The sequence below is a fragment of the Bufo bufo genome, chromosome 9, assembly GCF_905171765.1.
Source record: "Bufo bufo chromosome 9, aBufBuf1.1, whole genome shotgun sequence".
Classification (NCBI taxonomy): domain Eukaryota; kingdom Metazoa; phylum Chordata; class Amphibia; order Anura; family Bufonidae; genus Bufo; species Bufo bufo.
This window is the reverse complement of record NC_053397.1, coordinates 72,383,669-72,527,847: the sequence shown is the minus strand read 5'-3', so window position 1 is coordinate 72,527,847 and position 144,179 is coordinate 72,383,669. Positions and strand designations below refer to the sequence as shown.

The following is a 144,179-nucleotide window of genomic DNA, read 5'->3' as shown; positions in this document are numbered from 1 at the left end:
TAAACGCTCTTTTGCTTCATTACCTGGACTCCATTTGCCTCTATACTGCACCCGCAACCCTGTCTACCGGAGTAATTCCCCACAATATATATATATATATAGTATCTGGATTTATTGTTCATGTTGGATTTTAAAGAATACAATTAAAGGTTACTATTTCAGTGATTTACATTAGATTCACCCACAAACCTATGTCCTTTACCCCCCATCTAAGAGAGGGATGAACTGCTAGTTTCTGACGAAAGGTTTCGTCATAATAAAACCCCAAGCCAGGCCTCCAAAATTATGATAGGCCTCAATGATGATATCCAGATGTTGGAATAAGCCAGAATAGAATTCTGGATGCTTCTCACCCAGTACAGCTGAAAATATACAAAAAGCTTCAAACCAGTTATGAAGCGATCTTGGCATGACATGTTTTCTTTCATCATCAACTTTATCATCCTTTTTATCAGCCCTAGCCACATGCTCTTTAGCTGATGGAGATAGCGACATAATGTCCACATACTCCATACGCCAAATCCTCTCCTTAAAGGGGTATTCCCATCTTCCTCATCCTATTTTATTAAATTATATACCCCCCAGTGAACTGTTTCCAAAATATATTCATTTAAAAAAACCTACTCTTCTCTGTAAAATCTTCTTTTTCAAATTCATTGTTGATCTGCGCTGCCCATGTATACGGCCACCGCTCGCCGGCCGCATCCATGGGCCGCGCTTGTGCAGATCTTTCCCTGGTGATCCAGTTGCCGGCCTCCATTCTATCTGGCAGAACGCACGTCGCTGGCCGACCGCGCATGTGATGATCCATTTTCCTTTGAGCCGTGTCTAAAATAGAGCCGCACATGCACGACTCCAACACAGCACAAAGGAAGATAGTTTAGCGCATGCGCGGCCGCCCGAACAGTTCGTAGGAGGAAGAGATGTCCGGACAGAGTTGGAGAGCCAGCAGAGGACCGGGACTCAACTTCAGAATGGGTGAGTATTTTGTTTACATGCACCACCAATTCCACCAACGATTGGGGGCTGATGGAGGCACTTGGGGGGGCTGATGGAGGCACTTGGGGGGCTGCGGGAGGCACAATGGGGGCTGATGGAAGCACAATGGGGGCTGATGGAGGCACAATGGGGCTGATGGAGGCATATGTGGGGGATGATGGATGTAGCAGAGCTGAATATGCTGCTGTTCAGCCATAGTTCTAATGGGGAAGGGAATAGACAGATGTAGCAGAGCTGTATATGTGGCGGGTCAGCATCAATGCTGGTGGAAGAGAGAAACTGATGTAGCAGGGCTGAATATGCTGCTGTTCAGAGACAGTTCTAATGGGAAAGGGAATAGACAGATGTAGCAGAGCTGTATATGTGGCGGGTCAGCATCAATGCTGGTAGAAGAGAGAAACTGATGTAGCAGAGCTGAATATGTGGCTGTTCTGACACAGTGCTGGTTGAAGAGATAAACAGACAGATGTTGCAGAGCTGTATATGAAGCTTTTCAAACACAGTGCTAGTGGGGGAGTAGAATAAAGATGTAGCAGGGCTGTATAGGAAGCCATTCAGCCAAAGTGATGTTAGGGGACTAGAGAAGACACATGTAGCTGAGCTGTATATGCATCTATAAAGATACATAGTGTAAGGTTTATACACAACTAGAGTACAGCTGTAATGGAAACAAATCTGCATCAGTGCTAGTGGGTGGGGGTTGGTCAAGCTTTTGAGCTAATGTATAATATGGAATTATAGTTTTTGATGCACAGAATGGGTTTGTAAAAGATAAGACTGAGATTTTGTGTGCAAAATTGTGCAGAACAGCCACGTGTTCCTGTACACCAGTGCTTCTCAATTATTTTCTGTCATGCCCCCCCCTAGGAAGAAGAAAACATTTTGCGCCCCCCGCGCGACTGTAAATAGTATCATTTGTCTATAAAATTGTAATAAGTAGATCAGGATAGAGCATCATCCAGGGTACTGCCTTCTAGTTCGTATACTTTTTCCTCCTCCATCCCCTGGTTACTATTTCTTTTCCCCTTTTCAGTTTTATTATCAGATTTTGTGTTTGTCCTACCTCCTCTCCTTGACCCCTGCTCTTTATGTTCTTTCTGTGCTTCAGCTCTTGCTTTCCCACCTGGTGATGCTGCGGATGTATCTTTGCGACTCTGCCTTGATGACATGCCGGCGTCCTGCTCTTTCTCCTCTGTGAGTGGCACTAGGAACCGGCGTATTGATTCCTGTATGTCTCCACGGGTCCTCTGCATGTGTCACGTGCGTTGGCAAACCTGAACTATCCACATCAGCATTAAGAGATTTGGAGCTTGAGCTCCATACATCTGCAGCTGCATTAACCTTTTGACTGCCCGCTGCATTAACTCCTTGTCTGCCAGCCCAATCTACCACTAGCTTAATAAAATAAGACAAAATAGCAGACTCAGACAAAGGGACAACACTGACTGTCTTGCCACTCTTTAGCTCCTCCTGGACGCGTCCAGAGGTTGAAGCCAGAGGCTGACTTGAGCTTATATGGGAGCCCGGAGGTAGCTCAACCACAGAACGTGGGAGCCCCTCAACAGGCAACCCCAATAAATCCATGTTGTTAAGCAGGCTGGCTCTGTCCTGCGCCGTGGCTATGGGGCAGGCAGCTTCCTGACTCCATTGCTGAGGCCTCCTACTGCTACTGGTGACGTCCTTCCTTTGGCTGGGGCCGCTCTGTACCCTGCTCTCTATGGTCTTGGAGGACCGCTGCCTCTGCTGGTGATTGTGGCTAGTAAAGGTCACTCTCTCAGGCCAGGCCCGGCAGCTGTTCCATCCGTCTATACTGCCACTGTATATAATTTAATTGTGTAATACTGTTGAGGGGACCCTGACAAAATCTTTTAGTCCTCCTCCTCCTGGATGGGCCCCTTCTGGGTCAGGGCCCTAAAGCAGCCGCTTCCCCTACTTCCCCTATAGCTACGCCCCTGCTGGGAGGAAAATACCTGTTTTCCCAGACCAAACCTCTCACTGTGTCACATATCCTGAGGGGGTGAACACACGCCAGACAGTGTACCCGGGACAGGGCATCCGCGTTTCCCTGTAACCGGCCTGCCCAGTGCTCCACCAAAAACTTAAAGTTTTGTAGAGAGAGAAACCATCGGGTAACCTGGGCATTTCTGTCCTTGGCCTGGCTCATCCACTTGAGAGGGGAGTGGTCAGTCACCAGGCGGAATTTTCTCCCCAATAAATAATAGCGGAGAGATTCTAGTGCCCACTTGATAGCCAGGCACTCTCTCTCCACTATACTATACCGGGTCTCAACTGGGGTGAGCTTACGGCTGAGGAAGACAATGGGATGCTCCTCCCTATTGACTTCCTGAGACAGTACAGGCCTACTTCGGAGGCATCGGTCTGTACTATAAACTCCCTTTTGAAGTCAGGCATTACCAAAACCGGGGACCTGCACAGGGCCGACTTCAAAGCGGAGAAAGCCTCTTCCGCCCGATTATCCTAGCGAACCGTCATTGACTTGTGTCCCTTCAAGATTCTTGTCAAGGGCATGGCTAGAATAGCAAAGTGGGGAACAAACCTCATGTAATAGCCCACCATTCCCAGGAATTACTTTATTTGTCTAGTAGTGACAGGTCGGGGCCAATTCCGTATCGCCTCTATGTTGTTCACTTCTGGTTTGATGACTCCGCGCCCAATGACATACCCCAGGTACTTAGTCTCTTCTAACCCTATTGCACTTTTTTGGGGTTAGCGGTTAGGCCAGCTTTCCGAAGGGAGTCCACTACAGCATGCACTTTGGGTAGGTGACTTTCCCAGTTGGTACTGTGGATGATGATATTGTCCAGGTAAGCTGAAGCGTATCGACAATGTGGACAAAGCACAATGTCCATTAGTCGCTGAAAAGTGACGGGGCGCCATGCAGAACAAAGGGTAAGACCTTATATTAATACAGCCCCTCAGGCGTGATGAAGGCAGTTTTCTCTTTGGCAGCCTCCGTTAAGGGAACCAGCCAGTACCATTTCGTGAGGTCCAAAACAGAAAAATTCCGAGCTTGTCCTAACCTCTCGATGAGCACATCCACCCGGGGCATGGGATACGCATCGAATTTGGAAACCTCGTTAAGTGTTCGAAAGTCATTACAAAACTGTAACGTCCCATCCGGCTTGGGTATCATTACTATAGGACTGGCCCACTCACTTTTTGACTCCTCAATTGACGTCTAGCTGCAACATTAGCTGCACTTCCTCCGATATGGCTTGTCGCCGTGCCTCGGGCACCCAATATGGTTTTAATCGGACCTTTGCCTGAGGCTCAGTGACAATGTCATGCTGGATTATGGAAGTGCGTCCAGGGAGGTCCGAGAACACCGTGTTCCGACTAATGAACTCCGTGGCCTCCTGAGTCTGTTTAGAGGAGAGGCTGTCAGCAATTTTTGCTGTGGCAGCCGCCTCTCTTGCATCAGACAGAGGGTCCGGTACCTCTTCTCCTAGAAAACCCGGCCGCAGGCTGTCTTCTGTACAGGTTTACCTATCTTCCCACGATCGGCACCAGAACAAAAACCCGATCACCCGGGTTAAAGATCCGTACCCGAACCTGCCAATTATAGACCCGACTCTGGGCTTGCTGAGCTGCCTCCATATGCTCCCTAACAAGAGGCAACACTGTCTCTATCCGATCTTGCATCTGGGTAACATCCTCAATGACACTTTTATGTGGAGTGGGTTGTTGTTCCCACGCCACTTTGGCCACGTCCAAGAGACCGCGAGGGTGTCTGCCATATAGCAGTTCGAATGGCGAGAACCCAGTAGAGGCTTGGGGTACCTCTCGCACTGCAAACATGAGATAGGGCAGAAGGAGGTCCCAGTCCTTCCCATCTTTAGACACTACCTTTTTCAACATATTTTTTAATGTTTGGCTAAACCGTTCTACCAGACCGTCAGTTTGCGGACGGTAAACGGACGTCCGTAGTTGTTTTATGTGCAGCAACTTACAGAGTTCCCTCATCACCTTGGACATAAAAGGGGTTCCTTGGTCAGTCAGAACCCCTTTAGGTAGTCCTACTCGGGAAAACATCTCCATTAACTCCTTTCTTAACTTTCTCCCCCCCCCCCCCCAAGAAAGTTAAGAAAACATGCACACACTTTTTTCAATGTTTTCAATAACATTTATAAATAAAAATAAAACCCCTTAATAAAATAAACCTCTGCACACCCCCTTAACGAAATAAACCCATTAACCCCCCTTAATAAAACCCATTAACCACCCCTTAATAGACCCCTTAACCCTTCCTTAATAAAATAAAAACCTGCACCCCCTTAAACCCCAGTATAATAAACATTGGTGGCGCAGTGCGCCCCCCAACATAATAAACATTGGTGGCACAGTGCGCCCCCCCTCCCTAGTATAATAAACATATAAACATTGGTGGTGCAGTGCGCCCCCCCCAACACCCTAGTATAATAAACATTGGTGGCGCAGTGTGCCCCCCCAACATAATAAACATTGGTGGGCAGTGCGCCCCCCCTCCCTAGCATAATAAACATATAAACATTGGTGGTGCAGTGCGCCCCCCACCCAACACCCTAGTATAATAAACATTGGTGGCGCAGTGTGCCCCCCCAACATAATAAACATTGGTGGGCAGTGCGCCCCCCCTCCCTAGCATAATAAACATATAAACATTGGTGGTGCAGTGCGCCCCCCCCCCAACACCCCAGTATAATAAACATTGGTGGCACAGTGCGCCCCCCCCCCCCTCCAACATAATAAACATTGGTAGGCAGTGCCAATGAGGGTTAAAAAAATAAATAAAAATTAACTCACCACCTCCAATTGATCGCGTAGCTGCAGGTCTCATGTACTTTCTTCAGGACCTGTGGTGATGTCACTGAGCTCATCACATGATACATCACATGATCCATCACCATGGTAATGGACCTTGTGATAGAGGCTGGAGCTCAGTGACGTCACCACAGGTCCTGAAGAAATTACAAGTAGACCGGCAGTAGCTACGCGATCAATTGGAGGAGGTGAGTTAATTTTTTATTTTTTAACCCTCATTGGCACTGCCCACTGCCCACCAATGTTTATTATACTGGGGGGGGGGGCGCACTCAATGTTTATTATACTGGGGGGGCCGCACTCAATGTTTATTATACTGGGGGGGGGGGCGCACTCAATGTTAATGAAGATAACTGACCTGTTAATACAAATGCAGGAGGCGGGTGCCGGAATCAAATAGCCGGCACCCGCCTCCTGCATTTGTATTAACAGGTCAGTTATCTTCATTGGTGGCGCAGTGGCCACAGCCCCTCCCCCGGCCCTGCCCCTCTTCTTATTGGCCGGGGCGGCAGCAGCACAGGGGGAGGGAGAGACCATCTGGAGCCCTGCCCCTATCACAGCGCCACGCCTGGCCCACTCGCCACATTATTATTTTTTTATTATTATTATTTTTTTTTTTATCCTCAGTCGCGGCTGGCACCCCCCTTGTGAGTGGCACCCAGGGCGGGTCGCCCCCCCCCCCCCGCCCCCCCCTTGGTACGCCACTGCCTCCGGGTACCGAGTGGCGTAGTCTAGAATGACTAAGATGTGTTGATGCTCTCTGGCGGACTTCGGGACTGGGCCTATGAGGTCCATAGCTATTCGGTCAAACAGTACTTCGATAATCGGGAGAGGTACTAGGGGACTACGGAAATTTAGCTGGGGGCTAGTTATCTGGCAGGTTGGGCAAGACTTACAAAACTTTTCCACTTCTTTGATTATGCTGGGCCAGTAAAACCGCTGTACAAGGAGTGCAGAATTATTAGGCAAGTTGTATTTTTGAGGATTAATTTTATTATTGAACAACAACCATGTTCTCAATGAACCCAAAAAACTCATTAATATCAAAGCTGAATATTTTTGGAAGTAGTTTTTAGTTTGTTTTTAGTTTTAGCTATTTTAGGGGGATATCTGTGTGTGCAGGTGACTATTACTGTGCATAATTATTAGGCAACTTAACAAAAAACAAATATATACCCATTTCAATTATTTATTTTTACCAGTGAAACCAATATAACATCTCAACATTCACAAATATACATTTCTGACATTCAAAAACAAAACAAAAACAAATCAGTGACCAATATAGCCACCTTTCTTTGCAAGGACACTCAAAAGCCTGCCATCCATGGATTCTGTCAGTGTTTTGATCTGTTCACCATCAACATTGCGTGCAGCAGCAACCACAGCCTCCCAGACACTGTTCAGAGAGGTGTACTGTTTTCCCTCCTTGTAAATCTCACATTTGATGATGGACCACAGGTTCTCAATGGGGTTCAGATCAGGTGAACAAGGAGGCCATGTCATTAGATTTTCTTCTTTTATACCCTTTCTTGCCAGCCACGCTGTGGAGTACTTGGACGCGTGTGATGGAGCATTGTCCTGCATGAAAATCATGTTTTTCTTGAAGGATGCAGACTTCTTCCTGTACCACTGCTTGAAGAAGGTGTCTTCCAGAAACTGGCAGTAGGACTGGGAGTTGAGCTTGACTCCATCCTCAACCCGAAAAGGCCCCTCAAGCTCATCTTTGATGATACCAGCCCAAACCAGTACTCCACCTCCACCTTGCTGGCGTCTGAGTCGGACTGGAGCTCTCTGCCCTTTACCAATCCAGCCACGGGCCCATCCATCTGGCCCATCAAGACTCACTCTCATTTCATCAGTCCATAAAACCTTAGAAAAATCAGTCTTGAGATATTTCTTGGCCCAGTCTTGAGGTTTCAGCTTGTGTGTCTTGTTCAGTGGTGGTCGTCTTTCAGCCTTTCTTACCTTGGCCATGTCTCTGAGTATTGCACACCTTGTGCTTTTGGGCACTCCAGTGATGTTGCAGCTCTGAAATATGGCCAAACTGGTGGCAAGTGGCATCTTGGCAGCTGCACGCTTGACTTTTCTCAGTTCATGGGCAGTTATTTTGCGCCTTGGTTTTTCCACACGCTTCTTGCGACCCTGTTGACTATTTTGAATGAAACGCTTGATTGTTCGATGATCACGCTTCAGAAGCTTTGCAATTTTAAGAGTGCTGCATCCCTCTGCAAGATATCTCACTATTTTTGACTTTTCTGAGCCTGTCAAGTCCTTCTTTTGACCCATTTTGCCAAAGGAAAGGAAGTTGCCTAATAATTATGCACACCTAATATAGGGTGTTGATGTCATTAGACCACACCCCTTCTCATTACAGAGATGCACATCACCTAATATGCTTAATTGGTAGTAGGATTTCGAGCCTATACAGCTTGGAGTAAGACAACATGCATAAAGAGGATGATGTGGTCAAAATACTCATTTGCCTAATAATTCTGCAATCCCTGTAGAATAGGATCCTGTGTTTTCTGCAGCTCCAGGTGACCTCCGAAAACGTGTTGGTGGGCTAGATCTAACACAAGCTTGCAATAAGCCTTAGGGACCACCAACAATAGGCTCACCTCGTAGTTAGTTTACCCGATACAACATATCTTGATGAACCACAAAACGGGAAAACACTGACTCTGCCCCAGGTTGTTGTGGTTCACATCTACTATTAAAACATTTTCCCAGACGTGGGATAGGGTTGGGTCCCGATGTTGGGCGGTACCAAAATTATCCCCGGAGACAGTGAGGTTTGCCAATTCAGGACCCGGCAGCAAGTCCTCCACGTCTCCCACCATCACACTTAGCGGGGTTGTCTGCCCCTCTTCCACCGAAGTGGCGGTCACCCCTACCGCTGGTCCTTTGGTTTTTAGTTTCCCAGGGTTCTGGTCTCCCCCCTGAGCCGAGCCAGTCTGCTAGGGTTACCCCTGTCTCATGGGTATCAGTCACTCTCATAGCAGGCCACAGTGCCGGGAAGTCTCTCTCTATTATTAGTTTATAATGTAGAATTGTGGCGACAGCCACCTCGTAGGTCCATCTACCAGCCACCGTGGTTAGAGACACCAGAGCGGTGGGGTAGTCTTTTCAGTCTCCGCGGATGCACAACACCCTGATTTCCGGCCAGTATACTCTGTGAACTGCACCAGGGTCCAGCAGAACCTCGACTGGAGTGTCTCCCACTTCCACCTGGCACAAGTGATCTAGAGACTCTGGAGTACCTGTTGCACACAGCCTCCTGGGATATAGCGACTGACGGTAGCTATAGTTAGTGTCCATGGGCTCAACCCGATGGGGACAGTCAGCCCTTACATAGCCAGGCTCCTGAAACCATCAGCAGACTATCGGAGGCAGGTCCGCCGTGGGTACATCCCGGGCAGGTTTTATCCCACTCCGAACAGAACCCTCCTTTAGATTCCTGGTAGCTTCATAGCGTTCCACCAGGTCTACCATCTCAAGGGCATTGCCAGGAGACACCTGACCGATCCAGTGCTGGAGAGGGTATGGCAAAGCCCTCCAAAACATATCAGCTAATAGTCTATCCAGCATGGCCGGGGGACTCGGCACATCAGGCTGTAGCCACTTTTGCAAGAGGTGGAGTAAGTCATAATACTGGTTCCTCGCAGGCTCAGACGACTTAAACCCCCACTGATGTAGCCGCTAGGCCCAGACCAACACATTCACCCCCAGTCTTGCCAAAATCTCACCCTTTACTTTTTGCTAGTCGGCCGCTTGTTCATCCGGCAAGTCGAAATACACCCGCTGGGAATCGGATGCCAAGAATGGAGCGACGACCTCAGCCCACTGGTCATGGGGTAGCTTTTCCCTGATGGTCACTTTCTCGTACATCGCCAGGTAGGGTTTGATGTCATGTGCGGGGTTCATCTTAGGAATCGTGGCACAGAATGCTTTCCGGGCATTGTGGATGTTCAGGGTTGCTCCTGCTGTCTGCAAAGCCATCACGTGTTGTAGAAGCAACTGGTTAGTCTCCTGCTGCTGCTTATAAGCCTCGCATTGCTGCAGGTTTGTCTCTCGCTGCTGCAGATTAGCCTCCATGAGGGCCTTCACAGCAGCCTACATTTTGTCGTGGGACGCTGGTGGTAATAAAGCTGGTTTAATGTAAGACATACAACCGTGCCTGAAAAATGCCGAAACCAAAAATATCGGCGTTCACGCCAGCCTCACTGCTCGTGCCCGCATCCTCCACCAATTGTGGGGACTCGCTGTGGTAGACAGGATTAGTGGACGCAGTATAGAGGCAACAAAAAGTTATTTGAATCAAACAGTTCAGTGTTTTATTCACACTTTAGGCAAGTGACAAAACAAGCAGTCATATTCAAACAAAAAGTGACCTTGCGATGTTGGTGGTAATTCACACCATGTGGCAATTCTGCCTCAGAGTCCTTTCTGATAGCATTACCAACCTGTTTTCACTCCAAACAGGTAGCAAGCCTTCATACAGACACAAGGCTCCCAGATCCCAACACAGAGACATGGCCTCTGAGCCCAGCTGCCTATTTAAGGACAGCCAGGTGCTGCCAAAACCCGGACCGGCATTTAAAATCCGGTCCGGTATTTGACCTCACCAGGCTGTAAATCAGCCCAGCAGCATATGCTGGGAAAAAAATTCTTTTTTTCCCAGACCAAACCTCTCACTGTGTCACAATATCTAAATAAGGCAGGTTGGAGTATGCCATAATTCTTTACTGACATTTATGATTTGTCCCCTAGCTACCACTAAACAAATCTGATATTGTTTCTTGGGCTTTTACACCAAGGAACTGGTTTGGTGAGTGATAATGATGATCATGGTTCCTGGATATTCCATCACTAGTGTTGAGTGCGAATATTCGAATCGCGAATTTTAATCGCGAATATCGCCACTTTGAGAATTCGAGAATATTTAGAATATAGTGCTATATATTCATATTCGCGAATAGTGTTGAATCACAATTGTCTGACATGTCCTCCTCCATATCTTGGATACACAAACGCAACCATAGTATTGAAATTGTATACATGTATATCTATATCCCTAATACCATAAAACAACTGTACATATCTATATTATCATAACAACCCCTCATCACTATTACCATTTTTCCCTGTTTATATACATCTATATACATTATGATTGAAATATTTGGTATACAGTAATGTGGTTGTCATAGGACTTGTACATATCCACTCTCCACGCCTGTATTTTCTGCCTGACGTTCCTCCTGGGGCAAACACAAACACAGGAATTTACTGAGGTGTGCTAGACATGTATAACCAGACTGGTTGTATCTAGGTAGAGTGAAAAGTTGATTATTAATACCAGCACATTGATACGAGTTTGTATTAACAGTTTACTTCTATGAAGAAAATGAATAAGCAATTATACTCCATTGTGAGTTTGGTAACAACCGGATACATATATGTATTGTATAAGTGGTGTTTTGATATTTAATTGCTATATTTTATTGCATATTTAGTAAACGTTATGTTTTAATGCACATTCCCGCTTCACTTTTTGAAGGCTTTTTCATTGTTCTGTATTTGGGAGCTAACAACCAGTGCTCCCTTCAGTGATTTTTATAGCATTCTTGTACTTGTACATTACCATCACATTTGATGGAGTACGCGGTGAGCTATTACTTATGTGTTTCTATATATATATATATATATATATATATATACACACACAAAAGAAAAAACCACCAGCAACACCATCCAGAAAAAAAGGGAGAAGGGAACGGGTGCAGAGCCCAAGTGTGGCAATAGGTGCTTACCCACAAATACAATTGGATTGTGGATCAAAAAACGTGATCTACATACTTGAATGTCAGTGTGGATTACAGTATGTGGGACGCACCACACAAACATTGCGTAATAGGCTGAACAAGCACCGCTCAAATCTTAAAAATAAATTTATGCAGCATAGCGTGTCAAGACATGTTACTGATAAACATCAGGGTCTTTTTTCGAGTATTTCTGTTTTGCCCATAGAACAGATTCATATAGACAGCCGGAATATTATGCGAACAATCAAAAGACGTGAAATGTTCTGGATCTACAGACTGAACAGTTTGAATCCTCAGGGCTTGAATGAGGCTTTCGAAATTAATTTATAATTTCCAGGTACATTGTAGTATGGCTACCTCAACTAACACATGTACGCCACCAAAGCAGAGTAAAAATGTTCTTTATAATACTGTTCACCGTCCATACCAGACCAAGATAATTGTTAATCTGTAGTTTGGAGAGATTCTCTGGCTTTTCAGTCCCCGCCCCATATAATCAGATGGTATCATTATTGGGCTCTACCAGTAGATTTGGTCACTATTGTACTGCCCGGCACCTCTTTGGGGAGGGCGTGTTTGTGTATCTGTGCGCCTGTACAATTCCATACATACGCACGTGTGTCCATGATTCTTTCCTTAGTTAAGAGACGGTACGGTGGTGATTGTTTCATCAAGACCTTTTTATTATCATCCAACACCCATCATTATTCTTTCTGGATGTGCTCCGATGTTTGCACCACCAGAAAGAAAAAAAAAATAGTAAAAATAGTAAAGAATTATGGCATACTCCAACCTGCCTTATTTAGATATTGTGACACAGTGAGAGGTTTGGTCTGGGAAAAAAGGTGATTTACAGCCTGGTGAGGTCAAATACCGGACCGTATTTTAAATGCCGGTCCGGGTTTTGGCAGCACAAATTTTTTTTATGTAACTTTTTACGTGGTATTTTATATTCATATTCATGTATTTATTAGCGGGACATATATGCATTTTATTGTTATATTACTATTTGTTTACATTTTATTTTGTTTTATAGTATGTATTTAATTGTAATAGCTTATCCCCTGTGATTTTAATTAGATGATTCATAAATGCCACTCTTTTCCATACATTTAGGAGCTTCACTATAATCATGACTTAATTTGGTTTTCCCATCTTCGGCTGTATGGCCCTTATACTTTGTTTGTGTTTCCGTAACAGCAGATCGCTTCAATACTACAGAAGCATTTCTGTTACTTAGCAGCGATCTTCACGTGACACGGCCCCGATCATCTGATGCCGGCCGGAACATGTGACATGACCTTAGACAGCAGACTGCTCCCGCACTACTAGAGCGTCTCTGTCACCTAGTAACGGTCCTCACGTGGTCCGGCCCAGCTCATGTGATGCGGGTCCGGAACCTGTAGTAGAATTACATCATCAATATGCGATATACCGGGCGCTCCAGTTGCGCTCTCTGATGTGCTGCTAATTGTTCTTTATTCAAGTGTCGGCCCCTTTTTTGTCATGTGACTACGGCACTTGCTGCTAACCAACAGCGAGCATTGTTTATTTTTTATCTATTACGGTGAGAGAAAAACAAGCTTATGGACATGATCAGTTGACTATGAGGATTGTTTTAAAATGTATAATACACCTGTTATAAATTCATGTAGGGAACACCTCCTTTGACCTGTGATCCACAACCCCCTCCCTGGTGGGTGGTGCTTACAGGTATAAATATGTGTGTCTTTCTGTTACTAAAACATGTGCAGCTCCTTTGTACCTGATGAAGGGGAGTGATTCCCCGAAACGCGTTGTATCGCTGCAATAAAAGATTTTACATGTGATCCTGGCACCTGTTTGACGGATTTTTGTGCCGGGGGACTTTTTGCTTTCTTTATGCCATTTGCCTTCCTGGGGACTTCAGGCGTCTCCTTCAAGAAGATTTCTTGTGATCCCGTGGTTGCATACCGCCATTCTCAGGCGTCTGTAATGACCGGCGTCACGCAAAGGGAGGGAAATGGGAAGGCCCTGTCCAAGGGAGAAGGAAAGGTGGTGACCCCTGACTCATCTTGAGGCTGGCACCTGACTGCCCTGACGTCCCTAGATGGGTTCCTCACCTGTACGCCGATCACATGCCTAAACCCTGGCTTTCCCTAAGATGAGCCCTATGTAGTGAACGGGGCGGTGGGATCACTAGTCCGCACCACTGACACTAAAAGGAAAACACCAAGGAGAGGACAGACAAAACAGACAAACATATAATCCCAGGTGGGCGACAACAGCAGACCACCAAGGCCCAACAGGGATCCGGAGGGTAACGTTCTGGAACAACAACCAGGGAACACAGCTACACAGCTCCAGTGGGTCAGTATAGAAGTCAAGGCAGGAAGCTCTATATCTTGCAACCAGAGAAGTGGGAGAGGGGAATATAAGGAGGTTGGGAGTGCTGGACAAGAGACAGCTGAGGAGAAGGAGCTACGGATCCCTGAGCGAGCCAAAAAGGGTTGCAAGGCAAACCCAGAAAGCTACCATAAAGAAACAGCACTATTTTTATACATAGAGCGTGCAGCCACCCGCTGCGACTTCCTGACCCCGGGTATAACGGAGTCAGGCGTGGCTCTCGACACCCTTGTGACAGTACCCCCCTCTCTACGAGGGGCCTCCGGACACTCAAGACTAGGTCTCTCAGGATGAGAGGCATGAAAAGCCCAAACTAACCTGTCGGCGTTTACCTCAGGAACCCACATTCTTTCCTCGGGACTGTAACCCCTCCAATGCACCAGATATTGAAGAGAGTGGCGGACCCGACGAGAATCAACAATTTTGGATATTTGAAACTCTAGATTACCATCCACAACAACAGGAGGGGGTGGCAGCGGTGACGGTTCTAGAGGTGGAACATACTTCTTGAGTAACGACTTATGGAAGACGTTATGGATTTTAAAAGTCTGAGGTAGCTCCAGGCGAAAAGCCACGGGGTTAATGATGGCTACTATTTTGTAAGGGCCAATGAACCTAGGACCCAGTTTCCAAGAGGGAACCTTTAATTTAATATTCCTAGTAGACAACCACACATAGTCATTCACTCCTAGGTCCGGACCTGGCGACCGTCTTTTATCAGCTATGCATTTATATTTACCTCCCATATTTTTCAAATTAGCTTGCACTTTCTGCCATACAGATGAAAGAGATGACGAAAACCGTTCCTCTTCAGGAACCCCAGAAGACCCCCCCTCTTTGAAAGTACAGAATTGGGGATGAAAACCAAATGCACCAAGAAATGGTGACTTACCAGTGGATTCCTGACGGCGATTATTTATGGCAAACTCGGCTAACAGTAAATATGATGACCACACCTCCTGGTTCTCAGACACAAAACACCTTAGATATGTCTCAAGGTTTTGGTTAGTACGCTCAGTCTGTCCATTCGACTGAGGATGGAAAGCCGAGGAAAAGGACAAGTGTACCCCCAAACGGGAACAAAAAGCTTTCCAAAATTTAGAAATAAACTGGGTTCCCCGATCCGAAACAACATCGGAAGGGACCCCGTGAAGCTTCACGATTTCACTGATGAATACCTGAGCAAGAGTCTTAGCATTAGGTAGTGCAGGTAACGCAATGAAGTGTACCATTTTTCTAAACCTGTCCACTACTACCAAGATAACTGTTTTACCTGCAAACAAGGGTAAGTCAGTGATAAAATCCATTGACAGATGTGTCCATGGCCTATTGGGAATGACAAGTGGCAATAAAGACCCTGCAGGACGTGTATGAGAGACTTCCGCGCGCGCACAAGTAGAACAAGAAGACACAAAATCCATTACATCCTGACGCAACCTTGGCCACCAAAAACGACGAGACAATAGCTCCAAGGTTGCTTTACTAGCCGGGTGCCCAGCAAGTGCCGAATTATGATGTTCCTTTAATAATTTTAGACGCAGGTTTAACGGTACAAACAATTTCTCTGAGGGGCAAGAGACCGGGTGTCCCCCTGGGCCTCTAACACCTTCCCCTCCAGAACAGAGTGTACCGCAGAGACAACCACTCCTCTTTGTAGAATGGGTACCGGATCACTCACATTACCCCCTCCAGGGAAACAACGAGATAATGCATCTGCCTTGGTATTTTTTGCCCCAGGACGATAGGTAATAACAAAGTTAAACCTGGTAAAAAATAGCGACCACCTAGCTTGTCTAGGGGTGAGACGCTTAGCTGATTCGAGGTACAGAAGGTTTTTGTGGTCCGTAATCACAGTGACGGGGTGGATTGCCCTCTCTAAAAAGTGACGCCATTCATCAAACGCTAGTTTAATAGCTAATAGTTCCCTATTGCCAATATCATAGTTCTTCTCTGCTGCAGATAGTTGTTTAGAAAAGAAAGCACAAGGACACCATTTGCCAGGAGACGGACCCTAAGACAGCACAGCCCCCACTCCCACCTCTGACGCATCTACTTCAACAATAAAAGGCTGGGAGACATCAGGTTGGATTAGTACAGGTGCCGAGGTAAACCTCTCTTTTAGAGAGGAAAAATCTATTTTAGCGGCGTCAGACCATTTAGAAAAATCAGTCCCCTTCCTAGTCATGCCAGTAAGGGGTTTTACAATCACCGAATAATTTTTAATGAACTTTCTATAGAAATTTGCGAAGCCCAAGAACCGTTGCAGTGCTTTGAGGTTCTCAGGAAGATCCCAATCTGAAATTGCCTGGACCTTCCTAGGATCCATATGGAAACCTGAAGCAGATAATAAATAACCTAGGAACTGTATTTCCTGAACGGCGAAGACACACTTTTCAATTTTAGCATATAATTTATTCGTCCGTAGGACCTGCAGTACCTGTCTGACATGCACCTCATGTGTTTTCAGATCAGACGAATAAATTAAAATATCATCTAGGTATATCACCACAAACCTGCCGATAAGATGACTAAAAATGTCATTAAAGGGTTTCTACCACTTCGCTGTCACCTATTTAGCTTTCAGACACTAGCGATCCGCTAGTGTCTGCTCTACCAAACCATCCTAATATAACAGCGCGTCCCTCCAGCCCGCCCATCTCCTCCGGAATGCGATCCTCCCTGTGAGCCAGTGGACGAATTTCGCGCATGCGCCGTGCGCGTATGTATTCTGCGCATGCGCAGTGAATGTCTGACCGCTTTCTGCACAGACGTCTCCACTGCACCTGTTCCTCGGAGCACTATGACGTCATCGGCGCAGGCGCAGTGGAGATGTCTGAGCAGGGAAGGGGTCAGACATTCACTGCGCATGCGCCGAATACAGACGAGCACGGGGAGGATCGCATTCCGGAGGAGATGGGCGGGCTGGAGGGACGCGCTGGGCGGCGGCAGTTTGTGAAGGTAGATCGAGCCTCTAGGTGCTAATGACTCCCCCATAGCACCTAGAGGCTCATTAGCATATCTATATAAGTTTGTTTTTTATCGAAACGGCAGGACAATAAGCTGTTATATTAGGATGGTTTGGTAGAGCAGACACTAGCGGATCGCTAGTGTCTGAAAGCTAAATAGGTGAAAACGAAGTGGTAGAAACCCTTTAACGAAATGTTGGAAGACAGCAGGAGCATTGGTCAGACCGAAAGGCATGACTAGATTTTCATAATGCCCCTCAGGGGTGTTAAAAGCTGTCTTCCACTCATCCCCTTCCTTGATACGAATCAGATTGTAGGTCCCCCTAAGATCAAGTTTGGAGAACCACCTAGCACCCGCAATCTGATTAAACAGGTCAGGAATGAGAGGAAGAGGGTATGGGTCTCGGATGGTTATCCGGTTTAATTCGCGAAAATCTAGGCAAGGACGCAGGCCCCCATCTTTGTTTTTAACGAAGAAAAACCCTGCAGCCACGGGTGAAGAAGAGGGTCTGATGTGTCCTTTAGCCAAGCTCTCGGAGATATAATCTTTCATGGCTTGTCTCTCCGGACCCGAAAGATTATATAACCTGGTCTTGGGTAATTTTGCACCGGGAATCAGGTTAACCGGGCAATCATAAGGACGGTGAGGTGGTAACTTCTGGCAACCCTTTTCAGAAAAAACGTCCTCAAAGTCCGAAACAAATGTAGGTAGGGTAGCTATGGAGGCGACTAAGCAATTGCTATTTAAGCAATTTTCTCTGCAATGCTCACTCCACTCCAATATCTCCCTGGCCTGCCAATCCACCACTGGATTGTGCGCTACCAACCAGAGAAGACCCAACACCACAGGAGTGGGAAGGCCCTCCAGAACATAACATGAAAGCAACTCGTTATGGTGGTCCCTTACCCAAAGGTGTAAGTTATGGACAATGTGAGTGAGGATTCTCTGAGACAGAGGAGCAGAATCAATAGTGAATATGGGAATAGGTCTCTGTAGCGTACAAAGAGACAAACCCATAGTGTAGGCAAAATGGGCATCTATCAAATTTACTCCTGCTCCACTGTCTAGAAAAAAAGAAATAGTCTCCGTCTTAACACCAAAAACAACAACCGCTGGCAACACAAATTGCGATGTTCGCATGGAGGAAACGTATACCCCCCGGCTGACATCCTCCACACAGCCTGGGGTTAGTAGTTTTCTGACGGTCTTTTGTTTTTGAGAAAGGAAGGACAGATATTAATAAAATGACCCCTCTCCCCACAGAAAAAACAAACCCCACGCCTACGGCGAGCCTCAGGAGGATGGGCCTGACGAGTAGTTCCTCCTAGCTGCATAGGCTCGTCTAAGTCCGTACAGACTAACTGCTGCTTGGGAGGGGTTACCAATTGCTCCGGATTTTTCAATCTGTCCCTAAGACGTCTATCTATTCTGATAGAAAGGGACATAACCGCATCAAGGGAAAAGGGAGTCTCATACAGCGCAAGCGCATCCTTAATCCTTTCGGATAACCCAGAGCAGAACTGACTCCTGAGAGCCGGGTCGTTCCACTGGGTATCCGTAGCCCACCTACGGAACTCTGAGCAATACTCCTCTACTGGCCGCTCTCCCTGTAGGAGTCTCCGTAATTTTGATTCAGCCAGTGCGACTCGGTCAGGGTCATCATATATGAGACCCAAGGCCCCAAAAAATTCATCCACTGACTGGGAATCAATGGGTAAATAGAACGCCCAGGATTGCGGGTCCCCCTGAAGCAGCGAAATAACAACCCCCACCCGCTGTTCTTCATTACCAGAGGAGTAAGGGCGCAGCTTAAAATATAATTTACAGGCCTCACGGAACGTCACAAATTTGTCCCTTCCTCCAGAAAATCTGTCAGGAAGAGCAACCTTGGGTTCCGCAACAACCTGGTTACCTGTAGCAACCGCTGGGCTTGCGGTCTGTTGCAATTGCTGCTGTTGCTGGAGGACCGACGCCTTCAATCCTGCCACTTCCAAAGACAGGCCTTGAAGTTGCTTTGACAAAGCAGCAATTGGATCCATACTGGATTCAAAGTAGGTAGAAAGAAAAAGTAGTTTTGTTTTTTTTCTACCTACACAAAATAAGGGCCAGATATAATGTAATGACCGGCGTCACGCAAAGGGAGGGAAATGGGAAGGCCCTGTCCAAGGGAGAGGGAAAGGTGGTGACCCCTGACTCACCTTGAGGCTGGCACCTGACTGCCCTGACGTCCCTAGATGGGTTCCTCACCCGTACGCCGATCACGTGCCTAAACCCTGGCTTTCCCTAAGATGAGCCCTATGCAGTGAACGGGGCGGTGGGATCACTAGTCCGCACCACTGACACTAAAAGGAAAACACCAAGGAGAGGACAGACAAAACAGACAAACATATAATCCCAGGTGGGCGACAACAGCAGACCACCAAGGCCCAACAGGGATCCGGAGGGTAACGTTCTGGAACAACAACCAGGGAACACAGCTACACAGCTCCAGTGGGTCAGTATAGAAATCAAGGCAGGAAGCTCTATATCTGGCAACCAGAGAAGTGGGAGAGGGGAATATAAGGAGGTTGGGAGTGCTGGACAAGAGACAGCTGAGGAGAAGGAGCTACGGATCCCTGAGTGAGCCAAAAAGGGTTGCAAGGCAAACCCAGAAAGCTACCATAAAGAAACAGCACTATTATTATACATAGAGCGTGCAGCCACCCGCTGCGACTTCCTGACCCCGGGTATAACGGAGTCAGGCGTGGCTCTTGACACCCTCGTGACAGCGTCCAGATCCTCCTGTTAAGCTGTTATTAGTGTTGTGCCTACATCTGCACAACCACGCAAGGTGAGCCTTGTAATTTACTTTTCGTTCATCGAATTGTCTGCACAGAATTACCCTATGGTGCGCACATCTGTTTTTTTACAGTTTTTATCGAGCCTGCTATATCGCATAATTGTTTACTGCCTTTTATGATTTGTCTCCTAGCTACCACTAAACAAATCTGATATTGTTTCTTGGGCTTTTACACCAAGGAACTGGTTTGGTGAGTGATAATGATGATCATGGTTCCTGGGTATTCCATCACTAGTGTTGAGTGCAAATATTCGAATCGCGAATTTTAATCGCGAATATCGCCACTTTGAGAATTCGAGAATATTTAGAATATAGTGCTATATATTCATATTCGCGAATAGTGTTGAATCACAATTGTCTGACATGTCCTCCTCCATATCTTGGATACACAAACGCAACCATAGTATTGAAATTGTATACATGTATATCTATATCCCTAATACCATAAAACAACTGTACATATATATATTATCATAACAACCCCTCATCACTATTACCATTTTTCCCTGTTTATATACATCTATATACATTATGATTGAAATATTTGGTATACAGTAATGTGGTTGTCATAGGACTTGTACAACTCTCCATGCCTGTATTTTCTGCCTGACGTTCCTCCTGGGCAAACACAAACACAGGAATTTACTGAGGTGTGCTAGACATGTATAACCAGACTGGTTGTATTTAGGTACAGTGAAAAGTTGATTATTAATACCAGCACATTGATACGAGTTTGTATTAACAGTTTACTTCTATGAAGAAAATGAATAAGCAATTATACTCCATTGTGAGTTTGGTAACAACCGGATACATATATGTATTGTATTAGTGGTGTTTTGATATTTAATTGCTATATTTTATTGCATATTTAGTAAACGTTATGTTTTAATGCACATTCCCGCTTCACTTTTTGAAGGCTTTTTGTATTGTTCTGTATTTGGGAGCTAACAACCAGTGCTCCCTTCAGTGATTTTTATAGCATTCTTGTACTTGTGCATTACCATCACATTTGATGGAGGACGCGGTGAGCTATTACTTATGTGTTTATATATATATATATATATATATATATATACACACAAAAGAAAAAACCACCAGCAGCACCATCCTGTAAAAAGGGAGAAGGGAACGGGTGCAGAGCCCAAGTGTGGCAATAGGTGCTTACCCACAAATATAAAAAGAAAAATTGGACTGCACTCCTGTAGACTTTCCAAATGGTCAGTGAAGAAACTTTATTCACCCATAAAGTGGCAAAGAGCTACTTTGCCACTTTATGGGTAATTAAAGTTTCTTCACTGACCATTTGAAAAGTCTACAGGAGTGCAGTCCAATTTTTCTTATATATATGTTAAAGATGTGTGAATTTTATTCTATATTTTGTATATCTAGGACTGTAATGAGTTAAACATTTTCTTCTCCAAGTGCCTCCCACCCCTCTCTTTGTTTCAAGACTGTAGAAGAGAAGGGGGGGCAAAGTGCTGCGGGCAGTGTCTGATTTCTCATCTTTTTGCAGGTGTCCCATAGAGTGTGGTGGAGATGCGTAAGCCAATCATATGGCTTGATGATATATATATTATTCACTGCCTATAGAGAAGCACCTCTTTGAAGTGTCACATATGACGTATGCAGTATTATTGTTAGGATAAACGCCATTACAAAATGGCGATGGTAACGAGATGTTTACATTAGTTCACATTCCAAAGTGGTATTCACTGCGCAGATGCCAGGGTGTTATCTCCTCTCTCTTATCTTTTCTTCCTTTTTGACCAATGAAACAATGTTTAAGCCTCAGTGACGACTGCCCTCTTCTGAAGATGTATAATACGGCTTACCTGATTTAAATAAAGTTAGAGATTGCTTTGACCAACTTCTGTGTCAGTGTTCAGTCTCTCAGCCACGCGTGGATATTAACCCCTGGGGGGGTACATCGATCTGGAACACCAGAGTGTATCTAAAATGCCCTAATTTAGGGCTGCTTTAACAAATGGCCCCCAACGTGGGACCCCAAGGCAAACGTAGCATCGACAGCCGACACACAAGAGGCCCCAGGACTTGACGAATGGCAGAGAGGAGATGGCCGGCTTTCATAGAACGTTAAGAATACTCTTACCTGCCTTTCTGCCATTTAGTTCGTCACTTCATGTTGGCTTAGTCTGCTGTGAGGTGGTACCTATGTAAGTATAGTAGTCGGCTGTAATGCTGAAAGCCTGGGGTCCATAGAACCATAGTCTGAAATTATAGATCACTCTGGTGTGTATATGTTTTGTGTGTGTGATTTATGTGAGGAGTGAGTTGAGCACAGACGGTAAAACCACAGACAAAGGGAGGGGACAGTAACCTCCTGGTTTGGAAGGGGGCGCTGTAGCGCCGAGGTGTGGGACAAAGAAACTCTGGCTGACCTGACCAGGGAGACGCGTAGAGCCGTATGACCTTTTTGATCTAATGGAAGACTGCAGAGACTTCCTGACCTGACCCTAGGAAGATGGTAGAACCTCTCATGACCTTTTGATCTGGGGAAGTCTGCGGTGATATTCTCTACCTGACCTGACCCCAGGAAGATGCGACGGAGCCCCCGCCTGACCCCTGGTTTTGGGGAAGACGTGCGGGGAGTCCCGGCTGACTAGTCAGACGTGATAGTCAGATTTGAGCAAACCAGTGGGAGGGTGAATCCTTTGTCTGCGGAGGAAAGGGTTAAAGGTGCTGATCACTCCTCTGTTTTGTGTGTGTGTCAGTTTGTAATACTGTTGTTAAGATGGGTCAGTCCCAGTATTATAAAGAGGGAGATTATAGGATGTGATATGGAGAATTGAAAGTTAAAATGTGACAAAGAATGTTAGAGAAGTGTGGCCCCGAACAGAAGGTCTGGCAACAGGGATGAATGTTAGAGAAGTGTGGCCCCGGACAGAAGGTCTGGCAACAGGGATGAAAATCTGTAAGAAACTGAAGTTAGAGCTTACAGACTGAGGGCATCAGAACTCCGGTGATGTTGAAGGGGGAGTTTTAACGAGTGAGAAAACAGAGCAGTGTCGGGGAAAGATGAAGCATTATTAGGTGCCGCACAGGCATGGCACCGAGCGGCAAGTCGATTTATGGCAACTGGAGGGACAAAAAGATGGTCAGGAACTGTGAAATAGAGAGATTCACTCCCCCCCCCGCCTTCACACAGAAACAAAATCCTGAGATAAGAGGAAAAGGAAAATGGGGAGGGAAAAATGGGGGCAGAGAATTGTGCAGAGTAAGTGATGTTATATGTGTAATATTATTATTATAGAAGACAAAGAGTTGTTCAATAATCTTCTTTCTTCTTTCTTCTTTCCCAAGCAGTGCACTGTGGGAATCCGGCTTTTAACAAAATGACTGTATGATTATAATATGTATAATGTCTTACAGCGACAGACCATCAGCAATTCTGGGTGTGGTGTGGCTATCTGTTTCCAGGAAAGCTGTGTTTGTCTGTGCTGCAAGTTTTGGGATGAAACAATGTTGGTTGGAAGACATGAATGATTCAGTGGAATGTGAATGGGTGTGGCTTTGAGTTGTGATTGAGGCGAATATGTGTGAAGACTGATTATGAGCTGTTAATGAAAATGTATATGAATGCGTATGGAGTACGGTATTAGTTTTTTTAAATAATATGCGCATTGAGGATTTAATTTTATTTTTTCTTGGAAGTTTTGGGGTTTTTATTGGTGCCAACAGCATTGATCAAGCTGTACATTTTTTTTATATCGAAGTTAATGAAAAGTTTTTATGGGCCCTTTGTGTGTTCATGTCTGTATTGTCAGATCTGTTTGTTTCAATGTTTGAAGTTACGTGTTACATGTTAAGTGTTGTGCTTCACATCAGAGCTCTGTTCTGATGGATAGCTGCCACATTACTGACAAACAAAAGGGGGACCACAGCGTCCGACTGAAAGGGGTGGACTTAGATGACTCAGAGCGGAGGGAGGAGGATAGGGGTGGACGTTACAGACAACGACATCCCTTGTGCCCATCCCCTATTTATAAGACACTCCCATGGAAGATGAGAAGTTCTGTTTTGTTTTCCAGTCTATTAATTCTGCGATAGGGAAAGTTGGATACTTCTGTAAGCCAAAATGCAAAGTAACATCAAGCGGCATTGGGTGGTTCAGTGGTGCCAACCATAGGTAGTGTTCCTTTGGCATTGCTACAGCCCTGATGTCAAACGCCTCATTGAAGTGAGGAAAAAGTAAGTCTGCCACCCTGTGATGGGCCTGCAGAGTCTGTGGGACCCGGATCCCAGAAGAGAGAGTGTTGTGCTGTGTGTGGTACTCCTCGTCCACACCACACGAGAGGATTGTATTCTATGTTGACCATGCCCGGATCACTGTCCGTCCCCACAGACACCCATGTTTTGTTGTCATAAGGAGAACACAAAGACAGGGAGGGGGGGGGGGGGAGTTAGATCAAGATTAGGAAACAGGAAATCCAGTATCGGCTCTACTTTTAAACATTTTAAGCAGATTCAGTCTGGCCCAATGATATCCCTTACTCTGGGTGATAAAGAAGTAGTCCCTTTTTGATTGATACTGGAGCAGCCAAGACAGTTGTGCAGAGCAAACATTGCCTCCCCTGATTTACTCTCTAAGCACACCAGTCTTTGGGTAGAAGTGGATGGGAAAGTAGTACGCTCCTTTTCAACAGAAACCATCCATATTAGATTTGCCCCTAACCAAGATGCGCTTGCCCATTTGCTGGTCAGTGGTAACGCCCTTTGTTGCCTCCTAGGTGCAGATTTGCTTGCAAAAGTACATGCTGGTATCTCATATCAGGAGGACGGCACTGTGAAGCTTACAGGTGCCCTCAACGACCAGGAACTTTGTTTGTTGGCCATTAGTGATAAAATTCCCTGGTCCATGTTTGTATCAGTACTCCCAGAAGCTGAAAAAAGCAAAACCACTCACCGTTGGATGGTACATGACCTACATGCCGTTAATGAAGTCACAGTTTCTAACACCCACATCGTGCCCAATACACACACCTTGTTGGCTCAGGTTCCCATTACCCCTGCTCACTCCACTGTGATTGATTTGTCCTTTAGTCCCTACCGCCTCACAGATGAGGTGGTAGATGCTTTTTATGCCTAGAACTGGCAATTTTGTGTTCCCCCACAATGTACTATCAGATTATTACATTTAGATTGTATTGTTATGAAGTGAGTGGCCATGACTCAGCTGTCCTCACCCAACTGCATGGCCAGCAGTAATGCCCCGTAGCATATTATTCAGCCAGACTTGTTCCCGTGGCCAGAGGTGCCCCTTTCTGCATCAGAGCTGTAGTAGTTGTACTAGCTGTGCTTGATGAAAGCTCTGAGATGGCTCTGAACCACAAAGTTATGGTGATATTACATCTATCCTCATGAACGTACAATCCAAATGATTGTTTTGTTGCCCGTTATTTGAGAATGCTGTGTTCCATTTTGTTGCCTGACAATGTTGCTCTCCAAAGGTGTAATACTTTGGACCCAGCCACCCTGTTGCCTCTGGACCAAGGGGGGAGGGAAGAGTTAGGGCACCGCACTTTAAACTTTTCTTCCAAATTCAAAGGAAGAGGCTCCTGACTGTTTGCAGATGATGTCGCAAGAGGTAGTGGGATTTGGTAAATCAGCCATTAGGTAATCTAGATCATGTGCTCTGTGTGGATGGATCGAGGTCTGGCCAGGATGGCAGGTACTACACAAGTTGGGCAGTGGTGATTAAACGTGAACTACCACACATGTCTGCTCAAGAAGTGGAGCTAAAAGACTCTGAAGATGGCTTGCAGATATGCAGATGGAAAAACAGCCAACATTTACACTGATTCCAGGTGTGCTTTTGGGATAGCCCATGACTATGGGCCCCTATGGAAAGCCAGAGACTACTTGATCGCTTCAGGTAAACCCATTGAAAATGGGGAAGCAGTGAGGTCTCTGATGGAAGCCCTCTTGTCACTAACATGAGAGGTGATGATAGCAACGAAAGGCCACTGTAAACAGATGCAGAGGAGGCAAAGGGCAAAGCCACGGCAGATCAGGCGGCAAAAATGGCTGCCAAATTACCTAAACAGACCCCTGTCTTAAGTGGCCACAGTTCAGGTCCCTGAAATAACTCCTCCTGTCTCCCGAAAGTTCTTAAGACCTTACAGAACCAGATGGGGAAGGAGGAAAGGGACTGGTGGATGGGAAAGGGGGGACTACAAATAAGAAGGGAAACTTTGCCTTCCCAGGTCCCTCTAATCCACGATGGCACAGGCAACCCATGGAGTGACGCACCAGACAAAAACTGCTATGTGTGATTTAGTACATAGCATATGGTACGCCCCAGGGTTCAGCACTGTAACAGTCAGACATACTCAAGGATAAACGGTTGTGCCCACAACAACGTGGGCAAGGTGGTTAAGGTACCCAAGAAACACGTCTTGCTTTTTGTATCTGTTTCACCGTTTACAGGCTACCTTCAACTACACAAGGTGGGCATGTATGAGTATGTATTGATATGTGACTTGTTTTCAGGATGGCCAAAACCGTACCCAAAGAAGTAAAAAAGATTATGGCCGAAGTTGTGTGCAGGTATGGGGTACCTTAGATCATTGAAAGTGACACAGGTGTTCACTTCACAGGTGAAGTGATGCAGGAGATGATGAAGGTTTTGGGTGTAGGACAGGCCTTACATGCTTCGTACCATCCACAAAGCAGCAGTAGAGTAGGGAAAAGGAACTGAACGGGACACTAAGTTAAAGATTCAAAAGCCCTAACAGAGTGCCTGCTGGTAGCCCTCTTTTAGTAAGGTATACGCCTAACCGTGAGACAGGCCTTTGTCCCTATAAGGTCCTTTTTGGGTCAGCCCCTAGGATGGGATTTATTTCCCACAGCAGCTTCAGATGCAACATGGTTGTCTGACAGATTATGTGATCAGTTTTGTACAAGCATTTGACTAAAGTACATTTTCGAGTTTTTGCTTCACTTCCAGGTTTTGATAAAGTATCAGGAACCCACCCACTTGTGTCTGGAGATTGGGTGGTAGAAAAAGACACGTTAGAAAAGTCCTAAAACCCTGGTTTGATGGTCCATTCCGAGTGTTGTTGACCACAAGCACAGTGAAGCTCAAAGAAAAGCATAATTGGATTGATTTCAAGGAAGTGTTGAGACTGGTTTTCCCTTGTGTGACTGTTGATCATGACTCAAAAGAATATGAAAAATTGTATGAAAACATCGATCCAGAAAATCAGAAGCACTGATAACCTCCAGTCCCCCCCATATAATGTCAACGCCGGTTAGGGAAAGATCATCTGACTTCCCCGTGCTCAAGTCCAGTGTCACGGGAAGGCTGTTCGCTAGGTATCGCTTGTCGTGGAAGCTGGTGAAAAGGAGGCGGAGCATTGGGACAGATGGTTAGGTTTAGGGAGAGAATGAAATTCAAGGGGGGACTGTTAAAGATGTGTGAATTTTATTCTATATTTTGTATATCTAGGACTGTAATGAGTTAAACTTTTTCTTCTCCAAGTGCCTCCCACCCCTCTCTTTGTTTCAAGACTGTAGAAGAGAGGGGGGGGGGGGAGTGCTGCGGGCAGTGTCTAATTTCTCATCTTTTTGCAGGTGTCCCATAGAGTGTGGTGGAGATGCGTAAGCCAATCATATGGCTTGATGATATATATATTATTCACTGCCTATAGAGAAGCACCTCTTTGAAGTGTCACATATGACGTATGCAGTATTATTGATAGGATAAACGCCATTACAAAATGGCGATGGTAACGAGATGTTTACATTAGTTCACATTCCAAAGTGGTATTCACTGCGCAGATGCCAGGGTGTTATCTCCTCTCTCTTATCTTTTCTTCCTTTTTGACCAATGAAACAATGTTTAAGCCTCAGTGAGGACTACCCTCTTCTGAAGATGTATAATACGGCTTACCTGATTTAAATAAAGTTAGAGATTGCTTTGACCAACTTCTGTGTCAGTGTTCAGTCTCTCAGCCACGCGTGGATATTAACCCCTGGGGGGGTACATTGATCTGGAACACCAGAGTGTATCTAAAATGCCCTAATTTAGGGCTGCTTTAACATATACACTCACCTAAAGAATTATTAGGAACACTATACTAATACGGTGTTGGACCCCCTTTTGCCTTCAAAACTGCCTTAATTCTACATGGCATTGATTCAACAAGGTGCTGATAGCATTCTTTAGAAATGTTGGCCCATATTGATAGGATAGCATCTTGCAGTTGATGGAGATTTGAGGGATGCACATCCAGGGCACGAAGCTCCCGTTCCACTACATCCCAAAGATGCTCTATTGGGCTGAGATCTGGTGACTGTGGGGGCCATTTTAGTACAGTGAACTCATTGTCATGTTCAAGAAACCAATGCTTTGTGACATGGTGCATTATCCTGCTGGAAGTAGCCATCAGAGGATGGATACATGTTCTCATTATGTTTACGCCAAATTCGGACTCTACCATTTGAATGTCTCAACAGAAATTGAGACTCATCAGACCAGGCAACATTTTTCCAGTCTTCAACAGTCCAATTTTGGTGAGCTCGTGCAAATTGTAGCCTCTTTTTCCTATTTGTAGTGGAGATGAGTGGTATCCGGTGGGGTCTTCTGCTGTTGTAGCCCATCCGCCTCAAGGTTGTGCGTGTTGTGGCTTTAAAAATGCTTTGCTGCATACCTCGGTTGTAACGAGTGGTTATTTCAGTCAACGTTGCTCTTCTATCAGCTTGAATCAGTCGGCCCATTCTCCTCTGACCTCTAGCATCCACAAGGCATTTTTGCCCACAGGATTGCCGCATACTGGATGTTTTCCCCTTTTCACACCATTCTTTGTAAACCCTAGAAATGGTTGTGCATGAAAATCCCAGTAACTGAGCAGATTGTGAAATACTCAGACCGGCCCGTCTGGCACCAACAACCATGCCACGCTCAAAATTGCTTAAATCACCTTTCTTTCCCATTCTGACATTCAGTTTGGAGTTCAGGAGATTGTCTTGACCAGGATCACACCCCTAAATTCATTGAAGCAACTGCCATGTGATTGGTTGACTAGATAATTGCATTAATGAGAAATAGAACAGGTGTTCCTAATAATTCTTTAGGTGAGTGTATATTAGGTGAGTGTGTATATATATATATATATATATATATATATATTCACACAAAAGAAAAAACCACCAGCAGCACCATCCAGAAAAAAGGGAGAAGGGAACGGGTGCAGAGCCCAAGTGTGGCAATAGGTGCTTACCCACAAATATAAAAAGAAAAATTGGACTGCACTCCTGTAGACTTTCCAAATGGTCAGTGAAGAAACTTTATTCACCCATAAAGTGGCAAAGAGCTACTTTGCCACTTTATGGGTAAATAAAGTTTCTTCACTGGCCATTTGGAAAGTCTACAGGAGTGTAGTCCAATTTTTCTTATATATACTGTATATACAGTACAGACCAAAAGTTTGGACACACCTTCTCATTCAAAGAGTTTTCTTTATTTTCATGACTATGAAAATTGTAGATTCACACTGAAGGCATCAAAACTATGAATTAACACATGTGGAATTATATACATAACACAAAAGTGTGAAACAACTGAAAATATGTCATATTCTAGGTTCTTCAAAGTAGCCACCTTTTGCCTTGATTACTGCTTTGCGCACTCTTGGCATTCTCTTGATGAGCTTCAAGAGGTAGTCACCTGAAATGGTCTTGAAGGAGTTCCCAGAGATGCTTAGCACTTGTTGGCCCTTTTGCCTTCACTCTGCGGTCCAGCTCACCCCAAACCATCTCGATTGGGTTCAGGTCCGGTGACTGTGGAGGCCAGGTCATCGCATTAATCCTGAGGACCGGGAGGACTAAAAGCCTATGTACGTGGCAGGTGTACTAATTCATTCATCACGCTGATGCAGGACACTATGCAGTGGAGGGAGGCTGGAGGAGGATGCTATGGAGTTCATGGACACTGGGGGAGGACACTTTGCAGTGGGAATACTATCCACATGAACGAGCACGCAAGGACTGAGTTCTCAGTGCGATGTCATAAAGAGGAGTGGCAGGCCTTCACTCAAACTGCCTAAGCCATCCCAGCCTTAGGCGTCTTGCACACGACCGTATGCCCTCCGAGACATACAGTCTGTGAGCGGGCCATATGTCTCGGAGCGGCATTGATCGTGCGCACGGGAACACCCAGCATCATAGATTACAATGATGCTGTGCACGTTGGGCCGCCCGCGGGGCTATTGTCCCGCACTCATAAGATCATATGAGTGCAGGGCATTAGCCCTCGGGCGGCCCGACGTGCGCAGCATCATTGTAATCTATGATGCTGTGTACTCCTGTGCGCACGATCAATGCGGCTTCGGGACGGACCGTAAGTCTCGGAGGGCATACGGTCGTGTGCAAGAGGCCTTAGAAGCAGGAAACCAGGAAGTGTTTAAAAGTGTTAACAGGCACTCAATCACCGGGAACTGTACCGAAAACCAGTATTTTATTATACCAAGTGTAAACAAATCAATACAAACAATAAAAATATGTAATAAAATATATAAAAAATAAATAAATTGGTAAATATTTACATAAAAATAAGAGTTTAAAAACAAGTAAAAAAACAACCTTTTATGTTACTCAGTCAGATGCAAACTGACTGCCAGACTGTGCTAGATAGAGGCTGGCAAAGCATAGCGAAAACAACTGTTTAAGCTCTTAATTATATCATTATTTACACCTGAAAAGAAAAATAATATATATACAGTTTGAATCATGAACATTGATTAATAATATCTGGATCAAACTAGCTTCCATGGGGTTTCGTCCCGCACTTCCGTTCCGCAAAAAGATAGAACATGTCCTATCTTTTTGCGGAACGGCCGGATCGCAAACCCATTAAAGTGAATGGGTCCACGATCCGCTGCGGCTGCTCCACGGACGGTGTTCGTGCATTGCGGCCTGCATTTTGCGGCCCACAGCACGACCACGGGGCGAACACGTTTGTGTGCAAGAGGCCTAAGGGTGCATCCACATCACAGTTTAGCTTTCCGTTCTTCTGATCCATCCAAAAAACAGATCCTGTTGCATCAGTTTAGGGTACTTTCACACCTGCGGCAGAGGATTCCGGCAGGCCGTTCCGGACACAAACTAATGGCATTTGTCAGACGGATCCGGATGCGGATCCGTCTGACAAATGCATTGAAATACTGGATCCGTCTCTCCGGTGTCATCCCGAAAAACGGATCCGGTAATAATTTTTTTTTCATTTTCAAAGTCTGCGCATGCGAATACCGGAAGGCCGGATCCGTTTTGCCAGAAACACTTAATGCCGGATCCGGCACTAATACACTTCAATGTAAATTAATGCCGGATCCGGCATTCCGGCAAGTGTTCAGTATTTTTGGCCGGAAAGAAAACTGCAGCATGCTGCTGTATTTTCTCCATCCAAAAATCGTAAGAGGGACTGAACTGATGCATCCTGAACGGATTCCTCTCCATTCAGATTGCATTAGGATAAAACTGATCAGTTTTTTTCCAGTATTGATCTCCTGTGACGGAACTCAATACCGGAAAACAAAAACACTAGTGTGAAAGTACCCTTAGGCCTCATGCACACGACCGTTGTTGTGTCCCGTGTCCGTTGTTCCATTTTCTGTGATATTTTGCGGACCCATTGACTTTCAATGGGTCTGTGGAAAATTCGGAACATGCACAGTTTGTCATCCGCGTCCGTGATCCGTGTTTCCAGTCCATAAAATAAAATATGACCTGTCCTATTTTTTTCACGGACAACGGTTCGCGGACCCATTCAAGTCAATGGTCCGTGAAAAAACACGGATGCACACAAGATTGTCATCCGCGTCCGTGATCTGTGTCCGTTTTTTTTCCTATCATTTGCAAGGCAAACTTGACTTAGATTTTTTTTCACTTTCCTTTATGTCTGGTGATCCTCCAAAAATCAAGGAAGACACACGGAAACAAAAATGGACACGGATCACTGAACAACGGAACCCCGTTTTGCGGACCGTGAAAAAATACTGTTGTGTGCATGAGGCTTTATGCATAGGATTGCATAAGATCCGTTTTTTTACAGGATCCAGTAAAAAAACGGATCCTGTTGCATCAGTTGTCATCCGTTTGAGCTATTTCCGTCTGAGATCCGTTTTTTAGACGGAAACAAAAGTACTGCATGCAGGACTTTTTTCTGCGTCAATAAAACGGATCTCAGATAGAAATGGCTCAAACAGATGACAACTGATGCAACAGGATCCGTTTTTTTATTGGATCCTGTAAAAAAAACTGATCCTATGCAATCCTATGCAAAAGAGGCAAGTTCACACGAACTTGTGTGATCCGTGGCCGTATTGCGGCCCGCAAATTGCGGGCCGCAATAAACGGCCACAGTTCCGTGTGCATTCCGCATCACAGATGCGGACCCATTCACTTCCGGAATTGTGGAACGGCCACACGGAACGGGACCCTCGGAAGCACTACGGCAGGCATGGCCAACCTGAGGCTCTCCAGCTGTTGCAAAACTACAACTCCCAGCATGCCCAGGCTATCTACAGCTATCAGCCTACAGCAGGGCATGGTGGGAGTTGTAGTTTTACAACAGCTGGAGAGCCTCAGGTTGGCCATGCCTGCACTACGGAGTGCTTCCGTGGGGTTTCGTCCCGTACTTCCGTTCCGCAAAAAGATAGAACATGTCCTAACTTTTTGCGGAACGGGCGGATTGCAGACCAATTAAAGTGAATAGGTCCGCGATCCGATGCGGCTGACCTACGGCCTGCGATCGTGCATTCACGGGCAAGGGTCACACACGTTCGTGTGAACTCGCCCTAAGGGTACTTTCACACTAGCGTTTTTGTTTTCCGGTATTGAGTTCCGTCACAGGAGCTCAATGCTGGAAAAAAACTGTTTTATCCTAATGCATTCTGAATAGAGAGCATACAGGATCCAGTTGTTTTTTTTCTCTCTCTCTCTCTTCTTCTGACGGATCAGAAGAACGGAAAGTTAAACAGTGATGTGAACTCAGACTGACATAGAATAACACACAATTTGTGACGTGTACTTGTTTTTAAACTCTTAATTTTATGTAAATATTTACCAATTTATTTATCTTTTTTGTATATTTTTTTAGATATTTTTATTGCTTGTATTGATTTGTTTACACTTGGTATAATAAAATACTGGTTTTCGGTACAGTTCCCGGTGATTAAGTGTCTGTTAACGCTTTTAAACACAATTTTTTACTTATAGACCGTGGGGTAGTCTGATAACAGTGCACCTAGATCCAGAAATGAAAACGGGTGAGCCACTATATTTCCTCTTCATATTGAAACCAGGAAGTGAACAGCAGAGCTGGCTGCAGGTGAGGAGGAATTAGCAAGGCTGGGATCACACGGGCGTTGCGGGTGACGTGCGGGAAAAGATGCGGGTGCGTTGTTATAAGGGAGAATAATAAAATCTACACAACACCTAACCCAAACCCGAACTTCTGTGAAGAAGTCCAGGTTCGGGTTTGGGTACCAAACATGCCGATTTTTCTCACGCGCGTGCAAAATGCATTAGAACGCTTTGCACTCGCGGGGAAAATTTGCGCCCGCATCTTTTCCCGCACGTCACCCACAACGCCCGTCTGAACCCAGCCTAAGAATGCTATTATTTTCCGCTATCACCATGTTATAAGGGAAAATAATAAAATCACCCGAACACTGAAAAAGTGAAAAAGTCCGGGTTCGGGTCCAGGACTCGCTACGTTCGGTACGAACCCATACTTTGCAGTTCGGGTTTGCTCATCCCTACTCTTGGTTTATTTATAAGAATATAGAGTGGATATAATTACTTTGTCCTTCCAGCAGGTTGAATTAGTACTAATTCCAGCTGCTCATGTGATGCTGGACTGAGGCATCAGGGACCTGATAGCGAATCATAGATGAAGAGAAAACAGCTATGTCTGATCAGAAGCAGAGAGCAGTGCAGGAACAGACTGGGCCCTGGAGGAAAATCGAACATAAGCTGACCAGCCAACCTGGATTTCTTCCTGTAGAGTCAACGGCCGGAATCCACCCATGTTGTTACCTCAGCTTCCTGAACTCAGTTCTTGAAATCTTTACACATCCTGGAGAAGAAGGAACAGAGGGTTATCATTTGCATATCACAGCTCAATAATGTTATACATGAATTGGACTTTTTATATAAAAGGATTTATTTTCACATTACATTGTTCAATCATAGTTGACAATTTACACTGGACCATCAGCAATCAAAGAAGTGCCATGGCCTCCTCAAATATTTGATTGGCTGGGTGGGGTGCCGGTGTAGCGTTACATTACCCTACCTCGTGAGATTTCCCTACCTCCTGACTTCCTGTCGCATCGGAGATGACGTATGGAGGCGTGCCTTCGTTTTTACTATCTGCGCATGCGCAAAAGGCCAACCGCGCTTGCGCACTGGGCCGTAATATTTCCCTACCTCGGCTCCCCGACGCATGCGCAGTGTCCCGGTGTGCTGCTGAAATCGGCAGTGAGATTTTCCCTATACTGTCCTTTTGCGCATGCGCAGATGGTGAAACCTAAGGCACGCCCCCATACGTCATCTCGGATGCGACAGGAAGTCAGGAGGTAGGGAAATCTCACGAGGTAGGGTAATGTAACGCTACACCGGCAGTCAGGCTCTGCCGATCTGATATTGATGACCTGTCCTGAGGATAGCAGTTGCTACCTTGGGGCAAATTACGGGTCTTCAGACTCCAAAGTAAAATGCAGAACTCTTTATTGCATCAAAAGAGTATAAAAGAACATAAAAATGTAAAACAATGCGTTTTTTTTTTGGGGGGGGGGGAACTGTTAAAATGACATTACGCTCTGAAAAACCGCAGCGATCTCACGTATACTTTTTGTTCTGTGTGAAAACTGACCTGCAGTGCGGATTTTGAAATCTGCAGCATGTCAATTCTTGGTGCGGATTTAACCCTTTTCAATGCAAGGGTAAGATCTATATAATGACATATTGAATATATTTCTTTAGTAGGTAGGGATGGGAGTAGTAGCACGGCTAGTAGGGATGGGGGGGGAGAGAGGGGTTTAGGTCCTAACATGATTACCAGTATTTCAATTAGGGCTCATGTATGTGGCTATAGCTGTTTTTGCGGTCCGCAAATTGCAGAGCCTCAAAACGCGGATACCGGTAAATGTGCATTCTGCGCCATAATAGAACAGTCCTATCCTAGACCGTAATGTGGATTTTATTTTTGCAGGGCCGCAGAATGGACATATATTTTTTGCCAACCCGCGCAGAATATGGATCAGATGGGGACAAAAAATACGTTTGTGTGCATGAACTATAAGAGAGAGTTATCCACAGATTAGGGAAGAACTATTAGATCAGTAAGGGTCCTACCACAGGGACCCCCACCAGTCATGAAAACGGGGGCCCCTTACCCTGTGGATCCCCCTAAAATGGCTTAGCGGCTAGTCGGAAATGCACATCACCACTCATTTCTATGGGAGCGCCAGCGATGGCTAAGAACTCTACTCTGCTATCTGAATGGAACTGCGGCACACATTTTCGACCAGATACTCCGTCCATTTCAGGGGGCTCCACAGCGTATGGGGCCCCCATTATGGTGATCGTGCGGGTCTTGGCGGTAGGACCTCTACTAGTTATCCCCTAGGATTCATAGGATGGGAGATAACTTTCTCTGACCGGACTACCCCTCTAAGGGTAATTTCTGACTGTCCATTGCAGAAAACACATTCTGCATGGAGCGCGACTTGACTTCACATTATGGACACTGCTCCTTTCACAGGACCGCACAGCGTTATAATGATTTTGAATCCTGTGTGTCTCTGCCAGACCTTGCATCTACTGCCAAGAGTTGGACCCCCATTGATCTCATATTGATGACCAATCCTGAGGATAGGTCATCAATATGTAAATCCTAGAGAACCCCTTTTAAGTTTCAAAAATTCCATACATGCTCAAGATTTAGAACGACTTACAGACATGTCGTTTCGATGTGCAGTACAAGAAGTTTCTGAAGTTAGAAGACATCTGCATTATAGAAGACTGCACTGCCCTCTATTCTCTGCTTTGTGAAAGACTCCAAGGGCTTCTATCAGCAGATTTGTACCTATGACACTGGCTGACCTGTTACATGTGCGCTTGGCAGCTGAAGGCATCTGTGTTGGTCCCATGTTCATATGTGCCCGCAGTGCTGAGAAAAATTTATTTTTAATATGTGCAAATGATCCTCTAGGAGCAACGGGGTTTGTTCTAACACCTAGAGGCTCTGCTCTCTCGGTGACTGCCGAGGGTGCCGCAGTAGCAGAGAGAGCAGAGCCTCTAGGTGTAATGGCAATGTTTGACTGTCGCTAAAATATAACTTTTATTCTGATAATTAAAATGTGGGCAATTCAACGTAAGTATATAGTTTATTTATCTATGAGCCGTCCGGGATCACACTAAGGCCTCATGCACACGACCGTTGTGTGCATCCGCGGCCGTTGTTCCGTTTTCCGTTATTTTTCGCGGACCCTTTGACTTTCAATGGGTCCGTGGAAAAATCGGAAGATGCACCGTTTGGCTTCCGCGTCCGTGATCCATTTTTCCAGTCCGTGAAAAAAATATGACCTGTCCTATTTTTTTCACGGACAACGGTTCACGGACCCATTCAAGTCAATGGGTCCGTGAAAAATCACGGATGCACACAAGATAGTCATCCGCGTCCGTGATCCGTGTCCGTTTTTCCTATAATTTTCAATGCAAACTTGACTTAGTTTTTTTTTTCACTTTTCATGTCCGTGGATCCTCCAAAAATCAAGGAAGACCCACGGAAGAAAAAACGGTCACGGATCACGGAACAACGGAAATCCGTTTTGCGGACCGCAAAAAAAAACGGTCGTGTGCATGAGGCCTAACACTAGGTATGAGGATTGTGTCATCTACTCAAACCAGATCCTAGGACTGTGTACACACACAGGGAGCAGACTGTGTGTCTGGAGATCAGCGGGGTGTATATATGGCGGTAAACGCTCAACTAGACCCCCCACACACTGTGCTCCAACACACAACAAATTTACAGGGTTGGACTCCATCACTGAACCCTGAGCTGCTGCCCTCAGTACACCTACTCATAAAGGCTGGCTACAATGTAGTATTGCTTCCTATCATTGGGGTATTAGCCTCTGCATCACTCTAGGTATCTAAGTCTATTCTGCTCGACGTGTTTCTTAGTTGCTATATTGTGCAACTTAGTCATCAGGAGCACAGAGTGGTATTTAGAAGCAAAACACAAACAAACACTTGGCTCTGTACGCTCTCATGCATAGCGGGTAGACACGTAGCCTGCGGCACTGGGACGGCCGTGGTAATGCCCCCGTTGCTCCTAGAGGATCATTTACATATATTAAAACATATTTTATTCTCAGCAATGCGGGCACATATCAACATGAGACCAACACAGATGCCTTCAGCTGCCAAGCGCACATGTAACAGGTCAGACAGTTTCATAGGTACAAAACTGCTGACAGAAGCCCTTGGAGTCTTTCACAAAGCAGAGAATAGAGGGCAGTGCAGTCTTCTATAATGCAGATGTCTTCTAACTTCAGAAACTTCTTGTACTGCACATCGAAACGACATTCCTGAAAAGCTCAGAAGAATGAGTGCCAAGTGAAGTACCTTCAGGGTCAATGGCTACAATGCACAATCCCTAACAAATGTTGCTTCATGATCTATAAGTATTGTTCATGTGACCTCCCATGGACATTTAAATGAGGTAAGCTGTGGATGTTGTCATTAAGGGCAGCTTCATTTCCATACACCACTCCCTGAGAGGTGGAGAATATGAGCCAGCACCTTCTGTCTCTCCTGTCTACAACACCTGGGGCTGATCCTCCCATAGTTTCAGACTGTATTAGGTTACATCTCCTATCCCCTGTACCTACTGAATGTACTGGACCTGGTAGTGTATTTGCAGATAGGACAATTATCAAAGGTAAGTGTTCTGAGGTCGCTAACTGTCTGTTACTGTCAGAGGCTTTAGAATGTGAAAGATATTTAGACACAAGTAACCTTCAAGCAGAGGGAATAATGGGCAAGGTTTGTACAGGAGAAACAATGATGGGGAAGAGGAAGGAATCGATTCAATGATATACAGTAGGGCAGGGGAAAAACTTATAATGAAAATGATGTAACTTTTTTTATACACATTTGTATTTAATTTCTAAGATCTACGTTTGGTCTTGTTTATAGCTAGAAGCTGAAAACCTCTGCGGATCCTAATAGTCCCTAAACATTAGTGTTTATACATTTTTATCAACATTGATACAATGTATCAAACTGTTACAACAGAGTAGTAGGAAGAGGAAAGATGAACTGTTGCCAATGTGTTTAGTTTATGATTTGTAAAAGTGTTACAGTTATTTCTGTTAATTTTTAATAGAGTGTAGTAGGTACAGGGATAATTAACATTTTTGTAATATTCTTTCTAACAGAAAAATGCTTCTTTGTACTAGAAAGCAGGGTGTAACTAGATTTCTTTCACACTTGCATTGTTAATATCAGTATTGAAATCCGGCAGAGGATCCGGAATTAAACGGATCCGTTATGGTTTTGCACATCAGGATGAATCTGTTCTATTAGGATGCAGTTGTGTGAAATCAAAATGGGAAAAAAAAACGTATCTGTCACTAAATACATTGAAAGTCAATGGGTGACGGATCCGTTTTTTTTTTTAGACTCAGATCCGTCACCTTTGACTTACATTGTTTTCAGTGACAGATGCAATATTTTTTTTTCCGTTTTTATGACCGGACACAAAACCGCAGCTTGCTGAACTCTTTTCAGTCAGAATGCGTGAGGACTAAACGTAAACCTTTTATTCCGGTGTTGAGATCCTCTGCCGGATCTCAATACCGGAAAGCAACAATGCAAGTGTTAGGCTGAGTTCACACGGGCGTTGCGGGAAAAGGTGCGGGTGCGTTGCGGGAACATGCGCGATTTTTCCGCGCGAGTGCAAAACATTGTAATGCGTTTTGCACTCGCGTGAGAAAAATCGCGCGTGTTTGGTACCCAAACCTGAACTTCTTCACAGAAGTTCGGGCTTGGGATCGGTGTTCTGTAGATTGTATTATTTTCCCTTATAGCAAGTTGCAGTCCCCAATGCACGGAATGGACCCACAACAGCCGTGTGCAAGAGGCCTAAGACAGACTCTCCTTAGCAATTCTCAATTCAAGCTTTGGTGAGAAGACTCTACCCTGATTTCTAAAACAAAGAAACATATTTCCCTAATAAAGTACATCAATTACAAAAATGTTTAACATCTCTGTTGCGGAGAGGCCGTATAATCCACAATAACTCCGCTGGTAGACAGGAACAGCATACAATAATCCAGGTAGCCTTAGGCTGCGCTCACGCGGGCGCAATGCGGTAGGTGAACGTATTGCACCCACACTGAATCCTGACCCATTCATTTCAATGGGGCTGTTCAGATGAGCGGTGATTTTCACGCATCACTTGTGCGTTGCGTGAAAATCGCAGCATGCTCTATATTCTGAGTTTTTACGCAATGCAGGCCCCATAGAAGTGAATGGGGTTGCGTGAAAATCGCAAGCAAGTGCGGATGTGGTGCGATTTTCACGCATGGTTGCTAGGTGACAGTCTATTCACTGTATTATTTTCCCTTATAACATGGTTATAAGGGAAAATAATAGCATTCTGAATACAGAATGCTTAGTAGGTGATCAATTGAGGGTTAAAAAAAAAATAATAATTAACTCACCTTCTCCTCTTGATCGCGTAGTTCCCGGTCTCTTCTTTACTTCTTTAATGATGAGCTGTGGGCTAAAGGACTTGTGGTGACGTCAGATCACATGCTCCAATCACATGGTCCATCACCGTGGTGATGGACCATGTGATTGGAGCATGTGATCTGACGTCACCACAGTTCCTAGCCGGTGGTTCATCATTAAAGAAGTAAAGAAGAGACCGGGAACTACGCGATCAAGAGGAGAAGGTGAGTTAATTATTATTATTTTTTTAACCCTCAATTGATCACCTACTAAGCATTCTGTTTTCATAATGCTATTATTTTCCCTTATAACCATGTTATAAGGGAAAATAATAAAATCTACTCTACAACTAACCCAAACCTGAACTTCTGTGAAGAAGTTCGGGTCTGGGTACCACAGTCGGTTTTTTATCACTCGAGTGCGAAACACATTGCACCCACGCGATAAAAACTGAACATTGGAACGCAATCGCAGTCAAAACTGACAATTGCGTACCTAATCTCGTGGGTTTTCCGAAATACACCGGGACGCCTCCGGACCTAATCCGGACACGCTCGTGTGAACCCAGCCTTACAATAATCTCTTTTTCCCAAGAACTAGACGACACATAGCTTGGGAGTCAACTAACTTTATTTAGACATAGCACACCTACTTTAAACCCCCCAACAGCCTCATTTATATACAATAGGGCACATAGATGACTATGGTACAAGGAAGGGTGGGGCCAGACAATAGCAAGGGCTGATGGGAGATTGAGGGGGGACAGAGCAGCTAGATTACTGGTCTCCTAGTGTCCCTGAGACAACACCCTGCTGGGGAAACAATGGGACAGAAAAAGGGGAGGGGAAGAGGCACAGAAAAGCAATGCATTTAACATAGTAAACATTACAGTAAGAGCAAGATATATACAAAGATATTCTATGTGGCTAGGTTTGCACAGTCTCTGTCCCTACACTACATTAAATACAAACGGAAAAGTCAGTTACACTTACACGTATATATCAGGAGGATTCCCTGACATATTCCTCTGATGCAAGGCTGCAATGCCACGTTGTAGGTATATGTGGCTAAGGCCCCTTTCAACGGGCGAGTATTCCGCGCGGATGCGATGCGTGAGTTGAACGCATTGCACCCGCACTGAATCCTGACCCATTCATTTCTATGGAGCTGTGCACACAAGCAGTGATTTTCACGCATCACTTGTGCGTTGCGTGAAAATCGCAGCATGCTTCTCTTTGTGCGTTTTTCACGTAACGGAGGCCCCATAGAAATGAATGAGGTTGCGTGAAAATCGCAAGCATCCGCAAGCAAGTGCGGATGCGGTGCGATTTTCACGCACAGTTGCTAGAATACGATCGGGATGGAGACCCGATCATTATTATTTCCCCTTATAACATGGTTATAAGGGAAAATAATAGCATTCTGAATACAGAATGCATACTAAAATAGCGCTGGAGGGGTTAAAAAAAATAAAAAAATAATTTAACTCCCCTTAATTGACTTGCTCGCGCAGCCGGCATCTCCTTCTGTCTTCATCTTAGCTGTTTGGAGCAACAGGACCTGTAATGATGTCACTCTGGTCATCACATGGTCCATCACATGATCCATCACCATGGTAAAAGATCATGTGATGGACCATGTGATGACCAGAGTGACGTCACCACAGGTCCTGTTCCTCCACACGGCGAAGATGAAGACAGAAGAGATGCCGGGCTCCGCGATCAAGTGGATTAAGGTGAGTTAAATTATATATATTTTTTTTTTAACCCCTCTAGCGCTATTTTACTATGCATTCTGGATTCAGAATGCTATTATTTTCCCTTATAACCATGTTATAAGGGAAAATAATACAATCTACAGAACACCGATCCCAAGCCCGAACTTCTGTCAAGAAGTTCGGGTTTGGGTACCAAACATGCGCGATTTTTCTCACGCGAGTGCAAAACGCATTACAATGTTTTGCACTCGCGCTGAAAAATTGTGCGTGTTCCCGCTACGCACCCGCACATTTTCCCGCAACGCCCGTGTGAAAGAGGCCTAATGGAATCCATTTAACCCCTTAGTGACCACTAACACACCTTTTTATCGGCAATCACTAAGGGGATAAAAAAATTGCTGCTTAGTAGAGATCAATAAATCAGTTCCTAAGAATAAAAAATTCAGATTAGAATTTGTTCAGCACGGTGGGTCACCAGTTACCGCTCTTTCCTTGCAGCATGGAGTTTGCAGGTGTTTCCTCTGGGTCCTCCAAACATACTGATAGGGAACTTATAGGTCTATAAAGCGCTGTGGAATGTTAGCGCTATATGAGGGAGTAAAAATTGAGGCAAATTTAAATTTGAGGGAGAGAATTTCCAACCAAAGTACACTGCTCAAAAAAATAAAGGGAACACAAAAATAACACATCCTAGATCTGAGTTAATTAAACATTTTTGTGAAATACTTTGTTCTTTACATAGTTGAATGTGCTGACAACAAAATCACACAAAAATAAAAAAATGGAAATCAAATTTTTCAACCCATGGAGGTCTGGATTTGGAGTCACACTCAAAATTAAAGTGGAAAAACACACTACAGGCTGATCCAACTTTGATGTAATGTCCTTAAAACAAGTCAAAATGAGGCTCAGTAGTGTGTGTGGCCTCCACGTGCCTGTATGACCTCCCTACAACGCCTGTGCATGCTCCTGATGAGGTGGCGAAAGGTCTCCTGAGGGATCTCCTCCCAGACCTGGACTAAAGCATCTGCCAACTCCTGGACAGTCTGTGGTGCAACGTGACGTTGGTGGATAGAGCGAGACATGATGTCCCAGATGTCCTCACTTGGATTCAGGTCTGGGGAACGGGCGGGCCAGTCCATAGCATCAATGCCTTCGTCTTGCAGGAACTGCTGACACACTCCAGCCACATGAGGTCTAGCATTGTCTTGCATTAGGAGGAACCCAGGGCCAACCGCACCAGCATATGGTCTCACAAGGGGTCTGAGGATCTCATCTCGTTACCTAATGGCAGTCAGGCTACCTCTGGCAAGCACATGAAGGGCTGTGCGGCCCTCCAAAGAAATGCCACCCCACACCATTACTGACCCAATGCCAAACCGGTCATGCTGGAGGATGTTGCAGGCAGCAGAACGTTCTCCACAGCGTCTCCAGACTCTGTCACGTCTGTCACATGTGCTCAGTGTGAACCTGCTTTCATCTGTGAAGAGCACAGGGCGCCAGTGGCGAATTTGCCAATCTTGGTGTTCTCTGGCAAATGCCAAACGTCCTGCACGGTGTTGGGCTGTAAGCACAACCCCCACCTGTGGATGTCGGGTCACCCTCATGGAATCTGTTTCTGACCGTTTGAGCAGACACATGCACATTTGTGGCATGCTGGAGGTCATTTTGCAGGGCTCTGGCAGTGCTCCTCCTGTTCCTCCTTGCACAAAGGCGGAGGTAGCGGTCCTGCTGCTGGGTTGCTGCCCTCCTACGGCCTCCTCCACGTCTCCTGATGTACTGGCCTGTCTCCTGGTAGCGCCTCCATGCTCTGGACACTACGCTGACAGACACAGCAAACCTTCTTGCCACAGCTCGCATTGATGTGCCATCCTGGATAAGCTGCACTACCTGAGCCACTTGTGTGGGTTGTAGACTCCGTCTCTTGCTACCACTAGAGTGAAAGCACCGCCAGCATTCAAAAGTGACCAAAACATCAGCCAGGAAGCATAGGAACTGAGAAGTGGTCTGGCGTCACCACCTGCAGAACCACTCCTTTATTGGGGGTGTCTTGCTAATTGCCTATAATTTCCACCTGTTGTCTATCCCATTTGCACAACAGCATGTGAAATTGATTGTCACTCAGTGTTGCTTCCTAAGTGGACAGTTTGATTTCACAGAAGTGTGATTGACTTGGAGTTACACTGTGTAGTTTAAGTGTTCCCTTTATTTTTTTGAGCAGTGTATTTTTGATTCGGGTAGAATTGATTCATACCAGAATCCATTTTTATTTTTTATTTTTTTGTCCATTTGGAGGGAATCATCTGAAATGTACTGTATTCATAATATTACTCATTCTATACTGAGCTTGCTTTAAAACGACAGTATGGGACAGGAAGGAAACGCTGACCTACAGCTGTGTCATGTACCCCTATGTTTTATCATGGTGCCATAGGGTTTCTTATTTTTACGTGTGACTTTTGTAATATTTTCAAACCTTATGACAGCGTAACACCAATACTGTGGAAGTACCTGGTGTATGTACAATCCTCCATGTGTGATACAAGTAGTGCCAGCATGGGAGGAAAATAATCTATATAGGAAAGTACAGTAGACTACACTTTCTTACTCGGTAAAGTAAAGTTATATCACGTTGTAAGCATGGCATCCTGTGGCTATGCCTGCCCTATATGAACATATGTTAGGCTACATGTTATAAATGTAAAGACCAAACATGGTATTAATTAACGCTAATTTGCCACTTTGAAAGCCCCTTTGATTATTATTTAAATGACTTAAAGTGCAGTCTAATCTGCAGGCAGCAGACAGCAGAAGTGATTGACAGTCCTCCCTGTTTGCTTAGTCATACCTTGGCTGTCAGCCAGCTCTGATGCAGAACAAGAGGTTTAACAAGTTATACAGAATCTTTTTCTATAAAACTATATATCAATCTGCTCAGCTCCTCCTGCGCTATACCAGGCTGCCTGCAGATTGCACTACACACTAAATCTAAAATCTATAGAAGATTAACCTCTTAGTGACTGCCGTAAAAAAGGCATGAGCCCTTACCTGTGCATGTGCGCGAGCCGGTCTGAAAACAAGTGCGGTCAGCGGGAGCAGGCAGTTCCGAGAACAGCCACCGGGGGCCTTCATCAGGCTGTTCTCAGAACTGCCTGCTCCCGGTGACCGCACTTGTTTTCAGACCGGCTCGCGCACAGGCACAGGTAAGGGCTTACCTGTGCCTCGCCGGACTTGTGAAAAAAGATGGCAGTTCGCGGGCGAACAATGCGAACTGGCCATCACTGTTGAGGAATACTGCCTTATGGCATTTATTTTCCATGTTTCTCTACAGGCAGAAATGGAGCATTTTAGAACATTCCTCTTTTGCCTTGCTGGATGTTTGGTGACGGTTTTTGGATACCCAAGTGGACAAATAAGTGCCTCCTGTGACAGCATGCTTCCATCTCATGGGAACAATGTCCCTCAGTCATCGGAGCCCCCGTATATCATCACTGTGTCTAATACAACTTTTCTTCCAGGGGATATTATTACAGGTAAGGATTTAAGCATGGAAGGCTATCCCTGATATCATATGTGATCCAGCTCTGGAGAGATAATGAAAGTGACACTTGAGTGGTCTCTGAGATTCTAAGATTCTTAAGCAGAATAATTTGTAGCATTTATTATATAGATGGCTCCGAACATTCCGAATCTGTCATTTTTTTTTGCCCTAAAAAAGGGCAAAAGCCTGAAAAAGTTTTTTTTTTGTTGTGCTTCCATGTTCTGACACCAAGATAATAATATATATATATAAAAGAAAATAATGGCGGCACTGGAAAAAACACAAGGAGGGTGCTATGTCCAGGGATGTAGCAGCTTACCCCGTCAATTAGAGATGAAAAAACGGACAGCACTCCAGGTAAAAGCTAGTGGTGTTTATTCACCCATGTGGATGGCAACGTTTCAGCTCATACAAGAGCCTTTTTCAGCCTTGAAAAAGGCTCTTGTATGAGCTGAAACGTTGCCATCCACATGGGTGAATAAACACCACTAGCTTTTACCTGGAGTGCTGTCCGTTTTTTCATCTCTATATATATATATATATATATATATATATATATAAAATTGTATTTTTTTTAAACATATTATATACGATATATATATATATATATATATAATTTATTATTTATTTATTTATTTTCTGCATGTGGAGCTTGGTAAGGGCTCATTTGTAAGGCGACCTATAGTTTTTATCGATACGTTTTAGGATATGCAACCTTATGATTATTTTTTTTATTACATTTTTTTGGGTGTTGACCAAAAACTGATAATTCTGCTATTTTACTGCTGACTTTTAGGCTGAGTTCACACTTCAGTTATTTTTTGATCAGTTATTTCTATCAGTTATTGTGAGACAAAACCAGGTGCAGGTCAGAAACACAGGTGGATATCTTTCCATTATAACTGATCTCTGAGTAGGCTTCACTACAGGTTTTGGCTCACAATAACTGATGGAAATAACTGATCAAATAACTGAAGTGTGAACTCAGTCTTACTGTGCTCTGTAATAAAATGCACTACAAATATATATATATAAATATATATATATATATATATTTTTATTTTTTTTTCTTAGCATTTTTGGATTTCTGGCATTTGTTCAAAACGTGTGTGTGTGTGGGGGGGGGGGGGGTTATCAAAACTGGTGCACAAGAAAGTGGCTTAGTTGCCCATAGCAGCCAATCAGATCCCACCTTTCATTTTTCAGAATTCTGAAAAATGAAAAGTGAAAACTGATTGGTTTCTCTGGGCAACTAAACCAGTTTTCCTTTACACCGGTTTGATAAATCTCCTCCAGGATGTTGTAGGTACTGAGTTTTTTTTTTTCTGATACTTTTTTCCATAGGCTTCTTATAAGGATTTGAAAAATCAATGCTAGTAAAAAAGAAAATGTAAACAATTAGGCTAATGAGAATGGCTTAAAATTAAGAGACAATTTCTCAGCTGATACACTCCCCCCTGGATTTGTTGATTTTCCTGCAGCAGTGATGTGCCGACGTGTAATCTGCAGCTAATTACTGGCGACACTGACCTGTATGGCATGAAGACTGTGGTCACTGATCCATGTTAAGCCCATTCACATGTATTGCACTGTACTGCATTGTGGCACAATCCACAGCAAATATGCCACTTGTACATGGACCAATTCAACCTATGGCGCGATCTACATAAACCTTCAACCAAACTTTTATTTTTTATTTTTTTCCTATTTAGGGCTCGTACACATGTCTGTACTTTTGGTCCGTATCTGATCTGCATTCTTTGCAGATCACACATGGACCCGTTAATCTCCGTGGGGCCACAAAAGATGCGGACAGCACACCCATCCCGCTGTCTGCATCTGTAAGTCCATTCTGCGGCCCTGCAAAAAGATTGCAAACGGCCTATTCTTGTCCGTTTTGCAGACAACCATGGGACATCTCTGCAGGAGTGAAAAATAAAAATGGTGGCATGCACTTCTGGCCGTTGCATGAGCCGGGCCCTTATTTACTGGTCATTAACTAGTCCTGGAGATTTCAACAGCAAATTGATTTAATTCGGAACTAAAGAGCCCTTTACACGGGCCAAGCGTTCGCCAGATAATTACTAATGAGCGTTTATAGGAACCTTTATTAGCGATTGTCTGACAGTGCAAAGGTGTCGCCGATTACTCGATGAACAAGCGAAACGATCGTTCATCAGGTAATAGATCATAGATCAAGCGATGGCATTAGCGACCACTGCTACCTGTACTGTGGAGGAGATCGCTGCATGTAAATACAGCGGTCTCCTTCACTGACCAGAAGGTGATTGCTGGGAAGGAATGCATTGCACTCGCGCGGAAAACTCGCCCGTGTGAAAGACGCCTTAGTCTACGTGCACAGGACCATATGTACTTTGTGGTCTACAAACCGCATATCTGCAAAATACGGATACTGGCCGTGTGCATGCCGCATTTTTTTTTTAAATGAAAGGCTCTATGAGTGATCTGAAAAAAAATGCGGATTGGATGTGGAAGAAAAATCCAGTCATGTGAGTGAGATTACACTGAAGACACCATGTTAGGAGTCAGCTGGGTCTGGTGTACTGTGTGCGTCTGAGTGTTAATGGGCATCGGACCCGGAGGGGAAAAATGGAGACTTGCATTTGTCACGGGTTATTTTTAAAGATATGGGAGGTGGTTAGGGAGCAAAGCCCATTAGGCTGCTTGTGCACGTAGCTGTACCACAGTCTGTACAGGTGAGACACATGGTTATGTACCTCACCTTGCCATAAAACCAGTTCTCTCACGTGCACCAGTTACCACAACACAACTGCTGCTTTACGAGCGGACTAAGGTGAAACAGACAATGCAGGTCTATATAGAACAGGTTAAGCCTAGTGATGACGACGATGTGCTGGAACAATCCTCCTTTCTGCATAAAACTACAAGACAATGTAGTCCCACAAACCCAGGCGTCGTGTACACGGTGGCAAACGGAGTCTCTGCAGAGCTTGTGTGCACTCCATGTGCTGCTATATGGTGTCTCTAGAGGAGGACAGAGCCATAATACTTCAGCATCCGGTGACGCAGGAACCAATTATTTTTCTTAGAATATGTACATATATAGCGACGACAGATCCATCTCTAAAACCATTGGAAGTCAATCCGGGACGGATCCGTTTTCTTTTGTATCAGAGAAAACGGATTCGTCTCCGCTGACTTACATTGTGAGTTATGCCGGATCCGTCTTGCTCAGCATCCCAGGACGCACTCCAAAACGCTGCTTGCAACGCCTTTGTGACGCTATGGGAACGCAATGAAACGGAACGGAATGCATTCTGGGGCTCTCCATTCTCTTCAGCACGGTTTTGTCCTCATTGACAATGAATGGGGACAAAACTGAAGTGATCCTATGACGGATCTCAATAGCGGAAAGGGAAAGCGCAAGTGTGAAAGTAGCCTTACACGTTAATGTATGCTTCTATTGTTAAAAAAAAAAAACTCTACTATGGTAATGGATGCCACAGTATGGCATCTGTTTGGGGCTTCCGTTAACATATATATATATTTTCTGTACGTTAAACGTTTGACAAAAACGTGATGTGAAACCACCCTAAGAAATATTCCATCCATGATTGACCCTAACTGATCTCCAGTTGTTAAATTCTTTTATTTCAGTGACTATAAGCAAAAAATCCCCTGGCTCCGGCTCATTTAAAGGATTCCTTCTTGAAGCCCAATTGGTAGGAGGAGATAGGATTACTGGAACTTTTAAGCCCTCAGATTCAGGAATCGCTCAAACATTAACCTGTGGCTCGCAAGCAGTAAGTTATTTGTCAGTAATGCACGTTTCATTTTTGTGCATGTGTCATTGGTATCAAGCAGATGCGGACCCATTGTGTTCCAAAGTTTTTAGAACTTTTCTATCCAATGAATCAGTGAAAAATGGACAGAAAATATATGGCATCAATGCTCTGTCTGTGGTCTTCATGAACCCTTAGGCCCCTTTCACACGGGAGAGAATTCTGCGCGGAACGCATTGCACCCGCACTGAATACCGACCCATTCATTTCTATGGGGCTGTTCACATGAGCGGTGATTTTCACGCATCACTTGTGCGAAAATCGCAGCATGCTCTATTTTGTGCGTTTTTCACGTAACGCAGGCCCCATAGAAATGAATGGGGTTGCGTGAAAGTCGTAAGCATCCGCAAGCAAGTGCGGATGCGGTGCGATTTTCACGCACGGTTGCTTGGAGACGATCGGGATGGAGACCCGATCATTATTATTTTCCCTTATTACATGGTTATAAGGGAAAATAATAGCATTCTGAATACAGAATGCATAGTACAATAGGGCTAGAGGGGTTAAAAAAAAATTAAAAAATTTAACTCGCCTTAATCCACTTGATCGTTCAGCCGGCATCTCCTTCTGTCTTCATCTTTGCTGTGTGCAGCAACAGGACCTGTGGTGACGTCACTCCGGTCATCACATGATCCATCACCATGGTAAAAGATCATGTGATGGATCATGTGATGACCGGAGTGACGTCACCACAGGTCCTGTTACTGCACACAGCAAAGATGAAGACAGAAGGAGATGCAGGCTGCGAGATCAAGTGGATTAAGGTGAGTTAAATTATTTTTTATTTATTTTTTAACCCCTCCAGCGCTATTTTACTATGCATTCTGTATTCAGAATGCTATTATTTTCCCTTATAACCATGTAATAAGGGAAAATAATACAATCTACAGAACATCAATCCCAAGCCCGAACTTCAATCCCAAGCAACGCACCCGCACATTTTCCCACAACGCCAGTGTGAAAGAGGCCTTAGGCTGGGTTCACACTTGAGCGTTTTACAGAGCGTTCAAACGCGCTGTAAAACGCTCAACAGATGAAAACCAATGCTTCCCTATGGCCCTGGTTCTCACTTGAGCGTTTTGACGCGCGTTTGAACGCGCTGAAAAACGCCCTACGCTCAAACAAGTTCTTGAGCTTCTTTGGGGCGTTTTGACGCGCGTTTGTGGCCATAGGACACTGCAGTCAATCACACAAACGCGCGTCAAACGCGCGTTTACTATTGCAAAAAACGCTCATAAAAACGCTCAGGTCTGAACCCAGCCTTAGACTTCTATGGGTTCATGTTTGAAATGGAACAAAGTATTGCAATTCTCTGGGCGTGTGAGTATACACATAAAATATCAGTGGATACAGGTGCTGACCATGGACAACACAGACTGTAAGTGTATGTGATTCAACTTAGATAAAGTTGTCACCGTGTTTTTGTAGTAAAAAGGTCACCGAGAGGCAAGGAGCATTATCAATCATGTTAATCTGCTGTCCGGAACGGGGTTTGGCTCTCTTCCACGCCGCGGATTAGGCCTCATGCACACGGCCGTTGTGTGTTTTGCGGTCCGCAAAACACGGATGGCGTCCGTGTGCGTTCCGCAATTTTGCGGAACGGCCATGGACAGCCTTTAATATAACCGCCTATTCTTGTCCGCAAAGCATGGACAAGAATAGGACATGTTATTTTTTATTTTTTTTGCGGACCACGGAACGGAGCAACAGATGCAGACAGCACACGGAGTGCTGTCCGCATCTTTTGCCGCCCCATTGAAGTGAATGGGTCCGCATCCGAGCCGCCAAAACTGAGCCTCGGATGCGGACCAAAACAACGGTCGTGTGTATGATGCCTTACCCGCACGGGATCCGCTCGTATGAAAAAGCCCTAAGGGTCCTATTAGACAGGCAGATAGTTCCTATAAATGAGCAGCAGGCAGTGATTTAGTGAGTCGTTGGCATTCAAAAGACAAAATACACAATGGCTAAATATTTTTGCTGTTTGCTCATTATTGTGATTGTTTTAGTCGTTCGCCCCTATAGCTTTACACTGCTAACAACTGGTAGATTTCTGATTAGATGAGGGGCTGTGGCAGCAGCTAATAATAATCTTTAAAATAGATTTGTCCAATCCACAGAAAACTAACGGACTATTGCTGGACATTCGATTGCTTCTGAAATTGCAACGATTATACAGAAAATCAAACGATAACTGCTCTGTCTAAGGCCTCATGCACACGATCGTTGTGTGCATCCGCGGCCGTTGTTCCGTTTTCCATTTTTTTTTCGCGGACCCATTGACTTTCAATAAGTCCGTGGAAAAAATTGGAAAATGCACCGTTTGGCTTCCGCGTCTGTGATCCGTTTTTCCAGTCCGTGAAAAAAATATGACCTGTCCTATTTTTTTCACGGACAACGGTTCACGGACCCATTCAAGTCAATGGGTCCGTGAAAAATCACGGATGCACACAAGATAGTCATCCGCGTCCGTGTCCGTTTTTCCTATAATTTTCAATGCGAACTTGACTTAGTTTTTTTTTTTCACTTTTCATGTCCGTGAATCCTCCAAAAATCAAGAAAGACCCACGGATGAAAAAACGGACACGGATCACGGAACAACGGAAACCGTTTTTGCGGACCGCAAAAAAAAAAGGCCGTGTGCATGAGGCCTTAGTCTGTGGGGAAATAAGGAGTGGCACACCATTGCCTTTCGGTGGGCATAATTATAGTTGCTAAAAATGATGGCCTTGATAAACCACGTGCTTGTTTTCTTCTGTTTAGTCTGCTGCCGTCAGTCATACGAATGCTAACTTGAAAGACAGCGTCACCGCCCAGTGGACCGCGCCAGAGGGAGCAGGACCTGTGCGATTCAGGTATGTACTGGCAGTGCCTAGCTGATGGGGCATTTGTGTGTGCACGGCCAGGGCCGCTGATAGGCCAGTACAGCTGGCCCAGTTGTACCGGGCCCGGCTGGCAGGGGGGCCCGGGCTGCCGACTCCCGAGCCATTTTAATTTTTTTGCTGTCAGTGGGCTGGCTCCAGTAACAGCAGGCAGTGTGGGGGCGGCGCTCACTCACTGACGTCACACGCCTGCTCCTCCCACTAGGCGGCGCAGGCGCGTGACGTCAGTGAGTGAGCGCTGCCGCCCGCACTTGTTACTGGAGGCTGGAGGGTGGAGGGAGGAGGCAGGAGCTGAATGTAAGGTAGTATTTTAGTAAAGAGATGAGCGCTGTGCCTGTGCTAAAATTAAAGTTACTGTCTGCAGCCTGCACGGCTGCACCGATTTATTAATGTATACTACTGTGAGTGGCGGGGGGGGATCTATATGGATGACGTCATGACGGCACTGTTATAGGGAGGGCGGGGGATCCGTGGATGGCACTGTTATGGGGGGGGGGGTCTGTCATGTGGATGACACTTATGGGGGGGGCCGGGGGGTCTGTGGATGACACTTATGGGGGGGATCTGTGGATGGCACCATTATGGAGGGGGATCTGTGGATGACACTGTTATGGGGGGGATCTGTGGATGACACTGTTATGGGGGGATCTGTGGATGACACTGTTATGGGGGGATCTGTGGATGACTGTTATGGGGGGGATCTGTGGATGGCACTGTTATGGAGGGTATCTGTGAATGGCACTGTTATGGAGGGGTATCTGTGGATGACACATAGCATAAGATGCTATATACGGTATGTGTCATCCACAGATCCCCCTCTATAACAGTGCCATCCACAGATCCCCCCATAACAGTGCCATCCACAGATCCCCTCCATAACAGTGCCATCCACAGATCCTCTCCATAACAGTGCCATCCACAGATCCCCTCCATAACAGTGCCATCCTCAGATCCCCTCCATAACAGTGACATCCACAGATCCCCTCCATAACAGTGCCATCCACAGATCCCCTCCATAACAGTGCCATCCACAGATCCCCTCCATAACAGTGCCATCCACAGATCCCCTCCATAACAGTGCCATCCACAGATCCCCTCCATAAAAGTGCCATTCACAGATCCCCTCCATAACAGTGCCATTCACAGATCCCCTCCATAACAGCGCCATTCACAGACGACCCCCCAGCGCCATAAATATCACTTGTAGACAAATCTGCATGTTGTTTCAAGGCGGCGTCTGGGGAGGGGCCAAGGGCGGGGCCAGGGGTGTGGCTGAAGGAGGGATCAGGGGGTGGAGCTGAAGGGGGCCCCGTCATGTATGCTGTACGGGGCCCCATGATTTCTATCAGCGGCCCTGTGCACGGCCATTCTCACACACATTTCCTATTTACAGTGTTTTATTACCAGGCATGTCTTGGTAGCGTACACAAACTTTGAAGAGTTAACATTTTTACTGAATTGCTCATTTTTCTTTGCAAAGCAGGATGTTTCATCACTTCTGCACAGACGCAATAAAAGAAATAGTTAAATACATTGTACAAACTACCCTGTCCCTGTGTGTAAGCAGACCGAGTGCAATGTGTGGTTAGCTTGTGTTACAAAACGGGCCGGATGCTGCTATTTGTCTAGCAAGGCAATCGCCGGGCTCTGGGGATGGCTCTCAGATTCTTAAGTCTTGCTCTTCTTCTTCCCACTGCTCATCACGGCCGTCTGTAATTCTCACCTGCGTTGCTCGTTGTCTTAAGTGACCTATCGATGCAGCACTAGCAGGTTGGGGCATTTTAAGGCCTCCTGCACACAACTGTATGGTTTTGAGTTCCGTTTTAAACGGATCCATTTTTCCGTTTTGCTTCCGTTCTGTTTTGCGGTTCCGTTTTTCCGTTTGGTTTCCATTTGTGATCCTTTTTTTGCAGATCACAAACGGAAGCATACAATAATGTTTAAACAGTGAGTATGTTAAAAAATTGGGCTGGGCATAAACATTTTCAATAGATGGCTCCGCAAAAACAGAATGGATATGGAAGACATACGGATGCATTCCGTTTGAATTCAGTTTTTCTTTTTTTGCGGACCCATTTACTTGAATAGAGCCACGGAACGTGATTTGCGGCCAATAGTAAGACATTTTCTATGTACGGAAATACGGAAAAGGGAGGAATATGGAGTACGTTTCGTGTTTTTTTAAATATTTTTATTTTTATTTTTTGCGGATCCTTTGAAATAAATGGTTCCGTATACGGAACGGAAACGGGGGAAAAAAAATTGTGTGCAGGAGGCGTAAATCTTGAGAGATCAGGGACTGAAACCCAAAGACATATCTACCCCTCCCTCCTTAAAAAAAAACATATATAACACACAGCCTATTCATAAAACAACTTTTCTAGCATATCATACAGCAGCTCAGCTTTACATATAATAGTACAGCTCTAAATAATACCCTCACCAAAAAAAGATATAGTCACCTAACAGAACAAAATCCCCTTCCTGCTATCCGCCCTAATTCACCTCACGCAAAACATGGATAACGGCCGAGAACCTGCCGCCCTTTTTTACTCCTTCACAAATGTCCTATGCGCAAAACAGACAAATATATAGGATGTGTTCTATTTATTTATTTATTTATTTGTGGGGAACACGTAACGGACTTATGGATGTGGACAGTACACAGGTGTGCTGTCCGGATATTTTGCAGTGCCATTGAAGTGATTGAGTCCACATCCCACCTGCAAAAAATGAGGATTGGATGCGGACAAAAAGCACGGTCATGTGCATGAGCCCTTAGTGTCCTCCTTTGTGGCCCCACACAGCTGCTCCCTTTGTGCTCCTGCACGCTAACAGTCCCAATCTGTGCATCCCCGACAGTAATAATTCCCATTTGTGCTCACAATGTTACTGTGTCCCCCAAAATATAATAATGATCCTTTTTCTTTGTCGTCGTCCCCCTTCCCATTCCCAACTAAGAGCGGCCCCTCTGTGTCCCTTTAAGCAGCAATACCCCCCTGCAGTTGGTTTATTCCTGGCTGTACTATTACTACTTGAATGAGCTCCTTCCTGATCCATCCTCCCGTCTCCTCCACTCCAGCGCCTCAGGGCGAGTAACTTTACGAGGCACATGTATCATATGTGCGACGTGTATAGTCTTGTCTGCATAAAGAAACCTAAATATGCATGTGTGCCTCGATCCCAGGAACAGAGGCTGTTTTTTAGGTGTTCTGCCTCTTGGAATCCAGTCTCCAGAAATCTGTACAATAACTTTTTAGTTGTGTTTTAAAATCTGCTCTATTTTTTTGTACAGATGTTGATGACCAGTATAATCAGAAAAGGCAACTACACAATTACACAATGTTAAAGTGGACCGGTAACTTCTCCTGTAGCTACTTGCATAACACATGTAATACCAATTCTGTAGCGTCTATTCCTATGACTCAGTGTTGTGCCATTCCTTTATTAATACTGCAAGACGTTATGAATGAACTAGTAGCATTTTGCAGTGAAGGTCCAGATGGGGGTTACTTAGGGTAAGCAGATTTCCTTTTTAGGCCGAAAAGGCCTTTTTTTGTACCAAAAAAAAAATTATAATTCCGGCCGGGATTTCTGCATAAAGTAGATAGAAATGTCTGGGATGCTGGCGTCACCAGGTGGCCACTATAACTAATGAGCGCTTTAGTTTGTGTAGCGCTCATTAGTACAGCCTTTGGCTTCAGTAAAAAATAAATAAATACTCACCTCATACACTTGAACACGTAGGGGACACTTGCTCCTCACTGGATGCGCAGAATAGGACCTGCGTCTCAGCTTGATGGCTTATCACAGAACCTGAATCCATTCCAGTGAAGTTCAGTAAAGTGGATGCAGCAGGACCTGCGAAACGTCATCACACTGGGAGCACAGGTCCTGTGCGAGGGTTTCTTGCCCGTTCAAGTGGATGAGGTGAGTTTTTGTTTTTTACACAAGACAAACAGAAATGAGGGCATTCATAATACTGGGGACCACTAATGGGGACATAATAATAGTGGGGAGCACTAATGAGGTAGTAATCATTCTGGGGACCACTAAAGGTGGCCTTAATAATACTGGGGGCATTCATAATACATGGGGGGCCACTAAAAGGGACTTTAATAAAAGTGGGGGCACTAATAGGGTATTGATCGTACTGGGGGCGACTAAATGCGGCCTTAATAATACTGTGGGACACTAATGGGTATGTTTATAATACTGAGGCCACTAAAGGGGGCATTAGTAATATCAGTGGCCACTTAAAGAGGACCTTTCACCAGAATAAAGCATCTAAACTAACTATACAGATGTGTAGAGCGGCGCCCAGGGATCCCCCTGCACTTACTGATATCCCCGGGCGCCGCTCCGTTCGCCCGGTATAGCCTCCGGTATCTTCATAGTTAGGCTCCACCCAGGGGAACCTGCCGGCGTCTCCTTCTCCTATGTTGTAGCACTGGCCAATCGCCGCGTTCAGCTCATAGCCTGGCTATGAGCTGAGCGCTGCGATTAGCCAGCGCTACAGCATAGGAGAAAGAGACGGCGGCAGGTTCCCCTGGGTGGAGCCTAACTATAAAGATACCGGAGGCTATACCGGGCGAACGGAGCGGCGCCCGGGGATAACAGTAAGTGCAGGGGGATCCCTGGGCGCCACTCTACACGTCTGTATAGTTAGTTCAGATGCTTTATTCTGGTGAAAGGTCCTCTTTAAGGGATATTAATCATACTAATGGCACTATGGGGGGTCAGATGTCCAGGAAGCACCATGGGGGGTATTTTGTATACAGCGGGCACAGCAGGGGTTGCCATTAAAAAATGGCAATTTCAGTTTTTAACAGCCATTAAAAATGAACAGAAGGTCAAAAAATGGATGTAAAAATGGTTGAAAAACGACCATGAAAAACTGTTGACTGTTTTTCATGGCCATTTTTTTCCCTGTCATGTGAATAAAGTTTTGAAGGACAGGAGACCAATGTCAGAATGTGCAGGGACACCCCCTCCCCCCCAACTGGTAACAACACCCATCTGGACTTTCACTTCACTAGCAGGAATAATAATCGCCATAAGAATCGACGCTCCAGAGTTCTTATTACATGGGGGATGCGAGTAGTTAATAAAACAGATATGTCAGGAGAGGTGACAGCTCCTCTTTTAAATTGTGTATCCATAAACGGGTTGTTTCACCATAACTTTTTATTTCTTCTGTAAACTGTCAATTATCCTGTCTGTTACCAAGGATAAGGGGCACCGAGTCTCGGTTCGTGACCGGGCATGCACACCAACCCTCCATTGAAATTCATGAGACCTTCAGGTACCATTATTATTTATGGAGAGTCACAGCCGAATCTCTGACTGTGAAATGGTACTATGCTGCCCTTATTGTCAATTATGGAGGGGACACTGATCTTTTTGCATAATAAGCAGTAAAAATGTCAAACAAATTGAGGGCAAGTTCACATTTGTTTTGTCTTATCTTTGTGCTCAGGATGTATTGTTTCTCTGTTGTAGGATTTTTCCTTTAAGTACATATGTCAGCATTATGAACTCTATTAAACCAGGCAAATAGCTGGTAGGGTTGATCCTACTGCTTTAAAAGAATTCCTTTGTTATGCAGATTGGTTGCTTCATTCTGGAAAAAAATACTTTGAATCCATATGTAAATAAGCAGTAAAAGGCGAGCCCAAACCACTCTGCGCACCATTGCTCTGCTGATTCCTCTGCCAGCCCTTCCCTTTCCTTCTTGATTGACAGGGCCAGGTTCATGCATATTGTCATATTTCAGTGGGAGTTCAAGACCAGAGGCTGATCATTGGGAGTTACTGAGAGGTGGTACCCCATGGGCACATCTCTCAATCAAAGACGTTTGTTCTGTTGTGCTATCCTAATGCCTCTAGCGTTATGTTGTGGTCTGCAAATTGGGGAAGACATATGAAACGGGTCTAAATAAACTATTTGTCCATAGCAGCCAATCATAGTGCAGCTTTCATTTCTTTTATGGCTCTTGAAAAATGAAAGTTGCACTTGTCATTGGTTAGTATGGTCAAAAAAGACTTCTCTATAAGACTTTTTTTTTTCCATAAATCTGGCCCGTTGCTTTCCTGTGCAGTGTAATATAATTTTAAAATGTCAGTGTAGCTATAATGGGGTGAGGGGCTATAGCGGGCATTTAAGACCTTTTAATGTGTGTTTCTTCAATTTTGTTATGAATCCCTATCCCTCCCATTTGGTTGTGGTGGCCTAATGCTGACAACAAATGCTATGTAAATGCTCAAAAGCTGCACACACTGATGTACACAGCATAAATGGTGTCACTGAACTATTGCCTTTATTTTCAGAGCAACAGTTTTGAGTAGTTACGACACCTTCTGGACTGGAGTGAAGAGTGGCATCATAGAAGCAGTAAGTCTAGAAATGGTGTACAGAACTGTGAATGAGTGGGATCAAATATTAAAAATGAACACGGTCCTCTTACCAATGCAATGCATGGAGTTACATAGGCAACAGGTCCATCAAGTTCAACATTCCTCATAAAAATTATACAAGATTAATTGTAACTATCAATGCTTTTTGTAAAATCCTTGGAATGGAGAAATCCAGTGCCAGTTCTTTGTATTGACCACATATGTATTTATACATGTACATAAGGTCTCATTTAAGGCATCTTTGCTTCCAAACTGAACAAGCCCAATTTTTATAAGCCTCTCTTATAAGAAAGACAGTTCACCCCATTTAATATTCTGCTTTACCCATTTCTGAACTCTTTCCAGCTCTGCTATAATGATTAGAGTATATGGAGCCCAAAACTGACTCCCATATTTAAGATGAGGCCTTACCAGGGATTTATAAAGGAGTAATATTACGTTGAGATAACAAGGTTTTATCACTTTTATACTCCTTAAAAGCTGTGTACACCTTTGGGGGACAATTTTTAATTATTAGTATTGCATTGTACTCATTTTGAGATAAATCTTTTTTTTCAACTGGTCTTTATTAAACATTTTGAACCCCTGTCTCTGTGCAGCCTTGAGTTTCTCTAGTAGCAGGCTGTGAATTTTCTCTCTGTTCCGTCCGGCAGCTCAGCTGTTGGCTCCTTAAAGAGTACCTTTCATGGGTTTATATTAATTGGGATAAATACCTTTGCTTGCAGTGTAGCTAATGCTGCCACCCTGCCTGATTTATTTATTTTTTTAAATATTGCTCCTGTGCCCCCCTGTAATTTTCGCGCTCAGTATGCTTCTCCCTGACTGTGATGCGATCCAATCACAGCAGAGAGCGTCACAGCCAGGGAGAAAAAAAACTCACCTTCTCACTGGCTGTGATGCCCTCCGCTGTGATTGGATCGCGGCACAGCCAGGAATTAGGAGACACCCATTAGGAAACCCTGGCGTCTCCTCCTCCCTGTACTGATGCTCAGTATTGGCATACTGAGTGCGAAATCGGCAGGGGGACACAGCGGGGCGTAGGAGCGATATTTAAAAAAATCAGGCAGGGTGGTAGCATCAGCTACAAGTAAAGGTATTTATCCCAATTAATATAAACCCATGAAAGGTCCTCTTTAACTCTGATCTCTGACCTTACAGTATAAACACTTACTAATAATAATGTGGCTTAGGCTAGTTTCACACTAGTGGCAAGGAACTCCGGCAGGCTGTTCAGGCGGGTGAACATCCTGTCGGATCCGTGCTGCCACTAGTGCACTCGTGCCCCCTGACTACCACTCTGGCCCCATCGACTATAATGGGGGTGGGCCGGAGTTCCGGCGGCAGCGCGGCAAACATGTCGAAAGGCGGGCGGAATAAAACGACGACATGTCGTCGTTTTATTCCGGCCGCCCCTCACGGCATGTATGCCGCGCTCCCGCCGGAACTCCGGCCCGCCCCCATTATAGTCAGTGGGGCCGGAGCGGTAGTCCGGGGGCACGAGTGCACTAGCGGCAGCACGGATCCGTCAGGATGTTCACCTGCCGGAGTTCCTTGCCGCTAGTGTGAAAGTACGCCTAAAGAGGACCTGTCACCACAAAATGCAATGCAATTTGAAAGCACCATGTAAAAGAGCAGGCGGTGCTGAGCAGATTGATATATAGTTCTGTGGGGAAATGATTCAGTAAAACTTGTAACTTAGGCTACTTTCACACTTGCGTTGTTCTTTTCCGGCATAGAGTTCCGTCACAGGGGCTCTATACCGGAAAAGAACTGATCAGGTATGTCCCCATGCATTCTGAATGGAGAGTAATCCGTTCAGTTTGCATCAGTATGTCTTCAGTTCAGTCGTTTTGACTGATCAGGCAAAAGAGAAAACCGTAGCATGCTACGGTTTTATCTCCGGCTAAAAAAACTGAAGACTTGCCTGAATGCCGGATCAGGCATTTTTTCCCATAGGAATGTATTAGTGCCGGATCCGGCATTCAGAATACCGGAATGCCGGATCCGTCCTTCCGGTATGCGCATGCGCAGACTGAAAAAAAGGTGAAAAAATAAATGCCGGATCCGTTTTTGCCGGATGACACCGGAAAGACGGATCCGGCATTTCAATGCATTTTTTCGACTGATCAGGCATTTTTAAGACTGATCAGGATCCTGATCAGTCTTACTAATGCCATCAGTTAGCATACATTTTGCCTGATCCGGCAGGCAGTTCCGGCGACGGAACTGCTTGCCGGATCTCTCTGCCGCAAGTGTGAAAGTAGCCTTATACATTTATATCTTTTTTCACTCCCTGTGAACAGCTATCGGTACAGGATGGGGTGTTATCAGTGATTGATAGCATTGTGTGTATAAGTGAGCCTACAGAGATAGTAGTCAGTCACTGATTACTCCTCCCTCCTGTACCAATAGTTTTTTACAGAGCTGCAAAAATGCAGACATATAAATGTGTAAATTACAAGTTTTACTGAATCTTTTCCCACAGAAATATATATCAATCTGCTCAGCTTCTCCTGCTCTATAACATGGTGCTGTCAGATTGTATTGCATTTTGTGGTGATGGCAGGTCCTCTTTAAAGAAGTGTTTATGACCTTATAGTAATTGATTCGCCTTAGAGATAAGGTTTATTAGACACAAAGTGAAGATGAGAGTATGATTCTCACAGCTAGACAAATAGTTAACCCTTTGTGACAGAACAGTTCAATATTGTTTAAAGATCAATTGAAAAAAATGATTTTTAGCCCAAAATGAATAAAATGCAATCTTATTTGCTTTTGCAGCTGCTGTCTGGCATTGTGTGCTGCTGTTTAATTTACTTGTCCCCAGAATACCCTAAGGCTGAGTTCACACGGGCGAGATTTCTGCGCGGGTGCAATGCGTGAGGTGAACGCATTGCACCCGCACTGAATCCGGACCTATTCATTTCTATGGGGCTGTGCACATGAGCGGTGATTTTCACGCAACACTTATGCGTTGCATGAAAATCGCAGCATGCTCTATGTTGTGAGTTTATCACGCAACGCAGGCCACATAGAAGTGAATGGGGCTGAGTGAAAATCGCAAGCATCCGCAAGCAAGTGTGGATGCGGTGCGATTTTCACGCATGGTTGCTAAGATGACAGTCTATTCACTGTATTATTTTAACATGGTGGTGATGGACCATGTGATGTGACGTCACCACAGGTCCTTTAGCTGGCAGCTCATGATTAAAGAAGTAAGGAGATCGGCAACTACGCGATCAAGAGGAGAAGGTGAGTTAATTAAAAAAAAAAAAATTAACCCTCAATTGACCTTCTACTAAGCATTCTGTATTAAAGAATGCTATTATTTTCCCTTATTACCATGTTATAAGGGAAAATAATTACATCTACACAACACCGAACCTAAACCTGAACTTCAGTGGAGAAGTTCGGGTCTGGGTACCACAGTCAGTTTTTTATCACTCTAAAAACTGAACAACGGAATGCAATCGCAGTCAAAACTGGCTGCAATTGGGTACCTACTCGCGCGGGTTTGCCACAATACACCCGGGACGCCTCCTGAACAAATCCGTCATGCCCGTGTGAACCCAGCCTAAGTCCTTTTCTTGTTGTGTTGTCCATAGTTAATTGATTGCATATTTATGAGGAGTTTCTGCATTATGTTAGATTTAAAATAATGTGCTGAGAATGACAATAATCCTCATTTCCTTTTATTTGTATAGTTGAAGATGTCTAACACCACATGTGGTTCTCAGAAGTTCTGCTTCTCTGAGCCAACAAACTGCAGTCCTGATGCCAACAACTGCCTCTTCATGTCCGCAGTTCCCGCTAACACTGGATATGTGTTTGAGATGAGCGGCCCTACATCTGGATATGTGGCTATTGGGTTTTCTGATGATCAAGAAATGGTGCGTGAACATTTTATATATTTTTTTAATAATTTATTGCCTTTTATTTTGCCTTTTAACTTTTTCCACCTTTACATACTGTCTGACATCAGTCTGAGTCACTGTCATTTGAGATACTGGTTCAGTTTTCGTAAAATGTTCTCTTTAGAAAAATCACACAAAAACAAGAGAGACCTATTCTGTCTTGAATAAAAGACTTACAGATGTACAGTATTTCCTCATGGGCTACTATAGGTGCTACATGATGCCTTGTACGGAGCCAATATACCCCAGCGTGCATGAGCACTGACTCTTGGTTCTAGGTTTAGCCAGATGAATGCTGTTCAACTTTTCTGGACTAGCAGTAGGTCTAACCCATATGATGCCAAAAAGGCATGAACTAGAGTGCATGTAAAGGGAGGTTCATAATAGTTTATTGAAGAGCAGAATATGGCAAGTATTTTCTTCCTACAGCAGCACCTGATCATGTCTGTACAGGGGCATCTAGGCCTGGCATTAGGGGGGCAAATTGGGCAATTGCCCAGGGTCCCCATCCCTAAGGAGGGGCACCTGCTCAGCTGCACCACTGACACTGGGAACATTGCATCCACTGTGCACAACGAATATTGTGTGGCACTCTGCAACAACAAGTGACTACAGACTAGGACTTACACTGCAGGAGCTAAAGGACCCGTGATGACGTCTCCATAATGTGATCAGTGCAGGAGGCAGAGCTCAGTTGGAATGAAGGACCTGTGATGTGATGATAATGGAAGTGGCTGGAGAGCGGATGTAATATTATTTACATGCAACTGTATGTTGGAGGGGCTGGGGCATTATAATTTCTGGGGCACTACAGAGAGAACATTATAACAGCAGGGTGCATTATAACTACAGTTGTGCACTGCAGAGGGGCATTATAAATACTGGGGGCACTACGGGGGGAATAATTACTGGGGCTACTACAGGGAGCATTATAAATACTGGGGGAACTGTAAGGGGCATTAAAACTACTGCAGTCATTATAGGGGCCTTATTACTACTGGGAGCTCTGTAGGAGCACCTTATAGATCAGGCTTATTTCTCCTGAGGGCACCATTATAGGCATTATTACTGCTGCGGGTGTTAAGGGAGCCTTATTACCTTTGGAAGCACTATAGGGGGCCTTATTTTTTGTTGGTGGCTCTAGTAGCATTATTACTAATGTGGGGGCATTATTATTATTGGGTACAATATGGAGGGCTTTTCTACTAATGGAGGCACAGTTGGGGAGCATTAATTAATATATATACAGTTGCAAGAAAAAGTATGTGAACCCTTTGGAATGATATGGATTTCTGCACAAATTGGTCATAAAATGTGATCTGATCTTCATCTAAGTCACAACAATAGACAATCACAGTCTGCTTAAACTAATAACACACAAAGAATTAAATGTTACCATGTTTTTATTGAACACACCATGTAAACATTCACAGTGCAGGTGGAAAAGGTATGTGAACCCTTGGATTTAATAACTGGTTGAACCTCCTTTGGCAGCAATAACTTCAACCAAACGTTTCCTGTAGTTGCAAATCAGACGTGCACAACGGTCAGGAGTAATTCTTGACCATTCCTCTTTACAGAACTGTATTAGTTCAGCAATATTCTTGGGATGGTGTGAATCGCTTTCTTGAGGTCTGGACTTCTTCGGGTTGAGGTCAGGACTCTGACTGGGCCACTGCAGAAGGCGTATTTTCTTCTGTTTAAGCCATTCTGTTGTTGATTTACTTCTATGCTTTGGGTCGTTGTCCTGTTGCAACACCCATCTTCTGTTGAGCTTCAGCTGGTGGACAGATGGCCTTAAGTTCTCCTGCAAAATGTCTTGATAAACCTGGGAATTCATTTTTCCTTTGATGATAGCAATCCGTTCAGGCCCTGACTCAGCAACGCAGCCCCAAACCATGATGCCCCCACCACCATACTTCACAGTTTGGATGAGGTTTTGATGTTGGTGTGCTGTGCCTCTTCTTCTCCACACATAGTGTTGTGTGTTTCTTCCACACAACTCAACTTTAGTTTCATCTGTTCATAGAATATTTTGCCAGTACTGCTATGGAACATCCAGGTGCTCTTGTGCAAACTATAAACGAGCAGCAATGTTTTTTTTGGACAGCAGTGGCTTCCTTTGTGGTAACCTCCCATGAAATCCATTCTTGTTTAGTGTTTTACGTATCGTAGATTCGCTAACAGGGATGTTCGCATATGCCAGAGACTTTTGTAAGTCTTTAGCTGACACTCTAGGATTCTTCTTCACCTCATTGAGCAGTCTGTGTTGTGCTCTTGCAGTCATCTTTACAGGACAGCCACTCCTAGGGAGAGTAGCAGCAGTGCTGAACTTTCTCCATTTATAGACAATTTGACTTACCATGGACTGATGAACAGCAAGGCTTTTGGAGATACTTTTATAACCCTTTCCAGCTTTATGCAAGTCAACAATTCTTAATCGTAGGTCTTCTGAGAGCTCTTTTGTGCGAGGCATCATTCACATCAGGCAATGCTTCTTGTGAAAAGCAAACCCAGAACTGGTGTGTGCTTTTTATAGGGCAGGGAAGCTTTAACCAACACCTCCAATCTCATCTCATTGATTGGACTCCAGTTGGCTGACACCTCACTCCAATTAGCTCTTGGAGATGTCATTAGTCTAGGGGTTCACACACTTTTTCCACCTGCACTGTGAATGTTTACATGGTGTGTTCAATAGAAACATGGTAACATTTAATTCTTTGTGTGTTATTAGTTTAAGCAGACTGTGATTGTCTATTGTTGTGACTTAGATGAAGATCAGATCACATTTTATGACCAATTTGTGAAGAAATCCATATCATTCCAAAGGATTCACATACTTTTTCTTGTAACTGTATATATACAGGGAGTGCAGAATTATCAGGCAAGTTGTATTTTTGAGGATTAATTTTATTATTGAACAACAACCATGTTCTCAATGAACCCAAAAAACTCATTAATATCAAAGCTGAATATTTTTGGAAGTAGTTTTTAGTTTGTTTTTAGTTTTAGCTATTTTAGGGGGATATCTGTGTGTGCAGGTGACTATTACTGTGCATAATTATTAGGCAACTTAACAAAAAACAAATATATACCCATTTCAATTATTTATTTTTACCAGTGAAACCAATATAACATCTCAACATTCACAAATATACATTTCTGAAATTCAAAAACAAAACAAAAACAAATCAGTGACCAATATAGCCACCTTTCTTTGCAAGGACACTCAAAAGCCTGCCATCCATGGATTCTGTCAGTGTTTTGATCTGTTCACCATCAACATTGCGTGCAGCAGCAACCACAGCCTCACAGACACTGTTCAGAGAGGTGTACTGTTTTCCCTCCTTGTAAATCTCACATTTGATGATGGACCACAGGTTCTCAATGGGGTTCAGATCAGGTGAACAAGGAGGCCATGTCATTAGATTTTCTTCTTTTATACCCTTTCTTGCCAGCCACGCTGTGGAGTACTTGGACGCGTGTGATGGAGCATTGTCCTGCATGAAAATCATGTTTTTCTTGAAGGATGCAGACTTCTTCCTGTACCACTGCTTGAAGAAGGTGTCTTCCAGAAACTGGCAGTAGGACTGGGAGTTGAGCTTGACTCCATCCTCAACCCGAAAAGGCCCCACAAGCTCATCTTTGATGATACCAGCCCAAACCAGTACTCCACCTCCACCTTGCTGGCGTCTGAGTCGGACTAGAGCTCTCTGCCCTTTACCAATCCAGCCACGGGCCCATCCATCTGGCCCATCAAGACTCACTCTCATTTCGTCAGTCCATAAAACCTTAGAAAAATCAGTCTTGAGCTATTTCTTGGCCCAGTCTTGACGTTTCAGCTTGTGTGTCTTGTTCAGTGGTGGTCGTCTTTCAGCCTTTCTTACCTTGGCCATGTCTCTGAGTATTGCACACCTTGTGCTTTTGGGCACTCCAGTGATGTTTCAGCTCTGAAATATGGCCAAACTGGTGGCAAGTGGCATCTTGGCAGCTGCACGCTTGACTTTTCTCAGTTCATGGGCAGTTATTTTGCGCCTTGGTTTTTCCACACGCTTCTTGCGACCCTGTTGACTATTTTGAATGAAACGCTTGATTGTTCGATGATCACGCTTCAGAAGCTTTGCAATTTTAAGAGTGCTGCATCCCTCTTCAAGATATCTCACTATTTTTGACTTTTCTGAGCCTGTCAAGTCCTTCTTTTGACCCATTTTGCCAAAAGAAAGGAAGTTGCCTAATAATTATGCACACCTAATATAGGGTGTTGATGTCATTAGACCACACCCCTTCTCATTACAGAGATGCACATCACCTAATATGCTTAATTGGTAGTAGGCTTTCGAGCCTATACAGCTTGGAGTAAGACAACATGCATAAAGAGGATGATGTGGTCAAAATACTTATTTGCCTAATAATTCTGCACTCCCTGTATATATTTATAGATTTTTTTGGTCTTCATGATAGTATTTGGGGGCATTGGGGTGCACAGTATTGGGGGTAGCAGCAGGATAATGGTTGAGGCACTATGTTGGGGAGGATGAAAAGTAAGGAACTTAAGATGTCTGTATAGCAAACTCTGCAGAGACGTCTACATCAGAGGAGGGGACATAAGATATATTTAGTGCTGCAGTTTTCTGGCTTGGGGAAAGTTGGATTGACAGCATAGGATAGGCTGCAGCATCAACAACTTTGACCGGTGGGAGTCTGAGCGCTGAGACACCCACTGATCTCTAGAAGGAGGAGAGAGAAGTATTTGCATACCATGATCTCTCTTCACTGTAGGAGGTGGGCTCAATAGAAGTCCATGGGTCCACCTCCCTTTCATCTCCTGCAGTGAGGAGAGACAGAGATGTACAAATGCTTCTTTCTCCTCACTTTAGTAATCAGTGGGCATCTCGGCACTCAGGTCCCCTCCTATCTAAACTTTTTATATGTCTTTATGATATATCAAAAGTTTTATGAAAACCCAGTGACCCTTAAATTTTATTGTCTGAAATAAGATATATTGCATGTCCCTTCTTGCTGCCGCTCCATGATCCTCAACACTGCCTCCCATTGAAATAATTGGGAGGCAGAAAGGATGTGGCCGGCAGCAGGTTTTAGGCAGAATTTCAGCACAGCTATCCATGCCAAAATTCCACTGTTAAAGGGAGTCTTTCACCTAATCTGAGCGTTTTAGACCGCTCAGATCAGGTTATAGACTCTTTGATCCTCATTACAATGGTACCTTTCTTTTCTGTGTCCCTCATCCACATCATGAAAAAAAACACTTTTTAAACGTATGCAAATGAGGTTCTGAAGGTGCCCAGGGGCGGCGTTACTGAGCAATGTTCCCAGAAAAACACACCTATTTCAGCCCTCTGGCCCGCCCTTCTGTCCTATTACTACCTCCCTCCTCTGCCTCCATCCGGCGGACGTCATGAGCGGCAAGAAAAGAAGTCAGGCTGGGAACTGGCCCACACCTGCTTACTGCCATGCCCATTATGGGCAGAGGAACAGCTTTTCATATTATGCATGCGCCGGCCAACTAAAGACAGCTGGCCCGCCGTCCTCTGGTGCCGCTCGTGACTTTTGCCGGCTGGAGGCGAAGGAGGTAATAGGACAGAAGGGTGGGCCAGAGGGCTAAAAGAGGGGTGTTTTTCTGGGCAAATCGCCCATTAACGCCGCCCCTGGGCACCTTCAGAAGCTCATTTGCATACATTTAAAAAGTGTTTTTTTTTTTTTTTTTTCATGATCTGGACGAGGGACACAGAAAAGAAAGGTACCATTGTAATGAGAGTCAAAGAGTCTATAACCTGATCTGAGCGGTCTAAAACACTCAGATTAGGTGAAAGACTCCCTTTAATGCCATGAAGTGAACGTCCCCTTTGTCTTATATAATCCAATGGTTACTCCGAATTAAAAACTAATGTGTAAAATTGAACTTTGCAAAGTTTTTAGATTTTTGGAAATGCAGAAATGTGTTAAATAAATGACAATTTACACAGTCGAGGCACATTACTATGATCACTTCCTACTTTCTACTTAAGCAGTGTAATGCTCATGAAAGAAGTCATGTGTCATGAGCTGGCTCAGTGGGTATATAAGGTGTGATAGGCTGTCTGCACACATATCCCTCATTGCTGTCATTACAAAAAGGGATGATTATTGGCTTTCGGGCCAAGGGTGGTAGTATTTCTGAAACTGCAGTTTGTGAACTGTTTACTTGCTGATGTGATAAAAGTGAGTGGACAGATGGCACCATTGTGAATTAGCAACGTGGAAACTTTGGAGACTGAGGGTGGATTGGCTTGCTACAGTGAAGCAGCTCATTACCAAAACAGCAGTTTGTCAAACCCTACTGTCTATGGGGCTCTGACGCAGTAGACTGATTGTCACTGCACCTCTGCTAATGGAGTTGCACCAGCAGAAAAGACTTCAATTTTCAGTATCAGAATTGAACCTCCAATTAGCAAAGGGTTGTCTTCAATGGATCATGTATTCTGCTTCATCAAACGGATAGATGTTGCCGTGTCAGGGGAGAAACTTCAGAGAACAAACACCCACCCTGAAACCCATGCTGGAAGAACACAAGCTGATGATGGAAGCAGTGTGATCTGGGGAATGTTTTCGTGGCATTCTCTGGGCCCATTCATCCATGTGTAAGGAACTCTCACCTATTTTGTGTATGGATCCATCCATGCAGATTACATACAGCCATATGTGCTGATTGTCTTTCTTGGGGTGGATGAGATCTTCCAGCAAAACAATGTCACACAACTAGGAAAGTCTGACATTGGTTGGGAGAGCATGACCAAGACTTCCATGTACTACCGTTGACACCCTAAATCCCCAGAGTTCAACCCAACTGAGCATCTGTGGGACCACCCTGATCATCGTGTTCACTCTATGGATCCTTCACCACGCAACCTCCAGCAGCTGTGGGATGCACTGCAGTCAGCATGGTCCCATATACCTGTGACTACTAGGACCTTACTGAGTCACTCCCAGATGCTGTCCACGCTGCACATGGGGGTTACACTGGATATTAGCTGGTGGTCATAAGAATGTGACTTGACTGTATATGTTGAGATTCAAATACTGAACATATTGTAGAGTATACTGTAATTTATTTTTAACAGAATTAAAAGTTACAATATATCCCATTATGTTTTCTAGGGGAACGATGATGTTTATATTTGCACCATGACCTCTACAGGATCCATTTTGGTACAGAGAGCTTACACTACAGGAAAAATCGCTCCAACACTCAGAAACTCTGTAAGTCTGTTTTAAAAATATGCATTGAATACTAGGATTTAAAGAACATACCTCTCATTTCTGAAGGGTCAGGCTTCATTTTCTTTTATAATTCCTCCTAGCAAACCATTCAGATAGTAGCAAACAGATTGCTGTAACTTTAGACCTTGCACATATAGGGCAGTTTTTAAAACCTTTTTCATCCAAGACGGTTTATGGACAGGGCCATACAACCTATGCTATTAGAATGACATATGGAACTACAGGTCTCAGCTATCTTCTTGAATTTGCCAACTATTGCCAAACTACTATACCCAATAAAATCATTTAACTCTCTGCCCAATTATACATCCTGTCCCTGCCTTATACATATGATCTTTCCAATTGAGATGTAAAATGCCATTTCATGCTGCAGAAGCTGGCTGTTTAGCTAACAGATGATTGCCATGTAAGTTATACCTTAGTTTAAGGTGAGACCACGTGCCGCACTTTTTTCTGAATATTACAGAAAACTGTGTGGAAGCACCTTGGACTGTCAGATGTACAGTCGTGGCCAAAAGTTTTGAGAATTACATAAATATTGGAAATTGGAAAAGTTGCTGCTTAAGTTTTTATAATAGCAAATTGCATATACTCCAGAATGTTATGAAGAGTGATCAGATGAATTGCATAGTCCTTCTTTGCCATGAAAATTAACTTAATCCCAAAAAAACCTTTCTACTGCATTTCATTGCTGTCATTAAAGGACCTGCTGAGATCATTTCAGTAATCGTCTTGTTAACTCAGGTGAGAATGTTGACGAGAACAAGGCTGGAGATTATTATGTCAGGCTGATTGGGTTAAAATGGCAGACTTGACATGTTAAAAGGAGGGTGATGCTTGAAATCATTGTTCTTCCATTGTTAACCATGGTGACCTGCAAAGAAACGCGTGCAGCCATCATTGCGTTGCATAAAAATGGCTTCACAGGCAAGGATATTGTGGCTACTGAGATTGCACCTCAATCAACAATTTATAGGATCATCAAGAACTTCAAGGAAAGAGGTTCAATTCTTGGTAAGAAGGCTTCAGGGCGTCGAAGAAAGTCCAGCAAGCGCCGGGATCGTCTCCTAAAGAGGATTCAGCTGCGGGATCGGAGTGCCACCAGTGCAGAGCTTGCTCAGGAATGGCAGCAGGCAGATGTGAGTGCATCTGCACGCACAGTGAGGCGAAGACTTTTGGAAGATGGCCTGGTGTCAAGAAGGGCAGCAAAGAAGCCACTTCTCTCCAACAAAAACATTAGGGACAGATTGATCTTCTGCAGAAAGTTTGGTGAATGGACTGCTGAGGACTGGGGCAAAGTCATATTCTCCGATAAAGCCCCTTTCCGATTGTTTAGGGCATCTGGAATAAGGCTTGTCCGGAGAAGAAAAGATGAGCGCTACCATCAGTCCTGTGTCATGCCAACAGTAAAGCATCCTGAAACCATTCATGTGTGGGGTTGCTTCTCATCTAAGAGAGTGGGCTCACTCACAATTTTGCCCAAAAACACAGCCATGAATAAAGAATGGTACCAAAACATCCTCCAACAGCAACTTCTTCCAACAATCCAACAACAGTTTGGTGAACAACAATGCATTTTCCAGCACGATGGAGCACCGTGCCATAAGGCAAAAGTGATAACTAAGTGGCTCGGGGACCAAAACGTTGACATTTTGGGTCCATGGCCTGGAAACTCCCCAGATCTTAATCCCATTGAGAACTTGTGGTCAATCCTCAAGAGGCGGGTGGACAAACAAAAACCCACTGATACTGACAAACTCCAAGAAGTGATTATGAAAGAATGGGTTGCTATCAGTCAGGAATTGGCCCAGAAGTTGATTGAGAGCATGCCCAGTCGAATTGCAGAGGTCCTGAAAAAGAAGGGCCAACACTGCAAATACTGACTCTTTGAATAAATGTCATGTAATTGTCGATAAAAGCCTTTGAAACGTATGAAGTGCGTGTAATTATATTTCACTACATCACAGAAACAACTGAAACAAAGATCTAAAAGCAGTTTAGCAGCAAACTTTGTGAAAACTAATATTTGTGTCATTCTCAAAACTTTTGGCCACGACTGTAGATCATCAGTCAACACTCACTGGGGCTCTCGTAGATTTAAGTTTTTGGTGCAAGGAGACGTGCCTGAATTAATAATAGGCGTCTGCCCCTTAAAGGTTTCTTTGGGAATTAAGAAAGTGAAAATACTTAATATAGTAAATGGGGCTGGAACGGACTTCCAGCGGCACACATGGGCTAGTGTTAGTACGGATCCTGCCGAAACAGCCTGCCGGACGCTGCTGATGGTAATGTGAAAGTAGGCTAACACTCACTGGGGTTCTTGTAGATTTGAGTTTTTTTGTGCAAGGAGGGGGGCAGGGGTTCTCTGGGAATCAAAAAAATGTAAATACTTAAATATGACTTTATTATAGATATATATCCAAATCCATTTCATTAGCTATAATGGCTTGTTTGTCTGGGCAAATAAAATGGCCGCCGTCCTATTAGTACACACAAAACCTGCCCTAATCACACAGGACAAGTTACTTCACATCACTGAGCTAAAGAGCTGCCTCATCCTCCTCTCTGCTCTGCTTGTCATGGATTATGTCCCTGAATACAGCTCATAACTAGGGATGAGCGAACCCGAACTGTATAGTTCGGGTTCGTACCGAATTTTGGGGTGTCCGTGACACGGACCCGAACCCGAACATTTTCGTAAAAGTCCGTGTTCGGGTTCGGTGTTCGGCGCTTTCTTGGCTCTTTTTGAAAGGCTGTAAAGCAGCCAATCAACAAGCGTCATACTACTTGCCCCAAGAGGCCATCACAGCCTTGCCTACTATTGGCATGGCTGTGATTGGCCAGTGCAGCATGTGACCCAGCCTCTATATAAGCTTGGGTCACGTAGCGCTGCACGTCACTCTGCTGATTCAAGCATAGGGAGAGGTTGCTGCTGCGACGTTAGGGCGAGATTAGGCAGATTAACTCCTCCAAAAGACTTCATTCTGTGATCGATCTGCAGCTGTGGATCATTGAACTGCTAATATTGACTTGCTCACTTGCTCATTGACTATCACCAAGTGTATTTAACCATCAATAGTGTGGTTATTTTGTGCTATATCCTACATCAGCTGCAGGCTGAGCCTGTGTCACCGAAATGCATTTAACCATCAACAGTCTGGTTATTTTTTGGCCATATACTACATCAGCTGCAGGCTGAGCCTGTGTCACCAAAGTGCATTTAACCATCAACAGTCTGGTTATTTTTTGGCCATATACTACATCTGGTGCAGGCTGAGCCTGTGTCACCCAAGTGCATTTAACCATCAATAGTGTGGTTATTTTTTGGCCATATACTACATCAGGGGCAAGTTGAGCCTGTCACCCAGCGCCTAAAAAATAGACCTGACATTTCTATTCAACCAAATTTGTACTGTTTTAGCTGGTCAAGTTATTTGTAGTGACCGTAAAAGCACAGTTTTTGTTCTGGGTTGAAAAACTATTCCCAAATTTGCCATTCTCAAAATAACTAGTTTCTGCTATATGAGGCCTACTTGAAATCTATCCCAAAAAGGATATCTTACATTGAAGGTGCTGATAGTGTCATTCAGAAAAACCTAAGACACACGCTACCGTGCAGATAGAAGTCTAATTCTGTGATTAAACCTATACCTGTCACACAGCGCAAAAAAAAACAGGCCTCACATTTCTATTCATCCAAATCTGTACTGTTTTAGCTGGTCAAGTTATTTGTAGTGACCGTAAAAGCACACTTTTTGTTCTGGGTTAAAAAACTATTCCCAAATTTGCCATTCTCAAAATAACTAGTTTCTGCTATATGAGGCCTACTTGAAATCTATCCCAAAAAGGATATCTTACATTGAAGGTGCTGATAGTGTCATTCAGAAAAACCTAAGACACACGCTACCGTGCAGATAGAAGTCTAATTCTGTGATTAAACCTATACCTGTCACACAGCGCAAAAAAAAAAGGCCTCACATTTCTATTCAACCAAATCTGTACTGTTTTAGCTGGTCAAGTTATTTGTAGTGACCGTAAAAGCACACTTTTTGTTCTGGGTTGAAAAACTATTCCCAAATTTGCCATTCTCAAAATAACTAGTTTCTGCTATATGAGGCCTACTTGAAATCTATCCCAAAAAGGATATCTTACATTGAAGGTGCTGATAGTGTCATTCAGAAAAACCTAAGACACACGCTACCGTGCAGATAGAAGTCTAATTCTGTGATTAAACCTATACCTGTCACACAGCGCAAAAAAAAACCAGGCCTCACATTTCTATTCAACCAAATCTGTACTGTTTTAGCTGGTCAAGTTATTTGTAGTGACCGTAAAAGCACACTTTTTGTTCTGGGTTGAAAAACTATTCCCAAATTTGCCATTCTCAAAATAACTAGTTTCTGCTATATGAGGCCTACTTGAAATCTATCCCAAAAAGGATATCTTACATTGAAGGTGCTGATAGTGTCATTCAGAAAAACCTAAGACACACGCTACCGTGCAGATAGAAGTCTAATTCTGTGATTAAACCTATACCTGTCACACAGCGCAAAAAAAAAACAGGCCTCACATTTCTATTCAACCAAATCTGTACTGTTTTAGCTGGTCAAGTTATTTGTAGTCACCGTAAAAGCACATTTTTTGTTCTGGGTTGAAAAACTATTCCCAAATTTGCCATTCTCAAAATTGTGGTGAACGGGAACAATGAGGAAAACATCTAATAAGGGACGTGGACATGGTCGTGGTGGTGTTAGTGGACCCTCTGGTGCTGGGAGAGGACGTGGTGTTCTGCCACAGCCACACGTCCTAGTAAACCAACTACCTCAGGTCCCAGTAGCCAGTAGAATTTACAGCGATATTTGGTGGGGCCCAATGCCGTTCTAAGGATGGTAAGGCCTGAGCAGGTACAGGCATTAGTCAATTGGGTGGCCGACAGTGCATCCAGCACGTTCACATTATCTCCCACCCAGTCTTCGGCAGAAAGCGCACAGATGGCGCATGAAAACCAAGCCCATCGGTCTGTCACATCACCCCCATGCATATCAGGGAAACTGTCTGAGCCTCAAGTTATGCAGCAGTCTCTTATGCTGTTTGAAGACTCTGCTGCCAGGGTTTCCCAAGGGCATCCACCTAGCCCTTCCCCAGGGGTGGAAGAGATAGAATGCACTAACGCACAACCACTTATTTTTCCTGATGATGAGGACATGGGAATACCACCTCAGCACGTCTCTGATGATGACGAAACAAAGGTGCCAACTGCTGCGTCTTTCTGCAGTGTGCAGACTGAACAGGAGGTCAGGGATCAAGACTGGGTGGAAGACGATGCAGGGGACGATGAGGTCCTAGACCCCACATGGAATGAAGGTCGTGCCACTGACTTTCACAGTTCGGAGGAAGAGGCAGTGGTGAGACCGAGCCAACAGCGTAGCAAAAGAGGGAGCAGTGGGCAAAATCAGAACACCCGCCGCCAAGAGACTCCGCCTGCTACTGACCGCCGCCATCTGGGACCGAGCACCCCAAAGGCAGCTTCAAGGAGTTCCCTGGCATGGCACTTCTTCAAACAATGTGCTGACGACAAGACCCGAGTGGTTTGCACGCTGTGCCATCAGAGCCTGAAGCGAGGCATTAACGTTCTGAACCTTAGCACAACCTGCATGACCAGGCACCTGCATGCAAAGCATGAACTGCAGTGGAGTAAACACCTTAAAAACAAGGAAGTCACTCAGGCTCCCCCTGCTACCTCTTCTGCTGCTGCCGCCTCGGCCTCTTCTGCTGCTGCCGCCTCGGCCTCTTCTGCTGCTGCTGCCGCCGCCTCGGCCTCTTCCTCCGCCTCTGGAGGAATGTTGGCACCTGCCGCCCAGCAAACATGGGATGTACCACCAACACCACCACCTGCGTCACCAAGCATCTCAACCATGTTACACGGCAGCGTTCAGCTCTCCATCTCACAAATATTTGAGAGAAAGCGTAAATTCCCACCTAGCCACCCTCGATCCCTGGCCCTGAATGCCAGCATTTCTAAACTACTGGCCTATGAAATGTTGTCATTTAGGCTGGTGGACACACACAGCTTCAAACAGCTCATGTCGCTTGCTGTCCCACAATATGTTGTTCCCAGCCGGCACTACTTCTCCAAGAGAGCCGTGCCTTCCCTGCACAACCAAGTGTCCGATAAAATCAAGTGTGCACTGCGCAACGCCATCTGTGGCAAGGTCCACCTAACCACAGATACGTGGACCAGTAAGCACGGCCAGGGACGCTATATCTCCCTAACTGCACACTGGGTAAATGTAGTGACGGCTGGGCCCCAGGCGGAGAGCTGTTTGGCGCACGTCCTTCCGCCGCCAAGGATCGCAGGGCAACATTCTTTGCCTCCTGTCTCCTCCTCCTCCTACTCAACTTCCTCCTCCTCTTCTTCCACCTGCTCATCCAGTCAGCCACACACCTTCACCACCAACTTCAGCACAGCCAGGGGTAAACGTCAGCAGGCCGTTCTGAAACTCATATGTTTGGGGGACAGGCCCCACACCGCACAGGAGTTGTGGGGGGGTATAGAACAACAGACCGACGAGTGGTTGCTGCCGGTGAGCCTCAAGCCCGGCCTGGTGGTGTGCGATAATGGGCGAAATCTCGTTGCAGCTCTGGGACTAGCCGGTTTGACGCACATCCCTTTCCTGGCGCATGTGCTGAATTTGGTGGTGCAGAAGTTCATTCGCAACTACCCCGACATGTCAGAGCTGCTGCATAAAGTGCAGGCCGTCTGTTCGCGCTTCCGGCGTTCACACCCTGCCGCTGCTCGCCTGTCTGCGCTACAGTGTAACTTCGGCCTTCCCGCTCACCGCCTCATATGCGACCTACCCACTAGGTGGAACTCCACCTTGCATATGCTGGACAGACTGTGCGAGCAGCAGCAGGCCATAGTGGAGTTTCAGATGCAGCACGCACGGGTCAGTCGCACTGCGGATCAGACCCACTTCACCACCAATGACTGGGCCTCCATGCGAGACCTGTGTGCCCTGTTGCGTTGTTTCGAGTACTCCACCAACATGGCCAGTGGCGATGACGCCGTTATCAGCGTTACAATACCACTTCTATGTCTCCTTGAGAAAACACTTACGGCGATGATGGAAGAGGAGGTGGCCCAGGAGGAAGAGGAGGAAGAGGGGTCATTTTTAGCACTTTCAGGCCAGTCTCTTCGAAGTGACTCAGAGGGAGGTTTTTTGCAACACCAGAGGCCAGGTACAAATGTGGCCAGACAGGGCCCACTACTGGAGGACGAGGAGGACGAGGATGAGGAGGAGGTGGAGGAGGATGAGGATGAAGCATTTTCACAGCGGGGTGGCACCCAAAGCAGCTCAGGCCCATCACTGGTGCGTGGCTGGGGGAAACACAGGACGATGACGATACGCCTCCCACAGAGGACAGCTTGTCCTTACCTCTGGGCAGCCTGGCACACATGAGCGACTACATGCTGCAGTGCCTGCGCAACGACAGCAGAGTTGCCCACATTTTAACGTGTGCGGACTACTGGGTTGCCACCCTGCTGGATCCCCGGTACAAAGACAATGTGCCCACCTTACTTCCTACACTGGAGCGTGATAGGAAGATGCGCGAGTACAAGCGCACGTTGGTAGACGCGCTACTGAGAGCATTCCCAAATGTCACAGGGGAACCAGTGGAAGCCCAAGGCGAAGGCAGAGGAGGAGCAAGAGGTCGCCAACGCAGCTGTATCACGGCCAGCTCCTCTGAGGGCAGGGTTAGCATGGCAGAGATGTGGAAAAGTTTTGTCAACACGCCACAGCTAACTGCACCACCACCTGATACGGAACGTGTTAGCAGGAGGCAACATTTCACTAACATGGTGGAACAGTACCTGTGCACACCCCTCCACGTACTGACTGATGGTTCGGCCCCATTCAACTTCTGGGTCTCCAAATTGTCCACGTGGCCAGAGCTAGCCTTTTATGCCTTGGAGGTGCTAGCCTGCCCGGCGGCCAGCGTTTTGTCTGAACGTGTATTCAGCACGCCAGGGGGCGTCATTACAGACAAACGCAGCCGCCTGTCTACAGCCAATGTGGACAAGCTGACGTTCATAAAAATGAACCAGGCATGGATCCCACAGGACCTGTCCATCCCTTGTGCAGAATAGATATTAACTACCTCCCCTTAACAATATATTATTCTACTCCAGGGCACTTCCTCATTCAATACTATTTTTATTTTCATTTTACCATTATATTGCGGGGCAACCCAAAGTTGAATGAACCTCTCCTCTGTCTGGGTGCCGGGGCCTAAATGTGTGACAGTGGCCTGTTCCAGTGGTGGGTGACGTGAAGCCTGATTCTCTGATATGACATGAAGACTGATTCTGCGCTGACATAAGGCCAGATTCTCTGTTACGGGACCTCTCTCCTCTACCTGGGTGCCTGGGCCTAAATATGTGACAGTGGCCTGTTCCAGTGGTGGGTGACGTGATGCCTGATTCTCTGCTATGACATGAAGACTGATTCTGCGCTGACATAAGGCCAGATTCTCTGTTACAGGACCTCTCTCCTCTGCCTGGGTGCCTGGGCCTAAATGTGTGACAGTGGCCTGTTCCAGTGGGGGGTGACGTGAAACCTGATTCTCTGCTATGACATGAAGACAGATTCTGTGCTGACATAAGGCCAGATTCTCTGTTACGGGACCTCTCTCCTCTGCCTGGGTGCCGGGGCCTAAATGTGTGACAGTGGCCTGTTCCAGTGGTGGGTGACGTGAAGCCTGATTCTCTGCTATGACATGAAAACTGATTCTGCGCTGGCATGAAGCCAGATTCTCTGCTATGGCATGAAGAGACTGATTCTCTGCTGACATGAAGCCAGATTCTTTGCTATGGCATGAAGAGACTGATTCTCTGCTGACGTGAAGCCAGATTCTCTGCTATGGGACCTCTGTCCAATTGATATTGGTTCATTTTTATTTTTTTAATTTTTATTTTAATTCATTTCCCTATCCACATTTATTTGCAGGGGATTTACCTACATGTTGCTGCCTTTTGCAGCCCTCTAGCTCTTTCCTGGGCTGTTTTACAGCCTTTTTAGTGCGCAAAAGTTCGGGTCCCCATTGACTTCAATGGGGTTCGGGACGAAGTTTGGGTCGGGTTCGGATCCCGAACCCGAACATTTCCGGGAAGTTCGGCCGAACTTCTCGAACCCGAACATCCAGGTGTTCGCTCAACTCTACTCATAACATCTTCAGCTGAGTCTGATTTTATTTTCTTAATTCCCGGAGAACCCCTTTAATAAGTTCAACACACAGGGGATAAAGACTGCTGTATGGGAATACTAGTCTTGGTAAAACTTCCCAATTATTTTTGAAATTGATCATTAAATGGCATTTTATTTGTGTTGCAGAGCACAGCCGAATCAATAGTGTCATCCTATAAAGATGGCGTATTGAAATGTTCCTTCATTACTGCAGACAGCATCTCACTACAACAACGATCAAGTGGAAATCCCACCTACTATGTCTTCCTGGTCAGGGGCCCATCAAGTGCTGATGGTAAGTAAGAGAAATAGAAACCTATTGAGTTGCTTACACAATGAAATAGTCTATTTTTTTTTTCCCCACTAAATTATTTTGGTCTTTATATTTGAGTGAGTTCTTAAAGGGAATGTGTTATCAGAAAATGATCTATTGTTTAACATATTTTTGAAGAATTTTTTATTGTTTTTAATTTCCCATTTCATTATTTATAATTAAACAAAAAAAATCCAGCAGTTTTCGCACTGGCCACTAAACCCAATAATAGGTATCACTTCTTGGTCTAGACAGATCACTGTACTGCAGTTATCGGCTTATCATGACAGGTGGGTTTAGAATGGCATATATGACCTCTATGAATAGAGAACACTGGATCTCAAATTTACGATAGGTGATTGTCAAAGCTTATATATTCTTTCCTTGTATAATGACTAATGTTGGGTGAGCATGCTCTGCCAAACAGTTTTTTACTCGAGCATCGCGATGTTCGGCCGAACACCGTGTGTGCACGAGCGCGATGCTCGAGTCTCCTTCTCGCACGTTTGTTGCCTGCTACGCAGCCAATAAATGTGCTCGGAGGTACTGGCACTCACTGTAATACTGTAGCCATGTTGGCTACTGGCATTACAGTGATTGGCTGGCTGGAACACGTCATCGGGTGCTATGAAGCACCCGATGACACGTGGTTCGGCTCAGTCTTAGTCAGGGAGAGCTGCAGCAGAAAGGACAGATAGTGTAGGGACAGGAATTGGTTTGTTTTTTAGGCAGGATTTACTGGTGAAAGGTGTTAGAGACCCAAAAGTCCTTTTAAGGACTACTGTTTTATCTGGCTGCCATATATATTATTAACGCAACCTGCGCTAAATTGCGTGCAAGTGTTTAGTCGCTGCTGACAGTGACGCAACCTCTGCTACATCTGGTGTCACATGTGCGCTGTGAAATTCAGCGCAATTGTTTGGCCGCTGGTGGCAGCGACATTACCTGTGCTACATCTCCTGTATAACGTTTGCCCATCCTAAATATCAGTGACATTCACTCGAATTTTTTCGCTGCTGGTGGCATTCAGTCTAATTTATTCGCGCATACAAAACCTGCGCTACTGTACGTGTGACATACTTGCAAGCATATATACCATTTTAATATGCTGAAGGCGAGCAGTAAGGGACGGGGAAGTGGCCGTGCTGCTGATGGTGCACGCAGAGGCAGTGTCCCTGTGCATGGTGATACTTTGCCTGCTGCCAGAGCACAAGAAACACACTCATCCACGATACCCAGCTTCATGTCCCAGTTTGCAGGACGGCACAGGACATCACTCTCGATGTCACACCAGTGCGACCAGGTGGTCGGTTGGTTTGCATCAGATAATGCTTCCAGTCGGTTAACCTCTTCCGGACACATGACGTACCGGTACGTCATGTTGTCCCGGTACTTAAGGACAAATGACGTACCGGTATGTCATGTGTATTTCCGATCACGGCGGGCAGTGATCGGAACCCGGTGCCTGCTCAAATCGTTGAGCAGGCACCTTGGCTAAATGCGCGGGGGGTCCTGATCGCCGCAAACCGCAGGTCAATTCAGACCTGCGGTTTGCGGCTTTTCAATCTTGTGGCGATCGGCGGTGCCATCGAGTCCCCGTGAGGCTGTAGGGGGGACCTATGGCATTAAAGTCAACGCGATGCCTTCCTGTGACGAGCCTGTGAAATGCAGCCCCCTGGATCTCACAGGCTGGAAGCTGTATGAGTAATACACACAGTATTACTCATACAGCCAATGCATTCCAATACAGAAGTATTGGAATGCATTGTAAAAGGGATTAGACCCCAAAAGTTGAAGTCCCAAAGTGGGACAAAAAATAAAGTAGAAAAAAGTTGAAAAAATTAAGTTTTCCCCCCAAAAAATTAAGTTTCAAGTAAAACTAAACAAACGTAATTTTCCCCAAATAAAGTAAAAAAAAATTGGTAAAAAGACATATTAGGTATCGCCGCGTCCATATCGACCGCCTCTATAAACGTATCACATGACCTAACCCCTTTTTACGGTGTAAAAAAAAACAAATCACAAAAAGTGTAATAGCAAACGATCAAAAAGTCATATTTACCCCAAAATAGTGCCAATCAAACCGTCATCTCATCTCGCAAAAAATGAGACCATACCTAAGATAATCGCCCCAAAACTGAAAAAACTATGGCTCTCAGACTATGGAGACACTAAAACATTTTATTTTTGTTTCAAAAATGAAATCATTGTGTAAAACTTACATAAATAAAAAAATTATATACATATTAGGTATCGCCACGTCTGTGACAACCTGGTCTATAAAAATACGACACATGATCTAACCTGTCAGATGAATGTTGTAAATAACAAAAAAAACAAAAAAAACTGTGCCAAAACAGCTATTTCTTGTTACCTTGCCTCACAAAGTGTAATATAGAGCAACAAAAAATCATATGTACCCTAAACTAGTACAAACAAAACTTCCACCCTATCCCGTAGTTTCTAAAATGGGGTCACTTTTTTGGAGTTTCTACTCTAGGGGTGCATCAGGGGGGCTTCAAATGGGACATGGTGTAAAAAAAAAACAGTCCAGCAAAATCTGCCTTCCAAAAACCGTATGGCATTCCTTTCCTTCTGCGCCCTGCCGTGTGCCCGTACAGCAGTTTACGACCACGTATGGGGTGTTTCTGTAATCTACAGAATCAGGGCCATAAATAATGAGTTTTGTTTGGCTGTTAACCCTTACTTTGTAACTGGAAAAAAAATATTAAAATGGAAAATCTGCCAAAAAAGTGAAATTTTGCAATTGTAACTCTATTTTCCATTAATTGTGGAACACCTAAAGGGTTAACAAAGTTTTTAAAATCAGTTTTGAATACCTTGAGGGGTGTAGTGGGGTGGTTTCTATTATGTAAGCCTCACAAAGTGACTTCAGACCTGAACTGGTCCTTAAAAAGTTGGTTTTTGGACATTTCTGAGAAATTTCAAGATTTACTTCTAAACTTCTAAGCCTTGTAACGTCCCCCAAAAATAAAATTACATTCCCCATATGTCTACTTCATGTTAGGATAATTTTGGGAATGACAAGTAATAACAATTTTTGTAGGTATTACTATGTATTATAGAAGTAGAGAAATTGAAACTTGGAAATTTGCAAATTTGGTATTTTTTATAAATAAAAATTATTATTATTATTTTTTACTCCCAGTGCACTTGCGGCAACTTCCCTTGCCAAGAGGTAGGTGTTCAGCAGTCTGGCGCTTTTTTGAGGAAAGTGCGGACAACAAAAGAATTGTCATTTGCCACCTGTGCCGTACCAAAATGAGTAGGGGCGTGAACACTAGCAACCTCACCACCACCAACATGATCCGCCACATGGCATCAAAGCACCCTAATTGGTGGGCCGAACACCTGGGTTCACAATCAGTGTCTGCAGGTCACACCACTGCCTCCTCTTCCCCTGTGTTACGTAGCACTAAATGCGCACCTTTCCAAATTGCTGGCCCTGGAAATGTTGCCATTTAGGCTTGTGGACACTGAGGCTTTCCCTTGCCTAATGGCGGCGGTCCCTCGTTACTCAGTCCCCAGCCGCCACTATTGGCCCGTAACATCACCCATGCCCTGACCAAAGCAGTTATTTGCAAGGTCCACTTAACGACTGACACATGGACAAGTGCTTTTGGCCAGGGACGTTACATTTCCCTGACAGCACACTGGGTGAACGTTGTGGAGGCCGGAAGCGAGTCGTACCCTGGGATGGCACAGATGCTACCGACCCCAAGGATTGCGGGCCCTACTTCCATCAGGATTTCTGCCACCACCTACATTAGTGGCTGCAACCCCCCTTCTCCTCCTCCACTTCCACCTCTGAATTCTCATCTTGCAGCACCAGTCAGCCATCAGTCAGTAGCTGGAAGCAGTGTAGCACTGCAGTGGGGAAGCGGCAACAGGCCGTGCTGAAACTAATTTGCTTAGGTGACAAAAAGCACATCGCCGCAGAGCTGTGGCAGGGTATAAGTAACCAGACTGAGCTGTGGCTCTCGCCACTCAACCTACAACCAGGCATGGTTGTGTCTGATAATGGTCATAACTTGGTGGCAGCTTTGGAGATCGGCAAGCTCACACATATACCATGCCTAGCCCACGTGTTCAACTTAGTGGTTCAGCAGTTTCTCAAAACCTACCCCAATTTTTTTTCCGAAAGTCATCTACAGCTGCCGCCAGTCTGGCAACGCTGGAGCAGCGCTTGCAATTGCCAGCTCACCGACTGTTGTGCGACGTGAGCGCGTGCTGGAACTCCACGTTCCACATGTTGGCCAGGCTTTGTGAGCAGTAGTGGAATACCAGCTGCAACATTGTCATCGCCTTTCCAGTCAGCTTACACTCTTCACAAGCGATGAGTGGGCATGGATGTCTGACCTCTGTAAGGTTTTACGCAACTTTGAGGAATCAACAGATGGTGGGCGGCGATGCCGCTATTATCAGCGTAACCATCCCACTTCTGTGTGTACTGAAATGCTCGCTGCTCACAATGAAGGCGGACGCTTTGCATGTGGAAGAGGTGGAAATGGGGAAAGACAGTACACAGGGTGATAGCCAGACTACCCTAAGTTCGTCTTCTCAGTGCGAATTGGATGATGAGGAGGAGGAGGAGGAGCAGGAGATGGTTGCCTCCGCTACAGAGGGTAGTACCCATAGCAGGTTTATTCCATCTGTTCAGCGTGGAAGGGCCGAAGAGGAGGAAGAGGATATTGAGAGTCATCCTTCTGATGAGGACAGCGAAGTCTTGTCTGTTGGGACTCTGGCACACATGGCTGACTTTTTGTTATGCTGCCTTTCTTGTGACCCTCGCATTATACGCATTTTGGCCAACACCGATTACTGGTTGTTCACCCTTCTTGACCCCCGCTACAAAGAGAACTTCTCATCTCTCATTCCTGTGGTGGAGAGGACTAGAAAAATGGTGCAATACCAGAAGGTCCTTGTGGAAAAATTGCTCCAAAAATTTCCAGCTGATAATGCTGGCGACAGAGTATGTAGTTCCTTGGGCAACCGAGGAGGGGAGACAAGGGGAACACATGCAACGTGCCAGTCTGCAGGGGTAGAACACGTGAGGTGCACGATGGGCCAGAATGTTCATTTAGCAGACGCCCTCCTGGGCCAACAGTGCAGTGAAGGGGAGAACAGCACTGGATTCTCCAGGGCACACTCGGTTACAGGGGACACCGGCCAGGTGGTGATTGAGGTGCCCTTGATGGTGGATGGTTGTTGAGTGCCTGAGCAGCTGGGCCCCTGGTTTAAATAATGTTGTGACGCCAGCACCTTTTATGGTGCAAGAGGTTGAGGGTAATAGTGATGTGGAGTTAGAAGAATGAGGCAGGTTAGAATCCAACGGTAAACTTTACTTTAACCAGGTTCTTGGTAACAGTTTACATCCAGCAATAAAACAGTCTCTGATACACATGCAAGTAGGATATGATAAATCCTAGTAACAGGCTGTGCTGATGATACTGTGTCAGGCTAGGGTGATAAGTTATGTACTCACTGAGAAAACGGCTCTTGACCTTGCTTCAGTCTTCGTTGAGGTAGTCCCAATCCTGAGCTTCTACACAAGTGATATGACAGAATCCTTATCTGTCTTTAGAATAACGGTGAGGCTGCCTGAAGCTATTAAGTCCTTCACCAAATTACAAAGACGCCCAGAGCCTATAATAGTGGCTTTGTCCTTCTTTTGTCTTGAGCCACTAAATATCAGAAATCCACTTGTTGCTCCTGAAAAATAAAGGTAGACTTCCCTCCGCCTGTCTTCCTGGCTTAGATCCTAAGGTGTATGATGGCTTCTCTGGGCTGTTAAGCTCCAGAGACCTGAGAGGAGAGGGAACCTCTCCTTCCCCCTGTAGCTCCTCACTCAATCTCCTTAGAGAGAACCCACAAAAACTTCCCTAACTAGGCCTAAAATGCACTATTTATACTGTGGTGCTACCCATCTAATGGTGGATGTATGTAGTGCACCTGACAGCCTGGTAAATAGGAACATCACAGGATGACACAATACAGCATGATATACAGATGATAACAAATAGCTTTTGCAGTTCCCACATAAGCTAGTGGGACGCTGCACACACAGCAGTTCCAACAGAGGCCAGGCAACACTCTCTCCAAGGCCTGGGACAGTTTCATGACACACCGCCAGCACCCTCACCCTGATGTGCGGCCTAGTGTCACAAGGAAAGAAAAGTTTTGGAAGACGAAGGAGTACATAGCAGACCGTGTCGGCATCCTCAATGATCCCTCTGTGCCTTACAACTATTGGGTGTCCAAGCTGGACAAGTGGCATGAACTGGCGCTCTACGCCTTGGAGGTGCTGGCCTGCCCTGCCATCAGTGTTTTGTCAGAGCGGGTATTTAGTGCTGCTGGGGGCATAATAACTGATAAGCGCATCGAACTGTCAACAGAAAATGACAGGTATCAAAATGAACAAGGCCTGGATTGCACCTGACTTCTCTACTCCACCAGAGAAAAGCGGCTGAACATAAAGGCACTTTAAATGTGGCTTTTATGGTGTATTGAATAGACTGTATTCCCATGCACCCCTTCCACCACAAAAAAGGGTATATGGTTCAATCTTCCTTTTCTTGTCCTCCTCCTCTATCATATCAACATGCTTATTAGGCTGCCCTCGCACCTAATGTTTTAGAGGGTCAGCTCAGCAGCAGACCTTCACCCCTAATTTTTTTAGATGGTCAGATCACCAGCAGGTCCTCTCCCCTAATGTTTTAGAGGGTCACCAGAAGGCCATCAATCATAATTTTTCAAGGGTGTGTATGATGCCCTCCTTTATGTGTAATAAAGGGTGTATTAGAGTGCCGGTTCCTTGTAATTTTTGGCAGCCCTTTCACTTAGTGGATAGGCTTTGAGTGTAGGAGTCCCACTACCTGAACAATTGTACCACAATGTGAATGAGGTCCACCTTTGTGATATACAGGTTGTATCGGAGTGCCTTTTCCTTGTAATTTTTGGCAGCACTTTGCACTTTATATACAAGTAAATATACAGGAAATAATGTTTCCTACCAATTTTTCCTCTAAAATCGATTTTATCTTTGGTTTGGTGGTTATTATTGTCAGTCTGTAAAAGTGGTGTACTACTCGGACAACATCGTTCCCAGCAGCGACCTGGGAGTCCAAGATGCTTCCAGACATCCTCCCCATGCTGTTCCTGAACCATTTCAGTGGCGTTTCCATCAATTTCTGACCTTTTTCCTATGAACCAGACACCCTCCCCTCTTCAGAGCAGGGGTGCCTGGTTTTAATGTTCGGGTTCTCCCATTGATTTTCCATTGTGCATCCCAAAATGTTCTACTCGAGCACCCAAGCACTTGGGTGCTCGATTAACACTAATAATGACCAGTGCACAGGTCACAGAGCATGCCTAGAAAACTCTCACATGTAAGTCAATGAGGTCCCCTCCTGACCAGTGTGTCTATGCACCATGGGGCTGCAGTAAAGCAATTTTGTAAATAGATTCTGTAATCAGAAAATAAAAACAGATTACAAAAAAGGATGCACGTAATTATCTGGTTTCAACTGGCAGAAATGGTTCATAAGACAGAGATATAGGGAAAAAAGAAGAGGGGATTAGTCACAAACTCTCTGGTGTCTAGAGAGTCTGGGATATCCAGGCAGGGCGCCAAGAGGAACGGACCGTTAGGTGGTGATATGATGTATCTAGGGTCCAAAATATATTTCGGATGAATACTTATTGATTTTTATTATTGTTGTTGTTCTTTTTTGTATATATTTATTAATATATTTTTTTGTGTGTAGGATGTTAGAGGCTGCTACAGGTGTAATGTCCAGATAGAATTAATCTAAAGTGGACATGGTGCATGAAGGAAAAAACAAAACAAAAGAAAAAAGGAACCTGTATACGGCGCCAAATCCCTCAGAGGTAGTCAGCTGCTTAATTTAGAATGGTAGAACAGTGGGTAATGGAGTGTCAAAACCAGCCGTCGTCTCATTCACTATTGAAAAATCCCAGATGCTTGTGCAACCCAGCGGGGTTACTTTTGGGATTAAATAGTGATGGTGAAATGAAGGTGGTATATTAGAAATACTATATTAAAAGTAATATATTAAAAATAGTATATTAAAAAAGCCTCAGTGGGAATTTATCAATCAAGATATTCCCTCTAGAAAAGAGTTTTCTAAAATGCAATATTTAGAAATGGAAATTTTCAAGTAAAAAACTTTAGAGTAAGAAAACTCACTTCACCCAGGAGGGGCAGGGTGGGATAAAGCACATAACACCCACTCTGCTTCCTCCTGCGCCTGGGTCGCCTAAACGATCGTCTGGAAATGAATGGCAGTCACAGCTGGAACGTCTGGTAAATTTCCTCTTTATTAGCACAGGGTAGGGTAAAGGTAAAAGTAGGCTCAACGCGTTTCGGGGTCACCAAGGGTCCCCTTCATCAGGAGCATAAGTAAATTACAATCGTTCACATGTATTTATGCTTAAAAAGAGCGGCAAAAACCTGTTTGCAGGGCATCAGCAGCGGGGAGAGGAAGTGATGTCACTTCCGGTATGCGTTCCAGAGTGGAGCGCATATCGGCCGGCTGAGTTTGAAATAGTTCCGGTATGCGTTCCAGCGTGGAACGCACCGGAACCTAGGAGGTAAGAAGGCAAGCGCTTAGAAGGAAGTGACGTGGTTCGGGGTTGTGCTCCAGCTTGGAGCGCTTGGAGCGGCTGAGTAGTGAGTTCCGGTTTGCATTCCACAGTGGAACGCAACGCAACTAGTACAAGATGAATGCAGAATAGTACAATTTCAGGAGTGATATGGGTGGCTTGTCTGGAATGGTGATAGGGGGCATATACGGTGGTGATAATGCAAGGTTTTTTACTCTAATCCTGTATATATGGGCAAGGAGGGGAGGGGGGAGAAGGGTTGGGAGAAGGGGAGGGGGTGAAATTGCACCGATTAGTTGCTCCAGAGTAAAGAGCAATTTGAAAATTACAGATAGTACAAACAGAAGTTACATATATATAAATTGTATACAGATCTGTGTTCAACTGTCATTGGACCAGGAGTGTTCCGCATGAGCTTATACAGAAATTGCGCAAGAATTGTGAACAGTAAGGAGTAAAAGAACACTATTAAAAAACTGTATGGTGGAAAAATTAGATAAAGAATGAATAAAAGTGGTAATACCATATATAAATAGAAAAAATAAAAATTAAAAAATAAATAAAACAGAGTGGAATGAATGTTAGTCAGACTGTGCTTTGGCCTCTCCAAAACATAACCAAGTTTTCCGATCAAAAGGAGACACATATACACATATATATAAGCACACAAACACACACCTACATACACACACATATATACATATATACGCATAAAATACATACAAAGATGGATAAAAAATATAATGAAATGATAAAAAATAAATAATAAATAAAATAAAATATGTATTTAGTCATGTGTAGCGTTGGTAAAAGATGTAATCTTTGCCAGATCCCTGATGTCCGGTTAGATGTTTTTTCGTATGTAGGGTGCTTAGAGAGATATAGACGGAAATATGTGGAAAATAGGGAAGGTCTTGTGGTGGAGGCTGTGTCTGTGCGCGTGTGCGCAGACCGTTCATGTTGGCGATGTGGGGATATAAGTAGCTTTTTCTGTGTTTTGTTTTCAACTGCATACACATACAAAAACATATGTATACATACATGAATACATATACATACATATACATAAATATTACAAATATCTCGCACCCACACTTTCTGATTATGTTCTGTTCTTGGCATAGTGGTATTTAGAGGTTCTGGTTAGTAGTTTGAGTATTCGATCGATTCGTTTAATCCAAAAGGTGTTAATGTATTGAGGCGATAAATCCAGTGCATTTCTTTCTGGCAAAGTTGTTGATAAGAGGTGGTTATGTGTTCTATAGGTGAAACTCTGAGTGTGGATGGGTCCTTGTTATGTTTCTCTGAGTAATGACGGGATACGCTATGGGTTAAGACGCCTCGTCTGATGTTTGAGCGGTGCTCATTCATTCTTTCTCTGACTGTTTGTGTTGTTCTGCCGACATATTTTAATTTGCAAGGACAGGTTAGTAAATATATCACATGTTTTGTTCCACAATGTAGGTCTTGTTTGATGTTCCATGTTCCACTATGGCCTTCTTTCGGTGTATTGAGAGGCAACTCTTTGGTCCCATGGGTGATCATGGTGCAACATAGGCACTTTTTGAGTTGGCATTTTCGTATCCCTATCTTACTTGTATTTTGGGTGGTCCCTAGTGGTAGGATCATTTTTTGCGTCTCTAGTTTGGGACAGGACGGGGCAATTAAATTCTTTAGAGTTTTTGCTCTTCTGAATGTAAGGGACGGTTGCCTGGGTAGGGAGTCTCTTAAGATTGGATCTTTAAGAAGGATACTCCAATGTTTATTCAGAATCTGTCTGATGTTTTTATGTTTGGCATTAAAACGGGTGATTAAGTTATATTGGTATTTCTCATTGGTTGTAATTTTTTTAGGTCGAGTGGGTTGGAGGGTGACTTTTTGGTTTAGGGTGCATACCTTCTTTGCGGTGGCATTGATTAGTCCCTTCGGATAGCCTTTTTCTTTGAATCTGTTTTTGATGATGTTTAATTGTTCCCTCATTACTTGGTCATTTGAGCAGTTTCTTCTGATCCTTTTCATTTGGCCAAATGGAATGTTGTTTTTCCATTTGGAGTAATGACAGCTGGAATATTCAAGATAGCTATTCGCATCGACTTTTTTAAAATGTGTTCTGGTTGTGATTTTGTTTGAGAGTGTTTTGATGTGTATGTCTAGGAATATAGCTTCCTGAGGGTCATATTCGGAGCTGAATTGTAAGCCCCAGTTGTTGGCGTTTAGCTCCTTGATGAAATTGACTATTTCATCTTTTCCTCCATCCCAAATTAGTATAATGTCATCAATGTATCTTTTATAAAAGATGATCTGGTTGTGGGAGAGGAGGCCTAACTTTTCTTCAAAAAGGCCTACAAAAAGGTTGGCATAAGAGGGCGCAAATTTTGTCCCCATTGCTGTCCCCTTTATTTGTAGATAAAAATTTTCGTTGAAGGTAAAGAAATTGTGGTGAAGGATGAAGTGGATGGACTTGAGGATGAAATCCTTTTGAACTGAGGGCATTTCATGATCCATGGATAAAAAATGTTTGATTGCTCGGAGGCCTAAATCATGTTGTATATTGCTGTATAGAGAGCTTACATCTAATGTTACCCAATGGTAATTGGTTTTCCATTGGACCGTGTCTAAAATACTGATTAGGTGTGAGGAATCTCGGAGATGTGAGGGAAGTTGGATGACAAATTTTTGCAGGAAAGTATCTACATAGGCCGATAGGTTGGATGTGAGGGAGTTGATGCCGGATATTATGGGTCTCCCTGGGGGATTGTCTAGGGATTTGTGTATCTTAGGTAGAAAATAAAAACGGGCTGTTGTGGGGTGATTGTTATACAGGAACACTTTCTCTTTTTTGTTTATGATTCCAGAAGAGAAACCTGAGTCTATTAGTGACTGGAGATCCTTTTTAAAAATGGGTGTTGGGTCATTTGAAATAGTCCTGTAGTAGTGGTCGTCCGACAGGATTCTATTGGCTTCTGCTAAGTAATAACTGCGGTCCATGATAACGACTCCTCCCCCTTTATCGGCGTTTTTTATGACTATGTCGTTATTACTCTTTAGGGCTTTTAGGGCTCTGCTCTCATGAGTTTTGAGATTTTGAGGGTGTTTGACGGATTGAGTTTTTGTTAGAGTTTTGAAATCTTCATGAACTAAATTAAAAAAAGTTTCTAAGTGGGGGCCTCTGCTTCCTAGGGGGTAAAAAGAGGATTTGGGTTTAAGGTTGGAGGGTAAAGGGGGTGGTTCATTGGAAGAGACCAGGCAAGCCTCCTCGGGATTGGTGGGGCTAGTGGCCTCGGGATTGTTGGTTGGAGGGTCAGGGTCCCCGTCTGTGAGATTTTTGATAGAGAAGTGTCTTTTCAAGGTAAGTTTTCTGACGAACTGGTTGAGATCGACGAATAGCTCAAAGGGGTCAGGATAGTAGGTGGGGCAAAAGGAAAGACCTTTACTAAGGAGTGATAGTTCGTCTTGTTTCAAAGGATATTTGGAGAGATTGAAGATTCCATTGGTTATTGGTGTAATGGTGCTGTTGGTGATTGGTGGACTGGCTGAGGGGGTGGGTTTGAGTGTTCTGGTTGGGTTGATAGGGTGACGGCTGTAGGTTCTTTGTTCTTTTGTTTTTTGGTGTGTCTATGTCTGCCTCCTCTGCATCCCCTTGTTCTTTTATTGGTCTTTTTCGTGTCATTGGTAGTGGGCTGAAGAATTGGGTGATTCTCCGATTCTGTGTAAGGGGGCTCGGGTTGGGGGTGTGGTTGGTGGGGGTGAAAAAAGGGGTCAGCAATTGTATGCTTGAGATTACTTTCTGGGTTGGTGTGGAAAAAGATGTTGCTGGTGGTCCTGGGGAAAGTGTTCCTAAAAAAGGACTTCCTGATAGATTGGAGGGTAAGGCTAAAAAAGTTTCTGACGGTGTGCTGGAAACGGAGTGGGTTGTTATGTTGGATAGATTACAATCCGCTGGTTGGTTCGGATTTGGTGAGACAGAGGAATCGGTGGGGTGGGTGGCATTGGATGGTGTGGGCGGAATGTTGGGTGTGGAATTGGTGGGTATTGTAGAGGATGAAACTGTATCACGTGTCGCAGGTGGGGGGTGGATGGCTGGGGAGGGAGGGACGTAGAGCTTCTTCTTAGATCCTTTTAGGGTGGATGGGACGGTGGCCAATAGTGTGGGAGGGGTGTTAAGGATGGACACATGAGCCGAGTCTGGGGTGGCCCTGTTGGGAAGGGGACCTGTTAGAGGGGGTGAAACCTCATGTTTAGCGTGGTTTTGAGGGGGTGGTTGTAGAAGGGGATGTATTTTTGTTGGTGGAAATGGTGTTTTCCTATGTTGGGAGAAATTGGGATTTTTATAGTGATTTTTGTTGTAGAAGGTTCTGCCTCCAATCCAAGGTTTTTCGGTGTGGGGGGCTCTGGATGGTTTCAAAGCAGCAAGAGATGGTATGGGTCTGCTGGCTAGGTTGGTATTGGGATAGAGTGGTGTGGTGATGGGACGTACTAGTGAATGGTGGTCGGTGTGGTGGGAACGTTTATTTTCCCATGATCTGATCGTGTTGGTGTGGTAGTCTGTCAGGTCCCTGAATAATTTTCTACATTTTTTTGCGGCCTCATTGTATTCAAAGATTCTTAATGTATTGGTGGTAAGGCCTGATGGTGTGTCGGGGTTTGTGTCTAGGAGGTTTTTGAGTTGTGTCCCCAAATCTTTACATATCAATCTTCTTTTATTTATTAATAGATGGATGTAGTTTAGAGAACAGATATCGCTGGCTTCCAACCATGTTTTGACAAAGAGAGGATCCCTCTCAAAGGTTGGTTTGAGAGAGATTCTCAGACCTCTTGGTATGATTTTGAGGTGGAGATAGATACAGAGGAAGAACCAGTCAATCTCGTTCCTCAAAAAATCCTTAGCGATCCCCAACAGTGTTGTTTTGAAAGTCTTACTTTGTCCTTCTGGCGCTTTAAAGTTCGTAGGGGGTTGTGGATGTTCCTTGTGGATGTTCCGCCATGTGCAGGACTGGATGTTCTCCGGCATTTGGACTTCTTCTACGGTCGGCATTCTTTTGATTTCTCTTTGTAGTCTTCCGAATAAATCCGGCAGATCCCTTTCAAAGTAGGTCCGTCCTAAGTCAGCCTCTGCTCCTCTGGTCGGCCGTTGGTCACCCATCGGCCGAACAAATATAAGACAGAGATATAGGGAAAAAAGAAGAGGGGATTAGTCACAAACTCTCTGGTGTCTAGAGAGTCTGGGATATCCAGGCAGGGCGCCAAGAGGAACGGACCGTTAGGTGGTGATATGATGTATCTAGGGTCCAAAATATATTTCGGATGAATACTTATTGATTTTTATTATTGTTGTTGTTCTTTTTTGTATATATTTATTAATATATTTTTTTGTGTGTAGGATGTTAGAGGCTGCCACAGGTGTAATGTCCAGATAGAATTAATCTAAAGTGGACATGGTGCATGAAGGAAAAAACAAAACAAAAGAAAAAAGGAACCTGTATACGGCGCCAAATCCCTCAGAGGTAGTCAGCTGCTTAATTTAGAATGGTAGAACAGTGGGTAATGGAGTGTCAAAACCAGCCGTCGTCTCATTCACTATTGAAAAATCCCAGATGCTTGTGCAACCCAGCGGGGTTACTTTTGGGATTAAATAGTGATGGTGAAATGAAGGTGGTATATTAGAAATACTATATTAAAAGTAATATATTAAAAATAGTATATTAAAAAAGCCTCAGTGGGAATTTATCAATCAAGATATTCCCTCTAGAAAAGAGTTTTCTAAAATGCAATATTTAGAAATGGAAATTTTCAAGTAAAAAACTTTAGAGTAAGAAAACTCACTTCACCCAGGAGGGGCAGGGTGGGATAAAGCACATAACACCCACTCTGCTTCCTCCTGCGCCTGGGTCGCCTAAACGATCATCTGGAAATGAATGGCAGTCACAGCTGGAACGTCTGGTAAATTTCCTCTTTATTAGCACAGGGTAGGGTAAAGGTAAAAGTAGGCTCAACGCGTTTCGGGGTCACCAAGGGTCCCCTTCATCAGGAGCATAAGTAAATTACAATCGTTCACATGTATTTATGCTTAAAAAGAGCGGCAAAAACCTGTTTGCAGGGCATCAGCAGCGGGGAGAGGAAGTGATGTCACTTCCGGTATGCGTTCCAGAGTGGAGCGCATATCGGCCGGCTGAGTTTGAAATAGTTCCGGTATGCGTTCCAGCGTGGAACGCACCGGAACCTAGGAGGTAAGAAGGCAAGCGCTTAGAAGGAAGTGACGTGGTTCGGGGTTGTGCTCCAGCTTGGAGCGCTTGGAGCGGCTAAGTAGTGAGTTCCGGTTTGCGTTCCACAGTGGAACGCAACGCAACTAGTACAAGATGAATGCAGAATAGTACAATTTCAGGAGTGATATGGGTGGCTTGTCTGGAATGGTGATAGGGGGCATATACGGTGGTGATAATGCAAGGTTTTTTACTCTAATCCTGTATATATGGGCAAGGAGGGGAGGGGGGAGAAGGGTTGGGAGAAGGGGAGGGGGTGAAATTGCACCGATTAGTTGCTCCAGAGTAAAGAGCAATTTGAAAATTACAGATAGTACAAACAGAAGTTACATATATATAAATTGTATACAGATCTGTGTTCAACTGTCATTGGACCAGGAGTGTTCCGCATGAGCTTATACAGAAATTGCGCAAGAATTGTGAACAGTAAGGAGTAAAAGAACACTATTAAAAAACTGTATGGTGGAAAAATTAGATAAAGAATGAATAAAAGTGGTAATACCATATATAAATAGAAAAAATAAAAATTAAAAAATAAATAAAACAGAGTGGAATGAATGTTAGTCAGACTGTGCTTTGGCCTCTCCAAAACATAACCAAGTTTTCCGATCAAAAGGAGACACATATACACATATATATAAGCACACAAACACACACCTACATACACACACATATATACATATATACGCATAAAATACATACAAAGATGGATAAAAAATATAATGAAATGATAAAAAATAAATAATAAATAAAATAAAATATGTATTTAGTCATGTGTAGCGTTGGTAAAAACCCCGCTGGGTTGCACAAGCATCTGGGATTTTTCAATAGTGAATGAGACGACGGCTGGTTTTGACACTCCATTACCCACTGTTCTACCATTCTAAATTAAGCAGCTGACTACCTCTGAGGGATTTGGCGCCGTATACAGGTTCCTTTTTTCTTTTGTTTTGTTTTTTCCTTCAGAAATGGTTCATGTCAGCCATTCATATATTTAAAGGCGTATTGATTACGATTAGAGATGAGCAAATCGAATCCCACGAAGTGGAATTCGATCCGAATTTCAGGATAAATTTGATTTGCCTCGAAGCTGAATCTCCTCGTGCTTCGTGTAAGCTAATCGATTTAACCTGAAATAGTGTAAAAATGTAAAAAATTCATACTTGCCTCCTCCATTTGCTCGCGACGGGCCGCAATCTTGATTGAAGATCTCGGCCGAAATGCCCTGCATGCTGATATATGACTTTAGCCGGCGTGATGACGTAATCGCGAGCTGCGTGAGATTTCACACCACATCTTCAAGAAGATGGCGGCAGCCGGCCCGTTGCAAGCAAATAGAGGCGGTAAGTTTTATTTATTTATTTTTTTAAATGTTAAAAACAGTCTAAAATTACACTCTGATGTATGAACGCGGCATCTGAGGGGTACAATGACACGGGGGGGGGGGGGAGCGGCGGTATCGCAGCTCTCTGTCATTGCACCCACTAATTACAAAAAAAATGCGCTTCGTGATGAAGTACCGTATTTTTCGCCCCATAAGACGCACTTTTTCCCCCAAAAAAATGGGGGGGAAATGCCCCTGCGTCTTATGGGGCGAATGCTGAAATTTTTACATCGCAGGCTGCGATGTATGAGTGAGCGGGGAGGGACTGGGAGGAGGAGCTGGGGCCGGCAATTGCGGCGGGGCCGGTGCAGTCACCTCTCCAATGCTGCACTATACAAATATAAAATGTCTCATTCAATTAAAAGTGATTACACATGCCCCCCCACTTTTAATATTACCGTACACCCTAACAGCTTCTGTAGAATGCAGGCCGGGCGGGCGGCAGCATAACTCCCTGATGTCACATGCCTGCGCCGCCTACTTTATGAATGAAGCAGGCGGCGCAGGCACGTGACATCAGTAGAAGCTGTGGGGGCATGTTTAATAACTTTTAATTGAATGAGACATTTTATATTTGTATACTGCAGCACTGGAGCGGTGGGGGGGGGGGGGAATCTGTGGATGACAGTTTTATGGGGGACATCTGTGGATGGCACTGTTAAGGGGTGGTGGGTCTGTGGATGGCACTGTTATGGGCTGGGGGGTCTGTGGATGGCACTGTTATGGGTTGGGGGGTTTGTGGATGGCACTGTTATGGGGTGGGGGGTCTGTGGATGGCACATATATAACAGTGCCATCCACAGATCCCCCATAACAGTGCCATCCACAGATTCCCCATAACAGTGCCATCCGCATATCCCCCATAACAGTGCCATCCGCATATCCCCCATAACAGTGCCATCCACAGATCCCCCATAACAGTGCCATCCACAGATCCCCATAACAGTGCCATCCACAGATCCCCATAACAGTGTCAGCCACAGATCCCCCCTGTAACAGTGTACGTCACAGATCCCCCCATAACAGTGCATCATCCACAGATCCCCCATAACAGTGCCATCCCCAGATCCCCCCATAACAGTGTCCTTCACAGATCTCCCCCATAACAGTGTCCTTCACAGATCCCCCATAATAGTGCCATCCACAGACCACCATTAGTTCCAAACCCACCAAAAGCACACCTTTTGGTTTAAAATATTTTTTTTCTTATTCTCCTCCCCAAAAACCTAGGTGCGTCTTATGGGCCGGTGTGTCTTATAGGGCGAAAAATACGGTAATTTGTCACAAAGCAAATTATTTTAAAATTCAGCGAATCAACCGAATCGAACTTTAGAAAAATTCGCTCATCTCTAATTATGATCTTTCCTCCTATATCTTATCCCACAAGGTAAAATTATTAATAGACAATACAGCACACATGCAAAGTATCGACAAACATATGCAAAATATATATCCTCTTGAGGAAAATTGTGGACCCAGCCTGAGCATCATTCTCCCTCAGCACTACCTGTTACAAGTTATTGTCCAAGATTATGATCTGTCTTTCTAGGAAAATCACAATTTTACAAGCAAATAGGAGACTTCTGGGCAGTATAGAGATTAACCCTTTAGCCTTTTTCTTTCTTTTCATTGTCGCCTTCCAAGAGCTATAACTTTAAAAAATTTTCAGTCTGTAGCTGTCGGAGGGCTTGTATTTTGCAGGACAAGTTGTAGTTTTTAATGGTGCCATTTTTGGGTAAATAACACTTTTGATCACATTTTTTTTGTTTTTATTTACAGTGTTCACCGTGGGGTATAATTTACATGATATTTGTGTAGTGTGGGCCGTGACAGACATGGCAATTCCCAACGTGGGGGAGATTTTATTTTTGCAATTTTTTCTTGAAAAGTGTATTATATTTTTTTTTTTAACCACTTATTAGTCCCACAAGGGGACTATAACAAGCATTCTTTTGATTGCTTCTAAAATACAATGCACTATCCCTATAGAGCATTTCGTTTTATCTTTAAAACATTTTATTTAAAAAAAATTGGCATCGTACCGGGTAAGTGGGTAGAGGAGATCTCTGGTTTGGATATTGACTTCAGCTGAAATTGCAGGAATATTGGGGCATGATCTGATAGAAGCAGGGATCCAATGGAGGCATCTATACAGTATGGGAGTATAAAGCTAAGCCTGCTCTCCCTCACTCACTGGAAGCCATTTGGCACCAGGAGAGGTACAGGGAGTGCAGAATTATTAGGCAAGTTGTATTTTTGAGGATTCATTTTATTATTGAACAACAACCATGTTCTCAATGAACCCAAAAAAATCATTAATATCAAAGCTGAATATTTTTGGAAGTAGTTTTTAGTTTGTTTTTAGTTTTAGCTATTTTAGGGGGATATCTGTGTGTGCAGGTGACTATTACTGTGCATAATTATTAGGCAACTTAACAAAAAACTAATATATACCCATTTCAATTATTTATTTTTACCAGTGAAACCAATATAACATCTCAACATTCACAAATATACATTTCTGACATTCAAAAACAAAACAAAAACAAATCAGTGACCAATATAGCCACCTTTCTTTGCAAGGACACTCAAAAGCCTGCCATCCATGGATTCTGTCAGTGTTTTGATCTGTTCACCATCAACATTGCGTGCAGCAGCAACCACAGCCTCCCAGACACTGTTCAGAGAGGTGTACTGTTTTCCCTCCTTGTAAATCTCACATTTGATGATGGACCACAGGTTCTCAATGGGGTTCAGATCAGGTGAACAAGGAGGCCATGTCATTAGATTTTCTTCTTTTATACCCTTTCTTGCCAGCCACGCTGTGGAGTACTTGGACGCGTGTGATGGAGCATTGTCCTGCATGAAAATCATGTTTTTCTTGAAGGATGCAGACTTCTTCCTGTACCACTGCTTGAAGAAGGTGTCTTCCAGAAACTGGCAGTAGGACTGGGAGTTGAGCTTGACTCCATCCTCAACCCGAAAAGGCCCCACAAGCTCATCTTTGATGATACCAGCCCAAACCAGTACTCCACCTCCACTTTGCTGGCGTCTGAGTCGGACTGGAGCTCTCTGCCCTTTACCAATCCAGCCACGGGCCCATCCATCTGGCCCATTAAGACTCACTCTCATTTCATCAGTCCATAAAACCTTAGAAAAATCAGTCTTGAGATATTTCTTGGCCCAGTCTTGACGTTTCAGCTTGTGTGTCTTGTTCAGTGGTGGTCGTCTTTCAGCCTTTCTTACCTTGGCCATGTCTCTGAGTATTGCACACCTTGTGCTTTTGGGCACTCCAGTGATGTTGCAGCTCTGAAATATGGCCAAACTGGTGGCAAGTGGCATCTTGGCAGCTGCACGCTTGACTTTTCTCAGTTCATGGGCAGTTATTTTGCGCCTTGGTTTTTCCACACACTTCTTGCGACCCTGTTGACTATTTTGAATGAAACGCTTGATTGTTCGATGATCACACTTCAGAAGCTTTGCAATTTTAAGAGTGCTGCATCCCTCTGCAAGATATCTCACTATTTTTGACTTTTCTGAGCCTGTCAAGTCCTTCTTTTGACCCATTTTGCCAAAAAAGGAAGTTGCCTAATAATTATGCACACCTAATATAGGGTGTTGATGTCATTAGACCACACCCCTTCTCATTACAGAGATGCACATCACCTAATATGCTTAATTGGTAGTAGGCTTTCGAGCCTATACAGCTTGGAGTAAGACAACATGCATAAAGAGGATGATGTGGTCAAAATACTCATTTGCCTAATAATTCTGCACGCAGTGTATAAGGTGGACTCTCATTGCATTTGTTGGTGGCCATTTGGCACCAGGAGAGGTGTTAAGTGAGCTCGGCATGCATGTTGGTACCTGCATTCCCTGGATATAATGGAGGACATTTTGGCACCAAAGATGATAAAAATTAAGGTGGGCCCAGCATGCATGTGGAACCTACACTCCCTGAATTGTATGGTAGCCATCATAGCACATAACAGGTAGAATTTAGTGTTAGGTTCCCATCTTACAGAGATCGCCTTGACGTGTGGCAGACGGGCTCAAATAATTTTGTACAAAATGTATTTGCCAAGCATCTCTAATTTATAAGCATAGCATTAGCAATTATAATGCATTTTTGTACTTTATTTGGTTTGCAGAGAGCTATTGCATTGTATGTTTTGTTCCATCTGTACAGTATGGAAGCATTGTTGAAGGTGCAAATATAGAGTCTAATCTTTGATTAGATGAGTGAGCTGTGGAGTAAAATGAGAAGTCTTTAATGGGTGGGTGCAGGGAGCGCCAGACTTCAACCTGCTCTGGCTAGGGAGATGCGTATCTGTCTAAGCGCCTTGTGTGACATGGCTGAGGCACTGGAGGATGTGTGGGTGGAGTGCCACATTAATGTCCCCTACCCCCATCCCCCCCAAGCAGTGTAATTCCTTCTGCAAATTTCAGCAGCAACACATCATGTAACCAGGCAGCCTGAGCATTAGGTGCATAAATATTACCAAACGTGTAAATTTGGGTACCCACCATTCCTTTGAGGAAGATATATCTCCCTTCATCTGCCAGGGTTGAGCGCACCACCAAGGGGAGCCGTCTATGCAAAGCAATGCTCGTGCCTTTAGTAGGTGAAAGTAGTGCAGTACTGTGGAACCATTGATTGTACACTAGGTGATTCAATCGAGGTATATTACCTCTTTTGAAATGTGTCTCTTGCAAGAGTAAGACATCTACTTGTTTTTTTTTTTGTTTTTTTTTATAAGAGTACAAATCAGGCTCCTCTTGGTCGGTGCACTCAGTCCCCTAACGTTAAATGAACACATTTTAAGCGTAGTTATAGTAGGTGATTAGGGGGTCATATAAGAGCTGTTGTAGAGACCTGTAAGGCTTATTATACTTTTATGAGCGTATGGCCCAGGGGTCACGGTTGGGTTGCCCAAGGGAGGAGGTGGTGGGGGGTAAGGTATATAACACAACATTTGCCAGATAAGACTATAGACATGATCGTGATCACATTCGCTGGTACTAGTGAAAAAACAATAGTGCAAATATTAAACCTGAGTGTGTCTAAAGCAGTTCGCTTGGTTCACAACGGTGTGGGTAGGGCGCAGGCTGTCAACAGCTAGACCGTCTTGCAGGAGTGGGTCGCTTTGGAGAAACGGGTCCTCTAAATTTTAAGAACATTATAGTGGAGGTGATGCAGACTTAATATAACAAAACAAAATAAAAACTCTTACCACTTCCAATAAGTATGGTTACTAAATTGCTGCCACCAGCGTCTCTTTAGATATTGTCCATAGGTAGATTACACGGATTAGGCTACTTTCACACTAGCGTTCGGGTGTCCGCTTGTGAGCTCCGTTTGAAGGCTCTCACAAGCGGCCCCGAACGGATCCGTCCAGCCCTAATGCATTCTGAGTGGAGGCGGATCCGCTCAGAATGCATCAGTCTGGCAGCGTTTGTCCTCCGCTCCGCTCAGCAGACGGACACCTGAACGCAGCTTGCAGTGTTCGGGTGTCCGCCTGGCCGTGCGGAGGCAAACGGATCCGTCCAGACTTACAATGTAAGTCAATGGGGACGGATCCGTTTGAAGTTTACACAGTATGGCTCAATTTTCAAACGGATCCGTCCCACATTGACTTTCAATGTAAAGTCAAAACGGATCCGTTTGCATTATCATGGTAATGCAAACGGATCCGTTCTGAACGGATCTAAGCGTTTGCATTATAGGAGCGGATCTGTCTGTGCAGATACCAGACGGATCCTCTCTGAACGCTAGTGTGAAAGTAGTAAGCTTGCTTGCCCTCTTTGGTTGTTTAGGTCTCCCTTGTCTTGCTGGGGACCATGTTGGTACAAGAGGTATTGGTGGCAGGTCAGTCATAGTCACGACCGGGTTCCAATCAGCTATCTCGAGATCTTCAATGTTCAAATCGTCGTAGACTCTTTTGAGGTCTGCATTGGCCCTGATTAGTAGTTTACGATCAGTGGTGTTAATGAGCAGACCAAAGGGATAAAGCCATTGATATGTCAGCTTATGGTCTTTTAGGACATTTAATGAAGGCTTCAAAGCTCACCTTTTCTTAAGTGTCATTGGTGATAAGTCTTGGTATATAGTAATTTTGGTACCTGCATAGTTAAGATGCAATGCAGACCTAGCCTTGTATAAGAACTGCTCCTTGAGCTGGAAGCTGGAGAGCCGGCAAATAATATCTCTCAGCGGTTCAGAGGGCCATGGAGGGGGTCTGAGGGACCTGTGCACTCTGTCTAATACGAGGTCAGTTGTTAGGTCTGTGCCCAGTAGGTCTGCAAAGAAACGCGTTACGGTTTCCATTATGACGTCGGGTGAATAGACTCCTGGAAGCCTTTGAGCCTCAGGTTGTTCCACCTTCCGCAGTTGTCCTGAGGTTGTAGAGGTAGTTTAAGTGGGCTTGGGAGTGCTCCAGGGTTTTGTAGACCGCCGATTCAATCGTGGCCATGGCAGCCTGTGAGGTTTCCACCGCCTCTACTATGTCACTTACCTGCTGGAAGTCCTGCTTGAAATCTTTTAGCTCCTGCAGCAGGGAATCAAGCGCTTCAGATAGTAGTTGTCTCATGAAGGCTCTGGACACAGGTAAGTTATCTTGTGGTTCCGGCATCGCTGTCCTCTTCTCCCTCCGAATCTTCCGTGGCTTCAGGCTGAATTGGTGCATTACCTCCTGGCGCAATTTTTTTCACGCGCCTCGAGGAAATGGATCCCGTCTTTTTAACAAATCTATCCAAGTCCCCATATCAGATGCCTGTTTTCAGGGATCCAGGGGTGTCTCTAGACTTTTCTTTGCTAAGTTTCCCCATCTTGGCTCACTTGGAAAGCTTATAATTGCCCGCTCCTAGTCGGCCCACAGCAGAGCTCACTTAGCTGCTTGCATTCAGCAACGCTGCCAGGCTCCACCCCTCCGTGCATTGCATTTTAATGTCAGTGCTATACTGACATTGACCAGCAGACTACACCAGAGAGGTACAGCCTACTAGAGAACATTCAAGGCAGGTCTCAGCCTACACCAGGTCCCAGTCTACCTAAACACACATCCACTCCCTCTGTCACTACTTACATGTTGTGGGCACCACTGCCCGTAGCATTTAAGGGGTTAAACAGCCCGAATCTGCACTCTTGCTGGTCTAGGCTCTTAAAGCAGGAATGTGGCTCTCTTGTGAGAGCCGAGTCCCTGCTCTCTGCTGCACGGGAGAAGGCGGCAACCCAACCTAAGGCCCATTAGTGACCACTTTAAAAAGGCATATTGGTGGTCACTAATTAGTTAATGCAGCAATTAATTTTTCTCCAACACAAAAGTTTTTTATTTTATTTTTTAAATCAAGAAATCGTGCAGTTTTCACGCTGACCTTTGAGCTTCATAATCATTAACATTTGTTCTGTTGAGATCATTTCTGAGTAGTCATGTCATAATTAGCCAACGCTTCCTTTTTCTGTAGAGATCACTTCACATTTTATTATCACAACCAGGATTACAATGACAGGTAACACATCTATTCTGAATCTAGAGGCAGATAACACAGGATCCACTATTGACAGTAGATAATGGGACGGCTCCCCTCCTCCCCCTCCCCAAACAGTAAACTCTGCATAAGTCACAGACTATGCACACAAAACAATCCCATGGAAGTCAATGGGGAAGATTAATCAAGACTAATGCAAAGAAAAACTGGCTTAGGCTACTTTCACACTAGCGTTCGGGGCTCCGCTTGTGAGTTCCGTTTGAAGGGGCTCACAAGCGGCCCCGAACGGATCCGTCCAGCCCTAATGCATTCTGAGTGGATGCGGATCCGCTCAGAATGCATCAGTCTGGCTCCGTTTGTCCTCCGCTCCGCTCAGCAGGCGGACACCTGAACGCAGCTTGCAGCGTTCAGTGTCCGCCTGGCCGTGCGGAGGCAAACGGATCCGTCCAGACTTACAATGTAAGTCAATGGGGACGGATCCGTTTGAAGTTGACACAGTATGGCTCAATTTTCAAACGAATCCGTCTCCCATTGACTTTCAATGTAAAGTCAAAACGGATCCGTTTGCATTATCATGAACAAAAAAAAAAAATTTTTTTTTTTTTTGTTCATGGTAATGCAAACGGATCCGTTCTGAACGGATCTAAGCGTTTGCATTATAGGTGCGGATCCGTCTGGGCACATACCAGACGGATCCGACCTAAACGCAGGTGTGAAAGTAGCCTTAGTTGCTCAGATTCCATCTTTCAGAGCTCCTTTGTGCCAGTTTTGATAATTCTCCCTCAATAAGTCATTGCCAGACACTAAATTCAGTAGTCCATGTGGCTGCTGTAAAGCAAATCTATTAACTACTGTTTATAGAGCAAAATATAAGTTCCTGTATGAAAAGAAGAAAAACAGATATTGATGTATTTTAGTATCTGGTTTTAATTAGTAATACAGTCCTTTTAAGTGTATTCAATAAATGTTATTAAGAATGTAATGTATTGTGCACAGGTCAAATCCAGGAACATACAACGAAGTGGATAACGAACAGTAAAGTTGACCTGTCAAGTTTTATGGCAACTGTGGCACAGAGTGGAGAAAGTACAGTAGTGCTTGGTCATGGTGAGTATAAGACAATTTTTGGAAAGTTTTTAAGTGGGAAAGGATTATGAATCTGACAGTGCAGTGTTTTTAAACAGGTTGTTTGTTACCGCTATCAACCAAAGAGACAGTCCTTTTTTATGCTGCTTTAAAAAAAAAAATATATATAAAACTGTTGCAAACCTTCTCCAGTTTGTAAATTAATTATTCTACAGTTAATAAGCATCTGCCCCTGTTGAAGCAAAATTTTTGGACTGATTGTTTAAAACTAGCTACTGCTTCTTCCAATACTACTGTGAGTACATCTTCACCCAATAAGAGACAGTTTTTGGAAAGTTTTTAATTTTAAAAAGCATAACGAATCTGACTGTGCTGCATTTTTCAGGCTGTTTGTAACCTCTATCAACCATGTGTTTTTGCATAGCTAAAATGATTTACTAATGTTGTGTTTGCATTAAAAGGTTTAAAGGGAAGAGATGAAATTCTAAACAAAAATGTAGCAGTTTTGATTCTGGTCGAATTTTATATATTATTATATTCAGACTTTAACTGAATCTTCCAACCGATTTGATAGAATAAGACCCAAAACAAACCTTTACTCGGGACACATTGGCCCATCTGTTTTTCAGGTGCCCTTATGCTAATTGCCTGGATGACCACTGGGACCATTGGGATGATGATGGCTCGCTATATGAAGAGTGCGGCAGGAAAACCATTCCTTGGGAAGGCAGCATGGTTTCAGGTAAAACACAGGAAGATGAAGACTCGAAATTCAAGCATTTCCTTCCTTCCTTTAACATATTAATCAAGTTGCTTGACTTTTTAGTGTTGGGGCTGTTTTGTATTATTCTTACTTGGTAGAGCCAAAAGGAAGTAAGAGCCATCAAACCATTTACTAGCACTTTCTCTGCCCCATCATTTGTCTGCTTGTAGTGTATTGTACATGATTTTATCACTGTAGAATGTCCTGAACAGGAGTGGAAGCTGACTCTGCTGACTGTATCCAAAAATCTTATCACTTGAGATAAAGGCAATACATTTATTCTGCAGCAATTATTGACTTACTGCCTGAAAAGGAACGCTTAAAAACGATTTTATTTAAATTATTCTCTTTAAAAACGTGGCTATCCGCCAAAATACTTAGATCAGGCTGAGTACAGAAGGGTGGCTACTGTCAGTCACCCTTTTGTCACACATAAGCATTGTTACTCAGTATGGAGACATACTATAAGTGTGTGGTATCCTTAGATACTAAATATCCCCAGACAATTTATCTTTCCTTATTTGCAACATGGATAACAAATGACTCTTAGGGAGCTATACTGGGATGTTTTATATGGTGGTGAGTGCTATTTTTTTCCACTTATAAAGCCTTCAGCACCGCTAACCACAAGCTCCAATCACTCCCGTACGCCACTATCCTACTTCTACATAAATCCTTGTATAATTCTGTGTCTGCTCGACGCGTTTCTATGCCCCCTGGATTTAGTATCTAAGGATACAACACACTTATCATAGTATGTCTCCATACTGGGTAACGATGTTTGTGTGACAGAAGGGTGACTATGTGACAAATATTTAAACTGACAGTATCCACCCTTCTGTACTGAGCCTGATCGAAGTATTTTGGCGAATAGCCACGTTTTTGAAGATAATAGTTACATAGTTAATATGGTTGAAAAAAGACATACGTCCATCAAGTTCAGCCAAGGGATAGGTTGGGATGTGAATCCCAAAAGGAATTGAGACTCAAATTTCTACACGTTTTCATAAGCATGAATGTTTTTTACTTTTAAGAATTCGTCTAAACCCTTTTTGAAACTGTCTACTTTTCCTGCTGTGACCACGTCCTGAGGAAGTCTATTCCACAGCTTCACAGTTCTTACAGTAAACAAGCTTTGACGCTTCTGTAAACTGAACTTTTTCCTCTCCAATCGGAGGCAGTGCCCCCTATTTTATTTAATAATTTAAATAAAATTGTTTTTAAGCGTTCCTTTTCAGGCAGAAAGTCATTTTGTTTTGATAGTAACGCAAACCAATGTATCATTTTAAGTGAATCCCCAATATTTGAGTCCTTAGTTATGGCAGGCTTCTTGTCAGGGGACTTCAATTCTGAGAGTTGGTTTGGTAATCCCAAAGAAGTATTCTCAGATAAAGAACTACCAGCACAGCCCAAAACATTAAGTATTACATCAGTTTTTAAAAATCTCACCAGGGTATATAAAAATCAAGTACGTTCCTGGTGGGAGGTGCAGACACTAGAGACCTACTTGAAAAATAAAATAGTACCACGTGGCTTAAGAAACCCGATTCTACCAAATATAAGGGTACGATCTGAGTAGTTTATGAGAAAGTGGGAAAAAGAGTCCATAGAGTCATCCCTGCGCCTTATGAAATTGCTTCTAGAAGAGGAAAAGGAAATATTAGGCTACTTTCACACCTCCGTCTTGTATCTGCACAGACGGATCCGCACCGATAATGCAAATACTTGTATCCATTCAGAACGGATCCGTTTTCATTATTCTTTCAAAAAAAGTCAAAACTTACATCGAAAGTCAATGGGGGACAGATCCGTTTTCAATTGCATCATATTGTGTCAGTGAAAACGGATCCATCCCCATTGATTTACATTGTAAGTCAGGACGGATCAGTTTGGCTCCGCATCATTTGCCTTAAAAGCGGAAAGGAGACCAAACGCAGCCAAACTGATGCATTCTGTACGGATCCTTATCCATTCAGAATGCATTGGGGCTGAATTGATCTGTTTTGGGACGATTGTGAGATCCCTGAAACGGATCTCACAAGCGGACCCAGAAACGCCAGTGTGAAAGTAGTCTTAGCTACAAATACGTCTAAACTTCAAGACTGTATTGAAACAGCTAAAAAATTCTCCTCTGCGGTGGATTTTGGTAAAAAAGAACTAGCGTTACAACAAGCTGTGGAAAGATTCACAGGTTTTCTAAAAGAAAGGAAGCATTTCCAGTATATAAGGGACACCAAAGATTTTAAGAAGGGAAAATATTTGATTTTGCAAAGCCAAATATCAAGACTAATACTGAGAGTGAGATAGACCAGTTATCATCGGATTACGACACTGAATCAGACACACAAACAAACAGTAGCTTGTTTACGAGAAGGAGAGGGAGAGGTAGATGCCAGAGTCGAGGTCATGAACGTGGAGGAAGTGATAGAGGCAATAGAGGGTGTTTTTTTTTTTTCAAGTAACGCCTCCAATATCGGACTATCAATTGAGGAAGAGAAGGAGCACATAAAACACACTGGGGACATAGATGAATTGCAGATTATTAACATGTCTAAACGTCCCCTGAATCAAACAGAGATGGATTTATTACGTAAAGGCCTCTCATTTGTCCCAGACTGTCACTTTAACCCGTTTAATTGGGTTAAGGACCTGAATCTCTTTGTTAGAAAGCTTAAATGGCGCAAGTTCTTCCTTACAAATGACAAGGAACGGTGTCATGAATTAGGCATTGAACCAGAAGAACTGCGCCATGTTAGGCTTCTTGCTGACCTCTTTGAAGAGAGGGAGATGGAAATAGGTAAAGGTCCGTCAAGGAAAAATCCCCCAATAAATGTATACTCCCCTCTGGATGCTTTTCTTATAGCCGCCACAGATAAACTAAAAGCACTCCAGCTACACAAACCACACATGTTGAATGTCACTAAGGAGGAATTGGTGGCTTTGGAAATGTTTAATAAGGATCCTACTGTAGTGATAATACCCTCAGATAAGGGGGGGAATATAGTGATCCTAGATGATACAAGTTATGTGGAAATGTGTATGCGCCCACTGGATGATAAACTATGTTATAAAAAGCTTGACCACAATCCGATGGAACTGTTTTAAGTGTAAACTGACCAGCATTTTACAGGAGGCAATGCAACAATGAGATAAAGCGGAGTTTGCTTTTTTGCTACCGGAGCATCCAATACTAGCAGTCTTCTACAGCCTACCTGCTTAAGGGCAGGCCTATAGTGTCAGGAGTAGGCAGTCTCAGAGAGAAGTGTATATATTGATGAAATACTGAGGCCATTTGTAATGAATCTTCCATCATATGTCAGGGACTCAATGGATGTCCTGAGACGTCTGAATGACATCTACTGTGACACTGATACAATCTTAGTCAGCCTTGAAGTAGAAGCACTCTACAGCTCAATACCACACAATAAGGGCTGTCAGGCAGTAAAAATATTCCTAGCAGAAAGGGGGTCACATTTGTCCTCACATGATCAATTGGTGATCGAACTGCTTGAATTCATACTAACTCATAATATCTTTACCTTTAATCGCAAGATATACCACCAGCTCAGGGGAGTGGCAATGGGGAGCCCATGTGCCCCTACTTTTGCCAATCTCTACCTGGGCTGGTGGAAAAGGGAACATGTGTTTTGTGAGGCGATGGAGCAATGGACCTCTTCAATTATGTTGTGGCACTGGCTACTTTCACACTGGCGTTTTGGTTTCCGTTTGTGAGATCCGTTCAGGGATCTCACAAGCGGTCTAAAACTTATTAGTTTTGCCCTTAATGCATTCTGAATGGATAAGGATAAGGATCTGTCATGGATCTTCACCAAACGCGAGTGTGAAAGTAGCTCAAGATTTATTGACAATGTATTTATACTGTGGAACAATACGAGCACAGTGTTCAAGGAATTTGTCTCACAACTCAATAATCAGGATCTTGGTCTTTTCTTGACAAGTGAAATCAATGAGACCCATCTGACATTTTTAGATCTCTCCATTAGTCTTGATAAATCTAGGAAATTAACAATGAAGATGTTTCATAAGCCCACCGCAACAAAGAGTGTGCATCCCAATAGGCTGAAAGATGGTATACCAAAAGGTAGATATCTAAGGGCCCATCACAATTGCTCAGAATGGGTAGACTTTAAACGAGCAGCAAATGATCTGCAGAGAAGATTTCTTCAGAGGGGTATCCTGAGTCTTGTCTTAAAAAAAACGTATCAACAAGCTGCTATGAGCAATAGGGATGAACTCCTTCATCCAAAAAAACGAGACGTTGGTGATACTAAAATTTGGATCATAGGTACGTATGATCTGGCACACAGGGAGGTCTGAGATATATTAAAAGACCACTGGGGGACCAGTTGCCCCCTAATACCCCTGCAGCTGTTCCAGGATCCCCACTATTACCCTACTCCGTACAGAATTAGAACAAAGTTTTATGCAAATCGATTTCGAATGTTTCATCCGAAGTCGATTCGCTCATCCCTAGTTATTATCCATATTGCCTCCTTTCCATCACATTATACACAGCACGTATCCGTGGTTACGACCACCCTGCAATCCAGCAGCGGTGGCCGTGCTTACACACTATAGGGAAAGGCTGGAAGTGCGCATAGGCCAACACCTTTACCTATAGTGTGCAAGCACAGCCACCACTGCTGGATTGCAGAGTGGTCAAAACCATGGATACGAGCAGTGTATAATGTGATGGAAAAGAGCCAATATGGAGAATCAGAATACATTAGTAAGTGCCTTGTATTAACTTTCTCTACATAATAAATGCCATTTTTTTGAAGTGAGGCAGCCCCTTTAACTGTGCTACACCTAAAATAGGGTTAGGCAAAAAATGTCTTGGTGCGTGCATTGCATGTTTTCTATGTGTGATAGGAACTGCATGTGTCTTGCTTCTGACGGACTTAAGAGCAGGATATCTATACATGTGTAAGGCCGGAAAGTTATTCCAGTAGGGGAACAGCCTGCCAGATCCGTGCTTACGCTAGCCCATTCACTCCGGCCCTATTCACTATAATGGGGGCAGACCGGAGGTCCGGCCGCAGCATGGCAAACATGCTAAGAGGCGGCCAGACAAAAACTACAGTGGACTTCCGGCGACACGGTGGGCTAGCGTTAGCACGGATGCGGCAGGCTGTTCCCCCGCCGGAACATCCTGCCGGACCCTGCTACTGCAAGTGTGAAAGTAGCCTAAATTCTGCCACATATGTTTGTGCATTTTGCTGTGAGTGTCTACCATTATACTTCATCTTTAATATTTCTGTTATCACTGTAAGGTCTCTATAAAAATGTCACATGATCTACCCCCTCAGGTGAACGCTGTAAAACAAAATAAATAAAAACTGCAAAAACTACCAATATTTTTGTCACCTTGCCCCATAAAGTGTAATAATGAATTATCAAAAAATCATATGTACCCAAAAATTTTACCAATAAAAACATCAACTCTTCCTGCAAAAAACGAGTCCCTGCACAAGACGATTGGCAGAAAAATTTAAAAAATAAGACGTTCAGAAAATGGAGACACAAAAACATCTTTTTTTTCAAAAATGCTTTATGATGTAAAACTGAAACAAACAAAAAGAAAGTAGACATATTTGATATCATTGCGTCCATAACAATCTGCTCTATAAAAATAGCACATGATCTACCCTGTCAGATAAATGTTGTAAAAAATAAAAACTGTGCCAAAACAGCCTTATTTTTGTTACCTTGTCTCACAAAAAAACGTAATATAGAGCAATTAAAAATAATATGTACCCCAAAATAGTACCAATAAAACTGGCACCTTATCCCCTAGTTTCCAAAATGGGGTCACTTTTTGGGAGTTTCTACTGTAAGGATGCATCAGGGGGGCTTCAAATGGGACATGGCATCTAAAAACCAGTCGAGCAAAATCTGCCTTCCAAAAACCATATGGCGCTCATTTCCTTCCGTGCCCTGCCATGTGCCCTTACATCAGTTTACAACCACATGTGGGGTGTTTCTGTAAACTGCAGAATCAGGGTAATAAATATTGAGTTTTGTTTGGCTGTTAACCCTCGATGTATTAAAGAAAAAAATGGATTAAAATGGAAAATCTGCCAAAAAAGTGAAATTCTGAAATTTCATCTCCATTTTCCTTTAATTCTTGTGGAACACCTAAAGGGTTAACAAAGTTTGTAAAATCAGTTTTGAGTAACTTGAGGAGTGTAGTTTCTACAATGTGGTCATTTATGGGGGGTTTCCACTATGTAAGCCCCACAAAGTTACTTCAGACCTGAACTGGTCTTTAAAAAGTGGGTTTTGGAAATTTTCGTAAAAATTTTAAGAATTGCTTCTAAAATTCTAATCCTTCTAACGTCCTAAAAAAATAAAATGACATTTATGAAATGATGCCAATATAAAGTAAACATATGGGGAATGTTAAGTAATACATATTTTATGAGTTATCACTTTCTGTTTTAAAAGCAGAGAAATTAAAAAGTTGAAAATTGCAAATTTTTCAACATTTTTGGTAAATTTGGGATTTTTCTCATAAATAAAGGTGAAATATATTGACTCAAATTTATGAAGTACAATGTGTCATGAGAAAACAATCTCAGAATGGCTTGGATAAATAAGTGTTCCAAAGCTATTACCACATAAAGTGACATGTTAGATTTTCAGAAAAATGGCCTGGGCAAAAGGGCGAAAACTGGCCGGGGGTAGAAGGGGTTAAACAATAACAAGACACTAATTAGTAAATGGTAGCAATTTTTTGGTAATTAATAGATAGAGTTGCAATTAAATGTCCCCCTTCTACAAGCACACTGATATTGACAATTTTTAATGATGCACTAAAATCCACTAACAAACTGGTGATTTGATGTACTAAAATGAGAGGTGCAATTGTGCAGCATATCTAGCTAGATATATGTTGCTGAATGTGCTGGGAATGTGACTATAAAACATTTATGAACTGTAGGAGCTTGAGGTTTTTGAAAAAAACAAGCCTGGCTGCGCATGCACAGAAAAATATTTATCTTTCTGCAGGCACTGCAGGATTTTTGTGCCTGCAGCACATTACATGAACAGCCAGGGCCCCACTTGGAATCATGGATCCTCCATCTTTATCTTCCCTGTCCTGTTAGACCTTGCCTTGTAACAGTAAAAGGCGGGTACTGGATTGAGCACTTCATCCAAAGGGAATCACCAAAACTGCAGATTTGTTTGGTAGAACATTTTTGTGAAAATCATGACAAATCTGATTCATTTAGAATCGATTCACTTATCTCCATTTAGGAGTTATCAAGTGTTATAACTTATAATCGGCAATAATGTTAATCCTGACAGAAATAAATGATATCAATATGCAAGAAGTAATTAAATTATGTTTACCTACAGTATTTAGGGCTACACTTGTCATATATAATTGATCATTTTACTGCTATCCTTTATGATCTTATACACGCAAATTTCTCATTAACAGTACCTTGGACAGCCTCAGGCTTAAAGCTTGTTCACACGACTGTGCCGTGTTTTGCAGTCCGCAAAAACACGGATGCCGCCCGTGTACCTACCGCAGTTTGCAGAACGGAAGGGGCAGCCCATTATAGAAATGCTTATTCTTGGCCGCAAAACGGACAAGAATAGGACAGAACTTATCATTTTTGCAGGGCCACGGAACGGAGTGCTGTCCGCATCTTTTGCGGCCCCATTGAAGTGAATGGGTCCGCACCTGAGCTGCAAAAAAATGCGCCTCGGATGCAGAACCAAACCACGGTCGTGTGAATGAGCCCTTAGGGTAACATGTCAGGGGACACTGAGATCTGGCGGTTGTGTTGCAACCAGCGACCTTACGCAACCATGACACTGTGACAAAAAAAATAATCTGATGCTGTTGAGATTTTATCACTGGTCCCAAGTTGCACATGATTTTGGCAACAAAGACAGTTATTTTTTTTTCAGCCAAAATTTATAATCTAAAATAGTCATGCCATGGCAACTCACGCGACTTGTCTGAAACTTGCTGTCGCATAGCAGGCACATGTGGTGTCGAATGCACACAGGAACACTGTAACCGCCCTCTAAAACCTACATAGGAGTATGGTTATTTTCGTACACATTTTAATCCCTTTGAAGGTATTATACTGTAAATTCAGGAAGCCCTGATTACAATCTCACCATCTGCAGCCACTGTAATTTGGTTTTATATAAAGTTTGTATATCATTCTCTTGTGTTCTGTCTACAGGTTCATCTCATTCTCATGATATTAACAGTAATTCTGACCATAATAGCATTCATTATGGTGTTTGTGGACGTCGGTGACTGGAGTGGGGTAAGTATTTTAATATTGATGACGTTTCCTCTGCATAGGTAATCAGTATCCTGGGTGTCGCGATCAGCTGTTTGAGAAGGCATCGGGCAGTGTCATGTAGTATATGATGTCTGATTTTAATTTTTACTTTAGTCATGGGATGACCCCTTTAATCAGCTTCACATAAACTACACCCGTTTTAAGCTTTGGTTTGTAGAGTAGTCCCATGAAAAACTTGAACTGTGGCCAGGTAGGCAATTATTTTACACCAAAGCTCAATTCCCTGTTTGTATCATTATGTTTGCAATAATATAATTTATAATATAATATTCTAGGGGTGGGGGCTATATTTTTTATAACATGTGGCTCTGAATTTCCTGTTCTCTCTACACAAGCGGCAGTACAGGGAGTGCAGAATTATTAGGCAAATGAGTATTTTGACCACATCATCCTCTTTATGCATGTTGTCTTACTCCAAGCTGTATAGGCTCGAAAGCCTACTAATAATTAAGCATATTAGGTGATGTGTATCTCTGTAATGAGAAGGGGTGTGGTCTAATGACATCAACACCCTATATTAGGTGTGCATAATTATTAGGCAACTTCCTTTCCTTTGGCAAAATGGGTCAAAAGAAGGACTTGACAGGCTCAGAAAAGTCAAAAATAGTGAGATATCTTGCAGAGGGATGCAGCACTCTTAAAATTGCAAAGCTTCTGAAGCGTGATCATCGAACAATCAAGCGTTTCATTCAAAATAGTCAACAGGGTCGCAAGAAGCGTGTGGAAAAACCAAGGCGCAAAATAACTGCCCATGAACTGAGAAAAGTCAAGCGTGCAGCTGCCAAGATGCCACTTGCCACCAGTTTGGCCATATTTCAGAGCTGCAACATCACTGGAGTGCCCAAAAGCACAAGGTGTGCAATACTCAGAGACATGGCCAAGGTAAGAAAGGCTGAAAGACGACCACCACTGAACAAGACACACAAGCTGAAACGTCAAGACTGGGCCAAGAAATAGCTCAAGACTGATTTTTCTAAGGTTTTATGGACTGATGAAATGAGAGTGAGTCTTGATGGGCCAGATGGATGGGCCCGTGGCTGGATTGGTAAAGGGCAGAGAGCTCCAGTCCGACTCAGACGCCAGCAAGGTGGAGGTGGAGTACTGGTTTGGGCTGGTATCATCAAAGATGAGCTTGTGGGGCCTTTTCGGGTTGAGGATGGAGTCAAGCTCAACTCCCAGTCCTACTGCCAGTTTCTGGAAGACACCTTCTTCAAGCAGTGGTACAGGAAGAAGTCTGCATCCTTCAAGAAAAACATGATTTTCATGCAGGACAATGCTCCATCACACGCGTCCAAGTACTCCACAGCGTGGCTGGCAAGAAAGGGTATAAAAGAAGAAAATCTAATGACATGGCCTCCTTGTTCACCTGATCTGAACCCCATTGAGAACCTGTGGTCCATCATCAAATGTGAGATTTACAAGGAGGGAAAACAGTACACCTCTCTGAACAGTGTCTGGGAGGCTGTGGTTGCTGCTGCACGCAATGTTGATGGTGAACAGATCAAAACACTGACAGAATCCATGGATGGCAGGCTTTTGAGTGTCCTTGCAAAGAAAGGTGGCTATATTGGTCACTGATTTGTTTTTGTTTTGTTTTTGAATGTCAGAAATGTATATTTGTGAATGTTGAGATGTTATATTGGTTTCACTGGTAAAAATAAATAATTGGTATATATTTGTTTTTTGTTAAGTTGCCTAATAATTATGCACAGTAATAGTCACCTGCACACAGAGCTATCCCCCTAAAATAGCTAAAACTAAAAACAAACTAAAAACTACTTCCAAAAATATTCAGCTTTGATATTAATGAGTTTTTTGGGTTCATTGAGAACATGGTTGTTGTTCAATAATAAAATTAATCCTCAAAAATACAACTTGCCTAATAATTCTGCACTCCCTGTATAATAATGAGAAGCTCACACCGCCTTTACTCTTTCTCTTTACAGGGAGCCCATCCAGTCCTTGGCTGCATAGTTATGATATTGTCGTTCTTCCAACCCATTGCTGCTTTTTTCCGCCCAGATCCTAAGCATGAAAGGTAAATCTTTCTAGGCAGGTTATAGTTCTATGCTTATACTAAACAAACATGGCTTACCTTAAAGTTCTTCTGTGATTGCTGAAATCTGGAAAGGTTAAACAAGCTGCAGAGGACTGCACAAAGGCCAGGACATTTATAAAACCTTTAGAAAGTGCCTATTCACAATAAAGGTCCATTCACACGTCCATAGTATATTGCGGATCCGCAATACACCCGGCCGGCACCCCCATAGAAATGCCTGTTCTTGTCCGCAATTGCCGGAAGATCGGGGGCGCGCTCCAGAAATGCGGATGCATCCATTCCGTCCCCATAGAGAATGAATGGGTCCGCACCCGTTCCGCAAAATTTCGAAACAGATGCGAACCCATTTGCGGACGTGGGAATGGAGTCTTAGAGGAGAGTCGGTCAAAACCACCATTTTAGGTGGGAACAGCCAACTCTGTATGAGGTGTCTAAGCTCTCCCCTGATGGCAGATATTGAGGAAAGAAATTGGACTACATGTTTGATTTTAACATGCCTGATACTAACAGTGGCTTAGACTGTATTCACACAGTGAGTGTTTGATCAGTGATTGTAAGCCAAAACCAGGAATGGAACCTACAAAATGGAAAGGTTTGCAAACTTTTACCTGTTCTGTGTTTTGGCTCACAATCGCTGATCAATCACTGATGTGTGAAAGATGCCTTATTCATCTGTCCCTTTACAAAATGCATTTTTGTGTATTTTTATGGTAGATTAGCTGCTGGCTGACAGCTACTGAAGGTATATGGGCACCTTTTAAACTTGTGTATGATAAGAACTGTTGATTTTATAGATGCCTATGCAGTATCCCAGTATAAGGTACTGGCAAATTGTTATTTAATGTATTGGACACACCCAGCATAGTTTTGTATGGTTCTGTGGGGGTTAACAATCCTGCTTTTTCCCTCACAGGAAGCTAGGAGATGGACTTAATCCTGCCCCAGGTTAATAAGTAGTTGTGTGTTGGCTGAGGAAGTGAGAGAAGATACATGTGCTCACTCCTCAAAGTGCTAATCCTGCATCCCAGAGAACTACAAACTATGAGAGATTTACAGAGAAAAAGGTCCAGAGTCTGCATGACTGACCACCAAAGTCAGTCAGTAAAGTATTCACTATTTAAGGCTTTACTGCAATGAGAGGAACATTGCTAAGACACCCTTCACACTTGGACACGGTCAAAGCCAGGCTCATCTTAATCCTGTACCCCTCATTCTGGAATTACATTAAATCTTGTAGGAACCTTATTGACGCCTTAGATTTAGCAGAGAAAGAGACTTTGGTGAGATAGGGTGAAGGAGTACTACAACCCCCATCCTTGCTTATATCTATACATTTATATCTGGGACTATTTGCCCTGTGAAATGTTTGGAACTGTGTTTGATACCATTGGATGTTCTACAACTCCCATTAGGCCACTGCCCCTACATCTCCTGCCTTGCACCCACACCAAATCCACAACACAAAGGGAACCCCATCTACCATCAGGCAGAAGCCCTAACATCTGGGTGTGCTCCGAGGGGAAAAAAAAGTGCACCCTGCTAACACTGCCCTGGCACTAGGGATCATGGGTGTGAGAATTGCCACTGTGAACAACTGTTTCAAACAGTGCCACTACCAACCCCATTCTTGGCTCCTCTGGGTTTTGCGACACCTATGCTTCTAGAGGACCTGTCAGCTATACTGAAGTGTGTATTTTAGTATCAATATGTACAATAACAATTCTAGAACAAGTCTTTTTGCCCTTTGTTACGCTCCCTAGAAATGACAACTAGGCGTTACCATATCCCTTGTCAATGGGTGTTTCCCTATACAGTACATCCAGGCAATGGTAACAGTGTCACTCAGTGTAGGACACTCCAAATTGGCATAACAAGAATGGTCATACAGTTCAGAAGGGAAAACATAGGAACAACACAATGCAGATTCTTAAGAAAAGATTTTCCAGAATTGTTAATACATGGGGAATGTGCAAACTGCAGAAAATGGTGGCTCACTTCAGGCAGGGTTCTGGAATAGGTGCTGCTAACCCGATAAGAGGAACACCCAACCTCTATTGGTAATTAGTAAAGTAATTTAAAAGTGAAGGGCGAGCACTCAACAGTTGGACCACAATAATATGATTAAAAATTTATTAAATCACAATAATACAACGCGTATGTAATGACTAAAATCTACAAAACTAAATAGAATCTGTAGACATAAAATCCTAAATGACACAAATGAAGGTAAATAGTAGTAGAAGTCCCTTAATATCAATTGAAACTGATAGACAATAAGAGCCGCAGATGGCTACACTTGATTTCCAGTGCGCACGCTGAAATAGCAGGTGGTAGCAAATCCTAGTGTGCTGTTACTATATTATCAAATCCAATGCGCATAGATGTGTCAATTGTGTTGAAGACCTGAGGTCCAATGCGCAAACAAGAAGTACTAGGAGTAGCTAATTCCTATGTACTGCTGTTGTGCTTCCAAGTCCAATGCGCCTAGCAATGTGGTAGAAAGTTCTTGCGTACTGATACTAGTAGTTAGCAGACAAATTCCTGCTTATGTAACAACCCATGTCTTCAATAGACTTTTGTATCGTGGATATGCACGCTGAGCAAATAGTTAGTTCGTCACATAAAGGTTTCGACCGAAGTCTTCCTACCTTCCCCTCGGTTCGTGTAACAAATTGTCTCTATCTACGTGCCGTATAGACAAACTGCATGGAACGCTCCCGGTCTCTCGCTTGTGATTGCTGTCGCAAGTTGGTCCAAGATCTCGCGGTATTGTGAGCGTGATCTGTATCCGGACGTCAGAGAGCGGAGATTTCTGTAGTTCCTATGCTCTGCGTGTTAAACATCCAAATTCATCTATTCAGATGTAGTTTGCATGGCCATGCATTAGGTGCGGAGGTGCTGTTTCAACAGGTGTGCGGACCAGACGCGTTTCGAGAGTCCTTCTCCCTTCGTCAGTGGTACAGCATCACCTGTAAGCCTCCGGCTTTTATATCGTGGACAAGCACCAAAAACCTGGATCACTGGATTCACTTCAAACATTAAAAAATCGCATGCGTTTTATTATGCGTTTTCCATGCGGTTTTTTTGGGGGGTATGCGTTTTTTCCTGAAATAGCTTCTTTATTCCATTCTATAAAGCTAGTGTACATTCAGTTTGTTGTTACTCATTGTCTGTATAAATAATCAGCTATTATTGTCAATCTCATATTATAGCAATATCACAATGCTAATGCTATTGGTTTAAAAATGTTATACATCTTCAACTTCAGATGGAGTTTCTGTATACTATCTAGATCTATGTAGTCATAAATATTTGTAATTTCATTGTTAAATATAAATATGATATAAAATGTATATAATATACAGCATATAAATCAATACATAATAAAAAATATATAATATAATAAAAACCTTATGGCTAATCACATCTGTGATGGCTCTAAAACCTTTAATAATGATTAAAAAGATCAAATATATAAAAAATATAAAAAAAAGGTTTTTATTATATTATATATTTTTTATTATGTATTGATTTATATGCTGTATATTATATACATTTTATATCATATTTATATTTAACAATGAAATTACAAATATTTATGACTACATAGATCTAGATAGTATACAGAAACTCCATCTGAAGTTGAAGATGTATAACATTTTTAAACCAATAGCATTAGCATTGTGATATTGCTATAATATGAGATTGACAATAATAGCTGATTATTTATACAGACAATGAGTAACAACAAACTGAATGTACACTAGCTTTATAGAATGGAATAAAGAAGCTATTTCAGGAAAAAACGCATACCCCCCAAAAAAACCGCATGGAAAACGCATAATAAAACGCATGCGATTTTTTAATGTTTGAAGTGAATCCAGTGATCCAGGTTTTTGGTGCTTGTCCACGATATAAAAGGCGGAGGCTTACAGGTGATGCTGTACCACTGACGAAGGGAGAAGGACTCTCGAAACGCGTCTGGTCCGCACACCTGTTGAAACAGCACCTCCGCACCTAATGCATGGCCATGCAAACTACATCTGAATAGATGAATTTGGATGTTTAACACGCAGAGCATAGGAACTACAGAAATCTCCGCTCTCTGACGTCCGGATACAGATCACGCTCACAATACCGCGAGATCTTGGACCAACTTGCGACAGCAATCACAAGCGAGAGACCGGGAGCGTTCCATGCAGTTTGTCTATACGGCACGTAGATAGAGACAATTTGTTACACGAACCGAGGGGAAGGTAGGAAGACTTCGGTCGAAACCTTTATGTGACGAACTAACTATTTGCTCAGCGTGCATATCCACGATACAAAAGTCTATTGAAGACATGGGTTGTTACATAAGCAGGAATTTGTCTGCTAACTACTAGTATCAGTACGCAAGAACTTTCTACCACATTGCTAGGCGCATTGGACTTGGAAGCACAACAGCAGTACATAGGAATTAGCTACTCCTAGTACTTCTTGTTTGCGCATTGGACCTCAGGTCTTCAACACAATTGACACATCTATGCGCATTGGATTTGATAATATAGTAACAGCACACTAGGATTTGCTACCACCTGCTATTTCAGCGTGCGCACTGGAAATCAAGTGTAGCCATCTGCGGCTCTTATTGTCTATCAGTTTCAATTGATATTAAGGGACTTCTACTACTATTTACCTTCATTTGTGTCATTTAGGATTTTATGTCTACAGATTCTATTTAGTTTTGTAGATTTTAGTCATTACATACGCGTTGTATTATTGTGATTTAATAAATTTTTAATCATATTATTGTGGTCCAACTGTTGAGTGCTCGCCCTTCACTTTTAAATTACATGGGGAATGTAAGCATTTACTAAAACAGACGATGACAGGTCCTCTTTAAAAAAAAAAAAACATGTCTTATGACAGAGCACTTTACAGTTGGCCATACACATTAGATCTGCTGGCCGAACCCATTGATTTTGACAAGCTCAGCTGACCATCTAATGTGAATGGGGCCTCCCTGTTCTCCCTTAACAGGATGTCCAGTGAGATAAGGATTGGGTACATTGGGGAAGTTTTATGCCCGTATTGTGACGTAAAAAAAGTCAAAAATTATGCCATATTTGCTCAATAATGTGTGACTTTTCTAAAGTTGCAAGGAAAAGGGGTAGGAATTAGAAGAAGGACAGAGCCTATCGCAGCTCACCGTATTTTACTATAACATGCAGCAGAAACTGGCGTAAGTTATAGCTGAAGTCTAAGAGGCATCTACCTCTTAATAAATTAGGTGCATCTTTCAACTGCCCAATTATTTTGTTCTTAAGAGATGAGCTGCTGCCAGACGAGTCTTTCAGCAGCTACATATGTGTCCTTGGCTGAGCGGAGCATGCATACGTATAGGAGGATAAGGAGAGGGTTGACCAGTTTGACCGACAGTTATCTCAGGAGTTCAACATATGTTGATACAGTAATATTTGTTTATGCAACTTTTTTAGGAATTTAATTTCTTGTGCTCTTTTGATAATGTATCTAACAATAAAGTTTCTAAATGTAAATGTATTATTCTAATTGCAGACGTTTCATCTTCAACTGGGGACATAGCATAAATGCTCTTGTGATAAAAATCCTAGCAGGTAAGATATTACATGCCAAGATAAACAACATAGTAAGTAGCTACATATTTTTAAATGCAGTGTTATATGGCTTTAATTACAAATCAATTTACTTCTACCACATCATGCTATGTTCTCATTACCCCTAGTGGCTGCCATCTTTCTTGGCTTTAGTCGATTGATATCACCAAAACCATGGTTGCCCCAGGTAATGGGAGGATTCTTTGCATGGGAAGTCCTCTTCTATATTATTCTGGAAATCAACATGCTCCTAAAAAGAAAAGGTTGGTACTGTTATTAATCTGCAATAGTCAATATTAATTTCTGCTAAAGAAATAATGTATTAATAAAGTATGCCGTACCAAAGGCATGACTCCTGAGCAGTCTGAAGTTTCGGAACAACATATTTTTCTACTATATAGAAGTACTAACATCTCATGTTGGTCACTTATTTTTACTGGAATGGCTGTACATAATATTCTTCTAATACGAATTCCCTTAATGGGGTTATTGAACAAAACGTTGACCTATCCTGAGGAGAGGCTATCGGTATCTAATCAGTGGGGGTCTGAAACCCTGCACTCCACTAATGAGCTGTTTTGCATTAGCTTCTGCACCAGGATAACACAGCTCCATCCGACATAGGGAGCTCTGTAGTTCCAGCATTCGCGGTCCTGCAGAATGGATGATCAGTGTGGCGTCAGGCCCCCCACTGATCAAATAGTGATGGATTCTCATGAGCATAGGTCATCACTTAAAAAGCGTTGGACAACACCTTAAATGACTTATTCTCAAAGCCTCAGGACCACTTTTTCTACTCTCTCTAAAATATCCATGATCAGCTATTCCATTGAATGGCTATGTGTACTATTACATTTCCTCTTCCATACAGCAGTACAACACAAATCCCAGCTAACCCTTATGTAAAAATAGATCCTCTTGTCACACAAAAGGCCTTGAGAAAACAGGTCAAAGTGCAATGTGAATTAGGTCTAGCACATCAAGGAGGATCCAAGTAAAATATCAATCTATTATCCAGAGTTGAAAACTCCAGCGTGAGTCATGGGATAGTTTTAATGCATTTTGGATTTAAAACAATCTTCAGTATAATAATGATTGTTATTGATAATATATAATAAAGATATTTTAATTGGATCTTTCTTGACATGATGGACTCCGAATTCACATTACATTTCCTCTGCAATGTCTGCTGTTAGGGAACTGTATACGTAGTTGGCAGCAACTTCCCACCAAAGGAAATGTGTCACCAAAAATGTCTCCCAGTTAAAACCAGATGGTAACACATCTTTTTTTCGAATCAGTTTTTATTTTCTTATTGTAGATTTTTTAAATATTTCCTGAATATTATTATGGAGCAGCAATCTTGCCTGAGCTGTTCTTAAAAGGGTATTCCCATCACAGACAATTGGGGCATGTCACTAGGATATGCTCTCATTGTCTGTTAGGTGCAGGTTCCACCTCTGGGACCCATATCTATGTTGAGAACATAGTTAGGAGAGTGGTGGCTGGAGGAGCCCGGGTTTCCCAAGCGTTCTCACTAGGGTTGAGCGAATGCGAACTGTAAAGTTCGGGTTCGTACTGAACTTTAGGATTTTTGGACCTCAGTCCCGAACCCGAACATTTCAGTAAAGTTCGGGTTCGGTGTTTGTCAATTTTTTTCGGCGCTTTTTGAAAGGCTGCAGAGCAGCCAATCAACAAGCGTTTAACTGTCTGACCTTAGAAGCCATCACAGCATGGCTGTGATTGGCCAGAGCAGCATGTGACCCAGGCTCTTCATAAGCTTGAGTCACGTAGCACTGCACATCACTCTGCTGTTACAAGTGTAGGGAGATGATGCTGCTGGACTGGTGATTTCAGGGAGAGAATAGGAGAGAATCTAACTCAGCGATCTACATAGAAATAGTTGTGTGGGTGCAGGGCACAATCTTTTTACCCTGCCCTGAGCCCATTGACCAAAAAAAAACAACTAGGATCCGTCTGTTAGTTAGGTGGGCGGCTGCGGTGGCCATTTTATGCAAGCTCAGTGCACCAGCACTGCAGCTGAGCTTTTGGGACATTGAAAATCACAATTTTTTTTGCAATATACAACATCTGGATTAGTCAGTGTGCAATTTAAGCTAGAAATACACCCATCATTTTCTGTGGTTTTAAAAACACACTTTTTTGCCAAAAAACACTATTTTCAGGCCTTGCAGCATCAGCACGTGTGAAATTACAGGCTTATATACTGCTGTCAAATTCAGTTGTTAAACACTTGTTTGGGCAAAAAAAAATTAGTTGGCAGCTTTGATGCAGATGTCATTGTGAGATACACCCTTAATACATTTGGGTTAGATTCAGAGATTTGAAATACCGCCATTTGGTGCACCAATATTTAATTTAGGCCTACAGTGGTTCAGGCCGTGTGAGATACACCCTGTATATACAGGGCTTATATTCTTTCATTAATAAAACACCCTTTTTGGGGCAAAAAAAACAATATTTCAGGCCTTGCATCATAAGCACGTTCGAAATTCCTGGGTTATATACTGCTGCCATATTGAGTTATTAAACAAACACCAGTTTGGGCAAAAAAAGTTTATTTGGCAGCCTTTGCTGCATATGTCATTGTGAGATACACCCTCAATACATTTGGGTTAGATTTAGAGATTTGAAATACCGCCATTTGGTGCACCAATATTTAATTCAGGCCTACAGTGGTTCAGGCCATGTGAAATACACCCTTTACATACAGGGGTTTGATTCAGGCATTTGAATTACAGCAATTTTGGGCAAAGAAATATTTAATTCACGCCTACAGTGGTTCAGGCCGTGTGAAATACACCCTTTACATACAGGGGTTTGATTCAGGCATTTGAAATACTGCCATTTTGGGCAAAAAAAATCTTAAATTGAGGCCTAGTCTGGTTCAGGCCGTGTGAGATACACCCTTTACATACTGTCATTCTATTCTACTATTAATTAAACACCCATTTAGGGCAAGATCCTAAATTTGAAAAATATCAGGAGAGCGTCAAATAAGGGACGTGGCCCAGGTCATGGTGCTGCTGGTGGAGCTCCTGTTTCAGGGAGAGGATGTGGTCGATCTGTGCCAGCTACACGCACAAGTGAAACCCCTTTCTCAGGTGCGAGTAGGCGACAGAACCTGCAGCGGTATTTGGTCAGGCCTAATGCGGCTCTATGAATGGGGAGGCCTGAACAAGTACAGGTGATAGTAGATTGGGTTGCTGACAGTGGATCCAGTTCCTTCACATTGTCTCCCACCCAGTCTCCTGCTGAAAGACCACAGTTGGCACCTGCAGCCGATGTCCATCAGTCTTTCACCTCACCCCCTTGCAAATCATCCAAGCAGTCTGAGCCCCAAGTCATGCAGCAGTCTCTTCTGCTTTTTGATGACTCTGTTAGCACTTCTCGGATGATGACGATACACAGGTGCCAACTGCTGGGGCTTTCGAAAGTGTGCAGACCGACAAGGAAGGCAGTGGTGAAGACTGGGTGGAAGATGATGTGGAGGAAGATGAGGTCCTCGACCCCACATGGAATCAAGATCATGCGAGTGACCTATGTAGTTCGGAGGAAGAGGCAGTGGTCGCACAGAGCCACCAACACAGCAGAAGAGGGAGCAGGGTGCAAAAGCGGAGCGGCCGTCCTCTAGACAGTACGCCTGCTACTGCCCACCGCAGCAAGGGACCGAGCACACCAAAGCCAGCTCCAAGGAGTTCCCTGGCATGGCAGTTCTTCAGACAATGTGCTGACGACAAGACACGAGTGGTATAAACATTCTCAACCTGAGCACAACCTGCATGACCAGGCATTTAAGTGCAAAGCACAAGCTGCAGTGGAGTAGCACCTCAAAAACCAAGAAAGGTCTCTGGCTCCTCCTGCTTCCTCTTCTGCTGCAGTCTCGGCCTCTTCATCCACCTCTGGAGTGACAGTGCCACCTGGCACCCCGCAAACAGAGGATCTGCCAGCAAAACCAACACCTGGGTCACCAAGCATCTCCACAATGTCCCACGGAAGCGTTCAGCTCTCCATCTCCCAAATGCTGGAGAGGAAGAGGAAGTACCCCCCTACACACCTGCAATCCCTAGCCCTGAATGCCAGCATTTATAAATTATTGGCCTTTGAAATGCTGTCATTCTGTCTGGTGGAGACGGATAGTTTTAAAGGCCTTATGGCCAAGTAGGGGACAAAATCAGGTGTACACTGCGCAACGCCATCTGTGGCAGGGTGCACCCGACTACGGATACGTGGACCAGTAAGCACGGTCAGGGAAGTTATATCTTCATAACAGCACACTGGGTAAATGCAGTGGTGGCTGGGCCTGAGGCGGATAGCAGTTTGGCGCATGTCCTTCCACCACCGAGGATTGCAGGGCGCTTCAGTTTGCCTCCTGTTGCTTCCTCCTTCTACTCTGCTTCCTCATCCTCTACCAGCTCCTCATCCGGTCAGCGTAACACCTTCAGCACAGCCAGGGGTAAACGACAGCAGGCAGTTTTAAAACTTATCTGTTTGGGGGACAAACCCCACACCGTGCAGGAGCTGTGAACGGGCCTTGAACAACAGACCGATGAGTGGTTTGTGCCAGTCAGCCTCAAGCCCGGCCTGGTGGTGTGCGATAATTGGCGAAATCTCGTAGCAGCTCTGGGACTAGCTGGTTTGACGCACATCCCTTGCCTGGCGCATGTGCTGAATTTGGTGGTGCAGAGATTCCTTAAAAATTACCCCGCTATGTCAGAGCTGCTGCATAAAGTGCGGGCTGTCTGTGCATGCTTTCGGCGTTCTCACCCTGCTGCTGCTCGCCTGTCAGCGCTGCAGCGTAACTTCCCGCTCACTGCCTCATATGCAACGTGCCCACAAGGTGGAACTCCACCTTGCACATGCTGGCCATACTGTGCGAGCAGCAGCAGGCGATAGTGGAGTTTCAGCTGCAGCACGCACGGGTGAGTCGCTCGGCGGAACAGCACCACTTCACCACCAATGACTGGGCCTCCATGCGAGACCTGTGTTCCTTGTTGCGCTGTTTCGAGTACTCCACCAACATGGCCAGTGCCGATAATGCCGTTCTCAGCTTTACTATCCCACTTCTATGCCTCCTCGAAAAAACGCTCCTGGCGATGATAGAAGAGGATGTGGCACAGGAGGAGGAAGAGGGATAATTTCGTAGGGTTTCCGGCCAGTCATTCCCAAGTGGCTCCGAGGGTGGGTTCCTGCACCCACAAACCCAAGGTACACAATTGTCCAGCCAGGGCACAGTTCTGGAGGATGACGAGGTGAAGGATAAGGAGGAGGAACAATGTTCACAGCAGGGTGGCACCCAGACCAGCTAACTTGTGCTGATTTCTGGGTGGCCACACTGCTGGATCCCCGTTACAAGGACAACGTACCGTCCTTAATTGCGTCACTGGAGCGTGATCAAAGATGCGCGAGTACAAGCGCACGCTGGTAGACACGCTGCCGGTGGCATTCCCACCTGACAGAGGGGGCACAGTGGAAGCACAAGGCGAAGGCAGAGGATGAGGAAGAGGTCGCCAACGCATCCAGGTGTCCACTCAACTCTAGTTTTCACCATACATACACCATAGAGAAGAGGGAGCGCACCACGCTTGCGCAGCCACCGCTTCAATTTATTCCTATGGGACCGACGGAAATAGCCGAGCCAGTGCTCGGCTATTTTTGGCAGCCTCATAGAAATGAATGGAGGACGGCTGAGCATGAGCAGTGCACCCTTCACCACTTTCCCCGCTCCACTATCGATGTAGGTGTGGGTCCCAGAGGTGGGATACTAGCGATATGCCCCCATTGTCTGTGATGGAAATACCCCTTTTAACAGCATTTACACAGCATTAAATTGCTTTACTGCAGCCCCATGGTCCATAGATACAATGGTCAGGAGGGGATCTCATGGACTTCTATGGGGGAACTTTCTAGGCATGCTCTGTGACCTGTGCAGAGGCCATTGTACAAGGAAAGAAGAGATAAGCTGTGATATCACCTATTGTGTATGGAGGATCCTGTCTCACCGTATGTATACACAGAGGTGATATGATTACAGGCAGGATTAGACCTCATGCACACAACCGTTTTTCGGGTCCACATCCGAGCCACAGTTTTTGCGGCTCAGGTGTGGACCCATTCACTTCAATAGGGCCGCAAAAGATGCGGACAGCACTCCGTGTGCTGTCCGCATCCGTTGCTCCGTTCTGAGGCCCCACAAAAAAAAAATTGCGTTTCCTATTCTTGTCCGTTTTGCAGACAAGAATAGGCATGTCTACAATGGGCCGCCTGTTCCACAAATTGCGGAAGGCACACGGGTGGCTTCCGTTTTTTGCGGATCCGCGGTTTGCAAAAAAAAGAACGGTCGTGTGCATGAGGCCTTAGAATGAGTTAACTGCAGTAAAGTAATCTGTACAAACCAAGGAGTGGTGCCAATCATTAGACATAGTGGTCAGTGCAAAAACTGTAGGATATTTGGTTTTAGCTTGAATATAAAAAGTGACATGGAAAATTAAAATTAACAATCAAAAATTATTTAAAAATATGTTAAACATAAAAAAGTACTTTAGATAGCAGGTCATTTTCTGATGACACATTCCCTTTAGCTATATTCTGGGAAGTGAGAGGCTTTAATCTGAAAAGAGGTTGTTTCAGTACAAAGATTGCTGGCAAAAATTGTAAAAAAATTTTTTCCAGAGGCCACAAAGCTGACATTGTACAATTAACCGTATATGTAATTTTAATGGCCGGCACTGGTGGGGTACCAGTATAATTAGAAATAACCGTTCCCATTCAACCACTAGAAATTTAAGGTGGATTTAAATGTGCAGATAACTGGGCAGATTATCGGGAACAAACATTCCTGCGGACATTCCTTCCCGACAATCTGCCCATGTACAGGTGCAGCAGATTACCCAATGAACGAGCGATACACTCGTTCATCAGGTGAAACTGAAATTCGTGGAGGCACCTGAGTTATTGTTTCTGGGCAGCAGATCGTGTTGTCTAAACAGCAGTCTCCTACCCAGAAACAATGCAACTGGATGAGGATGAGCAATCACTAATCCTCATACTGTGGAGGTGATCACTGTATGTAAATGCACTGCTTCACCCCCACTGAACGAGCTTGCCTTTTATAACCTCAGTTCTGGAAAAAAAAACATAGGGGGTCATTCATTATCCTGAAATACGTCTGATTCATCATTTTCTATGCCTATTTTAGGCTACTTTCACACTAGCGTTTTTGCTGGATCCGGCAGGGTCCAGCAAAAATGCTTCCTTTACAGATAATACAAGCGTCTGCATCCGTTTGAATGGATCCGGTTATATTATCTTTAACATTTATTTAGCATTGCCAAAACGGATCCGTTTTGAACTCCATTGAAAGTCAATGAAGGACGGATCCGTTTTCTATTGTGGCAGATTGTGCCAGAGAAAACTGATCTGTCCCCATTGACTTACATTGGGGGTCATGACGTTTTGCTCCACGTCCCAGGACGGAAAGAAAACCGCAGCATCCTGCGGTTTTCTCTCCGGTCTGGGAACGGAATGCATTTTGGAGCATTCTGTTTTCTTCAGTTCAGTTTTTTTTCTCCATTGACAATGAATGGGGACAAAACTGAAGCGTTTTTTTTTCCAGTATTGAGCCCCTATGACAGAACTCAAAACTTTAACGCTAGTGTGAAAGTAGCGTTAGGCATAAAAAATGGTCTAAATGTAAGCCAGCTGGGAAGCAGCGATGGCCTGCGCCTCTTCATAATTTTGGCAGATCAACCGCCAGATATAGGGCTAATCTAACTAAGGCTTCGTTCACATCACCTTTCAGCCTTTCCGTTTGGGGCAGGAAAACGGAAAGGACGGATTCGGCACATAACATAGACTATAATGGGGTCCATTAGGTTTCCGCTCAGAAGATGATTTTGGAGCGGAGACAACAGTTGTGCATGCAGGATTATAGTCTATGGTGCCCGTGGGCTCCGTTTGGCAGGAGAACGGAACTGCTGAACGGTGATGTGAACGAAGACTAAATCTGAAGTATTGAATATCATGCTACCATTGCAGACTGCCAGATACATACAAAGGTCCACTCTATTCCAGTCACTTGGACCAGCACAACTTAGGCTACTTTCACACTTGCGTTTTGTGCGGATCCATCATGGACTGATCCGTTCAGATAATACATCTGTCTGCATCCATTCAGAATGGATCCGTTTGTAATATCTTTAACATAGCCAAGACGGATCCGTCTTGAACACCATTGAAAGTCAATGAGTACGGATCAGTTTTCTATTGTGTCAGTGAAAACGGATCCGTCCCCATTGACTTACATTGTGTCCCAAGACGTTTGGCTCAGTTTCATCAGACAGACACCAAAACGCTGCAAGTAGCGTTTTGGTGTCCGTCTCCAAAGCGGAATGGACTGATGCAAACTGATGCTTTCTGAGCAGATCCTTTTCCATTCAGAATGCATGATACCTATGGGTGTTGGATCACCAGATATCCAGGCTTACTACTTTACTGGTCTGCTAAATAGATGGCTGGAATGCACTCACCCTAGTAAGAACCCCAATATGGCTTTATTGCCACAATTAGTCCACGGCTTCTACTTTCTTAAAGGGGTTAGCCACTTTCTGGTTACTGTTGACCAATATGTAGGTGGGATGACTATATGGCACTTACTAATATAGACTTTGTTGATATTCTGTGCTATTTGCTCTGATTTATAAGTGAATGTCCCCCTTGCTGGGTAAAGGTGGAGTTCTTCCCCTTGCTGGGTAAATCTGCAGTTCTGTCAACATAGAGGTCCTGCCCATAAGATGGCCTCTGAAGGAGGGTCATGTGACCAGGCAAATTGCCTCCTTGTGATGTCTTCTCCATTCAAACACACTGCACCTGCACTAATCTCCCAAAAGTACAAGTGCAGTGTATTTGAATGGAGGAGACATCACTGTGTGGACAGTGCAAAAGTCTTGGCCAACAATGGGGCATACCTCCATGAGATGTAGAAAATGGCACAGAATATCAACAAAGGTTATATTGGTAAGTGTCACATAATCATCAAACAAACACATTGGTCAACAGTAACCAGAAAGTGGCTAACTCCTTTAATGATTTATAGCCTCCACATCCAGGGTTTATGAACAGGTATCTTTCAACCCATGACTGAGGGGTTCATGTGAGATTTGGGAAAATCTACAGCCTACTATGGCTACTAATTCTTCTCCTTGTGCTCCAGCGAACCTTATCCCTTCACAAATTGTCAACCTAATTGTCAACCTACTATTAACACTGTGCCCCTCTAATAGTTTCAAATAATTCAGGAAAGGGACAAAAAGTTTGAAAAAGTTCTTGTTACTAAATCTGTCTCTTCAAGAAAAATGCTTCTAAGATAGCTTTCCTACTCTCAAGGAAAAGGAAATTTATAATAACATTATCACATTTTGATACCAAATTAATTCTAAAGCACTCCTATGGTTTCTCCACTAGTGTAAGACTCCAAAAAACCATTATAAATGTCATATACACATGAGTGGTTGATTGCATATAATCTGTCAGGCTCAAATAAATGTTTGCAATGCACTGAGCAGATTCAAAATTTCTACATATTTGGTGGCAAAGCGCCTTGATAAAGCCTTACTGGTCTCACATTGAACAAACCATGAAAACATAGAGGTCTCCCAATTTCACCTTCATGTTTAAAAAGATTGCTTTAGTTCCTCCTGGTGCTAATCTTGTTACTTATTTGATTGTGGTGGCCAAAGACCTGGTTCCACTCCACTGGCTTCAGACCCAACTCTTCACGTATTCCCAGTATCTGAATAAGGTTAATCTAATCTGATCTCTGATGTTAAACAGATGCTATCACAGTGGGTAGCCGGCTTGGCAGATATGTCTTATGTGGTACTCTATATGTACAAATCTTCTCCCGATTTTGATCTTCTCTGTTCCCATCCTGGATGTTGATTAGATGTTACATTCTACATGTTATTCATACACTTTCAATTTGATGCAACAATCCTATGAGTATTTGGCTTCTTTATTTCCTATTGAATTAAATACAAATGATTGTTAACTTTTCTGATTTTTTTTTCCCCCCCCACAGATATATATGAAAACGTTAATCGTAAGGTAATCTCTATAATATTTTGGTTATAAATTACAACCATTTTACATAGTCCCTTGAACGTTGCACAACTTTGTGTACTAAATGAGAAGATTAAATCAAAACAATAAGGTACAACTAAGGGCTGTATAAGACCTGCGGATAGTCGACAAGAACATCGCTAACAAGTGTTCGCAGGAATGCTCATTAGCAATGATCTGCCTGTGTAAAAGTGCCACCAATTACCCGATGCAAGTGCTCATTTATCAGGCAATCTCAGTTTTTAAGCAGACTAAAAAAATAATCATTTGGCAGCAGCAAATAGTGATGTGTAATCATGGTCTGCTGCCAGCAAATAATGATTTTGTATGGGTACAAGCAATGGCATTAGTGATCGCTTCTCCCCATACTGTGGAGGAGATCACTGCATGTCTCCTCTATTGACAAGCAAGTGATCAGGAAGAAACTCTTAATTTCCGGCAATCATTAGCCTCATCTGCTGGTATAATACATGCCTAAGCAGCTTGCCGTAGACATGCAATCTGTATCAGCAGATCAAGTTTTTTAAGGCTGTTCATAGATATTAAATAGCTGTCTGCTGAAAGCTCATTTGACTGGCAGGCCTCATGCACATGACAGTAAGTGTTTTGCAGTCCAACTACTAATCTTTCTCTTCACCAACATCTGTGTGACACAGCCAGTGTGGACCCACTGTATCACTTGAACAGATTAGGCTTGGGGATACTCCCAAGGGAATTATCCAAGTGGTCCTCCTGGTTTTAACTTTTTTGACCCCTATATAGGAATCTGGACTTTGTTCAAGGAGAACAACCAGACTGCAACCTCCCGAAGTAGTCTCTGTTCAAGTGACTGCTGCCCCACACTGGTGTGAAGCACCAAGGAATCTGGCAAAACCATAGTCTGGGACAAACTAAAGTCAGGGCAGGCAGAATACGAGTGATCCAAGGTCGGAGTAGGCAGCACAGTCAGTAAAGAGATCACACAAGGGTAAAAACAGACAGCAAAGGGTCAGATCTGGGAAATAGGCAGAAGTCAGTACAAGAGTAGACAAACATATAACGGTACACCTTTGCAGCACACTAGAAGACTCAAACCTATTGGTTAGGCACCTTTTCACAAGAGTTCTCCAGGAATTAAAAAAATGAAAATACTTAAATATTACTTTGTTATAAATACATTCCCAAATACCTTTCATTAGTTATAATGGCTCGTTTCGTCTAGGGAGCAATCATCCTGGGAAATAAAATTGCTGCCGTCTTATTAGTACACAAAAAAAACTGTCCTAATCACACAGGAGGACAAGTTTACAAAAGTTTTGTGTATTAGATTACATGTTAATATTAGCTGCAGTCTTTGTAGAAGTAGGTCCCCACTTCTTTCAGTCCAAAACGTATAAAAAGGGGTTAGGGTCCGCGCTACCATAAAGTAAAGCTTAGGGGTAACGCAAAAATCACTGGTTCTTTTTATGCTGCTTCTTCCAATCTCCTCCTTATCCTTCCTCCTTCGCAGCTTCTTAGTCTCTGAACCAATGAGCGGTAGTGGTTATGCTTCTGATGCCTTCAAAGAGAGTATCAACATAGCACAGACCCACATGTAAAATAGTTCACACTTCTTTATTATGCTTACAAGATCATAATCTTGAACATCACATAGAACATATGATAATGATAGTTGTGCAAAACGTACTGAGACACTGAGCAGTTGGACATGTACATTCAAAAGTTTAGAGAAGGACACATTAAGTTCACCTCTAATGGTTAAAGTGCATTTTAGGTTCAAACTTTTTGTGATTATTTTTTTGTGTGTGTGTGTGTGTGTGTGTGTATATATATATATATATATATATATATATATATATATATATGTGTGTATATATATATATATATATATATATATATACAGTACAGACCAAAAGTTTGGACACACCTTCTCATTCAAAGAGTTTTCTTTATTTTCATGACTATGAAAATTGTAGATTCACACTGAAGGCATCAAAACTATGAATTAACACATGTGGAATTATATACCTAACAAACAAGTGTGAAACAACTGAAAATATGTCATATTCTAGGTTCTTCAAAGTAGCCACCTTTTGCTTTGATTACTGCTTTGCACACTCTTGGCATTCTCTTGATGAGCTTCAAGAGGTAGTCCCCTGAAATGGTTTTTACTTCACAGGTGTGCCCTGTCAGGTTTAATAAGTGGGATTTCTTGCCTTATAAATGGGGTCGGGACCATCAGTTGCGTTGAGGAGAAGTCAGGTGGATACACAGCTGATAGTCCTACTGAATAGACTATTATAATTTGTATTATGGCAAGAAAAAAGCAGCTAAGTAAAGAAAAACAAGTGGCCATCATTACTTTAAGAAATGAAGGTCAGTCAGTCAGCTGAAAAATTGGGAAAACTTTGAAAGTAAGGGCTATTCGACCATGAAGGAGAGTGATGGGGTGCTGCGCCAGATGACCTGGCCTCCACAGTCACCGGACCTGAACCCAATCGAGATGGTTTGGGGTGAGCTGGACCGCAGAGTGAAGGCAAAAGGGCCAACAAGTGCTAAACATCTCTGGGAACTCCTTCAAGACTGTTGGAAGACCATTTCAGGGGACTACCTCTTGAAGCTCATCAAGAGAATGCCAAGAGTGTGCAAAGCAGTAATCAAAGCAAAAGGTGGCTACTTTGAAGAACCTAGAATATGACATATTTTCAGTTGTTTGACACTTGTTTGTTATGTATATAATTCCACATGTGTTAATTCATAGTTTCGATGCCTTCATAGTCATGAAAATAAAGAAAACTCTTTGAATGAGAAGGTGTGTCCAAACTTTTGGTCTGTACTGTATATATATATATATATATATATATATATATATATATATATATATTACACACACACACATATACACAGTGGATATAAAAAGTCTACACACCCCTGTTAAAATGTCAGGTTTCTGTGCTGTAAAAAAATTAGACAAAGATAAATAATTTCAGAACTTTTTCCACCTTTAACCCCTTAAGGACACAGCCCTATTTCACCTTAAGGACCAGGCCATTTTTTGCAAATCTGACCAGTGTCACTTTAAGTGCTGATAACTTTAAAATGCTTTGACTTACCCAGACCGTTCTGAGATTGTTTTTTCGTCACATATTGTACTTCATGACACTGCTAAAATTGGGTCAAAAAAGGTAATTTTTTTGCATAAAAAAATACAATTTTTACCAAAAATTTTAAAAAATTGGCAAATTTCAAAGTTTCAGTTTCTCTACTTCTGTAATACATAATAAAACCCCCAAAAATTGTGATGACTTTACATTCCCCATATGTCTACTTCATGTTTGTAGCATTTTGGGAATGATATTTTATTTTTTGGGGATGTTACAAGGCTTGGAAGTTTAGAAGCAAATTTAGAAATTTTTCAGAAATCTTCAAAATCCCACTTTTTATGGACCAGTTCAGGTTTAAAGTCATATTGTGAGGCTTAGATAATAGAAACCTCCCAAAAATGACCCCATTCTAGAAACTACACCCCTCAAGGTATTCAAAACAGTTTTTTCAAACTTTATTAACCCTTTAGGTCTTCCACAAGAGTTAATGGCAGATTGAGAAACAATTTCGAAATTTCTATTTTTTGGAAAATTTTCCAATATAATCAATTTTTTCCAGGAGTAAAACAAGGGTTAACTGCCAAACAACACTCAAAATGGGTTGCCCTGATTCTGTAGTTTGCAGAAACACCCCATATGTGGTCGTAAACTACTGTTTGGCCGAACGGGAGCACATAGAAGGAGGAGAACACCATATGGGTTTTGGAAGGCAGATTTTGCAGGATTGGTTTTGTTTATACCATGTCCAATTTGAAGCGCCCTGTTGTACCCCTAGAATAGAAATTTCTAAAAAAGTGACTCCATCTAAGAAAGTACACCCCTCAAGGTATTCAAAACTGGGTTTACAAACTTTGTTAACGCTTTAGGTGTTCCACAAGAGTTAATGGCAGATGGAGAAACAATTTAGAAATTTCTATTTTTTGGAAAATTTTCCATTTTAACCCTTACTTTATTACTGGAAAAAATGGTTTAACAGCCAAACAAAACTCAAAATGGGTTGCCCTGATTCTGTAGTTTGCAGAAACACCCCATATGTGGTCGTAAACTACTATTTGGCTAAACGGCAGGACATAGAAGAAGGGGAACGTCATATGGTTTTTGGAAGGCAGATTTTGCTGTACTGGTTTATTTACACCATGTACCCTTTCAAGCCCCCTGATGCACCCCTAGAGTAGAAACTCCATAAAAGTGACCCCATCTAGGAAACTACGGGATAAGGTGGTTGTTGTTTTGGGACTATTTTAGAGGTAAATTAGATTTTTGGTTGCTCTATATTACTCTTTTTGAGGCAATGTAACAAAAAATTTAATTCTAAAATTGTTTCTACATTCGCTATTTAGTTTTGTGGAACACCTAAAGGGTTAACATAGTTTGTAAAGTAACTTTTGAATACCTGGAGGGGTGTAGTTTCTTAGATGGGGTCACTTTTTTGGAGTTTCTAGTCTAGGCTACATCAGGGGGGGCTTCTAATGGGACATGGTGTCAAAAAAAAAACTGTCCATCAAAATCTGCCTTCCAGAAACCGTATGGAGTTCCCTTCGTTCTATGCCCTGCCGTGCGGCTATATAGCCATTTACGACCACATATGGGGTGTTTCTGCAAACTACAGAATCGGGGCAATAAATATTTAGTTTTGTTTGGCTGTTAACCCTTGCTTTATTACCGGCAAAATGGATTCAAATTGAAATTTTGCCCAAAAATAGGTGTTTTGGCACCGTTTTTATTTTATATTTTTAACACCGTTTATCCGAGGCATTTGGTCATAAGTTATTTTTATAGCGACGACTTTTACGCACGCGACGATGCCCAATATGTATGGCTCTCAGACTTTGGAGACACTAAGCAGGCATCCTAAAACTGCGGCCCTCCAGATGTTGTAAAACTACAATTCCCACCATGCCCTGCTGATGGCTGTAGGTTGTCTGGGCATGCTGGGAGTTATAGTTTTACAACATCTGGAGGGCCGCAGTTTGAGGATGCCTGCACTAAAACTAATATTTTTTGGGGAAAGAAAAATTGTTTCCGTGTCTCCAAAGTCTGAGAGACATAGTTTTTTATGTTCTCTAGTGGACTGTTGGGGATTATAAAAATTTAGTACTCCATGGAAGTGTGGTACTCCCTGAAGCAATCGATAACGCAGAGGCCCGGATGATCGAGGCACGTGTCACACTGAGTGGTGGTGTCCTTCCGTATCCTCCTCTTGTGACACACTCTGCACTTTTTTTGGGTTCGTCCCTTCTTTCCAGTATGGGGGACCACACCTGGAAAGTGTTGGCCAGGGACGTTCCGGGCGCCTCCAGTTCCCGAGGTACTCCGGCCTGCTCTTTCCCGGTCCGAAAAGATCAGGTCCTTGAGGACTGCCTCATAGAACTGGAGGAATGTCCCTGTGCTGCCAGCGCTTCGGGATAGTACAAAAGAGTTGTACATGGCAACCTGCACCAAGTAGACCGCAACTTTTTTGTACCATGCCCGGGTTTTGCGCATGGCGTTATATGGCTTGAGGACTTGATCAGAGAGATAAACTCCTCCCATATACCGATTGTAGTCGACGATACAATCGGGCTTGAGGACCAATGCCGCAGTACCTCGCACAGGGACTGGGGTGGTGCTGTTAATGTGGATTGTGGACAGCATAAGGACATCCCTCTTGTCCTTATACCTGACCAGCAACAGGTTTCCACTGGTAAGTGCACGGGTCTCACCCCTGGGGATAGGTACCTGGAGGGGGTAGGCAGGGAGGCAGCGTTGATTTTTCCGCACGGTACCACAAGCGAACGTGGATCTGGCGGCAAGGGACCTGAACAAGGGGATACTGGTATAAAAGTTATCCACGTACAAGTGGTAACCGTTATCCAGCAGTGGGTACATAAGGTCCCACACAAGTTTACCGCTAACAACCAGAGTGGGGGGATATTCTGGGGGTTGAATACGGGAATCTCGCCCCTCGTACACATGAAATTTGTAAGTGTACCCTGAGGTACTCTCACAAATTTTGTATAGCTTCACGCCATACCTCGCCCGCTTTGTGGGAATATATTGGCGGAAACTGAGTCTCCCCTTGAACGCAACGAGAGACTCATCAACCGCGACCTCCCTTCCAGGTACGTTGGCCTCCATGAATTTGGCCCCAAAGTGATCGATGACCGGCCGTATCTTATACAGCTGGTCATAGACAGGATCACCTCGGGGTGGACATGCTGCATTATCGGAATAATGCAGACATTTCCGGATGGTCTGAAACCGGGAGCGTGTCATGACCATACTGTACAGTGGGGTCTGGTATAGGACGTCCCCACTCCAGTATTGCCTGACACTGGGTTTTTGGACTAGACCCATATGCAGCACGAGGCCCCAAAATGTCCTCATCTCGGCTGCACTGACCGACCTCCAGCCACCGGGTCTAGCCAAAAATGAGCCTGGGTTTTGAGCGACGAACTGTTGGGCGTACAGATTCGTCTGCTCCACCATCAGATTCACCAGTGGGTTACTGAAAAAAAAAACTAAAATAGTCAATTTCAGTAAACCCCACTGTGGGAATCTGGATTCCAGGATTGCCAGCAAAATCCGGAATCTCAGGCTCAAAGTCCACTGGGGGACACCAACTAAGTTCATCGGCAGGGGGCTCCGGTGGACTTATTTGGTGGGCCGGGAAACCAGTACGAACCCCAGGGCGGCTCGTACTAGGGTGGGCCACAGGATCCCTAGCATGTGGGGCCCCTGGCTCCGCCTGGCGGTGGCTCCGCCGCCTTGGTGGTTCATCGCCATCTGAATTGACCTGTGGTTTTCTGCGATCGCCGATACGGGGGGGGTCAAATGACCCCCCCTGCGTTGTTACGGGATGCCGGCTGAATGATTTTCAGCCGGCATCCCGTTCCGATTAAACCCTGCGGCGCCGGAATCCCGATTTTAAGTCAGGACGTACCGGTACGTCCTGTGTCCTTAAGGACTCGGGAAATAGGGCGTACCTGTGTCCTTAAGGGGTTAATCTGACCTATAAACTGTACCACTCAATTATAAAACTAACTGAAATCTTTTAGGTGGAGGGAAGAAAAATAAAATAATGGGGATGTAGCTGTGTTCAGAATTAAGCAATCACATTCAAAATCATGTTAAATAGGAGTCAGCATACACCTGCCATCATTTAAAGTGCCTCTGATTAACCCCAAATAAAGTTCAGCTGCTCTAGTTAGTCTTTCCTGAAATTTTCTTAGTCGCATCCCACACCAAAAGCCATGGTCCACAAAGAGCTTCCAAAGAATCAAAGGTATCTCATTGTTAAAAGGTATCAGTCAGGAGAAGGGTACAAAAGAATTTCCAAGGCATTATATATACCATGGAACACAGTGAAGACAGTCATCATCAAGTGGAGGAAATATGGCACAACAGTGACATTTCCAAGAACTGGACGTCCCTCCATAATTGATGAAAAGACAAGAAGAAAACTGGTCTGGGAGGCTACTAAGAGGCCTACAGCAACATTAAAGGAGCTGCAGGAATATCTGGCAAGTAGTGGCTGTGTGGTACATGTGACAACAATCTCCCGTATTTTTCATATGTCTGGGCTATGAGGTAGAGTGGCAAGACGAAAGCCTTTTCTTACGAAAAACATCCAAGCCAGGCTACATTTTGCAAAAACACATCTGAAGTCTCCCAAAAGCATGTGGGAAAAGGTCTTATGGTCTGATGAAACCAAGGTTTAACTTTTTGGCCATAATTCCAAAAACAACACTGCACATCACCAAAAGAACACCATCCCCACAGTGAAGCATGGTGGTGGCAGCATCATGCTTTGGGGCTGTTTTTCTTCAGCTGGAACTGGGGCCTTAGTTAAGCTAGAGGGAATTATGAACAGTTCCAAATACCAGTCAATACTGGCACAAAACCTTCAGGCTTCTGCTAGAAAGCTGAACATGAAGAGGAATTTCATCTTTCAGCATGACAACAACCCAAAGCATACATTAAATTAACAAAGGAATGGCTTCACCAGAAGAAGATTAAAGTTTTGGAATGGCCCAGCCAGAGCCCAGACCTGAATCCGATTGAAAATCTGTGGGGTGATCTGAAGAGGGCTGTGCACAGGAGATGCCCTTGCAATCTGACAGATATGGAGTTTTGTTGCAAAGAAGAGTGGGCAAATCTTGCCAAGTCAAAATGTGCCATGCTGATAGACTCATACCCAAAAAGACCAGTGCTGTAATAAAATCAAAAGGTGCTTTAACAAAGTATTAGTTTAAGGGTGTGCACACTTATGCAACCATATTATTTCATTTTTAGATTTTTCTTCCCTCCACCTAAAAGATTTCAGTTTGTTTTTCAATTGAGTTGTACAGTTTATAGGTCACATTAAAGGTGGAAAAAGTTCTGAAATGATTTATCTTTGTCTCATTTTTTTACAGCACAGAAACATGACATTTTAACAGGGGTGTGTAGACTTTTTATATCCACTGTATATAATTATTAAAAGGAATTGCCAAGGATATAACTCCTTCTGCAAAGTCAACATACCACGACTCACAAAAGTTTGTGATATTTGGCTTGTGGGTGACTGGTCCTGTATGGGGAAGCAGGCTTTCTTTCTAGCACTTGAACAGCAGAAAGATATCACTGGAAAATATCTTTAAAATGATGAGAAATCCCTTTCAAGCAAATAACTTCTTCAAAAGTATGAAGGCCTAACAAATTTGGTTAAATTTGTTATAACCTCTCCATAAGAGCTTTCTGCTTTTATATATACTGAAAATAAGATGTTGACATAGAAGTCTAGAGACTTAAATAATCACTTCTTTTTTTTTTTTCTGTTGCAGATACCAGTTGAGATTTTGGCGCTTTACATATTCATTATTGGAAATCTGGCCTTCCTGATAGCACTCTTGGTTGGCATCGGACAATCAGCCTGATTCATTGTACTGTTTGGAAAGATCGACTCTCCTCTGCCAAAGACTCAACTAGTAAAGAACATTATCAGGAAATGTAAAAACCTTTTTTTGATAGATTTGAAAATTGCCAATATTTAGAGATGTTTACAGCAGCAGATTCATGGACCTGAATGAGGAAAGGAAGTATACATGCTGGAACCTACAAAACACTAGAATATTTCTGTGATTTTTTTTATTTTTTATGTTCCAAATCTGTGGCTCCAGATGATGCTATGACATGGAATACCTGATATTATATTTTTGAATCACTTACAAGTGCCTGTGCTAAATCAGGGCTTCAGTGTTTCCGTTAAATTTTAAAAGGTTTCCCAGAGCTGAAAGGAAAGAGGATTGTGGGTCATGACTTCAGAACCCATGCTCTTTTTTTTTTTTTTTTTTTTTTACTACATATGCCTTATTAGAGTTTATAAGTAGGAGTTGCTGAAGCCCCTTTAAGGATCCTTTTTTTTTTACTATTGATGAGATCGGCGGGGGTCCGACTCCTGGGACCCCTGCCGATCGCTGTTTAAAGAGAAGGAAGCATTACGAGCGCTGCCTTCTCTGCTCTATTTACCTGCTTGCCGCAGCAATTGCAGTGGTGAGCAGGTGTAATTACACGTATAGCGTCCCAATTCACTTCTATGCAGTGTCAGACTGGGGTGCCTAGGGCCCACCAGTAAAATTTATTTTGGGGGCCCACCGAAACAGATACATTCAACTATTATTTTCTCACATAGCAGCAAAATGCTACCAGATAATTGAATATGGTTGCCCTGCAGATACTTTGAGAAGTGAAGTCATATCAGCCATCTGATCGTGTCTATAATAATAAACTGGGTAGTTTATTTAATAATCTATCAAGTTTTTTATATGAACATAGGCTGGTTGAGGTGCTGTACATTGAATATATGTATGAAGTGCAGTAAATCTACTGTGTTATGTGCCACCTGTGCAGAGGTTGGGAGACTAGGGGCCCACCTTGCTCACCTATACCTCTGTAGGCCAGTCCGAGCCATCTTCTATGGGACAGCTCTGTTTGTTCAAGTAAATACTACAAAGCTGTCCTATAGAAGTGAATGGGCATGCCATACTTGTAATTACACCTGCTCATCACTGCAATTGCTGCGGCCAGCAGGTAAACACAGCCGACAAGGCAGCGTCATATGAGCCCTGCCTTGTCTTCACACAGCTGATCAGAAGGGGTTCCAGGAGTCGGATCCCCGCTGGTCAGATATTGATGGCCTGAGGATGGGTCATCAATAGCAAAAAACGGACAACCCCCTTTAAGGGTCGTTACTAGGCTTGTGCAAATTGAGCTTTGGATCATAGATCGAAGCTGATTCATTAAAAAACTTCATTGATAATGCTGTTTCTATACAGCATTAAAATGTATTGGTTCCATGTAGCCAAACTTCTTCTTGGCTGAAGTTGCACGAGACTTCAGTGAATGACTACAGTGTTTCTATGTGCGTATTTAAAAATAGGAATCTTTTAAAATACACAGATGAGAACAATGTAGTCATTCACCGAAGTTTCGCACAACTTTGGCGGAGACAAGGTTTGGCTACACGGAGCCAATACAGTTTAATCCTGTATGGAAACAGAGTTACCAACAATTTTATGTATTTTTTTTTTAACAAATCAATTTCAGATGTATGATCCGAAGCTCGATTCGCTCAACCCTAGTCGTTACACACATGGAGTTTTTGGAAACAAAATGCTGCAGTTTTTGAACCAAGCCAGAATTGGATTCAAAAGTATAAGTAGAAACTGGCTTGAGGCTCAAAAACTGGTGTGGTTTTTAAAAAAATAAAAAGCTGTGTATGAAACCAACCTCAATGTTATCAAAACAATTTTTACTGTTAATGGCGAAGCATTATGGTGTGCTAGTTTATTGGTGGTATGTTTTATTACTTCTGTGTGAGATCCATCCATCATGTTGCTGTAATCCTAGTATGTTTTCCTTCTAGTTCTAAGCACAGTTATTGGTTTTAATGGTTTGGTAATTTCATGAAAATCTAAAATGTTTTATAGAGTTATCTTTAAAACTGAACATCTTTTGGGTTATTTAATCTTTTGCAGCTTTTTACTTCTAGTTTCTTGTTATTAATTGATCCAAGTAAGCAAAAACTTGAAGCTACTACGTATTATTGGTAAATGTATTTGTCATATTGTTTTTTTTTAAAAGTATGTCTTGTAATTTCGTTCTGTTTACAGGGGCGGACTGGGAACTTAAAATGGCCCCTGAAAAATAAAAAACTAAACATGGCCCCATGTTGTAGGCGGGTTCAAATGGACAAAAGGCAGGGCCAACACAAGTAGGCAGAGACAACAGAAGTAGGCAAGGCCTGCAACACTGTATTGCAGCACAAAATAACTCCCTAGCAAAATCAAATATCACAAAGCAGCACGAAATACTGCCGCCTTCACCACAGTATTCAACTGCATTACTGTCTTGAGGACCTTGATACAGTTGCGTTCAGAAGGGCACCTGAGTACCAGATGCTCCGAGCATTAGTTAATAAGCTGGTGACCGTAAGGCGGGCTTGAGCTTCTACCTGGGCATCAGCCAACCAGGAGGATCTAGGATCTATCGCCGGTCCACCCCGTCTGTTTCCATGTTGACAGTTTAGGACTGGCTTTCACCAACCCTAAATCAGTCAGTCCTGCTTCACTTAATATGATGCACATAGACTTTTAAACTGGTGTTATGATATTAGGTTGAGGTGCTGTTGAAAACTGCATCTGAAAAACTGAATGCAGTTTTACTGTGATTTGGTGCTGGTTTGAAATGCACTAATGTCCTGCTCAGTTTGTACAGATCAATCATTGTGCAGCCAATTAGCGCATTGATAAATCAAAGCAAATTATGATAAAACCATATGACATTTTTCCGATGTGGTTTTCAACTGCACCTCAATCGCAGTGCTTACTGTATTTATACAAAGTATGAACTAGAACATTTATCACCATTTTTGTTAACTCACAAATTCCTCTTATGCACAGAAATGTGTGTTTTTATATGTGCATTTATCTTTTTAGTAATGTTAATAAATTATTTTCTTATTTATTAGCTTGCTTGCCTATATTTTTTGTGAATGCACAAAAATAACTGGTCTTAACACTGTAATAAACCATTTAGCTAGGCTGACGGTTAAAATTATCTAAAATGCTGTTTCCGCTAATCATTATGTATGAGCATCTTACACTTCTTGTTTAGGGGGCTCACCAGCTAAATTATGTTGATGCATTGGCAGCGCCAGCAGTCAGACAAAGGTTATAGTCTTAATCAGCATGATGATCCCTAGCAGGCAGTATGCTTGGTTTAATAGGGTTGATCATGCTGACAGAGCCTCTTCAAGTGCCCCCTTCTCTTTATGTGTCCACGTGTGCTATTTTGCGCTCCTCTTTGTCATTCATCTGCCCCAAGTGTGTCCATGATTCTACTTCCTCATGTGTCTCCACCTTACTTACAGTGGGAAAGAGGCACTTCTGAGCCAATAGTGTTGGTACTGTCATGGCAGTGGAGCTTAGCAATGTGACTATGCCAAAGTCCTGCCACAGAAGGAGAAGTAGTCTTCCTTCTGACATTCAAGGATGGGGTAACAGGAAGAGACTGTGGAGGGCCACTCAGTAGAGCATCAGGATGCAGAGGGGAGGAGGGAGTTGGCATAATAAGGGCTCATGCACACAAACATATTTTTGGTCCACATCCGATCCACATTTTTTGTGGGTCTGATGCAGACCCATTCACATCAATGGGGCTGCAAAAGATGTGGATAGCACACTGTGTGCTGTCCGCATCTGCACGTCCATTCCGTGCATCATCAAAATTATAGAACAGGTCCTATTCTTGTCTGAATTATGGACAAGGATAGGACTGTTCTATCAGGGCCGGCTGTTCCTCTCTGCAAAATGCGCAATGCACACGGCCAGTATATGTGTTTTGCATATCCGCAATTTGCGGACCAGAAAATAACCAACGGTCATGTGCATGAGCCCTAAAGGGGATCTGTCACCATCCATAAAATGAGCATTTTTGTGAAATCTGGTGACTGATCCTAAAGTAGAAGTACTGTAGATCCTAAATAAAGGCAGTCTGTCACTATTTTTTATAATTACATTTTTATTAATAAACACAACAAAACAGCAGTGTACACAGACCCTAAACAATAACACATACAATAGAAGATTACAATAAAATACCATAAGAGTAACAAAAAAAATAAAAAGGGGGGGGAACCACAGGCCTACAATAACATAACTTCTGGGGTAAATACTCAGATATAGCCGGCCACACAGCAAAGTCGAAAGTCTCATTAAGGGCAAATAAAAATAACACAATGGCATTTACGGTACATCAATTATCCTCTCTAGCAGATCTTGTCCGATTCCCCTGACAAAACAACCTGCCTAGTCTACCCCTCATCTGCTCCACCAGATACCATTCCGTCAAAGAAAAGGGTTGCATAAGATGTTTTATCTCTGAATCGCACATGTGAGTAAGAATAAAGCTTCTCCATTTAGGAAAAAACCCTTTTGTACGTTTGTCTTTTAGTCTTTCCATCTCCAACCGTACAATATGTAACAGCTTTTTTAATTGGTCAACAATAGCGAAGACTGAGGGGATTCTGTCTGCAA

The 144,179-nt window shown here is 43.7% G+C and overlaps 1 protein-coding gene across 2 annotated transcripts; it reads left to right on the top strand.

Annotated features, from left to right (window-relative positions):
- The first annotated feature begins 37,649 nt into the window (after positions 1 to 37,649).
- Positions 37,650 to 140,024, top strand: LOC120978911 (putative ferric-chelate reductase 1). Of its 2 annotated transcripts, XR_005774205.1 has the most exons (17): positions 37,650 to 37,813; positions 44,658 to 44,859; positions 48,507 to 48,652; positions 51,455 to 51,546; positions 57,903 to 57,966; positions 61,694 to 61,879; positions 69,059 to 69,160; positions 78,574 to 78,721; positions 103,514 to 103,624; positions 104,233 to 104,345; positions 112,598 to 112,684; positions 114,670 to 114,761; positions 120,342 to 120,400; positions 120,529 to 120,663; positions 130,500 to 130,525; positions 139,428 to 139,583; positions 139,623 to 140,024. XR_005774205.1 is itself a non-coding variant. In XM_040407335.1 (16 exons), exons 2-16 carry the CDS (start codon positions 44,664 to 44,666, stop codon positions 139,518 to 139,520), a joined length of 1,650 nt encoding a protein of 549 aa, XP_040263269.1. In that variant the 5' UTR covers positions 37,650 to 37,813; positions 44,658 to 44,663; the 3' UTR covers positions 139,521 to 140,024. The 2 variants fall into 2 exon arrangements, 1 of the variants encoding a protein (XP_040263269.1); XM_040407335.1 differs by having other exon boundaries at positions 139,428 to 140,024.
- Positions 140,025 to 144,179: the final 4,155 nt, after the last annotated feature.

Excerpts from the sequence above, each read along its gene's own strand:
- LOC120978911 (XM_040407335.1), top strand. The coding sequence starts at position 44,664 with ATGGAGCATTTTAGAACATTCCTCTTTTGCCTTGCTGGATGTTTGGTG. Across the intron at positions 57,967-61,693 it reads AGAGTGGCATCATAGAAGCA|TTGAAGATGTCTAACACCAC; the intron begins GTAAGTCTAGAA and ends TTATTTGTATAG. Across the intron at positions 103,625-104,232 it reads TACAGTAGTGCTTGGTCATG|GTGCCCTTATGCTAATTGCC; the intron begins GTGAGTATAAGA and ends TCTGTTTTTCAG.